The following is a 105,849-nucleotide window of genomic DNA, read 5'->3' on the forward strand; positions in this document are numbered from 1 at the left end:
ACATCTCTTGCTCTTCTGTTTGTGTAATTGAAATAGCTTTAGAGTTACACTTCTAATACTCTACACAATTTCATAAATACACATCTATACGCGACAACTTTTTGTATGTTTTGTATGGAATTATACATATTACCAGCATAAAATCTGTTGTTTTTTTTTCTTTCTGAATGTATACATCAGAGATGCTTTTGAGAGGGTAAACAAAGGTCCTCTCTAGCTTTAATTGAAGCTTGACCCACAAGTTGGACCCAAAGGAAAAAGCTTGGTCCTCAAGGATTCATAATCAACCAAAAGAGATAAACAGCAAGATTTTGTAATTATCCCTCATTCACGGAGTTTTATTGGCCTAGAAATCTTGTTGTTTTGACAATGATGTTCATGTGTTAGATGCGGACGAATCATTACACCAAAGCTTTAGAGATCCATATGAAAAGGTTTCTCCATTTGTCTCCCATTTACAGTGCCCGGTTGATATAATTATAAACCAATGTTTCTGTTAATCTTATCTTAATTGCTTATTAAGTTGGGTTTGATTTTACTGTAAGAAGAGTTAAAAGTGATTCACCAACAATTATTTGGTCCAAGTGGTAAAGATCTTTGACCTTTAAACATATGGTCGGTTCAAGTTCTGGCTCCTATGTATGAAAGAAAATCAGTTGGATGGGAAGAACCCACCTTATAAGTTCCACAGGTTCATCGACGAAGATTAGTCATCGTTAACGATAATGAAAACGTGTTTATTACATTCAAATATATTATTCAATTCACATTTATAAAATATATGTTTTGAACATAACCCACTTGATATTCATTTTAAATAAATTTTTATCACTTAAAAACCAAAACAAACCAAACATAATTTGATTCCTTTCTATCCATAATAGAGGTGGTGAAAAAGATAGCAAAAATAAACTATTAAGCTTGCTTGAAAAGATAGTTTGGGACCTGTTTGTACCAGCAGGGGTCGATGAGAGTGCAAGACCACTATTAAGACTAAAACTCAGCATTGATAAATTTTATTTGAAGGCATAAAAAGAAAAATCTATCCTAAATACCAATGAGAATTGATCTTCCATGAGAACAATGGTGATCAGTGAAACACTTATTTGGTACGGTGATATTGAAGGGAGTTGTACCTGCAAGACACTATGTGCTCAAGTATTTACTTGAAGTAGATTTTTGAGAGTAGGGATAGAATATATGATCCTTCTACTGCTTGAAAAGAGTATATATAATCTCTGGTGCGGGGTCAAAACTATTCATATGAGAGTGAATATGATGTTCTCGATATTAATGATTGCCAGAAGAACAGTTGAAAAGTTATTATTGACAATAAATGTCAATCATTCTGATGTCGGACGTTACAAAAGTGCTAACTTATGTGGTCGTTCGTAGGAACGCATGATATTGGGTCAACATGCTATTGGGCCGAGCTCGACCTCTAAATAGGCCGAACTCGACACTGAGTTGGGCCTAGGCCAGGTCCAAAACATGAATATCTCATCCGACCCTAAATATAAAAAAGGAAAAGTTAGCATGTGCACTAAGAGCACATTTTATGACACATGTTAGTGATTCAAAAATGGGAGAGAATAATAATAAGTTTTTTTTTTTCAAATGTAAGTAATGTGTTCGAAATGTGCACAACACATAGATAAGAAAAGTTGTTCCATGTCCCAGCTCTGATCTCTTTTACTTTTGCATATATTGGTGTGAAAGTACTTTCTTAGATTAAAACAAAGAGACAATTACGCCGTTGAGTCCGTTATTTGGTAAAGACTAAAGATGTTATTTTCAAATGGATTCAGCAAGATGCAGCATGATCATCATCATTCATGAGGGTCATTCATTGTTTTCAAATCATTATTATTATGTTCTTTTTTTCCTTCTGTACTAACTTGTACTAACCACTACTAACTGTTAGTTGTTTGACTTCTTAAAAGTCAAGCTTGAAGTTGAATGTTTAACTAACACATAACTTAGTTTCAATGAAGATGCCACATTTTTTTTTCTCACGAAGAAATGAGACATACTACTTATATAATGTCCTTGAAATCTGTACATAAACTTAATTTAGAGCATATAGTTGCTTGAATGGTGGGGATCATAATTTACAAACACCTGCTTTTCTTTATGATGTTCCCCCTAAAGAGGTTTGTAAATTAAATTATCATTTTTTTTGGGTACAAGACACAATTTATCGTTTCTAAAGTAATAGATTGTGTTTGATTAACTGAATTTACGAGATAATATAATTTTAGAGGTTACTTTAAATTCTTTAATGTAAATTATATCTTTTAGATGATAAATTTAGAAAATATTGAATATATTTTTTATCTCTATAAAATTAAAATATTACATTATAAGTTTAACCCTTATTAAATTTTAACTGAGTTCAAAAGATTATGCATATTTTGAAAATAGTTCAAAATGTTATGCATAGTAAGGTTGTACTGCCAATAATTTTTGTCACACAATGTTAACAATAGTGACTATTATTGAAAACAATTAAAATATCGGAGATTAAAATTTAATAGGGACTAAATTTTGAAGGACTCAATTTCATGGTATTCATATAAGTGAATAGGCATGACGATAAAACTCATATCCGTGGGTACCCGCTCAAACTCTACCCGCTTTGACGGAAAAACCTGAGTTGACTAGGTTTGGGTTTGAGTTTTCCCCGATTTCAAAAGATGGGTTTGAGGCGGGTAATGGAGACATTGATACCCAACTTGAACCTGTCCCCGAACCCGCCCCGCTTATACTAAAATTAGATTTTACCTATTTTACATTAGAACCCTTTAAACAATCTCTTAAATTACATTTGTGTGTATATTTTTAATTTGAGTATTAAACAAACCATTTTCTCTATTTCTTTTCTTTATTTAAAAAAATATCGTTTAAACAAAATAATTTTGGACATTTAACTATTTTTTTAATAAAAAAAATATTAAAATCTGTCTCCGCTCCGCCCTATTGTCATGCCTACAAGTGAATAACACATATAAACTTATATTTTGAAATTCCTTACAAATAAAATGTAAATCTCAAATTATTCCTTCTTTTATTCTTCAAACTTTACAAATAAATTCTCATATTTCACTTTGACCAACTCCACTAAATAGGAGATCTAACAATCATAAATAATTTATTTATGAAGGGTTGGTGATAATATATTATTCTCTAAAACTCTCAATTATTCCATTCAAATTAATACACTCTGAAAGTAATTCAATGTTAAACTTTTCCTTAACACGTCAGCTCATGTTCATATCAGAATAGCTAGGTTTAACTTAAAAGAGAAGGTCTTTGTGATCTTTGATAGTGGAGAAGGTTAACTCCCACAAGAAGCATAATGATTGATTATGCAAGAATAATGTGTATATATGGAAGGAAGGGGAAGGCAATACATTTTTTTTGGAAAAAGTATATTCAAAAGTGTCACGCATGGGAAAATAGTGGGCAAGTGTGAGTAACATTAAATATGCCTTTGTGTACACACAGACCATCCTCCAATTTTCTAACCAACCAACAACCCAAATTCTCAACCGACCAGGCCAAAAAGTTCTCACATGCATGGTTATGTGGACCCAAATACATCATGCTAATACAAGCACTAATAAGTTATATAACCGTAAGATTACTGGCGCAATTTGTTGTCCGTTTACCTTTTATTCATATATAATTATCTTATATTTTATATTTATTAATAATATTAAAAACACTCTATAGCTAGGGTTGAACGTTTTGACACATATCATGCAATTGAGGTTAAATTTATCTTAAAATATGAATGATCTAATCTTTATTCGATAATTATACACATAGACAGTTAAATCCAAGTTTATCAAGAGAATTGTGAAATACACATTACAATAACAACAATTGATCATTGAATAAAGATCAAATAATTAGAGATAGTGACTTTTTTTATTACAATGAGTTGGAGATCGAACTCAAGACCTATAACGTATTACTAAAATCTCTCACAACAAGACTAAACATAATGGTTTTATAGATAATATATTTCAACGTAACTAAATTGAGTTTAAAATGAAATTCTTAAAACATGAATCGTCTAATCTTTATCCAATAATTAACGCGTGAGAGTAAAGAACCTTAGTGTTGTTTTGTTTATTAGGTTGTTGCCCATTTAAGTTGTTTGTAGTGACTAGTGAGGCCATCACAATCATATAGAACAAAATAGAACAGCCACAATTTGACTACTACATTGGGATTTAATTGTTTTCTCCACGTTACGTACAGTTAAGCAATGGCACTCAAAAGTTATTTTGGTGGAGTGAATGTGATTAAAATATATACAAACCACAAGTACTAGTACTAAATAGTGATGAAGAAGGGTCATCTAAATTTTATAAAGAATTAAGGTACTATGAGTATGTCCAATTATAATGAATGGCGTTGATTTTGTCACGGACTAGAAAATGACATAGTACGATTCTGCACTAGCCGCAAAATCGAAGTGGACACTGTGCATGCATGCCTCAACTGAGGATAGAAAATCAAATTTGATGTCTTTTTCTTTATTTATTAGTACAAATCTCAGCTAAAAATAATGGGGAATTTAGATAGAAAAATGTTCTTTAAAACTGGGTACAAATATTTTTTTTTTTTTTTGCTTATAATGAAGTTGAGAATTCAACCTGCGATCTCTAGCATATTACTCAAATTCTTCACTACTAGATCAAATTTATTATGGTTATATTTTTTCAAAATTCACATATAAAATATATTATCGTTATTTACTTGTAAAAAGCTTAGGGACGTCTCTCTCTGCTACTTTCTTTGCTTCCACTTCCACATATTTGTCGTCTAAATTATCACTATTTTTATTTTATTACAAAAATTTGCGTCCCCACGCTAGGGTAATAATACACATGCATGCCTGCCACTTTGTTTCTTTCATTTTTGGAACCCAATGGAATTGTTGTTTATGATCCATAATTTTCTTTTCTTCCTCTTTCATTCCGCTCAACCAAACGGAACCTTAATGTTTTTTTGTTTTTGAAGAAGAATCATCCTTTATATGTTTATTCAATTTCAATTCATACAGTAGTATATTAGTATACTTCACGTCTTCAGCTTCACCCTAGATAAGTAGAAAATTTAATTAAAAAATATATATAAATTAAGAAAATTATACTATAACTAGCTTTATACAATTTTCAAACAAAAATACAACAAAGTTACAATTTTTATTTTTTTAATATTGTGTGCATGCATCGGTATCCGCGCTGTGAGTGGAAAAAGTAGATATCGTATTTTTGTCCGGTCTACTTGATGTTAAAATAACAAACCTCATTTAAAAATGTGTTTGATCTACTAAAAAATTAAATATGATTGACAATTTCAGTTATACTTCTACTTTTTGTTCAGTTAAAAAAAGTTGTACTATGTTTTGATTTTAACATCGTTCCTAGGTTCAGACAAATTGAGGGTCAAAGTACTATACAACAACTAAAATTTTGTACTTGGCAAACACTTTTTTAACAACATCCACAACCAGAATGATATTTTGTCAAATTTATCGTCAATCAAAACTTATACAAATAAGAAAAATGTTATTTTGACACGTTTTAGACACAAATACGACACACCTATTGTATTTCATTTTTCATTAAAACTATTTTTCCCCCTCTTTCGCTCACTTCTCTCTCGCTCTCACTCACTCATTTTTCTCTCATGCTTTCGCTCTCACCACGAATGGGAAGGCGGAATTCCTTGGTGGTAGCTGAATATTATTAATTCGTAAAAAAAAAAAACCTGAATATTATTAATTCGTAAAAAAAAACCCTGAATATTATTAATGAATCAAGGTCGAGTCCATATTTAAAATAGGTAAAATGTTGGAGTGAGTTTGGTCATACTTGAAGACCTTATTATATAGTTATATTTTTCTTTTTGTTCGTCAAACAAAATTGAATAGAAGCAATTGAGATATATAATCTCTAAAACACTAAATTGAGATATATTATCTCTAAAACACTAAAGCTAAATTGCATAATAATTATAAGGATTTGAAGGATACACATACGATCAATGTAAAGTTTTACACATACATCTAATAAAAATTTACCAATTTACCACATCATTTCATCCATGTATGGTTATTCTGAAACTACTTGTATGAGATGAATGAACGGTGATTTCATATTGAATGTAAGTATAAAACTATTTTAAACTATCGATGTATATTCATTAAACTCTAATTATAATTGAGAAAATAGGATATGTAGTGGTAGCTAGTTTTTACTTTTACACTATTATTCGATATCAAGTTATCAACTATGTAATGTGTAGGGATGTCAATTTGACCCATACCCAGAGGGTATCCGCAAAAAATTACCCACAACGGGTAGGCTAAAAACCCGCATTTTGGGTACGGACACGGGTATGAGTAATTACCCGCAAAAATGAACGGGTATGGGTGCGGGTACGGGTACCTTAGTACCCACCCCGCCCCATACCCGCATAATATATATTTATTTATTTTATTTATATTATTATATTATAATATATGTAAATCAATTTAAAACAATACAACTCTACTAAACTATTACATATTTTTAATAAAAATGTTTATTTATAACATAATATAAAAATAATGTGAATATTTAACATGAATATGAACTTTAACATAAGGTTAATAATAATTTTGTTTATAATTTTCATTAGTCAATATTAAAATCTTTGAAATTTTTTTAATTCTATTAAAATTATATGATATTTTATAATTGATCAATTTATTTTTAGTAAAAATGCGGGTAACGGGTACGAGTATGGGGACCTAGGTACCCATAGGGTATGGGGACGGGGGCAAAAGTTGTTACCCACGCGGATATGGGGATGGGTACGAATATTTTTTCAATCCGCGGGTATGAGAATGTGTACTATAGTACCCTACCCATACCCTACCCATTGTCATCCCTAGTAATGTGTTAAATCATCCTACTACACTCCACTTTAATGATATAAGGTGGAAAAATTACTGATCCTATTGAATGTTTGTGTGAAATTTTTTGACATATATATATATATATATATAACATGTCCATTAAATTCATTATAATTTGGTTGAATTTGAAATAGTTTTTTGTTTACTTATTAAATTAATTAAATAAATAAAAACAAAACATTTCAAATGATTTGATGGCATTATCGGTATTACAGTAAATGCCATTGATCATAAAGTAATTTCACCCAAATCATTGCCTACAAAACCCTCTCTCTTTCATTCTCCCTCTGCACAGTCACAATTCACAAACAGAAACAAACTCTCACCAACAAAAAAATAAAAACAGAGCAGTTAGTTAACAATGAGAACCCAACGCTCTCACCATTTCCTTCTATTATCAATCCTGTTCTTCGCATCAACATTCTCATTTCTCCGATTAGCAACCGCCACCGGAGCAGATCCTCCAACCACCGGCAACAACGACGACACCGAATACATCCGTTCAAGTTGCAACACAACACTATACCCTGACATATGCTACACTTCTCTCTCTCGTTACGCCAATGCAGTTCAACAAAATCCAGGCCAACTCGCTCGCATCGCCATAGCAGTAAGCTTCTCCAAGGTTCACCGTACCGCATCATATCTCTCAAATCTCACTCGCGTCGCTGATTATAGCGGTAACTCACGCGCCGCACTCGCTCTTCGTGACTGTTTCTCAAATCTAGATGACGCCGTTGATGAAATCCGTGGCTCGATTAAACAGATGCGTCAGTTAGGAGCCGCCGGAAGTGGAACCAATTCGTTTCTTTTTCAGATGAGTAACGTTCAGACGTGGATGAGTGCGGCGCTTACCGATGAAGAAACGTGTACGGATGGATTTCAAGATGTAGAGGATTGTCCGATGAAATCGGATGTAGAGAAACGTGTGACGAAGGTGAAGAAGTTCACGAGTAATGCTTTGGCACTTGTTAATGGTTACGCTAAACAAGGAATGCCGTGAAATTGTGACCGTTTGATTTGATTATTACTTTTTCTAATTTCAGAATTATTGTTGTTGAATTACTGTGTAGTGTGTGTGTGAACAAGAAAGATGTGAAATGAAATGTGAATGATGAATGTAAATTTTGGTGGTTTTGATTTTAGCTTTGTTTTTAGCAAAGAAAAAACAAACACATGTGGCTTGGCTTACACAGGATTTCTGTGCAAGAATGGAGAGTGTAGATATACAAAAAAAAAAAAAAAACTAGCCACAGTTATAATGTATTGTGTGAAGGTAAAGGCGTTTGAGTGAGTTTTTAATTTGTTGATGGTTATTGATCCTTTGAAGTTAAGAAATTAAGATGAATATTGTTAGGGCCACTCTAATATTGTGTTATTTATTTTCATGGAATGGAAGGTCATAACTGTAGATGAAAACGATATTAATACAAAAAATTGACGTTATTTTATATTCCTTCTATTTTTTCTTTTTTTTTCATTATCGGTATTCGTGAACGGCTTAATTTGATTTAGAAGTTAGTTGTAATATCGAGTGGTTTCAATCATCTATCAATCGTAGTTACGGAGGTCGAATCGTAATTCTCCCTACCAAATCCAGATACAATCACCACTGAACCAACTAAGATAATTATATTTGAACTTTGAAGTGACAAAATTTGAATTTAGTTAATTGTGTTGTGGAAATTTAAGTTCTTCACCTAGACTTTAATTTTACCTTAATGAGAAACAATCTTTTAAACTTATTTTCAATGATGCATTAACCCGTTTTAGGTTGATTTTAAATTGTTTTAACTTATGTCTAAGTTTGGCAGTTCGTTTTATCATTAGGTGCCTACCAACATTTATCTTTTCTTTTTGATAATTAAACTCCATTGACACTCCTGTCATTTAGGCAAGACAATGTAATCTCCAACTGCTTGTATGAGTCCTGGTATTGACGGGAAAATTTTGCTTTGACCAGGTGCAAATTTGGAATGATAATGTGAGGACATATATTAGGTAATTATCGTTAATGACCGTCGAAATAATAGTTGAGAAGCCATGATTGATTGTAGATGTCAATTATTTCGATGTCGGTCATTATGGAAGGGTGACTTCCTTAACCCTTGGGCAGAGAGATGCGACTTTGGGCTTGTATCCTGATGGGCGGAGTTCGGCACATATGAGGGCAACCCACCTCTTGGATTCTTAGGTCCTATCTAGAAGAACTAACAAGGTTGGGTATTGTTAATTTTAAAAACAACCTTGCCCGAATTAGAAAACTTGAAATTTAACACTTATGTGCGTTAGTATTTTTAAATAAGGGTCATGCTAAACAGTGCCCCTGGGGCACTTGTTAAACATACCAATAAAGGAAATAAAAAATAAAATTAATATTAAAAAGAAATTTTTTGATACCTTTGAGATATTGGATGCACACATTTCGAGGCATAATTTCTATTTTTAAATGCTTAACCAGTGTCCTGTGTCCCGGGGGCATTGTTTAGCATTTTCCATAATATTTATTACTTCATTTGCGGATAAAAAATATGACCTCCATCAAATGTGGAGATGGGATTTAAATTTTAACTCTAACAATAAATAAGTGCGGAGAACCTCCATCTAGGGTCGGGGGCAGGGAAGGCAAAATTCATCTCTATATTCACCCCCATTGCCATATAATCGGGGCTGTTTGGGACTATTTTAGGACGTTGTTAGTTACTCTTTGTGTGCCAATATAAATAGTTTTCACCATATTATACAAATTAAAAAATATAATTAATATTTAGTAAAAAAAAATTAATGTTATATAGAAAAGAAAAATTATGTGTTAGTTTACAAAATTGTCATTCATTTAAAAAATGAAAATGATAAATTGAATAATTGAAAGAATGCGTAATAAATAATTAAGAGAATTTTTAAAAAAGTGTTAGTATCATCTAGAGAAGTGTTTTAAGAAAAATTGAAAACAATGTTACAAATCCTTTTACAATTTTAAAATGTTATAAATCCACTTTGGATCAACTAAAAGTTTAGGAGGCCTCTAATCACAATTCATAGACTTGGGCAACTGAATTTAGTTTGCAGTTCATGTAATAACACAATCACTCTTATTGTGAGTTATGATCAACATCATCATTATATCGAATTTTAGGATATTTTCTTCAACCATATAATGGAATAACATGATTCAATAAGCAATTGCATGATTTGGAGGGTCCACGTCATTTTTTATTAATTGGACTCCACTGTTTTTTTTTCTTTCATAGAATTGGATGTCTATGATTGATCTTCGTGATAATATTGTTTCCCATACATGAATATTTCCCTTTTCAATTCAATTATGATGTCTGTACAACCTTGTGTTTTTTATTCATAGTTTAAACAAACTAGTTATAAAAAATCGCATGGCATGAAGATAGATATGAATGAGACAGGGGTCCTACAGTCATAACTTTTTATTTGATCAGATCAATCTTTCAAATAGAGAATCCACATAAGAGCCATGTTTAGTAAGTAAAATTAAAGAGCATGTTTGACATTGGATGATCGACTGAGTGACTCTAGACAATACATCCAATTAGCTAATAGCAATTCATAATAATCGAATTTGAATTTGAATTACTGTAAAAAAATAGAAAAAAGAAATAGAAAGAAAAAAAAGTTGAAGAGAGAGAAGAAATTTAGTGGTTGAGACTACCATTTGAGGGAATGCAGTTAAAAATCCACCGGAGACAATCCATTCCCGGTTAGGGATATATATTCACATCTCGTGATGAAGGAGTGAGTGAAAAAGTTGAAATAACATGTCTTACTAATGTTTTTACGTTTTATTGTAAAAAAAAATAGTTTTCAAGTTTAATCTTTTTAATGTGGTTGAAATGTTTAGGTGTTAAGATTTTTAAAATTCTAATGATATTTTTTTTTTGTTACAATAGGGGGCTAAACTCAAGAGAAAGAAGTACAAAACGACAATGATTCTAAGGGTAGCAATTCTCATTACATCAGCAAATACCAACGAACTCAATCTAAGAAGACATTGATCATACAACGAAGTCCTGGATGTGATCACAACCCATATTAGTAAAAGTATCTGCGCAAGCATTTGTCTCAAGGTAGAGTAAAACTTATAAGAGATTATTATGATTAAAGATGATGAAATGAATACATGTGATGCTTTTATAACTTATATAGAGCTAATAGAGGAAAAATTAACTAACCACTCACTTAATTAACAAACTAACTAATTAATCAAAACTCTAAAATAATTACTATTCTCAATGTTATGACTTTAGGGAAACATTCACATCTCGTGAGGGAACATTTTATAAAAATTGCTTGGTAAACAAAAAAAAAAAGGTTTTAAATTATTATGAATTGCTATTAGCTAATTGAATTTAAATTATTATGAATTACTGTTTTAATGGTTGTGATGTCATTGGATGATCGACTGAGTGACTCTAGACAATACATCCCCTCCCTAACCCTAAACATTTCAACTACATTATATTAGCCGTAACATCTCTCACCCAAAAATTGCATGGTCAAAAAAAAACATTAAAGAAATAGTTATGAGAGTGACAACAGTAGATAAGGTTGGGAAATTGTTTGGCTTATTTGATGTATAATAATTTTGGAATTGAGCTTGTAGACATAAGCATCCCGTGAAACAAAGGAAAAAGACTAGAAACTAAGTAGGTAGCAAGTGAGAGTGTGACAAATTAACCATCTCCAAATATAGCTATTTATTTAGCATAAATAAAAGCCACATACAAAAACAACACTTTAGTTTATAATATTTTTCTCGTAGACAGCTTGTTAATTAGTAGTTGCTCCGCTAGCAAGAGGAACGAGACAAAATAGTGTTGCTTTTATGGTCCCTATATGAAAATCTTGTTGCTATTGATCTCACAAAGAAAAATGAAATTTTTGTTGCTATACTAGCTTCACGGATTGTAATGATCGATTATATATGCAACTTATTAATTCAATCATTGGACTTTGGTAAAAAAGTTCTAATAAGATCAATTTTTTTTTTTAAGTATGTTATTGGTGTAAAAGTTTTAGCAACTTAATCTCAACATAAATTGACCATTTTAGTGGAATCTCATCTCTCGTCGATATTTTTCTATTCACAAAACTCGAACTAAAAATATTGTTTAAAAGATCTTAGTCCAAATTCAATCGGAGTAATATAATTAATGTAGATTGAATGGTCTTTAAGTGCTTGGAAGTGTTTTGGACTAGACCAATGCTTATGTTTGCCCTCGTGCTCGGCTCAAACTCAAAGGACATGACAAGTTCACTTTGGGAGTGCACAACTCCACTAAATTCCAACAGGCAAAACAATCCACATTCGTAATATCCGTTCCATCAATCAAGACCTTAATGATCTCGAATCCCTCATTCCATTGATGAGGATCCCGTAATCACCTCCTCTCATTAATGAATGAACTATGCGTTAGACCTATATTAATCCTTCCTAAGAATGTTCGTAGAACTAAACTTCCATTGATGGTACACGATTCTAATTCTTAACTCTAAACTTCTCACTTCATATTCTCATACTCATTTTTGTGTCAAAATATTTGTAGAACCCCCCACCACTAACATTAACTTTGACGAATCGCTACTCAACAAGGCTGCGGATTGTTGAAGAACTTACCAAAATTTATACTCTATAGTTAGAAAACAGTAATGTAATTGTTAACTATCTACCAATAGATCGTGGATAGTGTTGAGAATATTCTGGTAAGCATTTCCTAATTGATATGATAATATAATAGCGACACGACATTGTACCTAAAAAAAGCAAATAATAATAATAGAGTCACGAGAAACACATTGCGTCATTCACATAATGTTAGTTTAGTCACAAAATAAATGGTGCAAAAATATTTTTTTCCTGCATATTAAAATGAAATGATGCCACAATATTCCAAACATCGTCCATATTTGTTGCTAGTGATCAAGTTTGTTTTTCAATTAGGGAAGCAAAATTTATTTTTTTGCGGGTCTACATGCATGAAATAAAATTAAATTAAATGAATGGCAACAATTTTAATAAGTTTTTGCAAAAGTTTTATATGTTGGTTTAAGATAACATAGTAACATTAATAAGTTTGTGACAAAAGTTTTATATGTTGGTATAAAATATTGCTGTAAGTACTGGTTTAAGCTAACATCTAGAAGATTAGTTTTTTTGCTTTGTTCTTTTTTATAATTTTTAGTTTTTGAAGTTTTGTGATGCTATGTTTTTAACTGTAGCACTAAATTTTCTATTTTTTCAGCAACGATATTTGTTATTTCTGTAGAAATTAGTAGTTTTTTATTTACGTTGGAGGAAAGTGGAAAGCTGGTTTGAGAAAAAGCATGTACATTTTACCCATTAATAATTCTTACCTATTTTTGGAGACAAAAAAGAAAACACCCAATGTAGTTTCTTTTTGTGCCCTTGTATTTTGTCGCGAGTCCGTTGAAATGATCAAAATATCTCTTCTGCTATTTAACTTGCGAATTGTATTTTCTACTTATCATGCGAACATCCTCTTTATACATAATATTTTTAGGATTTTACACCGTTAGCTACTTAACATGCGAACTGTATTCTCTACTTATCATACAAAAATCCACTATACATAAACTATTTAGGATTTTACACTGTTTCTACTTACACATGAGAATTGTTTTCTCTGCTTATTATGCGAACAACCCTGTATACACAAAATTTTAGAATTTACACGTTCACCTTCTAGAAAGTGTAACCTATTTTGAATTATAGAACTTAAAACATGTTTTTACGACAATTTTATGTTCTTAAATTATTTACACTAGCGGGCCAGGCAGGCGCGTTCCGCGCCTGCCTGTGTCTAATTTATGTACCAAAAAAAAAAGATATGCCTTATGTTATGGTGAGTTTGTTAATAAAAGATTTTTGTTGCTACTAAACAAAAAGCAAGGGTAATGTTGGTATTATGAAAATTCTACCCCAAAACTCATGTATTTTTTTTATATATTATAGTATAGAATAGATATAGATGAAAAAATCATAAAAAAAGAAGAGATGAAGTTAAGGGCAATTATGGAATAATAAAAAAACCATAAAGGAAGTTAAGGGCAAAATGGACCAAAAAAAATTCAGCCCAAACTCCCTTATCCCCTTTATATATTGTTATAGATTATAGTATAGAATAGATATAGATGAAAAAATCATAAAAAAAGAAGAGATGAAGTTAAGGGCAATTATGGAATAATAAAAAAACCATAAAGGAAGTTAAGGGCAAAATGGACCAAAAAAAATCCAGCCCAAACTCCCTTATCCCCTTTATATATTGTTATAGATTATAGTATAGAATAGATATAGATCAAAAAATCATAAAAAAAGAAGAGATGAAGTTAAGGGCAATTATGGAATAATAAAAAAACCATAAAGGAAGTTAAGGGCAAAATGGACCAAAAAAAATCCAGCCCAAACTCCCTTATCCCCTTTATATATTGTTATAGATTTAGATACTGACGTTCCTCAAAATTCTCGGGCTAAAGCGATGCCAAATATGACACCTAAAATTATGGATCATCTCAAGAGAACAATGTTTTTTTTTCTCCAGATTTTACATTTTTAATTTTTACAACGTCCGCTATTTAAATAGTGAAAAGATTTTGTAAAAGAAATAAATACTGAAAGAGGTAAAAATAAAAATACCGGTGATGCACATGAAAGACAGAGGCGCGAAAAGAAATCCACAACACCCACAACATGTGGGCTAGTTTATCCGAAAGAAACCATGGAAATGGCCCATTATAACTCCAGCAACTGATAAACAATTTCAAACAATTTTTCTTTTTCTTCTAACTATGGGATCAAACCAAAGATTGATATCATATAGAACTAAGGTGTTGTTTTTTTTAGAGATTAGCATAACCGAAATCCATAAATTGGAAAGTAAGGTCATCAGAGTTTAAACTAGAAAAAACTAGAAATTGGAATGTAAAATGAAATCCAGCAAGGTTGGGTCTGTTGGAGGATTATAAATTGAGTTCTCAATTCTGCCATGGATTGCAGCTTCGTCTACCACCGTGCCATGAATCGCAACTTCGATCTTTTCTCCGTCGTGCTAGCCTGGATGTACTTCTAATGACGAAATTTGAAGAAAAACACTTCTTTTTTTGCCCTAAAGGTTAAATTTGGACAAAAGCAGTTTATTTTAGCCTCATTGGGCTGCTCCGGATTGGCACTTGTCTTTGCTTGTTCTAGAAACCAAAATTTACCCTGAATTTATATTAGAAAAAATTCGGTTTCTGCAAATCGAATTTTTCTACCATGACAAAATTGAAATATTGGAGTATAAAAGAATCACGGGTCGGAAGAGAAAATATCATGCACATATATATACTTGTAAGTGAGCAGGCTTTGCCAACAATGTCTGTGAGAGTGTATTGTTACTATTTATCTACATCAAGTAAAGAAGATATAGAGACTTGATACAAATCCAAAATTATTCTCGTCTCACCCAAACGTAACAGAATTTGCAGTTATGGTCTTATGGATACACATTCTAGGCTGGTTCAATTTTGACGTGGAAAACCTTTTTTGACAAATTGGATGTTTTCTCATAAATCAAACTCAATACGGGATTGAGTCGTTTGATACCTCAACCAAATTGGTCCAGCTATTAAACAAAATAAATAAATAAATGCATATACTCATTAATTTTATAATTTTTGATTAATATTTTTGTTATACTTGACAAGACATTGCATTATATATACATGAGACCGAAATTCGAATCCTGATCATCTTTCTTGACAATTTTTTTTAACCTCTTCTTTTATTTTTTATGTCACTGTTTTAACCTCTTCGAAAGTTTTATTTAATATCCTTTTTCATATACTTTGGGATAATCTTTTATTCTAATATATATCTGAACGGGCTGGTAAGAAAAATCTTATTTAGGTAAGGAATGAGAATTCACTTTTGAACCACGACAAAGATCATTTTTTTTCTTTGTTAGGACTTGATCGGACGAGGGGCAAAACTTGTCCATGTTGCCACATATAAGAAAAATATTTTAAAACTCGGAAAACTAAATTTTAGTCTGAAAACTACATGGAAAATAGATTCCAAAAAAATATAAATTTTGGAAAACGTTTTCTAAAAACAATTTATGAGGATAAAATTGAAATTTCAGGAGGCCGGAAGAAACATGAGAGGTGGAATGCGAAAAATTCCCTTCCTGCATCAAGTTAACAAAAGAAGCCCAATTAAATAGACCCAAAGTGGCGCCATGGTCCAGCCCAAAATAAAAAAAAAGGTATTATCATTATCTCTCCCATTCATTCTCAGCGAAGAAGAAAGAAGAAGAAAAAACATGTCTGTATTCTTAAAAACACTACCTTTGATGGTCCTTCGACCTAGGCCATCGTTTTTCTTCCTTTGTAGAACCGTTTCTTCTGTTTCCAACACTATTCCAACCTTAATTTCTAGAACCAGAACTAGAACAGTTTCTTCTGTTTCTGCTTCAATACAACAACCACTTCCTTCTGTTACTACTACTACTGAAACACTCACTTCCGATGCTAAACCACCCGTCAATGAATCTCTTCAATGGGTTACAAGGACTCATTTTTGTGGTGAATTGTCTTCAAATGATGTTGGTAAAAAGGTTCGTATTTGTGGATGGGTTGCACTTCATAGAGTCCATGGTGGACTCACTTTTCTTAATCTTAGAGACCATACTGGAATTGTTCAGGTACTTGCATTGCAATTGGTTTCTTATTTAACCTTAAAGATTCTATTTTTAATTTCTATTACTAATTAGGTGTTGTTTATAATTGAGAATGGTGTGTGTGTGTGTGTGTGTGTGTGTGTGTGTTCTAATTGAGTTTGAAATTTAGGTTACAACCCTTCCAGATGATTTTCCAATTGCACATTCTGCTATCAATGATGTTAGACTGGAGTATGTGGTTGCCATTGAAGGTGTTGTTAGGTCTCGTCCAAATGAGTCAATCAACAAGAAGATGAAAACCGGCTTCATCGAGGTAAATATATCATTAATCAAGACAAACTAGTTCTGTAGGACCATGATAAGGCTTGTGCATTTTACATTTAGATCCATTATTTATAGTTTGAATATAGTGATGAGAAAGATAGGCATGGATGTTACCATAGTAATTAGTGGCCTTAAAATATCTTGCTTGATTCAAATTCCAATAATTATGTTCAGATGAGTGATGTTTAAAAAGAAGCCCCAAGATATGCATGTCCAAGTCAATTTGTAATGGCAGCACATCATATTTTATTACATGTGCACCGTATTCATGGACATGATATATGGTAGCAACCAAAACACTAAACATAGTCCTTAATGCAGAGATTTAAAACATTGGGCTGAACATCAAAAGTCATGAGAAAAAAGGAGGATTAAAAATATTAATTTTAGTTACAATGCTTATGTCATAATAAAGTGGGTTCCATATGTATGACTTGTATTTGCAGAATATATACTAACCACTATTAACAAAATAAGTTGAATTATTATAAACATTGATTCAGACAATAGTTTTATTTATAGAATGAGACACACTGTTTGTGACATCAGAAAGTGAAAGTATGTGGTTGCCAACAGTCATTGCTGCCAATAGATTTAGCTGATAAACTTGTATGACCATCTTTTGAACTTTTTATGCATGATCTGACTGTTGAGTTGTTGTACTCAATGTAGTCAGGTTCTCGCACCGGGTCTTAGGTTCTTACGATCCTACGAGCTCGTGAAGGCCAAACGAGCTTAGAACCCATGTAGGTTCCTTTTTTGATCTGTCTGTAGTCAGGTTCTCGCACCAGGTCATAGGTTCTTACGATCCTAGAGGTTTTTCTTTACCTGAGCTCTAGACGGCGTCGTTGTGAACCTCGCCGGCGGTTAGTGCATGTTTGTTCTCACTCCTTTCTCACTTTGGTTCACTCCTCTCTCACTTTCAACCATCTCTTTCACTCAAACCTCTGTCCTACATGAAACCCCTCGGTTTTCATTTTGTTTTTTTTTTAACCCTGCTGATGCTTCTTCCAACCCTCTGTTATGAACTTATGAACATTTGGAATGATCTCTATGAAATATTAATTAATTATGTTTCTTTTGTTTATGTATTATATTTTTTGTGTGTTTATGTGTATATGTATATATGTGAAGTTACAATTTTACCCTTAGTAGGATCTTACGAATCGAGCTACGATCCCGATCTTACGATTCTCAACCAGCCTACCGATCCTACGTAGGATCTCGAACCTGACTACATTGGTTGTACTTGTACCATGCTTGTGCTTTCTTTTGTTTAAGTGGTCCATCAAAAAGTTCTTTTATGGGTTGGTTGCAATAAAGATTATTAAAACTTAAAAGTGATCCCAATCAAAATATCATAAAATGATAATTTGTCATGTTTACCAATGGAGCTTGAATAATATGTATGACAAACCCTGTATTGTCATACATAGTTCAACAATAGATACAAAAGAAATAATGTCTATCTAATGTTCTAATCTCGAGACAGTTGTGCTATTATTGGGTGCAGAAAATTAATAATAGAATCTAACTTTAGTTCAGCATAACATGCAGAAACTGACATTGCAGATTTTGTGTGTAGAGAGGAAAGTAACATTCAGTCTATAGAAGTCACGATTACCCTTTGGCCAACCAGATTTAGTTTATCAAGTATGCAAAAATAATTAAGTTTCAAGAATTTTTTCATGTGAGCATGCTGCAACAATTACTGTGTAAAACATGCTGCAATCCACTATTTTGTTTGTATATTTGATTAATCTTATTGGAGCATACCAATTAATCAAATGTACTGTCTAACCATGCGAACCATGTGCTGGCATGGAAGCTGCCTTGTACCAATGCCAATAGATGAAGACACAAGTAGTCATGAAGCCACTTTATACACATGATGTGGCATGGAAGCTGCACATTTATGTAGTAAAGGAGCAAAAAGAAAGCGTGTCATTTCATTGGTCACGATATATTGAGCGAAATATTATTTAAAATTATTCTATTATCTTTTATAATTTAGTATGATTTATTTTGCTATTTGATTCACAACAATTTGGTTGTCTGATCTCCGATGTTTTAATTTTGTTGCCTTTGAAGAAATATGCCTCATTGGCATCTTTACTTTGATGATATGATTTTTGTAGTTTGAAATGTTTGATTCATTTACTGTTTTCTTCCTGTCTATCAAAATTTCATATTCATCCTTGTGTTGCAGGTTGCTGCAAATGAAGTTCAAGTGTTAAATTCTGTGAATGCAAAGTTACCATTCTTAGTTACCACAGCAGATGATGCAAAGGATTCTCTTAAAGAGGAAATCCGTTTAAGGTAGTATTTATCAAGAGTTGCATGGTAATTGTGAATGCTTATTTATATTTATGTTGGTTGGTTTCTCATTAAGGTCAGAATCTCAATATTTTTAGGGTTTATCAGATATTTCCTATTAATGCTATTAATGCTGTTGTTGATGCTATCTATTTAGTAACTTTCATTTCAGATATACTGTTAATTTTGGTGGAAATGAGAGAGAGAATTTGTGTAGGGCCTATCATAAATTTTCATAATACCTATTCTTATTTGTATTATTATGTAAGTGTGTGGAAGGTTTATTGCTTACAATTACTAATATGCAGGTACCGATGTCTTGATCTAAGGAGGCAACAAATGAGTTCTAACATATTGTTGCGGCATAAAGTGGTTAAACTCATGCGAAGATATCTAGAAGACCTGCATGGTTTTGTGGAGGTACTATCCAGTAGGTTCATCATTTGAGTGATCAAGTCTCTTACACACCGTACTTTGGTGGTTGGTATTTGGTATTCTGTGTTCATCTTTACCTTTTTTTTTGTTCATAAGGTAGATTGAAACTCCAATACTGTCTAGATCCACACCAGAAGGTGCTCGGGATTATTTAGTTCCATCAAGAATTCAGGTATTTAGATTTGTTCACCTATTGCATGAGATTCTTATTTCATTATATTTCTCTAATATATTAGGTTAGTCTTTCTTTCGCTTTGTTTAGTATGGTTTTAATTACAATAGAGTAAATAAGTCAACATGACAGGCCTTAAACATATTGGTCTCTTCAAAAGTCCATTCAGACAAACACACCCTATATGTATATATGTGTAAAACTGATTGCAAAAACTGTAGCAATTTCCCATAAGTGAGTTGTCTGTATAATGCCACCAAATAAATTTTATTTTATTGCCATGCCATCTTTCATGAGCAGAGCATTGTTAAGATAAGATGAAAAGCAATATGGATGTTTTATCTGTTTTATTACGAGATGTATTTTTTTTTTACATTTTGTTGATTCTCTGTCGCATGAATTATGAAGCCAGGAACATTCTATGCCCTGCCACAAAGCCCTCAGTTATTCAAACAAATGCTAATGGTAGCTGGTTTTGATAAATATTATCAAGTAGCACGGTATAATAATCTTTTTATTTTTTTAAATCTATTTCTATACTGGCTTTATACTATGGGGGGGTTGTAAAACCAACCCTTTTAAAATAATCCATTTGGTTTTTTGTGCTTTGCATAAAGTAAGGAGACAAATTACTTGTTTTCATAAGCTAAACCAATATTATAATTAAAAGAACTGTGATGCAAGTGACTAACTTTGTTTTTTGATAAAATGCAATTTACTTTTTGCTAGATGTTTTCGAGATGAAGATTTAAGAGCTGATAGACAACCTGAGTTCACACAACTGGATATGGAGATGGCTTTTACTCCTTTAGAGGATATGTTGACTCTTAATGAAGAGTTGATCAGAAAGGTTAGTTTATACCATCGATAATGATACTCCTTTAACAAGTTAAAAAAAATCCATTTTATACATAATTTTGAACTAATGAAAGCATATCAGATAAAAATTTGGAATGGAGGAATAAGATATTAACAAATGAGAACTTCCTTTGATGATTTGAAATATCAAATGATATCATTAAAAATTTAGAAGCAGGTATTGATATATTGGTTGAGAAATTATAAAAGGGATATGGTTGACAAATGTTGAAATGCAAGGTGTTAATGTTGGTAAATATGTTTGATAAAGATATTTTGCGACATGGTTTTACATAAAAGAAAACTATACAAATATTTTGAAGTTGGAGATTGTCTGAGGAGCACAAATATTTTATGGCTATTTTGAAATTGTTCATCTATTATATCAGAATATATGCTCATTACTTTGTATAAAATAGGAATTTTTTTTTTTTTTTTTTGCAGGTTTTTCTTGAAATTAAGGGAGTGGAACTTCCAAACCCTTTCCCTAGGCTTACATATGCTGAAGCAATGAATAGATATGGTTCAGACCGTCCAGATACCAGATTTGACCTCGAATTAAAAGATGTAATGATCTTTATTTCACCTCCGTAGTACTTTTGTGGTTTCTACCATATGGTAGTTACTACTTCTCTTATGTGTCCACGTTTTTTTCTTCTTTTCATTTGATGTAGCTTGCTGTAGTCCTGTGTTGAAAATCACTGTTACTTTGTGTTGCAGTAACTAACCTAGATGTTCATCTTGCTGAGATATAACGTTTCATTGGCTGCAGGTATCTGACATTTTCTCAGGGTCTTCCTTCAAGGTTTTTTCTGATACCTTGGAGAGTGGAGGAGTTATAAAAGTCTTGTGTGTACCTTCTGGTGCAAAAAAGTACTCAAATTCAGCTCTTAAGAAAGGTGATATTTACAATGAATCTACCAAATCTGGTGCAAAAGGTTTACCTTATCTCAAGATCACGGAGAATGGTAAATAAGGAATTTACTATCAATTCTTAATTTTATTATATTTTTTGACATGTTTGTTGTATTCGATTGCTTATTGTGTAAACCTTTGATTTTAGGGGATATTGAGGGAATTTCTGCTTTAGTGTCAAGTATGGATCCTGCAACTAAAGAGGATTTGTTAAGGCGATGCTCTGCAGGACCGAATGATCTGATTTTATTTGCAGTTGGTCATCATGCATCTGTAAATAAAACTCTAGATCGCCTTAGAATTTATGTGGCACATGAGTTAGGTTTGATCGACCATGTAAGTTGGTATCTGCTTTTTAGAGGAAACAAAATCCTATATTTCTCCATTATCTATTTCACTTACACTATCTGGTTATTTTTGTTTGAATTTTAGGGTAGACATTCAATTTTGTGGATTACCGACTTTCCAATGTTTGAGTGGAATGATTCAGAGCAGAGGCTTGAGGTCAGTTTTGTTTTCAATAACATCCAAGAATGCATTTTTCAATATATAATAACAAGTCTAGGTTTAAAATTTCATGATTGTCATTACAGTTAATCTGGTTATCTTTGTTAATATTCTTTTCATAACTCTTAATTATGGGTTAGTGCAGGCTCTTCACCATCCTTTCACTGCACCAAATCCCGAAGACATTAATGACCTTGCATCCGCTCGTGCATTGGCTTATGACATGGTTTACAATGGCGTCGAGGTAATTCACATTTTTTTTTAATCTCAATTTCTCGACTGATGTCTGTACAGATACCTCAAAATATTATTTTTTCTGTCAGATTGGTGGGGGGAGTTTGAGAATTTATAAACGCGACATACAACAAAAGGTTTTGGAGACTGTAGGCATCTCAATGGAGCAGGCTAGTAACTGCGACTCAATTCCTCGTCTTATTTATCTTTCTCATTTTGTTTTTATTTTTACGTATTTAATAAATGAGTTGATGTTGGCCGGAAAAAATTAGACTAGAATCATGTATTGTTTATTAGCTTCTTGTGTTCCATTTGTTTTGTAGCCATAGCTTCCACTGTGTTGTTATTAGAATAAAAAGGTTTAGAAACTTTCGTTGAATTATCTTACCATCATAGTGTAATATTGCAATTCAACCAAAATTTAGGAGAGCAGGAAGTACTCTTGGTGTCATTACAAGATAGTACTACTATCCTGATAAGGAAAATGGTATGGAAAATCCAAGCCTATGTCAATTTTACTAAAGGCTTTCCAAAACAGAAGAAACAAGAAAGTAGACTGCGCAAAAAAAAAAAATGATCAAGTGGAATTACTATACATATGCGCTTGGGGTTACATCACATGGGAAAGCGATTGATTCGTTAGATCTTTAATGTCTGCACAAAGAGGGTTCTTTTGAGGTTCCTCATGGCATGCTTTGTATTCCTGCCCAATCTTTGGGAACTGGTCGCAGTACTGTGCAATTAAATAGAAAATTAAAAGTTGGTTTGATACATTTGTGGATTTAGGTTGAAAGTTTCTGCATGGCCTTGCACCATTGCCACACATTTACTTAATATATCTATACTTTTCATTTTGCAACAAGTATGTTTATGTGAAGTGCAATTTTGACTTATTTTTCTTATGTGATCTGTGACACGCTAGATCTTACTGGTTCTTTCATTCTGGAAATAGGGTAGAAAAATGCTTATGTTTATAATGCGTTTGAAGGCATGTGTGGCTTCGACTGATCTGAATTATGCATTATAATTTCTTTTTCAGGCTGAAGCAAAGTTTGGCTATCTTCTTGAAGCACTTGACATGGGAGCTCCGCCACATGGTATGTACACTTGTAAATATTCTAAAATGGTTTAAAGCCCTATTCCTCCCTTTCTTGTGGTGAAACTGAATACTATGTTACTAGAGTAGCATTTGTTTGTGAACAACCATAGGCCGTTTTTCTTTATTTATTGAAGTAGCGGTTATAATAATTGTGATGTGCGGTAATGGCAGTTTAGACAAAAGTATTTCTTTTGCACTGCTTTCATTGCTCTGTTTGAGAATTTAAGTAATCGCAACACAGTTGTGTCAAAAAAAATAAAAAAGTAATCGCAACACAGTTGATGTCATTTAGTATTATCACTGATGCACAAACAAAGTATTAACACTGATCCTAAAAACAGGTATATGACTATAGATATGCGATAAATAAGACATCAAACACCTATTATAAACCAAACTTATGTTGAAATCACAGCTGCTGAAACAGAAAAAAGTTCAAGCAAATTTATAAAATGATGTGACATTAGTTATAACTTGTAAGTAAAGAAATGATATAATATTACCTTCCCATTACCACTAAACTGAAAGCAACATCTAATATTTATCAAGTTACGATTTAATCAGCGTATCTGTATTTGAACAGCACTATTAAAACATGAGGCGCACTGATTGTATCTCAATATGTTTAGTAGCCGTTGATTTTATTGATGATTGTTATTATATATCAAATGCAGGAGGCATAGCATATGGTTTGGACAGATTGGTTATGTTGCTGGCCGGGGCAAGTTCTATCAGGGATGTCATCGCTTTCCCAAAAACAACTACTGCACAATGTGCCCTCACAAGGTCACCATCAGAAGTGGATCCGCAACAGCTCAAAGATCTTTCAATTACTACGTAGATAGGTATTCAACTCTTCATAATTTCTATTGCTTATACCCAATTTTGTACTCTACCAAGGAATAGTTTATATTTTATGTACACTTAAATAAATTAATGTGTATTTTTAGGAGGGGAATGTAAACCTAAATTTTCATTTTGTTTTTTGTTTATCGCATTTTTAAAGCAATATACAAAGAGAATGAAGAAAACTATTATATTCTGTAACTTACGAGTTAAGTCAACGGACTGGGATTTCAATGTATCATGAAGGAGATTCGCTGTTACAACATGTGTATCCGGTGAATATAAAATCTGGTATAGAATAAATTAAACTTAAAGCTTAGTATTGAGTATGTTGAATCAATTGTTTTGAACATTTTCTCTTTGTTACTTCTTTGTAAGAGAATAATTGATTACCACCACACAACTTTTCCACTAACTAATTCTATTCTCAATTCTAAGTTAGCTACTTATGCCAACTTGTTCTCTATGCTTGTATGTATCAACTACTTTTGGCTTGTGTTACATCAATAAGTTGTAGTTACTCAAATTTATCCATCAGTGGCGATTCCTTGCAAAAGCAGCACTGAAAATTTACCATTTCACAATTGTGTGTAAATAGAAACACCAGTTAGTTCATGTTTGAATTCACCTTTTGGAAGAGTCAAAAGTAGGAATGAAGAATTCACCTTTTGTCAAAAAAAAAAAAAAATAGTAATGAAAAATTAAAATTGATTTTAGTTTCTTCGAAGATTCTCGATTAGAATTGATTCTAACTTGAAGTAATAATTTGTAGCTTGTTTTTAACATGATTTTTACATTCAAATTTATTAAATTCACTATTTTTTTTTAGTATTTATTAAACTCAAGTTTATTATTAAACTCACCTTCATTTGGACTTATGGGACACTTCTTACCGAATTTAAACTCACTTTTATTATTAAGCTCAACTGGCAAATATGTCGAAATTGTTAGGCCGGACGTCGTGACCCGGGTTCTCATAATTATGTGAGCTTAATTTCGGTGGATTACCATTTCATCTAAGACCGAAAAAAAAGTAAGAGGTTTTGCCAATAAAGTTTGTGTTAGTTGGTAAAGAATTTATTTGTATTCACTATAGTTCGATGTCCATACCAACTTACAGAGCGAAACATTTCATTTTCTTTCTATCATAATAATTCACAAAATAAACGTGGCATAATATTTGCTTTGTTTTATTGTAAAAATAAAAATAAAAATTGCTTTGTTTTAATTTGTTGTTCAAAGAGTAATTAACTTGGGTCTATAAAGAGCCCTAGGAACTAGTCCTATTTCAACACATAGTTACTACAAGAGTAACTCCAAAACTGTCACACACAAAAGAAATGAAAGAAAAGAGTAACGCCAAAAGTATAGAAAAAGAGAGGAGACATATCTCAACAAAGGGTTATGGATTTGTGGTTATGTATAGAAACTTGGATTATGAAGACAAATCATAATTTAGAATTTAAAGTCAATACATAAAATTTGTTAGTAAGTCTTAATCATACTTTGCTTTTTCATTTAATCCGCTTATGCTTCCACTTCCCTTGAAAAATAATTTCAATAAATTATTATTGCTTAAGTGCAAGAATTTCTCTACAGCTTACCTAAGGTAAGGACAATGACAATTATTTGATTTGACTGGTGTGTCATATATGTTAAGCATGAATTAATTAAAATAATGTGACATTATTACAATTGAATGGTTGAGAATGCTTAATAAAATTGTTTTGTTTTCCACTTTATGAAAAGTGCATACCTATCTATCTATCTATTATGTTGAGTTGATTGCAAAATTTCATGTAAGTAGTACTTTTCATGTAAGTTTAAGGTTTGTTCCAACTCTTTGAGTTGTTTTATTCTACCAATTAGGTTATTGCTAATCTAAGTTAAGCATAGTAACTTATTTATATGGAAAAAGATACATTAAAACCTTGCCTTATGTAGAAGAACATCAACAAAGTCCAAACAAATATGTCTAATATGAAGTGTTCAATCCTGCGGTGTATCGAAGATGATGGTAGTAATACTAATAAATAAATGCCCATTTGGTCTGAAATTTGATAGGTTTTATTTACTTTTTTTAATTTTGTTAAACCAAACTAATACCAAATTTTGATTTTTTATTTATTTTATAAGCATACCAAATTTTGATTAATTAGATGCCCCATTACGACTGCAGACTATTCCTTGCATGAATGAGAGTACTTATGATTGATAAATTGACTTTGATAAAAATGCTCGTACTCAATTTTCCTATATATTCAAAAAAGTAGCTTGAGAATAAATAGGCCTCAAAGAAAATTCAAAGAGGAATTTCTACAAATTTTAGAAAAATCGTGAGCTTTTTATAAACAAAAAAAAAAGGATAAAAAAATTATGGTATTTTACTTAAATGAAGTTTTATGTAAAATTAACCAATTAAAAATAAATATTAAACTAAATTAATAATATTGATTTAAAAAATGATTTTGTATTCAAAATGTATGAAAAATAACATTTTAACTAAAATAGTATTATTTGTCAAAAAAAAACTAAAATAGTATTATAAACCTTAAAAACATCTTTAAATTCGTTTTAGGTCTCGTAATGTTTGGATCAATCGATTCTAAAAATATCTCTCTCTTTTCACATGTAGTGCAGTCAAAATCCGGTGTAGTTACACACCATACGAGCTATCTCATTTTAATTGTTCTAATATTATGGATCAAATCAATTATTTTTTTAATGTACTAAAAAATAGTGAAACTTATTTATAAATAGTAACTAAAGAGAGTAGAATTTAATTGGCACGAGATGGATATACGAGCCGGAGAAAGAAAAGAAAAAGTAAAAAAAGAAAAGAAAAGAAAAGAAAAAGGGTACTTTGAGGTACTTGACAAATAATTGAGCAACATATCAGAAAATAAGGATTAGCAGAAATTAGAGGTACTTTAGTTGAAATTTATTGTAGACCACAGAAAAGAATCATATATACCATATTATGAAAAATGGTTTTAGATAATTGTGGGCCGAAGAAGATGAAAAGACAATAAACACATATTTGTTGTCAAATAGTCTAGTGACTAGACTTATACATTTAAATGTAAAGAAATGTAAAATTCGAAATTCGAACCCCGATCACTCCGTCTCCAATAATATTCCTGATAGTTATTATTTGAGCTACAACTAGACAAGATAATAAACAAGTTATTATGAAAAATAATAAAACATTGAGAGAGACACATGTATTTTCTAAAAGTGTTTTTTTAATCGCAATCATCAATTTTTTATTTAATGGTTAATAAGTTTTCATCTCATTCTTGTACCCAAAGAAAAAATGTTTTCATCTCATTCTCACACATACATATATATTTTAAGGGAGACGGTGAAGAGAGGGGGATGTAATTCCAAAACATTTTTTTTATATAATGGAACTGGAGATCGAACCGAAAATCTCTAGCACACTACTTAAACTCCTCACCATTAGATCAAACTTATAGTGGCTTTAAAACATATGCTAGGATTTTTAATAAGAAAAATTAGCTTCCTTATAATATGTGATTTTTCAAATTATTTCTTATAAAAATGACCAGATGAAACATGTTTTAAATTATTAATTTTTTATTATACTCTTAACTTTTTATTATATTCTCTTTTATTTCAATTCTTTAATTTATCTTTTCTATATTATTAATAAAAAATAATTTCATAAAATAATTCGTAATTTTTATATATATTTTTCATTTAACATTAATTACATTTGTGTGAAATTATCATAATAATTTATAATTTGGGACTGGAGTTATAGTTTGCTACTATTTCATCAATTAATTGAAATAGATGAAGTCAACAAATATTTAAAAGGAAATATGTGGGCAAGGTTCCTCCAAAGCTTATTGGTGGGGAAGCCTGCCACTTTAACCTGTTCATAACTTTGCATTCAACCTTTTTCCTCCCATGGTTGTTGGAGTAGTCTTTTTCTTATGAGTATGACTAAAGACTATATATCGACGTTCTTATTATTATTATAATAATTATTATTATAATGATAATAATGAACTACTTGCATGATAATTATCATCATCAATTAAACGAATGACTCAGAAACAAAACAATTCTAAGCATGTATATAATTATTTAGATGATATATTAGGAGATATATGAATTATATAAAATTGTGGCCAATTTGCATGACGCGTGTGCAACATTATTTTATTTTATGAAGTGTTTGATAAGACCAAACATCTTGAAGGACACGTGGTGTTTATGATAATATACCAAATGTATGTATACATGAACATGAACATGAAGAACAATACAATACAAAACAACAACATATCTGTACTTGCCCTATTGGGGACGAGGATAATTATGTGTGACGCTCACCTAATAATATAATTACTTGTTAGGTTTTGGTTTATTTAGATTAGATGAATAAAGCAAAATATATGGTATCAAAATCAAAACCCTAAAGCTTCACGGGTCATATCGTGTGTGTTAGGGGAGGACTAATATATGGTTGAGCTAGCTAGCTACAAATGAAGCAACATATGGCGTAGTTAATTAATTAGTGCGTGATCACTTTGATCTTTTTATTTTCTATTGTTTGGTAGAATAATAGCTTCAATTTGATTATTAACAACTTTTACTATTAGATAGAGTTATGTTTTTTTTTTTTTTTTTAAAAGTAGTTTTTATCCAAGTCATGTAGTACAAGGAGCATCGAGGTATTCAAAATTAAACATCTAATGAAATTGTTCAAATAACATTGCTCATTAAAAAATGCGAGCACGAAAGACAACTAACAAAAAAACAACAAAGATAAACTAGAAACTAAACCACAAACAAGAAACCTGGTTTTGGAGTTGCCAACTAATTAATTGAGCATGAATTGATCCAAGACGGTCAATCCCACAAATGTCTGTAAGCCCAAACACAAAACATATTACACCTCCAACTCGTAGTAAATACGAGAATAACTAGAAGAGTACAAGGAGCACTAAAAGAATTCTTTTTCTTTTATTTAATGACAAAGATTTTTTTTTCTATTTGTGTGTGGCTCATTTTGTTTTTTCCGTTGTAATTTCATTGTATTTTTTAGTAACATGTATTTTAGTCATCAAAAAAACTTTCATTAGATCATATAGTCAATATTTTTTGAATGACAAATATAATATTATATATACTAATACAAATTAAAAACACAAGATATTCATAATATAAATGAATATTAAAAGTACACACTACGAGATAGATATCTACCACCTAAATAAAATGCAAAAGCAAAATAAAATACTAAATGGTCCGTGAAACTATCCGAATTCAACATCTCTTTCGAACCACGGAAAGTATTGAAGGCACAAGTGTTTGTCGATTTCTTAGCAAAACTCACCCCGGGGAACAGAGATCCGTGTACCAGTTGGACCGTTTTCACAGACGGATACTCTAACAACAAAGGCAGCATAGCAGACCTCATCTTAGAAAGTGAGGACAACCTAGTCATAAAGGTCTCTTTAAAATTTTCGATCCCAGCAACAAACAAGCAAGCCGAGTACGAAGGTTGCATAGCAGGGAGTTGACTTGACCCTAGAGATGGGGGCAAAACACCTAAAGCTGAGGACGGAGTCCCAGTTAGTAGTAACACAAATCAAGGGGGAAGTCTAAACTAAAAAATAATTCATACAGATGACATATTTTTATCGATAAAATGATGTTTATATAACATAGCTCATATATATCATAGATTGAGAAGTTCCTACCAGCAATTGTCATCTCATAGAATATAGATCATAGCTTGGTTTGAAAGAAAATAAATTTTGTCCATTTAGCGGGAGAAGATTAGTGGAAGAAATTATACGTGCAATCAAAATCAACAAGTGGGAGCCAACGGTATGGTGATAACATTATGCCATTATCAAATTGTTATTTAGTTGAATGATTAACGTCTTTAAATTAAAGTGATATTGTTATATAGAAAGAATAATGATGAGCCATTATAAAAGAAAATGACAATTTTTTTTATTTTTTTTGGGTTTAAAAGAGAAAATGAACAATTTAATTATAAAAAGAAATGACAATTTAAACGTATATAGTATGTTTATAAGAGTGTTTAATATAAACCGGTCCAAAAATGATTTATTGTTTTTAATAAATTTTATTACAATAATATCTTCTATTATAATTTTTTGTTCTTAACTTAAACTACAGTAATATTTTTTACTATAATGCATGGATAAATGTTTCCCCAAATTTTTTCCCTATTTTCGAAAAATTATAATTGGTACTTGATAGTAGTAGTACAGTACACATAAGACAATTAATTCAAAAAAACTACTCCCTCCGGCCTCATATATAAGCAAAAGTTATATTTTTAAATTCATTAAAAAAAAATGTATTTAGTCCAAATTATAGACAAGATACATATCTTTTTGAATGAATTTAAAAAGGTAACTTTTACTTATATATATATGAGGCCGGAGGGAGTATTATATAATAATTAACAATAACATATGATATTAACATACCCAAAGAAATCCTAACTTTTACGAGTGTGTTCATCTATTATTATCATTGGAGGAGTGCTAACAATACTGTTTTTTTAAACATTTTTTAATTGAACTTATGCAATTAGCTAGTTTCACAATTTTACGTGGAATCTATTTTAAAAATGAGAGATCTACAATAATTTTAATAAATTAAAAATTAATGATTATAAAGAGTGTTGAAAAGAAAAAATGAAGGCTTATTTACTTACTTTATAATCAAACTTTGAATTATCGAACGGTGAGACCTACTTCACCCCTTTATAATTTACGGAGTACATATCAACAAAATAAAAATAAGCCAGATAAATATATTTGCATGTGGTACCTACCATTAACTTGTAACTAAATTTTATTTCACAAAATATACCGTATACTTATTCTTATTAATCGATTGATAAATACACTCAAATTATGAATGAGTGGTTTAAAAAAACTTATCGAATACATTTTTCCTAATAAGCGGTGAATTTATAAATGAAAAGTGAGTGTTTTAAGTTTTAACACTCCCCATTATTATTTTTGTTTCCTCACCCGTACCTTTTTGAAACCTTACGTGGCAAAAGTTCTCAAAAAGCAAAAGCGTATTTTACGTGGCACACAAATCATAGTCACGCACTAAGTTGTGGAAATTAGTGGCTTAAGCTTGACCCCTTCAACTAAAAAAATTCTAGAAAACCATAATATATTATAATTTCAATTCGAATATAACTTAAGTATTCTTTTTCTTTACTTTTTTCGTGATAATATATAAGCAACTGTCACGATTCTAAATTTATTATATATTTAATAGATCTGATTTACTCCCTCCGGTCCTTTTTATAAGAAACAATTTGAAAAAAAAATTTGGTCCTTTTTATAAGAAACAATAATTAAATTTATTCTTACAATTCCATTTTTACCCTTATTAAATTGTATCCATTTCAAAGTTATGCATTAATTAGAGTGATATATTCCCTAAGGATAAATTAATACACCAAGGTTAATTTTGGAATAAATTGTAAAATTTTAGAATTTTTATTAAGAAAGATAAGGTTTCTTGGTATGTGTGTTTTTTCCAAATTATTTCTTATAATAAGGACCGGAGGGAGTATATTATAAGACAAATACATTAAATATACAATAAATTTAAAATATTAATTTTGACTTATATATTATTACCGAGAGAGAGTACCTCTCAATCAATTAGTTTGACGAACAAATAGTAAACGTAACATTGAATATTTTGTGTAACCAAAAAAACGTTGTAGTATTTTTCACGTAAATAAATTAACTTCGTGCATGGCCCATCGCAAATGACACGACCAAGAACTTTAGGAAATGTATGTAAAACCTTCCTTATATGACTATTCCCTACTTCCCTTATCCTATAAGCTTACCCACAAATTAGTATACCTTTATGCCCCACCTCACCCAAATCTTGACCTATATATATCCCCACTCCTTAGCACTTTAATTTCATTCACAAACAAATATTTCTAAGAGAATCCTCTCATCCATTCCTAGACACAAACTCTAGCTTCCATTAAAAAAACATTTTCATACATACCACCATGCACACTCCCTTTTCTAATCAAATGGACAAACTCATATTCAATTGTTGCATTTCATACTTTCTCCTTTTCACTCTCTTTTTTGTGCATGGAAAAGAATTTTCATGCAATCAAACTCCATACCCTCATGTGTGCAACCATTACATTGGTTCCACTACCACAAATACACTATCAACCCTAGATTCTTCTTCTTTCCATGATATGGCTCTTAAGGTTACCATGGACCAAGCCATTGAAGCACAAAAACTTGTGTCAACCATGGATTTAAATAACTTCAAAGACAAGAAAGCCAAGTCAGCATGGGAAGATTGTCTAGAACTTTATGAGGATACAATTTATCAACTCAAAAGATCAATAAACTCAAACAATCTAAATGATAAATTAACTTGGCAAAGTGCTTCCATTACAAACCACCAAACTTGTCAAAATGGTTTCATTGATTTCAACCTTCCCTCTCACTTAAACTACTTCCCTTCCATGTTAGGCAATTTCTCTAAATTGCTTAGCAACTCCTTGTCCATTAGTAACACTCTAGCTTCATCATATTCATCCTCATCCTCATCCTCATCCTCCTCCTCCTCATCATCGTTGTCAACTACTAAACAAAATGGAGGAAGAAGGTTGTTGTCTGACAGATTTCCATCTTGGCTTTCTGGCTCAGATAGAAAACTGCTTCAGGCAACAACAGGAGCAGATATCGTAGTGGCACAAGATGGAAGCGGACACTATAAAACAATCTCAGAAGGTGTAGTTGGAGCTTCTAAACTTAGTGGGAAAGGAAGAGTTATTATTCATGTGAAAGCCGGTGTTTATAAAGAGAATGTTGATATCAAGAGATCAGTGCAAAATCTAATGATATTTGGAGATGGAATGGATTCCACTATTGTCACTGGTAATCAAAATGCTATAGATGGTTCTACAACTTTTCGTTCAGCTACTTTTGGTAAGTTCTTAAATCATTAATCACTTATCTATTCATATGTATGCATGCATGGGAGTGAAATCATATGATCAATGAGATAGTAACACTACTATAGTAATAATGTAAAACACACTTTGAAAATTAACTTAACATATAAACATCAATTATGGACCCATTAAGATAGGGACATGCAGTACTTATGTGTTACGGATCAAATTAAACATCATATACTATTGAGAAACTTCTTGTCATCATATTTGCTATCAAAGATCAATAAACAAAAAAGTATTAATATTTTAAATATTATATATCTCTCAAAATAGATCATTTATATTTTTCAAACTAATCTCTTTTTTTGTTTTTGGTCCTACTTTATTTAATAAATTCTACTTTCTCATAAAAGGAACTTTTTTTCAATTTTATTTTTTATATTGTTTTAATTAAGACATATTCAAATAAAAATAAAATATTTCTAAGATATCATGACTAACAATTATAAAACTTCAAGTAACCAATAATATTAAATATATTAATACTTCTCAACATGAACTTTTTACATCAGTGTCACAAAACAGGGTAACTCATATATTTTACTTTAGATCAAAAGTCATATATTATATGATATATTGAGAGTGACTTTATATAACTTTTCTAGCTATATAAATATCAAAAGTCATTATAGTAAAAGTCAAATGATCATTGATTAAATCCAAAGTTCTAACCATGAAATAATGAATTAATTACTGCAGCTGTTATGGGAGATGGTTTCATAGCTAAAGACATAACCTTTGAGAACACAGCCGGACCACAAAAACATCAAGCAGTTGCTCTCCGTTCCGGCGCCGACCACTCCGTCTTCTACCGTTGCGCCTTCAAAGGCTACCAAGACACCTTATATGTTTACGCCAACCGTCAATTCTATCGTGACTGTAACATCTATGGAACAATCGATTTCATCTTCGGTAACGCTGTTTCCGTCCTTCAAAACTCCAACATCTTCATTAGAAAACCAATGAGTAACCAACAGAACACTGTAACAGCACAAGGGCGTACCGATCCAAATGAAAACACCGGAATCGTGATTCATAACTGTCGCATAACCGCCGCAGGTGATTTGAAACCGGTTCAGGGTTCTGTTAAAAGTTATCTTGGTAGACCATGGCAAAAATATTCAAGAACGGTTGTTATGAAAAGTAATATTGATGGTGTGATTAATTCTCAAGGTTGGGCTCCATGGATGGGTGGATTTGCTTTAAGTACTCTTTATTATGGCGAATATATGAATGTTGGTGGCGGTGCCGGTACCGGTGGAAGAGTTAATTGGCCTGGTTTTCATGTTATTACTAATCCTTCTGAGGCTGTTAAATTTTCTGTTGGGAATTTTTTGGCTGGTGGTTCTTGGATTGCTGGTAGTGGTGTGCCGTTTGATGCAGGTTTGTGAATAATAACGACCGTCAAATTGATTGACTATACTCTTCACGGAATAAAATATAAACAGAAAGATTCAGAAAGTCAAATATATCTGGTCTAAACTATAGACCAGATATATTCGATATTTTTGAATTTTTTAGTTTATACTTTAATTGAGGAGTATAGTGAAAGAAACTAAAGTGATTGATCATGTATAGTGAAGGAGACTTGAATGATGATGATTTTGGTATTTTATGTATAAACAAAAAGGGGATGGTGAAAGCACAATGGTGAACATTAAAGATAGACAAATTATATATTTGTCATGTAGTTTTTGTTGGGTTTTTCCTTGTACAAAGGGTAACACAAGATGCTGTGTTGTACTTTATCATCTGTCCATATCCTTTAACCTAAAGGGTCAACTATAAATAGATAGGTGAATAAGTCCTTATTATAATTACGTTTAGTATCAATAAGGTTGTAAAGAAAGAAAAAATATAAGGTTAAGTTTAGTTTATTTCCTCTTTGATTACTGTATATGTATGTAAGTATACACATATATTTGTATAAAAGTCTTTGATCTCTTTCCACTTGCATATATATTGCTAGCTGCTTTTGATATTGATCAACATTAATTAGGTCCCACACTCCCACTCATGATATGAAATCATGAAAGGATCAAGCACTAAAGTTTGAAATTTATAACATATAATCAAATATATATGTGTATTAAATAATTAAAATATACATGCAGGCTTGTACCATAAGAAAATAAAATAATACATACATGAAACATGCAACAATTACTTTCTATTACCTTTATGTGATAAAGTCAAGTTTTATACATGAAGACAAATAGAGACAAGAATACTAAAAGGGGATGTCATTTTATGAAGGGTTTCAAAAACTTGCAAGAGATCAAATGGTAGTGCATGAGGATGTCATTTTAGTTTCTTGTATATGTTATGGTAATAATTAACTTAGGCAATTACTTAGTGGCCTTATATAATTGGGAAATAGATTTAATATCAACCGTCTAATCCAAACATTGAAATTATTTTAATACAAAAGATACAATTTTAAATCATAACCATCTAACCTAATATCAACAGTTCAGACGGATAAATACATTATTATTTTAGTGCAGGGAATGTACATCCATATAATTGCCACTAATTTATAGAGTACTATCCAAATTTTGTAGTAACTTGAAAACAAAAACAGAAGATAATTGCCAAAAAAAAAATATCATATGAAAAAAATATGGTCATGCATATATAGTCTTTCTCTCCTCTTTTATATTAAACCATATATTCAATTATTTATGTACCAACAAAAATATATTCAATTAATTATCTTCTTAAACAAAAAGAAACAGAGCAATTTTTTTGGGTGAAAAAAACAGAGCAATTTCTTTTGATAAAAGAAACAGAGCATATGATAAGTACGTATAAATGTTGGAAAATTTTCACAAAGTTTTTTTATTAGGATCATTAACGATTATGATTTCCTTAATATTTTTTTTTTTGCTGCGATGGACAAAACATGTTTTTTTTTTGTTATAATAGAGTCAGAGAGGATCGAACCTATGATCTCCTACATATTATTCAGACCTCTTATCATTAGACAAAACCCAATGGCTTTGGACAAAATATGTTTAATTTGATCTTGTTAGATGGATAAAACACTAATCATATTATTAATATATCTTACTTTTCTATTTGAAGAAAGGCATACGTTAATTAAAAGTTGCATGGAAATAAACATATGTCCTTTTCTAATCTAGCACTTGATAGTTAATTAACATGCGATTATTGATTAATTAAGACTAATGACTATAGTGAGGAAATTACTTCACGATTTGATTTGCTATAATTAGTGAGTATATAAACACAATTAGACATTGGTCCTTTTGTTGATGTTAACATTCTAATTGTAATTTGTGATAGTTACATGGACCAATAAACAAAAACCCCAATTAATTGATTTGGATTAATTTGATGTGAAACTACAGCTCATACTAATTAAGTCAAATGTCAATTTCTAAATGGATTGTTTGTGTTTCTATCTACACACTGTTTGCTCACATCAGCCGCCTGCAGGAATGATGATGGTGTAACCATGCATCTCATTTTCTGATAATTAAGTTTTTTTTGGTTACTAATTAAGTTTAATTTGTACGATAATTAATTGTGGTTATTGAAAAGTAAAGGAAAATGAAGGCGTTCATAACAATAGTCAACAATAGCATTACTAAACTATTTCAACAACAATTGTCAAAAAAAAACTATTTCAACAACAAAATACTGTAAATTCTTTCTTTTAGATTAGTACTTTCTTAGAGCTTGATAAATTTTTTTATACATATACATTCATGCAATCATTACGTCTGTTTCTTATGTTAATAATTTTTTAAATATTTCCATCAAATATGTACTTAGCAAGATGCTATATTGAATGCATGTATAAAAAAATCACAAGTAAAAGTAAGTAAAAAAAATAAAATTACACAAACAATATAAGCAGATTAAATTCATTTTTTTATAACTACTCCTTCCGTGACACTTTATAAGTAAAAATGTATTTTTTATGTTCATTGTATATTTAATTTATCTGATCCATAATATAGACCAGATACATTAAATATACAATGAACCTAGAAAGTGCATTTTTACTTGTAAAGTGTCACGGATGGAGTACTATCTTGTGCAGACATTCTCGCTAAGTTGAGAGCTAATAATTCAAATCATTTATCACGTTCAATGAACTCCCACATTATTTCTTTTTATCTTGTAACAAAAAAAAAAAAAAAATTCCCATCTATCTCTTCTCTGTCTCTAAAGGTTTATGCATGCACCTAATAATAATTTAACATAATTTTGAAAAAAGAGCTAAAGAAAATAAAATTTAAAATTTAAATACAAAAATGTTTCATAAATACTTACTTTTTCATGTACAAGCGATATCGGATTAATCACATACAAAATTGTAGTTAATTCAATTTAGGCTTAAATACAGTTCACCCCTCCTATTTTGATTGAATCGAAATTTTACTCCTTTCTATTTTAAAATCCGGAATTTTAACCCCTCTATTTTATAATTCTTTGGATTTTATCCCTATAATATTTGACTCATATTTAACAAAGGGACAGTAACACAGTGAACATTGCAATACCTTGAATGTCCTCAACCCACAACGACACAATAACCGTCTTCTTGCAATGCCAAACATATGTATTATAAGTTTCATAATATTACAAAGTAAAACATGCCCAGCATCGTAATAAATGAGAAATAGAAAAGTGTTCCGTTACGGCATCTCTGATATGTAGTTGTTTTTTTTTACCGGTCTCAATTTGTTTTGTGCAGTAAATATGAGTCAAATATTATAGAGGGCAAAATCCAAAGAATTATAAAATAGAGGGTTAAAATTCTGAATTTTAAAATAGGGACGGAAAAATACATGTGCGCCCCTTGATATTTTCAAATTACCTCTCTCGTTACTTAGAATTCGAATGTGTAAATAGAAAAAATTAGAGAAAAAAGAGTTCGCTTTCTTGGATGCAAACTATGAACTGAGATCAATTTTTAGGATACAAACTACGAACTCAGTTCAATTCTAAAATGCAGACTTTTTTTTCATGATTTTTTTTTTATCTAAGAGGCGCAGACGTTGGGTTTAAGTTAAAAATATTGTCACTCGCAGTGCAAAAAGTACTTGCATCCTATAAAGCGAGAGTTTGTTTGGATTTCAGGGGGCGCATGAAGTTTTTTAGGGGACACGAAAAGTCACTCTAAAAAAATATACCGCATTAAGCTAAGTGTTTTTTTTTTCTTTCCAAAAAGAGCTGTCATCTAAATTTGATTAATGGCAATGTTGAGGCCCAAGGAAAAAAGTTATATAGTAAACACAATTAGAACACCCCATTCTTGTGTTTCCACCACCCTTCATGCACTTCTTCTTTCTTTACAAGTTCCTTCTGCAGTGATAGCAAGTAATGATACAGTATGGAAGTTGGTTAACAAATAAGTTTATCGGAGATCACCCGTAGATGCAAAAATGAAAGACATTATTTGCAACAAAACAGTTAGTTCTAGCCTTTATTTCGTTAGCTGGTGGAAAATCCATCTTCCTCCAAGGCATAGCAGCGAAGTGAAACCAAGGGGGGAAGAAAATGAAGGGTTTATGAAAAGAGTGGCCAAAATAAAGCCAACAGAAGAGTAAATATTATATTAATAAGAGTATATATAATCAGCACTCGACGGTTTCATATTATTTAGCACATCAAAATTTAGTTAAAGTAGTACAAAGTCCACTCAAGTGCCCATAGTAAAGGGCTGAAAACAACCAACAGTATACAGGTTGGTTACTCACAAAATTAACATTGGATGGAAATTTTGACAGACAATAAGAAATGACTTGGTTCTGGGAGTATATGTATTTATGTAATGACTGTGGGAGCAGATCGGCCGGTAAATTCCTCCATCTTTGAAAGTTTCAATGCAGCCGCCACCTGTAATAATTAAGATATATTTCAAACAGTCAAGATGACTGCAAGTTTGGCAATGAAATTTATATTTAACTATTATAATCATCTTACAAGAGGAGCAAGTGCTTCATGTGAAAGTCTCCCAATCTTTGATGGATCCTTCTCATATTGCTCAATGTATAGTCGAATAGTTGCGCCTTCTGATCCAGTTCCAGAGAGGCGGAAGATCTAGGGCAGTAAAGTGTTGTTAAGAAAACAAAACAGTTAGCGGATCTTGTGAAAAATGAGGTAAGGAAGAATTTGGAAATGCTTTTTCAAATCTTAGGGAGTCCTGCATTTTCAGATTTTCTATCCCAATAAGCTAGTAGTATCAAATAATAAGTAAAATTTTCGTAAAAAATAAAACTAAATTATAATAAGGCCCTAATAATAATAACCAGTAAACTTACCAATCGTGATCCATCCTCAAACAAATATCGGATGCCCTGATGCGATGAAACGGAACCATCCACCGAATCCTTGTATTCAAATTCATCACCGTGGACAACATTTGAAACATCTGAGCTTGCTCCCTTCACAATCCTAAAAAGACAGTGAATAAAATCCATTAGATTTATGATGAAACCTTTTCAACCCTTCCATCCATGTCTTCCTCGGACACATACTCATATATGTTACTCCTGTTTAAATGATGTTGGGGATTAATAATAACTTACTTATTGACTTCTGAAAGTGAGGACTGCAGTTTGACCAAATGTGCCATCAGTTCCTTTGCTGCAACTGCATCCACATTCTTTAAGGCGGGGGCGGGAATTGATTAGGCTAACTGATTTAAACAAGGAATTGTACTAAAGTAGGATAAAATGCAATTGAATCTTACTTCGTAGTCATATCGAGTATAATAGTGGCGCCCATAGGTAGCCCAATGCTGGCGAACTATGTCTTCAACTGTTACGAGCTTGTCTTGATTATCTTTATTTTTATATGCAAGTATAGATAGCCAGGCCAAAACTGCCCAGATTCCATCCTTCTCACGAATGTGATCCGAACCTATCACAAACACAACGACAATCACAAGATAATAAGAGGTTTGCGTAAGTTTAAAGGTTGTAGTTTGCTCTTCGGCTCTTCCTAATACAGAAGCAAAATGCATACCAGTCCCAAAACTTTCTTCACCGCAAACTGAACACAATCCAGCATCCATTAAATTACCAAAGAACTTCCAACCCGTAGGAACCTGGCTTTGAAGAATAAATTTAATAAGTTTGTCTGAAAGCAACTAATGATCATTTTCACACTTCGAGACATTAGAAACAGTATACCTCAAAAAACTTCAAATTCAGATGTTTTGCTACAACATCCAAGGCAGCAGAGGTTGGCATGCTCCTACAAAACATTTACAGCTTAGGTTGGTATATACTGATAAAAAAAGTGCCGAGAGGTCAAGTTCCAAAAAATCAAATTGCTAGGAAATAAGCTCAAGAACCAATAGCAGATAAAGAATTCTGGGCCAGTGGGGCAAGAAATACCAAGAGACAAGAGTTATAAATATATCTTTGTATTAAATTCAATGGAGTTCTTTCCTATTTTATTGTCCTACTAGAAACATGTATGATAACCTTTTTTGAAGAAACTATCTAGATAATTACAAGACAGTTGATTATTACAAACATACACAATTTACCACAGTGTGTGTGTGAGTCAGTGAGGGAGAGAGGGGGGGGGGGGAGGGGGGGGAGGCTGAAAACTTGAAAATATGATAAAAACCTGGCAACTCCCTTTAGGCCAGCAGAAAAGTATGGTATTGCTTGAACAGCATTTGCAGCAATAATGGCCACAGAATCCGAAGGAGTGACAAAAAACCTAATAAACAAAGATAAATATAAATCAAAAACAAATAATAGAAAAGATTTAAACTTATCACAAGTTAAGGGCTCCATTACCTTTTACCAAGTATCATGTTGCGGTCTGCATCACCATCAGCAGCAGCACCAAACTCTGGGGGCTCACCTTGAGGTTCTGATTTTCCCAATCCCATACGAGCAACCAACTCTTTTGCATATGTCAAATTAGGGTCTGGGTGTCCCCCTCCAAAGTCTTCCTGTATCCAAGAAAGTCGTCCACGAATGAAAATGTGGGCATATAATTCAGAGTCAGACTACTTAAAGCTTATTGTTTGCATAATCCATAAGAGAATAAAACCTTTGGTACACAGTTCAGCAAAGAGCTTTCTTGTGCCCCAAGCTCATCCACAAAAATACGCTTTGCATAAGCTCCAGCAACTCCATGTAATGCATCGTAACTTCAATAAAGTTACAGAAATTAACCATTGTGATTTGGGATGAAGGAGAGGTAAAAAAATAATAATATTCTATATCACAATTTAAATGATCATTCACAACAAATACCAGAATGTGAATTTAGGAGATGACAGCAGTTTCCTGATGGATTCAAAGTCAAAAATTGACCTGCAAAATTTCGACCGAGGGATAAGAGAGAGTTTACTCAGTAGAAGCACATGGGTAGATAGATTGTTTGACTATCTTATGAAAATAAAAATTCATACTTTCAAGAACAACTGCTTCAAAAGTGAGTCTCAATTGATAAAAGCGGGAAAATTTATTAAAAAAAACTTTCACAATACGACCAATTTAAGAACAGTTTATTCCTTTAGCATTCTCCAATTGTGCAGGTTTAGTGGGTATCGTGACATGACATGATTAAATCCATTTCAAGAAAGCTCTTTCGTATAAATGAAGAGTGAAAGACAATGTCAATTCTGTAAAATGTCTCACTTCATCAACTTTATATAATCACTTGCTGAATCAAAAACCTCAACATCAAATGGTCCTTCAGGCCCTGTGAAGTTTGAAACACCTACTGTGCTGATATCCACCTGGGAAAACAAATCGATAATTGGGAACAAGGTTTAGGTAGATGAACCACATAGCAACCTTAATTAGTTAAATAAAGATAAAGATAAGGGAAAATCTGTAGCCAAGTTGTGAGAAGTACATTTGGCAAATCTGGAGCAATCAAGTACTCCTTGATTGTTGTTGTGTATTCATATATTTTGTTAGTAATTCCCTCTGGTGCAGGTCCACCATTTTCCATGTTATATTTTATCCCAAAATCCTGCATAATGGAAACCAGTCAACAGCAACAATCATTTAGAGTTTGTTTTCTACTGAACAAGGTGTCACCATGATATTAAACAAGAAACTTGCATTTGAATCAATTCATTGATTCTATTTATTTAACCTAGCCTAACATATCCATCTACTCAACACATTCACCTTCGAAAATATTCATCTTATTAAGTTACATTATGTGAAGCAGAACCATAATGCAAAGATTGAAGTTGCAGCAGTATGACATGGAGATTATGATTTTGAGTCCTGGAATTATCATATCTTCCAAATGAAAAGTGAGGCTACTTACATTAGATCCACAATGGGTCCAATGGTTTCCTAAACCCATCATGGCTGGAGTTTTATAACACTAAATTTACTGTTTATTAACTTTATATTATGTCTTATTGATATCCACAAAAAAGTGCTAATTCCTACGCTGAGCTTTAGCATCATCTTCAATTATCCAAAACTTAAATGTGATTCACCACAACAGAAAGTTTATCTGCCGTTTTGTTTTGGGGAGGGACAAAGTAATACTTTTGCAGCCACCTAAACATGAGATTTCAACGTAAGCCTAAATCAAGTTTGGCACCGAAAAATTCCCTTTATCACTTAAAAAATCAATATCATGTGACTGCAAGTTTTGCCACTATTTCTTCTTATTTGGGTCTTAACATTCCAATCAGAACATACTAAACAACCAATTATCATCTACGACCCACTAACTTTTTTTTAAGCGGTCAATGTTAGTATTCTACTGGGAGTGGGGATCAAACCCTCGACCTCCTTATCATTTCAATCCTTAACTCCACCAGCTATCCCCAAGTTACCTCCAAGGCATTTTGAGGTCAACCTTTCGAACTGCTGCCACAAGCAGGCAAGAGACAACCTGGCGAACTAAAACATCTTAGTAGCCAGAGGAAAAGAAAGCAAAAGTGGTTCCCGTAGTAGCGGCGAGTGAAATGGGAAGTTTAAGGGGAATTTGAAAAGAGTACACATGAATTATCACTTATCATTTCTTCATACAACTGACAAATAAAGGAAGAATATAAATGTTTTATCATGTAATTCCGTGCTCCAAGTAAACTACATCCAAGAAATGTAGGTCAATCTCAAATATAAATGTCAGGCATCTCGGTTCAAACTTCAGAAATAGGATGTGTGAGATTCACATTCACATATTAAATCCCTATATCAGATATTATCATAATCACTGATAAAATGTATTTCTCCAAAAATGGGTAAGAGTAAACTAAAACATGGCAGCACTCACCTCATTAGGACCACCAGGGTTGTGACTTGCTGTCAGTATAAATGCTCCTGTTGCCTTGGATCCCTGTAAATAACATATTTTTTATCCATTATTTATCTCTGGTTCAAGAGGAAAATTGTTACCTTCATTTGTAAGGATAAAAAACATGGACTACCTTTGATAAAGCAAAAATAAAAAAACTCTTCAAAGAAAGAAGGAAGAATGAAGAGAAGTAAATTACATAAGACATGACTTACGTCAACCCCAACTCTTTCACGTATAACAGCAGATACTGCAGGAGTTGAAAGCAACCCATTTAGACCAACCCAAATACGCCTTACTCCATTTGCTGCTGCCATTTTAGTTATAATCTACAGATTTATCAAAAAATCATTAATGATATGCAATTTAATGTTGGCTCAAACAAATTACAATTTAATATTATATTGCTTTTAAGAATACAAGCATGCGATGTACACAGCAAGATAAAGTCAACAGTGATGTTGATGGTGGAGAGCCAAAAACCCGACATACGGCGCCACCATATCTGAGTATGGCGCCGTGGGTCCGTGGCACCACCGTCCTTCACAAAATTGGCCACAATGGAAAGCCAAAAACCCGCCACCAATATCTGGCAACACTAAAATTCACTATTGAAGAGATGTATGAACCAATGGTGTAGTAACCTAAATAAGCATGTTTCTTTTTGCAGGAGTACTGAGTTTTGAAGATGGAAAATAGAATTTTGACTTCCATCTCCTTGTTATTATAATAATCTTTAATTTGAATTTTAAATTTTAACTGAAATTCACAGACATTTTCAAGACCGAAATAATATCCAAAAGACCACAAGTTGTGCAATTAGATTAGTCAAAATGTCTGCTTGGTCAATGTATTGAAAAGTACTAATCAATGTTAACCCAAGAAGCTCAATCTCAAAGCAACAACATGAAATAAATCTACCAAGGCATCAAAGCAATGCAAATGAGAAGTTTTACATAGTTATGTTTCAATTCACCAGCACTGAATAGCATGATTGATAAATGAGATTCTTTAGACACAAAAAAGTCCACATTAAAAGGCAAGAACGGCATATATGTTAAAAGTACCTGAATTGCTTGCTCCGAATAATAACGACCATCACCAGATACAACTAGTGTTGCACCTACAAATATGGAAGGTACAGTTCTCAAAACCCACATTGCAGTATAATCGAAACACAAAAAGGAAACAGTCTCCAAAAGAAAACATATAAAGATTCGCATTTATGTTTACTAACAAACATTGTAAACGGTGATCTTCTGTAGGATAAAAAAGGCATATTGATCTCATTATTGTGAGTTTGAGGCAAAAGCAAAACAAAACATGAATTAACACGAACCTCTAACTTTTGCTTCGGTTAGTGCATTGAATGATGCCTGAACAAAGTTCTCAAGGTAATGAGGTTGCACAAATACTTTCACCTGAAAAGATCCAGCCAATACATTACTATTAGATAGCACAAGGAATAAGCAATTGAAGAAAATCATGAATCAAATCCACGCAAAACCGATCTCGATCTCGTAACACATAAGAAATTCAGATTCAAATTCAAATAACAATGTGATTCAATATGACTAATCATAAATCAAACCGGTTGATCATTAATTGCACAAAATGAATACGAAATTTGATTTGAACATGCAAACTCTGAAAATATTCACTAGCTTAGTTCTGATCCAATAATCACAAAAATCAGATGCAGATATCAATCGAAACAACATGATCGAAAACAGATCTGACATGAAGATGCGATCCAGTTATAAAATGAAATCGAATAATAAATAATAACAGCAAAATGAAAATTGAGGAAACGATGTAATGAAGCTAAAGAGTGAAGAAGAAGCAAATGAAAAGAGAAATGGAATAACCTTTTTACGAAGACCAGAGGTTCCAGGCTTTTGTCCATCGAAAGGAGTAGTTTGAATGCGAGAAACATTGAAGAGCACCATGGTTTGTTACCTGATCAAAGAGAAAACGAAATCTAGAAATCTCAGATTTCAGAGAGAGAGAGAGAAGAAAAAGAAGAAGAAGATGCGAGAGAAGTGGCAGTTATTATTTATTTATAGAGAAGAATGAGAGGAAGAGGAAGGAGTGTGTTATTAGTACCTTGTGAGAGAGTGTGTTGAAAGGTTCCGGAAGAAAAAAATAAATTGAGATGATGATTGTGCGACGGGGAATTTAAAGGGCTTTGTCTTTGATGGTTTCGGAATTTTGTAGAATCGCTTTTTTTTTAAACCACGGATTGTAATAACACAGTTAATTAATTTAATTCATAACGGGAAATAGAAGGTACGGCAGAGAAAGGGAACCTACAGATAATTCTGTCCGTTTGATTTTTGATCGGCGGTTAAGAATTGAGATTGATTAATATGTGAAATTGTGTGATTTATTTATTGTAGTGAATCTATATGTTCTGAAGTGAAACAAATTGCTTGTTATAAAAAGAAAAAAATGTATTTTGCTTTTGTTTTACCATCTTTAAATCTTTAAATATGTATTACAACCTAACAATGTTAACATTTTTTTACACTTGACTTTTTTTTGAAGAAACTAAATTAGACCACCCAGATTGGCACCAGAGAGAATCGAACCTCAGACCTCAAGAAGAGCACACTCCTAAGTCGCAAGCCAATACCAATGCACCAACCCAAGTGGGTTTTTTTTTTACACTTGACTTAAGTGTGCAAGACATAGTTTTTCATCTTTATTTTGTTGTATGCACAATTCTAGTTCTTCCACTTTTATTTTTTGAAAATTTTATAATTTTGTCTCCTGATTTTTATAAATGGTTGATAATTTATTCAATTTTTTTTATTGAAAAAAGATATATCACCACATCAATTAGTTTTGCCAAAACATGAAAACATTCTATAAGATCTTTTATGTCATGTTTTGATGTAATCTTTTATAAGATCAATTCATTTTTTTTTTACTCCAATAAACTTAATTCATATTTTTTTATGTATTAACCATTTTATAATTTACATTTTTACTGAATATTTATAATGCACTTCACTTATAAGTATGCCAAAATTTACCGATAATTGGTAGTGTTATGTTAGCATGTTAGGCATATAATATGTAGATGATTAGGCATATTAGGCAATATGAGTGACAACTCGAGCTAATCAACATGACATCTAACAAATTGATCTTATAAAGAACGCAATGATCCCATCGTTAGTTGATTTAATGATGATTGACGCTAAACTTAATAGAGAAGATTATGGTTCAATTCCTCGCAACTACGATCGGGAAGAGCTGAAACCACTTAATGCCGAAATTAACCCCGAGCCAAATTAAACGGATGGTGAAAGGAAAAGAAATAATAATCATCAATAATTTTGCCAAAACTATCTACGAATCTAATCCAAAGTGAGATTAGTTATTAATTATTTATTTATTTAGTTTACAACTGTGCTGTGATGAACAATCTAACTCTTACCATGATTTGAGCTTCACTTTCAAGCAAGGAGAAACTTAATTGCACGTACGTGTCACCACATCCGTTCATTTGGTAATATTCCAAACTCAAAAAGGTTTATTCCATTTTATATTTATGTATGTACCTAACGTCCAAACCACATGTCAATAAGGCCCTTTTCCCCCACTTCAGATGCTGATCCATATAATTTTATAATGAAAGGATCCACATAAATAATTAAATTAACGAAACATTAGCAATGAAAGAACATGTAGAGTTAAAATTCATATCAAATTCTTTCTTGTGTCAATGTATCTCAAACAATGTATATAAAAAAAATCATATCGCAAACAATGTATATAAAAAAAAGTGTTTGATAGACTGCACATATATGAGTATACATTTCTAGCGAAAATGTTATGATATGAATATGATATGTTGGTGTAAAATACAATCCATTTTAATATTTTTTGGTGAAACTTATCCCATCCATTTCAATTTCAACACAGGCCCATAAATTATGGATTATTTTTCAAGCAATTGAAAATAAGGATTCCAATAAAGTAGATAATGATATTTTTCATAGCTCTAAAATTTTGGTGATTTCTTAAATACATTGTTCAATTTTCTCTCTATTTGTCATTTTATAATATTTTTTTCTATAGAAGAAATAACAAATACCACTAAAACTCATTTTCCTCTAATTTTCAAATTACTATTTAATATTTTTTTCAAGTTAGTAAATATATCAAAATTTGAGACTCGCAAAATTGTGAAATCTTATGGTATATGATTGGATGCACAATTCATAAGTCGGACATATCAAACACTAAACATGTGCGTATATCTTTCGGTCAGAATTCAAACTTTGATTCGTTACATTGTGAGAGTCGGTTTATTCCATATAATCAATATTTTTAACTATGAGATTAATGATTGGGGGGGTAATTAGTCCTAACTTGGGAGAAAAATATATCCTATGTGCACCCAAAAAATCAATAGAAAACAAAGGTTTGTGGTGCATATTCAATTAACTAATTAAAGCAAGCCCCACATTTTTTTTCTCTTCAAAATATTTTCCTATTTAATCCACATTGAGGCAGAACATGTATGTTATTGGGATTAACTGAAAGCATACATAACCAAAAATAAACATACACAAACATACATATACTGATATACATGTGTATGTATATGCAGAAATATGAAAAGTTGAAGCAAAATACAAAGCAACTCTTACTTCCTTTGCATTAATTAGATGTGCTTTCGGATGATTTTGTTGATGTTGTTGAAAATTCTGGTATTGATCTTTCAGGAGAATACATAACAGGTTTTGGTGGCATTTCCAAAGAATCCAAGTTACCTTCCAACATATCAATCACTTTACTTATTGTAGGTCTATGAGTAGGAATTGTTTGAATGCACCACAAACCAATCATAGTCAATTTCTTAGCTATCACATTTTCTCATTAGACATTACCTCATCATCAAGTTCCAAATCTTTTCCATTCTCAAGCTTCTTATAAATCACCAAATGTGGAAAATACATCTCGCTCGAGGATTGACTAGCTTCAACAATGTTAACGTTCTTCCGTCCACCAACCATTTCTAACAACATCATTCCATAACTATAGACATCAGACTTATGTGAAACGCCTCCGAAGCTTTTGTTGAAAACTTCAGGAGCTACATATCCGACTGTCCCTCTAGCATTTGACATTGAAATAATGCTCTCATTGCTCGTGCTTAACTTAGCAAGACCAAAATCAGATATCTTTGGACGATATGTTTCGTCCAAAAGAATGTTATGTGGTTTAATGTCAAAATGTAGAATCCTAGTATTGCATCCTTTATGCAAATACTCTAGTCCGCGAGCTATCCCTATTGCAATCTGATGTAAATTCTCCCAACTCAACGATGGACTAGGACTAGTTTTAGTTTTTTCGGTCTTTTCAGATTCTTTGTTGGGATTTTGAATGTACTTTTCGAGCGAACCATTGGACATAAACTCATAGATGAGAGCTTTTTTGGTTCCATCAAGACAAAATCCGAGAAGAGTGACAACATTAACATGAGATGTTTTGCATATGCTTGCAACTTCATTGATGAAATCTTCACCACACCCTTTAGACTCATTAAGCACTTTTACAGCCACATAAGAACCATTGAGTAATTTACCTTTGTATACAGAACCATAGCCACCTTCTCCAAGTTTAAGTTTGAATGATTCAGTCATTTTCTTTACATCAGAGTAATTGTATCTCTTTAGATTCAGAGGACCTTGACTTTCAAGAAAGTCTTCTATGTGTTGATTGTTCCTTGTTATTTTGCTGAATTGTGTTTTTAAGAACTTCCATATCTTAGCTTTATTTCGGCATATAGTGACAGCAATAAGAGGTAGTAACATTCCAGTACCTATGAAACCTATCAAAGTCCAATGTAATATTTTGTTATTTTTGCATTAATAAGTTTCTTATAGTCTTATAATCCTAAACTTATTTAAAACAACACATATGTTCAATAAGTAACTAATTCATTTGAGAGAAATTTGTACCTAAGACCAGCTTCAGCACCTTTTTCTTGTTTCCACCTGAAATAAAAAAAAATACATAAGTTATCAAACACACAAATCTACAATATATAAAAAAAAGATACATATGAAAATTTGCCCCTACTTCATTTTTTGACACATAATCATTTTCAAGGGTATTTTGTGTCATTATTAAAAAAATTAGTAGAAAAATGCTAAAACATTTCTAAGCAGAATTCGAGCACTTAACCTTTTAGTTACATTTTTTATTATATTTAATTACCACTAAGCCATATGAATTAATTTGTTATATTTTTGGAACCAATATGAGTTAAATGCCCAATTGTAACCACAAAACTCCACTTTATTTGTTACTTCTCCCACGATTTTTTTCTTTTTATCTAAAAATCCAATTTTTTGTATGTAACCCAAATTCAAATTAAATTACCTCACTTTATATCTACAATATATGAAAAGAAGATGCATATGAAATCACCAATTTGCCCCTTTTTCATTTTTTGAGACATAATCATTTTCAAGGGTGATTTCATATGTATTTTCTTTTCATATATTGTAAATTTTTGGAACCAATATGAGTTAAATGTCCAATTGTAACCACAAAACACCACTTTATTTGTTACTTCTCCCACAATTTTTTTCTTTTTATCTAAAACTCCAATTTTTTGTATGTAACCCAAATTCAAATTACCTCACTTTATATAAATTCAATTTTTTTATTAAACAAAAATCAATTAGCTGGGCATCGATATATCCTATACAATCTACTATATAGGCTGTATTAATTTTGTTTTAATTACTCAATTTAAAATATTTCTTTACCTTACAAAAAATAAAATAAATAACATATAAAAATCCACATAAAATTAATAATTATGACTGATGAATGAATATAATGACACATCTACAATATATGAAAAGAAGATACTTTTTTTTTTAAGGAAAAAAGAAGATACATATGAAATCACCAATTTTCCTCTTTTTTCATTTTTTGACACATAATTATTTTCAAGGGTATTTTGTGTCATATTTGAGGTGGTTTCCTGATTTTAAATAATTTATGTTGGACCTAAATTTATACTCAGATATTAATGGGAGAACCTATTGTTTTTCTGATTTCTACGAGATTTATATTTTTAATCATATATTAATAAAGTTGTTCATTCTTCATAATTTCTACATGACATATATTTATACTCATATATTAATACAATGATCTAATTTTTTGTGGGATTTATGCGAGACCTATGTTTTTACTCTTATTAATGAAGTTGTCAGTTTTTTACTATTTTTTGTGAGACCTATATTTATACTCATATATTAATACGAAAATCTACTATTTTTTGTGATTCTCAAAGAACTTGTGTTTTTACTAATATATTATGTTGTCTATTTTTTTTAATAATTTTACGGGCTATATTCATATTAATACGGGAACCTCTTTTTTTTGTTATATCTCCGGGCCTTATATTTTTGCTCCTATATTAATAAAGTTGTTTTTTTTTTTTTATAATTATACGAGTTATACTCATATATTTATACGGAGACATAATCTTTTGTGTGAATTGTGAGTGACCTATATTTATCCTCTTATTAATAAGGTTTCCTGATCTTTAATAATTTATGTAGAACCTAACTTTATACTCATATTTAATACGGTGACCTAATTATTTTGATGATTGTTGTGAGACATATATTTTCACTAACATATTAATAAGATCGCCTATTTTTTAATAATTTTTACGGGACTATATTCATACTCATATATATATATATATATATATATATATATATATATATATATATATATATATATATATATATTACAAAGGACCTAAGAAAACTAGATACATGTGAAAATCCCCTACTTAATAATTTGACACATCATCACTTTCATGGGTATTTTGTGTCATATTTGAAAGTTAGTAAATAATTTCAATATTTTAAAATTTTTCTTGAGATGGTTAATTCCTTTTTAATATTTTACTCCTTTTGATTTTTTATAAGTGTTCAGTTAGAATGATAACACTAAATTAAGAAAGTGAATTTTTGCACATTATCTTCCTATTATACCCTCATCTTAATTCACCAATAAATACATATTTTTTGCACTTTTCCAAATAAATTTTAGTTTTCAAATTTTTACTATTTTTTTTAGAGCTATATTTATAATCATATATTAGTACGAGAACCTAATCTTTTGTGTGATTTCTGGGAACCTATGTGTTTTTTTTTTGGGTACATGGGATTATGGGAACCTATGTGTTTTACTCATATTAATAAGTTTGTCCATCTTTTATAACATTTGCGGGACCTATATTTATTTTTTTTTTTGAAACAAAAACTTTATTATAAAAGAGAAACAAAAACCTCAGCCAGGTCTTATATCGTTTTGGATAAAGAGGGCTATTTGAGGGGGTACATTAGATAAACTTTCATGGGTATTTTGTGTATATATTATAGGGTTATATTTATACTCATATATTAATATGGAAACTTTTTTGTTGGTGTGGTTTCTACGGGACTTATACTTTTAATTATATATTAATTAAGTTGTTTGTAACAAAAATAAAATAAAAATTAAGTTGTCTATTTTTTTTTATTTTACAAATTTACAGATTATACTCATATTTAATACGGTGACCTAATTATTTTGATGATTGTTGTGAGACCTATATTTTCACATACGATTGCCTATTTTTTAATAATTTTTACGTGACTATATTTATACTCATATATTAATACATTGACATAAGTTTTTTGGTGATTTTTACAAGACCTATGTTTTTACTAATATATTAATAAAGTAGCCTATTTTTTTTTATAATTTTTACATTATCTATATTTATATTCCTATGGAGACCTAAAGTAGCAAAAGCAATATAAACTTTTCAAAGATTGATTTTGTTTCGGTACATACTTTTCCAAGATTTTATAAGAACATCTTTCGGCGTAACCGGCCTCCCATTATCGTAGACTTAATTAGAATCACATAAATGGATTAGTAGATACAAGATATATTTCTAATAACGACAATGACCAAGACCTCAAAAGTTTTGGTACAATATGTATTCAACTATAAGAAAATAGTTTTCCTTTATAAATTGTTAATATTTTTTAGGAATTAAATTGAGTATTTAGTCTTTTGTTTTAGAAAATTAGGAGAAATAATTAAATTTAATATATGCTTTTAGTCTCTCCAATTTTGAGTTTGGGTAGTTTGTGGAGAAATAATTAAATTTAATATATGCTTAATTTATAAATATGCTCTTTCATATTAATTTCCTGATAAGTACCTTGGTACACGTACGGCATGCTTTACCTACAATTTTGATAAACTATACTATAAAGTTGTTAAATAAATTCCATAATCTTTGAACATTGATTATACTATGTTATACTAAAGTTTTTTGTTGATAATTTTATCATTGTTCTTTTTTATTTTTTTTACCAAATATTATATCCCTTCTATTTTTCTTTTATATTTTAATCTATTTTCCAATAAATTTCATCTTACCAAATAAGGAGCGGCAACGCCGCGACTCCCGTGCGGACGCACGGGTGTCATGCTAGTAAATACGGATATGTAATACAACCCAAACATTAACGCATCGACATAAATACGGATATCTAATACAACACAGACATTAGATTTGTTACATCCTAGACAAACATTGTGTAGAAGATAAAGTTTTTGGGTTGACAAAATTGTCCTTTTTTGTTAGTAAAATGACAAGAATATCCTTGTATATATATTGTGTAAAATAAAGTGTGTAAGAATATCATTTCTCTCAGTTATGTTATTTTTACATAGTTTTTGCAGTTTTGTTACACAAATCCTACACAAACATTGTTCACACTGAAAAGTAAAAGATAAAATTTTTGGTTTGACAAAATTGCCCTTCTTTTTTTATTAGCAGAATGACAAAAATATCTCTTTGTATATATATACCATGTAAAAAGTGTTTAGAATATCATTTATCTCAACCTTTTTGGGTGCATAAATTGATTCTTATACCAATTTACGGAACTGGGGATCAGGATAACCGCGTGGAACTGCGTGAAAACACTACAGCATCAAATCCTATCTGTAGTGTTTTCACGCAGTTCCACGCGGTTATCGATTTCGGCCGTCCGATCAGAAACTAATGGTCAAGATTAAAAATTGAGTTCAACAGTCAAATCAAATTGAATAAATATAAACCTTCTGATCAAATCTCTACGGCCGAGATCGATAACCGCGTGGAACTGTGTGAAAACACTACAGCATCAAATCCTGATCCCCAATTTACATACTAGTACACATGTCTACAACAACAACCTATGTTGTGTCAATTTCTTTCCACGTGAGATGCCATTAAAATTACGCAAGAAGGTATTGAAAAGTCAACCGCTGTGGAAAAAGGTGCAATAATAGTCAAGTAATGTGTGCTCTTTGTTCTGCTAATGTCCAATTTTACATGACTTGTTTTTCAAACCGTCTTTAAAATCAAAAGCAATGTTTTATAATTATTTTATTACACATGTTGATGATTACCTATGAATTATGCTCAGCTGCATATATATGGACTTTATGGTCCGTTTGGTTGAGCAGAAAGAAAGATGAATAAAAGAAAATTACAGATTTCAATAAATGAATATGGACTAACTTTTGTTCAAGTTCATCCATTGGAATTCATAATTTTCTTTCCTTTCTCTTTCTTTCAGCACAACCAAACGGAGCCTTAAAGAAGAAAATAGGGGATCGGTAGGTGATACTAATACATGAAGATCGAAATTTCATATTGAAAACGTATTCAATTAACTCATATTAGTGTCTTACACTTACACGAGATTACAAACACATCATTATTAAGATTATATTCAATTATTTTTATTTTCGTTAATTAACATCCAAACATGCCTATCAGTATTTTGCGTGACCTGTCATAGATTAGGTGTAACCTAAGCTAAAGTTTATAATGTTAAAAAAACAAAAAAAAAAAGTTTTTTTTTTTACAAGAAAAGAAAAACAAAAAAGTTGATGAGGTGTAAAAGTTTAATTGCTTGATGTAACAATCAGTGCAACCAAATATCCCCTGTTTTAGGTCACTAGTCCTGTCTCGTGACACACATGGCATTAATTTATTTCCTAGAGTTTAAACACTACCTATGAAGTCAATATGAACAGGACTAAATCACTTTGAAATTTTAACACTACTTTACAAACACATCACTGTGGCCTCAACCAGAATAGCTTGCATTTGCTTGCTTAGGACAACTACATTAATGTTATACAAATTATACAAAATCCCATTATTTTAGTCTCAGAAATATTAAGATATTAGAGATTAAATTAACAGAATTTTATATATTTAAGGACTAAATTAATGAATTTCATATAGTCAACAAATAATTATAATATTCATTAGGTTTAGGACTAAATTAGACATAAATTGATGGTATCTATATCATTATAACATAGATAGTGATGGTAGTCATGTGGTAGTACTAGTACATAAATACTTAATGAAAAAAAAAGTACCAATTTTGTTCTATAAGAAATGCTTTTAATGATTAGAGCTGATGAATTTTAATAAAGCTTTTATATCATAAGCTTGTTTAGTTTGAATCAATGTTTATCTTAGCTTTTAAAATTGAGAGTTCGATCTAACTTAACATTACAAAACCAGTTTGTAAGGTGATAATTGTCTTGTCCGATCCAGAAACCTGATGCAGGTGGTCAGTGGAATTCAACCCTACAAAACCAACTCATAATACGAAGATTGTCTCTTACTTATAAAAACATATTCAAGTTATCTTGCAATCGATGTGAGACTTCTTAACATTAATATTTATGAAACCGTAGAATGATCGAAACATGCATATACTACCTATAGAACAATGTCATATAACAAGCTAGTAAAATACTCGTGCAGTTGAAAATATATGAAGAAGAAAAGAAAGAGTACATACTTTTGTGAGATGAACACTTTCCAGCATGATCAGTTTCACTTCCAGAAGAACAATAACAAGAAAATTTAGAAGAATCATTCTGATTTGTACCACAAGTTCCTCCAGATTCTCTACACACATCACACTCAGAGGACCATCCTGCACCTTCATCATATTTCACATCAAATCCTTGCTCAAGATTATCAACTCCACTCTCAGAAACACCATCCATAGAAACTTGCACTTCAACACTAACTCCACATTTCTCAAGTACTAATAAATTGTTTTGTAGCTGAGTTTCATTCTTCACTACATAAAAAACATGTTTATTGCTAACATTCTTATTCTCACACGAAAAACTATCTATGTTTTTTTCCATAATATTTGAACTGTTTCCAATAGGACAATCATAGAATATAGTGAGATTCTTAACAGATGGAAGAAAAGTAAAGGGACTTCTATTCAAAGAAGTGTTGGTGAAATTTGAAGAACAAATATCATTGACAAGATTTGTTCTAACTATTTTCATGGTAGAAGCATTTTGGTTAATGCTTAGTACATTAAAATTTTGTGAACCAATTTGAATAGATGTGTTTTGATTATGCATACAAGTGAGTTTGAACTCATTTTTGCCACAAAAATTTGGTCGGTTATTTCCCCAAAAAGGAAAAGAAACGTTTGTGTTTGTTCCACAGGTGAAATATGATTGGTTACAAGTAGAAAATGTGTCATTTTTTTGAGAGATGGATTGTGGCAAAGTTGTTGAGAAGAAAATTATGGTGAATAATGTTGATGATACAAGGAAAGGGAAATTATGAGTAGCCATTGAAATGTGCTAGAGATTGAAATGAAAAAGAAATAGATACATTCAAGGGATATTTAAAGAGAGAAAAGAAAGTGGGAAAACAACAAAAGAAAGGAAAGGATGGAGAAATTGTAGTGACTATATTCTAATCTATATTATTTTTAATTATTATATATTATCTTATAAAGAGAGTCATATTTAAATTGTATGTAATTCTTAAAAAAATAATTAGTTGTATTGATTTTTTGTTGGTATTAATTTTTTAGTTTTCAAAAGAAAAAAGTCTAATAATTTAGAGCTTGGTCATGGTATAAGTAAAATTTGACAAAAAATTATTGTCGTCAAGAACTAGTGTTATTTATGTGAAAGAAAAAAAAAACTATTGTTATTTATTAAAACACTCTTATTAATTAATTGTAGTTAAATGAAGTGATTTTTTTTATATAACTTAAATGAAGTGAAATTAATAAAAGTATATAATAATAAGTCTTCCATTGATATTTTTTTTTGTCAAGTAGTCTAGTGGATATAAATTTTACTTTTAAGTTGGATAAGTGAGATGACCATGATTCGAACTCTAACCACCTACATATATAATACAATGTCTCTGCCAATCGAGGTAAGGTTACGGAACATCTTCCATTGATATTTTAGTATGACTAAAAAAATACAAATAAGACTTCTTTTTTTCATTGTGTGATGGCGTACTAGTTTTGGAAAGCTGATGCAAACAATTAGTGTTAATTAATTATACTCCACCTTAGTTGAAAGTTGAAACAGAAGTAAATGTTGACTTATTGATAATCTTAACAAGCGTTAAACAAAAATTCCACCGTAGATTCATGTTTTTATTTTGTACTTGTTTTCACTTTCTCGTCTCCTTTATATTGTGCAAGGCTGCAAGCACACAATTTCTGAATTAGTAGTCTTCTTTTATTAACATGAATAAATAAAGTGTTCGAAATTTAAACTCAACTCATATATATATATATATATATATATATATATAATGCGATGGATCTACCAATTATATACGGGACTTATTCGATGAAATCTTTTTATGACTTTTCTTTTGAATAGTACTACCGAATCATCAAATTTAATGTTGATATGAAAATATAGCTTGCTATGCGTGAAATTACCAATAAATATTAATTGTTGTCTCATTTTAAACTTTACAGCTGCATGGATGGGGTTTAAGTAACTCTCTTTCTCTACTAGTATTGTTTTTCCTTCCCATTCACGGACATATATGTAGAAATAGAAATTGGAAAACAAAAAAAACAAAAAAAATCTTATTAATCGATTCTTAGTTGAATTCCTTACAACACAACACAAAACAATCTCACCTAGCTAGTCACATTTTTCAATTAGATTTGCCAAAAATCTTCAAACTCCAAAGAATCTTTTATTTTACCTCAGCTCATTATGTCATTATTTTTTGTTGGCCTATGTAAGAGGACGTACATTAAGCCCATTTTTGTACGAATGACATTTTAGGTAAAATGTTTTAAGGAGAGAAAAATAAAGTGGAAAAACAACAAAATAAACAAAAGAATTTGTGGTGGCTAAATGGCTAATGACTGTATTCTAATCAATACATTATTTATATTATTGTGTATTAGCGTGCTAATTTTGAAAAGCTTGATGCAATCAATTAGTGTTTTATTATATATTTGATTGTTTGAAACGAGCAAGACTTACAAGTGGAGAACAGAAGAAATGTTGACTTATATAACAAAGCAAACTCAATTTTGATTAAGAAAAGGGTATGTGCCACTAGTATGGGAAGAGGGTGAGAAACTGACAGGTCTTTTTTTTTTAATGGCGGAAACTGCCAAGTACTTGTTATAATTGGTTTGGGCTTTGGATTCTCATCCATCATGGTGCAACAAGTTTTTTGTGTACCAAAGTACTGTGTGTGTTAAGGTTGTTCTAATTAAATAGTAACGTTTTGATTTTGATGGTTTCTCTCCCAACCCCCTCAATTCTTTTCTACCCCTAAAAATTCAAGTTTGCCCCTTGCAGTTTGAAACATTTTTGCCAAAAAACTTCGGTTCGTATTCACCGAAGCCAAATATTAGACCATTTCGGTAACTGCAAACCGAACATTAGCGTTTTCGGTACACAAAAAACGAACGTCAGTTTGTTCGGTATCTGCGAACCGAAATGTCATAGATTTCGGTATGTTGGTCGCTGGAATTAGGCCATTTTCGGTAGAAGTTTACCGAAATAATTGTTTCGGTACCTGCGAACCGAAATGTCCCAGATTTCGGTAAGTGGTTACCGAAATTTATCAGAATGTCAGCTTATTTCGGTTCGTATAAACCGCAGTACCCCAGGGGCAAAAACAGAAATTCAGGGAGTAGAAAAGAATTGAGGGGGGTTGGGAGAGAAACCATCTTTGATTTTTTGGGGACTTGAAATTACTTTGTCATTTCCAGAAGGAAAAAAAAAAAAACCTCAATTTGCAATTTCAAAATAAATTTGACAAGCTAAGTGATGGTACCTCATGATCGGCGTCCTCCCCTTTAGGTTCAACATTATGGGAGTTGTGTTTGGTACTTTGCTCTTGATACTCAGAAATCAAATTCTGAAGTTTAATACGGTCTACGCACAATGGAAAAAAATCATGTTTTCATTTTATTTATACTTAGAACTTCTAGAAGAGAAGCTTTTTATGATTTAGGATTCCGGAAATGCACGAATTGGCAATGACAGTGGTCCATAGTCCAATTAAGGAAAATATTTGGTTGGTTATTTAGATACTTAATTTGAATATATAATTCATGGGTATACTCAATTGCTTGTTGTGACCATGAAATACTTCCTCTTTCAATTAATTAAATATGTCATGTCGTGTATATGGCTAGCATGTAGTATAAAAAAACTTATATCTATCATATTGTTGGCATGGAAGCCAAAAAAAATTAATTTCTGATGTTGAATGTGAAAAAGAAGCAGGATTAAACTTTCTTAATTTTTTGCTATAATGGAGCTTATCGATCAGTTATCATCACCTTTGGGTTAGTGTCAACAAGTTATTTAGGCACTTATTATTTAGGCACTTATTTTAATGAAAAAAAATCCAAATTTGTAAATATTAGATTTTCTTATTAAAATCAACAGTTTAGATACCTTCACCTATATTTTCCTCTCACTTTCATAGATTTTATGAATTTAATAATGAAAAATGGACTTAACATAAATCCAATTTTAAAGTCTGAGTGAGCTCACTAAATAAGATTAACAAGTAGATTTTAAAGTCTTTTGTCACTTAATTAGTAATATAATCTATTAAGATGTTGCACTAGAGAAGTAGTTAACGAAATCTAATTCATGTAACTTTATCTCCATGTTATTGATAGAATTAGTATATATCTAGAAAACATTATTTGTATTGTTTTAGATATTCCTAAGTTATTATTGTATATACCTAGAAAATAGCAATTGTTGTATATAAGAAACACAGAGTATCAATAAAGACTAATTTTAGTAAATATGACTTTTTTTAAAAGCAAAAGAGCCCAAATGACAAGCCTACTACAACACTATCAGTAGATTATTAGAATAAAAGAATATATAAAACAATGAACTTTTTTTTACAATATAAAATCATATGACTTGATCACCGAGGTTTCGGACAAAGCTGAAGCAACCGGATAGGGATGATGATGTTTACTTGATCACCGAGATCGATTTGTACTAGCTAGAATTAATCTCATGAATACAAAACTCAGCACATTGGAGGGAGAAGTCATGGCTATTAAAGAAGCAATTGGTTAAATGATTCACAAAGATTTATCCTATGTCATTTTTTAAAGTGACTCAAAAATTGTGGCTGGTTATTGTAGTTTAACAACTTTGAGGTAAAAAACAATTCAAGCGAATATAGTTGTTCATTCTTTAACATGGATTACCTATTCTTTATTTAGTCACCATATTTTCTCGTTGATTTCTCGATGATAATTATGACGTGATCATTTAAAAAATATAAATGACAAATAAATATAGCATCTAATATAAAATATGATAAACATATAGCAACACTGGCCCAGTAAAGGCAGGTTTGCATTTTTAACAGGAGAAAAGCAAGGCCCATATTTCACAACATTAGAATGGGCCTACAAAATCACTAATCTTAACTATAAAGAGAGCCCAACATAAGCCAAATTAGGATAGGCTACACTTTAAGTTTTGTGCCAACACTTCTTGACACAATGTCTCTAAAACCTAATTTGATTCTCCAACTGCTACTAGTACCTTTTATGTATACAGCTTAAGTCAAATTACAAATTTTCCTAATGCCACCTTAAAGGCATTATATCAGCACCTTCTGATTGTAAATCTGAGAAGCTATAAGATAATATGCCATTCATGAATTGTGATGTGGTATGTGGTGGTGACCACTGAATGCAACCTATTTGTGCATTATTATTATGACTTGCTACATAGTTGCCACCATCTATACATTTATCACCAAAAAATTCATTCTGATCATATGTTATAACTGGTGCTTGATGAATATTATTTTGAAATTGCTCCACTGTCTCACCTGTAAAATGAGATTCAATTAATAAATCAATTTTGCAAAGTCACAAACATAAGTGTAACATATTGATTAATTATTAATTACTAAAACATACCTTGAGTTAACAAAGCAACATTGTCATTCAAAACTTCATCAATTTCCTCCAAATCATTCCATCTAGCATGTGCTTCTCTCACCAATTTTTCTATGTATCCCTTATTCATGTTGTTAATGTCTCGGTTGGGAATAATTTGACCGTCGACATAAGCTTTAACCATTTGGCATATGGCGTTGAGATATATGGTAACTTGAGGCCCACGGTAGACATATAGTTTGTTTCCCATCAAACAAGTTTTGGCATGCCTAATTGTCACATCCCACATTTTCTCTGACATCCCCATGCCTAAAATCTGATTGCAAAATCATATAATAAACATATTAGCTTATTTATCATATAATGATTAGTTTTGTAGTTAGGTGAGAACAAAAATGGTTAAGTACCTTTCTTAGCCTAAGAGGGTCAACAACAGATAATTTGAGAAATTCTTGCACTGTGGTGATTCCTTCTTTAGTCAATTTTTTGTGAAAAGCTCCATCTTTTCCAATCTTCTCTAAGCGCCAAACTTCATCATTTAGATTTGGTGGGTGGTGTTTCTTGTACACTTCATTTGTATTAAAATTAAAATTAGCATAAAATTTTATAATTAACAAACTAATTATTGAAAGGTGAAAATGAAATGCATAATAGAAAAGAAAGAAAACTTACATTCACCACGGTGATCCTTAACAACAAAAGGTTCAGTCATGCCTTCACGAATTCGGACACTTTGATTAGTCCCAGGTGCAATTCTAACAGCAACTCTAAACTTTCTGCTACGAATCCAGCTAGAATTATCGGTGAACTCAATATCTCCAATAGGTGCAATTCCATCTCTCATAGTAAGATTCAATTCTCCTGTAAGCAATGGTCTCTTTCCAGTTCTCTCTTTCACAATATTACTATTGAATTCTTCACTTGTCCATGATGATTCCTTTTCACCAGGAGGAAAATCTCCATCAAGAACTACAATTTCAATCTTGATTGGATGAGGTAAACTTGTAGGAACAATTTGGCCATTGCTTTTGTCAACAAGAATCACATTGATTGAGTTTCCATCCATATCTAGTATTTTACTACCTGTGAATATTGGAAGTGAAAGTTTCTTATTGAACATGAATTCAAAACTTGATGGTTCTTCAACTCCTTTGAGTCTCAATGAAGATGACTTTGTTATTGATCGCGGTGGATAACATTGTCTCATCGCTCGTTCCACCTCTTCGTTCACCTGATCATATTAAGACATGTTTGTTACAATTTTTTCTTTAAACAAAGTCGCGCTAAACAAAAATAACATTTTCGTGTTTAATTATGATATGCTTGACATTAATTTAATTTCTAAATTACGGTAAAGTTGAATGGTTAATTACTTACCACTCTTCTAAGTAAAGGTTCCAAGCCAGAGAAAAGATTTTGCATGTTTTTCACCATAACTACTTCTCCTATTACCCTATCACATGAAAATTGAGAGTAATTAATGCATAGTATAAGATATATATTAAGAAATTATAGGACTTTAAAGAACTAATGAATTGAAAGAATGAAATGAATATTATGTTGGTTGATTGATTGGTTTAAGAACCAAAGAACATACGAAGCAAAAGAAGATCTTGAGGTAGTTCTCATGCGTTTATTGTCATTTGGTTTGTCTTTATTGTCTTGAATAGAATCAAATAAAAATCGTTTAGCAGCCATATTTTGGTGAAGAATTTGGGACCAAGGTTGGATGTTTATGTTGATGTAAGATTTTTTTTGCAGTAAGATAGGTATAGAGAGATGAATGAAAGGTAGAATGAGATGAATTGAGTATATATATGGGAAAAGAAGAAGGTTCTTGGAATGTTGGAGGAAGTAACCAAGCAAATAAGTAGATTAATTATGAATACTTTTTATTTTCATATGTAAGATGTAAAGACTTTTGGATATCAACAACCATTCCTAAGTCAACCCAAATCTTTATACAAGCTATAAAATGTAAGTAGGACCCCAAAAATTGTTTGAAAATGCCCCCTTGTTAATGATTAATTTATGTGATTTTATTTTTATTAACCTTCTGATTTTCAAGAAAATGGAACTAATAATTTAGATTTCGATTGCGAAATAAATAAAGTTTGGCTAAAAATTGTAAATTGTTTCTGTTAGAAATCGAACTTGAATTCTTCTGAACAATTTGTCTTATGGAGAGTTTATTAACCTCTTGAGTCTAATATTAGTTTCATTAGTGCTGTAAAATTATTTCTACTCATAAATTTAATTAAATCACTGCATGATGTCAAATATTTAATTAAATCACTTCAATTGAATATATTTTTATGAATATTTATTTCGAAAGAGTATGTTAAAAAAATGAGTTTAATTGATATGCATCGATGGTGTAAAATAGTTCTACACGATCGTCCAATAAACAACCACCATTTTGCCATGTCATATCAAGAAAGTGGGGTGAATTGGGGTGATGTGGCGGAAAACATGGTTGGTATTGATTGACGGTGTAAATTATTTTACACCGTCGGTGTATTTAAATTAAATCCTAAAAAAATTACACCATAAATACCTAGAAATTAATCTATTGAAGTTGTTGATTTGATTGAAAGATGGGAAATAAAAATTGTATAAATAAACAATCTCTACTACTTTTTGTGCCAATTTTTTTTAATAAAAGTCACAAACTAGAAATTAAAACCACTAGCTTAATAGTGAAATGGTTGGGCGAATATGTATTTAATTAATGCACTTCCATTAATTTGGAATGGAATGCACTTCAATTAGGGTTGAATATATCCTTCATAAACAAGTTTAAGTGGTTGATGAATAGTGTAGAGTGGTTTAAGTGGAGTAATAAGTTAGAGGAGAAGATATCATATTTTGCCCATAATCAATGTCTAGTTTAAGTAGGTGATGAATAGTGTAGAGTGTTGTTGTACATCTTAATTAAAATACCAAGTTTGATTCATACACTCATAAAGAATGGGTGTATTGTTTTCTTAAATCCACCCTTATATTAAGCCTTCTTAGTTCTTACAATATTTGGGTGATGCTAATTCGTACCATATATATAAAAAAAAAAATTTAAAAAACCGTACCAAAACAAAAATACACACGATTTATTTTTAAAAAGTTACATTTATATATTTAGCTTGTTAATGAAGTCACCAAAAAAAAAAAATGAAGTCAATTAACAAGAATAATAGGTTTTGCCGTTTTGTAATTATATTTTGTCATTTACTAATTTGGTCAAACTTAGTGTTTCTAGGAATGATCGTATACGTGTTGGGGGCTTTCCATATCTACGACTCTAACAAACAAACTTTTTTTTTTTTGTTGACAAATCTAACAAATTAACAAACTTGTAACAATATTAGTAGGATAATGCTAAAATGTACGACATTACCGCTTCGTCATATTGCACGACAGTAGCTTTTGTTTTAATTTTTTATTTTCTTGAGAACATATATGGTATGGAAAAGGAAAATGATAGATGGTACGACAAATATTGTCGTCGTAATTGCACGACGTGTTTTTAAACTTAATTTTTCTCTTTTATTTATGAAACAATTGGTTTAGTTTGTCCAACATTTTTTTTTAAACAAAAATCAGTAAATCAAAAAATCTCTCTTGAGGTGGACACTCCAAATCAATCCAACTAGCTGCTTATCTTTCTTTTTCTTTGAGGTAATTAGTTAACAAGTTGACAGTTGGTTTAATACGTGTAACTCTTGCAATTAAAGAGTATTTTTTTTCATCACCAGTATTCGGCTCACTGGACCGCCTAATTTAATTCGATGATCAGTTTTGACAACAATTAGTTTAAGCACCCTCTTGATCGTAGTTGCGTGAGATCAAACCGTAATTTTTCCTACCAAATTCATCGTCAATCACGATCAGACCAACTAACAATTATTAAAGAACATTTGGTTTAATATATTTTTCTTTTAATTTGGAAACGGATAAACTAAGTAGTATGACCAAGTAGTAACTATGAAGCCAATTTAATGAAAAAATACAAGGTCGTGCAAATTGGACGAGAGAGGCGTCGTGCTATGTAGCACCGCTCATATTAGTAGTAACTTGTAAGCACCAAACTATACTTACGAGTTAAATATTTAGCTTCTTCTTTTTCTTATTGAATCGTGAATTATTTAATAGCTTCAAGTACTTTTTCTAAATTTGTAGTGTTTAGAGAGTAAACTGTCAAATACTCCCAGAAATTTTAAAATTCGTTAAATATTCCTTAAAATTTGAAAATAGACAAATACCCCTATGAAATTTTAAAAAGTCAATCAAATATCCCAATGCGTTGACTTCACTCATTTTCATAAAATTTTAACAAAAACTTACTATTTAAGATGCTTAAAGAGTGCCCCGGGGACACTGTTTAGCATTTTCCTTAAAAAAATTATTCAAAAGTTTAATTTTATCGTTTATTATAAAACTACACGATTTGATGAATTAATATCTATAATTAATATCTATCGAGAACATAATTAATTAATCTCCGCTTCCAAAACAGGTAGGATCTCAATCCCTCATATCAAAGTTGCGTGTGTCTATAGAGTCATCGCCCATCACCATATTCACCACTCTTTTGTTAGCTTAACTCGTTTCTCTCATGTGATATTTATCAAATGTTCAAATAGTTCTTTATGATAAGAAAAATGTTGAAATAATACGTGAAGTCTCTTGACATAAAGGAAAAGGGAGCAAATTATAAGCAATTATCACATCATCATTATCGTTATCGTTATGATTAATTATCATGAGTATGTTTGATTCGTAAAATAATAAGGACTAAACATAACAGTACATGACAGAAAAAAATAATACAGGACAAGACAAAACTGTACCGGAGAGATATAGGCCGATAATATTTTTATATTCGAAAATAAAATGGATATTTTCGTATTTTTATAGTTGTACTATGGACAAAAAGTTGTCTCGTGGTTCAGTGGGGGACAAAAAATCTTGTTTTTGTCATGTCCCTTGCTACCTAATTTGTCCAGTCTAATAACCAGTTTCAAATCAAACAGGATACAACAAAAGTTATCGTGTATAATCCCTTGTTTTTTAACAAATCAAACGCACGTAGACTGACCCGCGCATTATGGCTTATTATTCGAAGTATGTTGTAGTAAAATATATGTATGTAAGTGTCACAATATGTGAGTGACGTGAAAAGAAATTTCGAAATTTGGTGATACTAGGAAGTTTGGCATCTATTTCCTATTTCCAAATGCTGTGTGTAGGATCAGCTTCAAGTCCACATGGTGACATGGCATCCACACAAAGCGCAATAACGGGCCATATCTGTCCCTCTCAACTTATATAGTTGAAACATAGACACGCATTTAGTGTGATGCATGTTTGTCCGTTAACCTACGAAGCACGGACTCCGACATGGATAGCGCGACACGCCTAATCATTGAGGTGTCGGTGCTTCATAGCCGTTAACCCTATTTTTTACTCTTTAATTATAGTTTTTTTTTATAGACTAGACTGAATTTATATTTTAGTCCTCACACAAAACACATAATTTATTGTATGTTTGATTGTGCATTTGATCAATGAGTCTCGCGTTTGGGAATTTTTTTGTCGTGGCCGAAACGTGAAGCTAATCATAATAGCTTATGAAAAAACTGCATGTTTATTGCATCTTGAACACAAAAATAAACAGAGGTTTAATTCAGTTTAGACAACATGCAATATTTAGCCTTTTCTAAAGATGATCGGCACATCTTTTGCAAAAAAGAAAGGCACATATTAGATCATGAGTAACATTTGTTTGATCACAATACTAAATGAAAGTGATTTGGACACACATAAATAAAAATATAAAAAAAACGAAATTAATATTATTTATTTAAGTATTTTTAATGCGACTTAATAGCGTTTAGATGAGATAATATAAATTTCTTTTAGTTTAACCAATATTCTGAGTTTCATCACAATACTAAATGAAAGTGATTTGGACACACATAAATAAAAATAAAAATAAAAATAAAACAAAATTAATATTATTTATTTAAGTATTTTTAATGCGATCTAATAGCGTTTAAATGAGATGATACAAATCTCTTTTAGTTTAACCAATATTCTGAGTTTTATTACTAGCTTTAGCATGCAGCAGTGTTAAAATTCTTAGGGAAAATTTTTCATCCATTTGGATCTTATAAGATTCGGGAGATTAATGTCTGTATTTGTGCGCAGAGGATATTTAGTTTATAAAAAAAATATTTTTAATGTATAATTATTTTATATTATTAAGATATTTAAGATTTAACAATAAAATTTGATATGTATTAATATTATTGGTGGCTATCTTTTTTAGTAATCTGCTTTAAAAGTGAATAAGTGATAAAGTGTCCGGAGTTCAAACTCTAACTCTTAAATAATACTCCCTCCGTCCCAAAATATAAGCAAAAGTTGGTCAACAAAAGTGGATGTGTTTGGTCCAAATCTTTAACCAAATACATCAAGTTTATTTGACCAACTTTTGCTTATATTTTGGGACGAAGGAAGTATATGTGATGCCCATACTAACTGAGCTAAGAGGAGGACTATTAGCGACTTCTTCTAGTTATTGGATGGGTTTTTTTTTTGTAATATGCAAATACCGATTTTATTTTATTTTTTTGATTATGCAAATACCGAATTTTTTGCAGTAAATTTCATTTAATAATGGTTCCTGCGATGACAATATACGCGTTTCGTGAAAAAAAATAAAAATAATAATAAGACAATACACGCGTAAACCAAACTCTTATGTCAAAAAGAAAAGTTTATTTAACTTGATTAGGATTAAGATGAGGTAATTGAATTAGACATGAATCAAAATCAACACAGAACTCTCAAAAAAAAGAAAATCAACACATAATAACATAACAGTTTCGACGAAAAAGTAGCAGGACAGCGTAGGATTACTATAAGGAAAAAAGTTTTTTTTTAAAAAAAAAAAACTAACATGTGCTCTAAGGGCACATTTTAAGATACTTAATGTAGAAAATTATTCTCAAAAGTTGTACATTTAACTTTTACAAAGTCAAAATCTTAATTTTTCTGATACAAAATTTCCATTTTAAGCTCCTTAACATATATTCTTATGGCACATGTTAGCAGCATGACCTTTTTTTTTTCTTCCTTGGACGAATGCCAATTCCACTTTTATAAGTACGAATGTCTAATTCTAATTTTTTTATTAAGTTTTTATATACAAAATGACAAAATTATCATAAAATCACACATAAGTGAGAAAGTCAGAATTCAAACGCATAATTTCCAACTTGATAATTTCAACAATTTTTTTGTCAATTGAGAGCTAAGGACCTAATTCTAACTTTTATTGTTTTACTTTCATATTTATTTTATTTAAATTTATGTATAATGTTGATACACCATCAACTAATCATAATTGTTAGAATATTTTGTCATTATCATTTCTAAAGTTATACTATGATTGACTATGATTTATTAAATTTCTTGTACTGACATGAATAAAAATTAAATTCATTATTTTATTTATTTTTAATATTAGAAAGGAAATCAAAGTGATTGGTTTGAAGTTGGGATTGGCCAAATGGGCTAGTCCATTCTATTTTGACTCGCCTCGCGTTGGACTTGTAGGTCTAAAGCGAGGTAAGTAAGTGGACAAAATATATATATATATATATATATATATATATATATATATATATATATATTGCTAAATATTGAGCACTATACTATTTTTCTATTTGCCTGGTTTTCTCATTTAGGGCTTACATATACGTTTTTTAAAAAGACAATTGTATTTTTTTTTATCTCCCGTTTAGAATTTGGTCTAATGCTCCATATTTTACATTTCATTATTTCGTTTTTACAATATTTGTATATTGGCTCGTTTTTTAAGTTAAATGAAAATAAGGTCCTGCCAATATAATTGAAATATATTTGTTTAATTTTTTGAGACATTTTTTATAATATTTTCATTCTTTTCTCGCATTTTGCAAAGGAAGTTTTGTCAAGCCATTGTGTATCAGGTTTGTTTATTTTTGGGTATTTTCTAGTTCTATAGGAAAAAATGACTATGATAATATAGAATGCATTTGAATTTCCTTGCATTTTCCAAAGCATAGGCATAACTTTGTCAAGATAGAGAAAATGTTAGGTTGTCTATGTGACTTCATAGAATGTTGTAAAGACAAAATTATCTTAAATATTTTTTTAAACGAAGATGCATGACTTTTTTACTCTATGAAATTTAACTCTTGACAATTTGTAGTTTGGTTGCAAAATAATTGTTGCCCAAATGTTTTATTATTTATCTAGTGGTTTGTTGATGAATTTGTGATTTTTAATAGATAATTTTTGTAAGATTTAACCCAACTGTCGATGTCAAGATTATGCTAAAACCGATTATCTCAAAAGTTTAAGCGGTTAGGATAGAGCCATATCAATAATTTTATATTATTTCTAATACGCTCCCTCACGCAAGAGTCTATTTGGGCTTGAAGCGTGGATAATGCATAGGTCAACCCACCATATGTTTAAATTTCACTTTTTAATTAGAAAGTGGGGGGAGTGGAGATCGAACTCTAGACCACTTAGTTATAGAGGCTCTGATACCATGTCAAATAACCGATTATCCAAAAAGCTTAAGCTGTTAGGATACAGGCATATCAATGGTTTTATATTATTTCTAACAGATATCTCGAATGTGTGAGTTTTTAAGTGATGTTTATCACTCTATCTAATGATATAAATCACTGAATTTGAATTATCTCCCGTCACTGAAAGGTGCTATTTGATCTCGGCCTTTGATTTTCATTAAATGTTAGCGGTCAACACCGTAATATAATTGATAAACGGTTCAAATCTGCACAGAACATAAAACTGGAGAGGAAGGACATGAGAGGATCTTGATCCCAAATCACTACGAGGGCCATTTGAAATTTAATATATGGGTCCTACATCCTACATGCCTTTTAGCTTGTATATCTGTTTTTTCCAAGGGGGAAAATTGATAAATATTTAAGTTGACTTTAAAGGTTTTTGATGCACAAGTCTTTACATCATATATATATCAAATGAAAAGCATTCTAATTTCTAATTCTAGTTATTTGCTTGGCTACTTCCTCCAACATTCCAAGAACCTTCTTCTTTTCCCATATATATACTCAATTCGTCTCATTCTGCCTCTCATTCATCTCTTTATAGCTACCTTTTTCTTACACCAACACATTACATTGAAGCAAGCTGGTCCTAATTAAAATTCACCACCAAAAAAATGGCTGCAAAACGTTTTTTGGATGATTCTAATCAAGACAAAGACAAACCAAATGACAAACGGATTAGAACTACACCAACACCTTCTTTTGCTTCGTATGTTCTTAATTACTATTTTTTTATGATCCAATTATATACACATATGATATGATATAGCTAATAGCATAGTTATTAAATGTTTCATAATATATATATCCTCTACTATATACTATATTAATTACTCTCAATTCTCATGTGACAGGGTAATAGGAGAAGTGGTTAAGGTGAAAAACATGCAAAACCTATTCTCTGGCTTGGAACCTTTACTTAGAAGAGTGGTAAGTAATTAACATTCAACTTTACCATAATTTAGAAATGAAAGCATAAAGTAATTACACATATTTGTAACAAACGGATGAAAACTTTTGAAAATGTTATTTTTGTTTAACGCAACTTTGTTTAAAGAAAAAGTTGTAACAAAATGTGGCTTACTATATGATCAGGTTAACGAAGAGGTGGAACGAGCGATGAGACAATGTTATCCACCGCGATCGATAACAAAGTCACCTTCATTGAGACTCAAAGCAGTGGAAGAACCATTAAGTTTTGAATTCATGTTCAAAAAGAAACTTTCACTTCCAATATTCACAGGTAGTAAAATACTAGACATGGATGGAAACTCAATCAATGTGATTCTTGTTGACAAAAGCAATGGCCAAATTGTCCCTACAAGTTTACCTCATCCAATCAAGATTGAAATTGTAGTTCTTGATGGAGATTTTCCTTCTAGTGAAAAAGAATCATCATGGACTAGTGAAGAATTCAATAGTAATATCGTGAAAGAGAGAACTGGGAAGAGGCCATTGCTTACCGGAGAATCAAATCTTACTATGAGAGATGGAATTGCACCAGTTGGAGATATTGAGTTCACCGATAATTCTAGCTGGATTCGTAGCCGAAAGTTTAGAGTTGCTGTTAGAATTGCTCCTGGGACTAATCAAAGTGTCAGAATTCGTGAAGGCATGACCGAACCTTTTGTTGTTAAGGATCATCGTGGTGAATGTGAGTTTTTCTTTCTTTACGCTGACATCTAACAAAGAATCTAATATTTTATGGTTATTTTAATTAAGCTCTAATTTATATGCAAGAATGATTAATTAGAATGTATATATAGTAGTTTTTTTTTTTCCTTTCTGATTTTGTTTATATATATGATTTTGTTTACTTGGTCAAATGATATTATTGCGTAAAAAATGATCCTCTCCATCCTTTGAAGCAAACGAATCTAACAACATGACATTTAATTAAGTACTGATGTGTTGTTAATAACTACTTTTTATTAATAATTAGTTGTTAATAAGTCTATATCTTTCGTTAAATTTATTTTAAGGTTGTTGAGATATAACTAATAATACTATAAGGATCAGAAAGGGTCTCTTGGAATGGAAATCATCTAGGGTCAACCCTTTTAGTCTTACAAAATAATTGCAGAATTTGTACCAACACATATATATATGATTTATCAATGAATGTCCATTAGTAATTATATTAATTGGTGTTTTCAATCCAAGATTATTTGTGCATTAAACATATATAAGAACTTGTAGCATTATATGTTACAACTTTTTAGTAATGCATCCACATTATATGTTACAATTCCATATCTTATCATGCAATATTATTTACTAATAGCTAGTATTAATTAAATTAATTTTTTCATACAAATATAGTGTACAAGAAACATCACCCACCAAATCTAAATGACGAAGTGTGGCGGCTAGAGAAGATTGGGAAAGATGGAGCTTTCCACAAAAAATTGACCAAAGAAGGAATTACTACTGTACAAGAGTTTCTCAAGTTATCAGTTGTTGATCCTCAAAGACTCAGAAAGGTACATATATGTCCATATTACTCTATGCACCCTCCCTTAACTGAAAAAAAAATACTAATAAATAAGCTCTTATGATTTTGAAATCAGATTTTAGGCATGGGGATGTCAGAGAAAATGTGGGATGTGACAATTAGGCATGCTAAAACTTGTGTAATGGGAAACAAACTATATGTCTACCGTGGGCCTCAAGTTACCATATATCTCAATGCCATATGCCAAATGGTTAAAGCTGCTTATATCAATGGTCAAACCATTCCCAACAACAACATGAATAGGGTACATACACATATATTTATACTTAATTAAACTTACCATTTTTGTTCCATCACTTTAATTATTAGGCATTGATTTTTAACCTATAGTTCATTTCATTAATTAGCAGGGCTACATAGAAAAATTGGTGAGAGAAGCATATGCTAGATGGAATGATTTGGAGGAAATTGATGAAGTTTTGAATGACAATGTTGCTTTGTTAACTCAAGGTATGGTTTAATAATTAATCATATGTTACACTTATGTTTGTGACTTTGCAAAATTGATTTACTAATTGAATCTCATTTTACAGGTGGAACAGTGGAACAATTTCAAAATAATAATAATCATCAAGCACCGGGTATAGCATATGATCAAAATGACTTTTTTGGTGATAAATCTATGGAGGGTGGCAATTATGTATCAAGTCATAATAATAATGCACAAATAGGTAGCATCCAGTGGTCACCACCATTTCCCACTTCACCATTCATGAATGCCATATCTTATAGCTTCACAGATTCACAATCAGATGATGGTGATATAACGCCATCAACTTCAGGACCAGTTGTTGATGGAGTGTCAAGGTGGCTTTAATAAATGAAAAAATGTAACAATTGGAGAATCAAATTAGTTTGATAATTTCAAGGGGCGCATGAGATTATTTAGGGGGCGCGAAAAGTAACTCTCTATTTAGAGGGCCCATTTTAAGATTGTGTAAAATATGGGCCTTGTTCCTCTTCTGCAAACCTGCCTTTACTGGGCCAGTGTTGCTAAGTTTATCATAATTTCATCAATTAAGATTTGACAAAAAAAAATTGCAGCAGCAAATATCACAAATCCTCTTTTATTTTCATAATTACAATTACAAAGCAATTTGTTCAAAATATTACATTTGAAGAAATAATTTTAAAACAACAGATTATTCCCATTATACTAGTCAATTTAGATGCCCCTATGTTGACCCAAAAAAAAAAAACTTAGCCCCTACATTCTGTCCCATGTCGGGATGTTGGTGAGACTCTCTTGCACAACAGTGACTACTCAATCCTACAATAGTCCTAAAACTCTCCAAGCCTTCTTCGTCGATATCCATTGTTGGATCAATGACCTTTCCGAACAAGTCTTTGTTTGATATATAGCATCCTATGGAACTATGTAACAAAGTGCATGCTTTCCTCTGGTTCGCTGCTATCGATTGCTCCCATTCCGGTTATCATTTTCCTCCTAATGGTGCCTCGTCTGGTGACCGTGACACATCATACCATTTTAATGAGTTAGGAAATTGAACAAGATAAGAGAAAGAACTACCAATATGCTAGAGTTTATATAGCATTCAACAACAAAATATGTATATACATACAGACAGGACATCACATGAACTAAAATGAATCATGTCTACTTGTTTTCATGACATGAAAACACCAAATATTCTTTCAAATATGACCCTACATAAATTTGTAAGATAATGGAATGGTTGAATAGAATTGTGCCAAAAAAAAAATCCCACATAAACGTGATTCATTATAAAAATAGAAAACTTAAAATTAGTGAAAACTAATTAGACATTTAGGGCTGGTTTGACCCAGTTTTTTTTAGAGCTTATACAAACAACTTATGCAGTATAAATTAGGTTTTATAAGCTATTTTATCATAAACTACCTTGACAAACTTATAATAATATATAAAAATTACATAAGCTGTTTGCATAAGCTCTAAATAAACTTGGGCCAAGCGAGCCCTTAGACTATTAACATTCTGACAAGGAAAAAGTTAATTGAACTCTTACAGTATCTCTATCATTCTCTTTTTTGATTTACCACTACCTCTATCCAAAAAAGACACCAAACTCCTAATTTATTCAGGACACTCAAAATTCCGGATACAGACCTGCCACCCACATACACAATTGGAAAGTGTAGTATTCATATGCATCTCATACTAGTCGCACGTTTGAAGTGGTTTCTAATTTTAATGCTAAAGGAGAAAGAATGTGAAATAGGCAAGTCTATGGTAAAAGACTTCATCAAGTTTTTCACCGTGTATAAGTTCCAAATATTACTATAACGAATACGAATTTTACAAAATTTATCGTTGAATTGAAAGTTTATATCGTATAGATCATCCATAATTTTCTTAAAATTTTTTGAAAATCATTTGATATGTTATTGAGACTCATCAAGATTAACGGTTTATGGTTTTATATTAAATACCATTAATTTTGACGGGTCTCAATAACATATCAAATGATTTTCAAAAAAATTAAAAAAATATTATGGATGATCTCTATGATATAAACTTTCAATCCAACGGTAAATTTTATAAAATTCGTATTTGTTATAATAACAATAATGACTTATGCACCATAAAAGACTTGACTTTATCAAGTCTTTCATATTAGACAAAGCCTGTAAAATAACTTATAAAAAAATTCAAGCAAGTTCCAGCACACCAGTACTACTAGCTACTTGGGTTAATGGCTCATGCTAGCAGTGGCGGAGCTGGCCCCAAAAGTTGGGGCGGGCCGCTACGAATATAAATCGAATATGCAAAAAAAAATTACTAAAAAAAGATATATCATATTGAGGGCGTGTCTAATATAAATATCTCAAAAAGAGTCAATAGGTGAACCATTACCATTTTCAATAAATAAATTTAAAATTTTTTAACAAAAGATTGATAAAACATGAATTTTTATACACAAACTCTATTTTAAATAAAAATTTGAGTCATTTTTTCTCCAAAAAAATATACTTGAATACTTTCACAAAATAAATTACACATTCTAAAATTTTTATAAATATTAAACAATAAAACATTAGAAGGGATGCTTAAAAAAAATAAATTAAGAAGGATATTTGAATTAATAATTTATAAGGGAGAATTCTGGATCGTCCAAATAGAGGGGGTTTGAAACCCCCACAAATTGGAAACATGTGAAAGAATTCTGATGGTCCAAATTGGTGATTTAAACCCCCGCAAACTGAGAATTAACAAACTAAACAGACTATTTAGTGGGGGTTTAAAACCGCCGCTAAATAATATACCTATGAAAAAAAATGAAAATCTTGGGGCGGGCCATGGCCCTGTCCAGCCCATAAGGGGCTCCGCCCCTGGGTTTGACTTTGCGTCACTCATGAATAGCTTTTTTGTCTTGACATCTAATTTCTCTGATTTGACTTTCAGTTTTTCGTGAATAGTTTTTTGTTCTTGCATCTTTTTTTTTGTTTGACTTTGTATCAAAATAAAAGCTACACGACAAAATACATTGAAAAAAGAAGCATATGTTGGGTTTGTCTCACTTTAATATCTCTTTTTAGTTAGAGGTTTAGTAATTCTCTAGGCCCATTTTAAGTTTGTCTGAAATATGGGTCTTATTCCTCTTCTGCAAACCTGCCTTTACTGGGCCAGTGTTGCTAAGTTTATCACAATTTCAGCAACTAAGATTTGATAAAAAAAATAAAATTATATTTTCATCTTTACAAGTGATTAGAAAAAATAGCAAACAAAAGTAATATTTAAGATTGACAGTCTAATGTAGCGTCGATGTGATTCAATGTGGTCTTGATATGGTCTGATACAGTTATATTGGTGATTTCACTTCACAGTTCACACCGCAATTGCAATCCGATGCAATTGTTGTGCCTCCCATATACACAATTGGAAAGAATGTTTGAAGTAATTTCTAATTTGAAAGCTGAAGAAGAAGAATGTGAAACTTCAAGAACAAGTAACTAAAAAATTCCAAGCAAGTTTCAGCACACTAGAGATCGATTTGTAAGTGACCACCAAAGGCAACACAAGTAAAACTAATTAATGATCGAATAAGTTGAATATTTTTAGCTCATACTGTTCTGGACTGGGCCAAGAGCTGGCCCAATTATAGTCCTACCCGGATCTTGGGGCACGGCCCAATAAGGGGAGGTCTCCCCAGCCACGTCAGCACATGACGTAGCCTCCTCGACATGTCAACCACATAGCACGATAAGCACGTGCTTGGCATGACAACTGCTTCTTAGTCAAGGAGCTTATCCACTTCCATGGTATCGTGGAACAACTCCACCAGGATATGGGCAAATAACTGCTTCCCCCACGATACAGGGAATATCTTGGCAGTCGCTCCTATTGGGCCGTGGCACTTTGGCCCATCAGGGAGACATTTGGCTCAGCGCTAGGGACAACTATATAAGCTCTCCTATACAGGAGAGCCAGGTATTCTATTCTTTACATTCTCTCTCTTCTCTCTTGTATCTCTCATTCTCTCCGTGGGTTTTTAGCCCTCTTTATAACCAAAAAAAAGAAGAAAACTGCTATTTTAGCCCATCTGCATTGCTCTAAGGCCCCCATCATGACCAAATTACCACCGTTGCACACCTTCGGAAGTTAGAATCCAAAGTGCTCTTCAACCTTCCCAAAACTCACCACCACTATCGTCAACTCTATTTCACTCACCACCATTCTTCATTGCAAACATCCTTCTCTACATACTTTTTCCCCTCTTTACCTTCTCACCAATACTCCTCTTCACCCTTATTACTTTTTTTTTTAATAGCTTTAATTTTAGTGACAAACACTCCACCAAATCATAAGTGTTTGTAGAGGCAAAGCAACAACCCACTATAAAAGTGGTAACAAAACAAGCACAGTTAAAACACTACACAAAGCAAAAACAACAAAACTGGAAACATCAAACCAGTAACACAGAGAAGCAAATGTGCAGGAACAAACACTAACAGAGCAAGAGCAAACAGCAGCAACACTAACACTAGATTTCGGATCCTAAGTTCTGAAATAGTTCAAATTCGGATTATAGAATACAAACCAAAATCAGGGGTATTTTTGAATTTTTGGGAGTTTGGGAGCAACACGGAGGCCTATAGAGCAATTTTCAAAAACGAAAGATTGTATTTAGAATGGGCCTTATCTAAATGGGCCTGTACAGAAATAACATCAGGGATTCACTCAATCCACATTGTCTGTCTCCCCTATATGTTGAAATTGAAGAAAATCAAAATAGCATAATTGTGCCCTAATTTCGTGTAAGGATCTTGCTAACGAGTGCTCCCGAGAACTCTTTAAGTATTCCATTTAAAAAAAAAAATATTCAAAAATTAAACACAACAATTTTCAATATGTTGACTTTACGTATTTCTATAAAAAAAAAACTTACTATTTAAAGTCTTAAAAGTGCCCCGGGAGCACTCGTTAACATTTGTCTTATATTATTTATAAATATTTTAAAGGGTCATGCTAACTAGTGCCCCGGGGCACTAGTTAAGGATACAAAATTATTTGTTACTTCTATGTGACTATGCAAAATTATTTGCCAAAGTATATTATTAATTGATTTTTTTTATTGAATCTCACTATAGGTGAAGCTGTGGAACGATTTCAAAACAAATCCTCTTTTATTGTCATAATTACAATTACAAAGCAATTTTGTTCAAAATATTGCATTTGAAGAAATAATTTTGAAACTGTAGCCCCTCAAAACTTAGCCCCTATGTTGACCAACAAAAAAAAAACTTAGCCCCTACATATTCATTGTGTGTCCCATGTATGGGGGATGTTGGTGAGACTCTCTTGCACAACAGTGACTACTCAATCCTACAATAGTCCTAAAGCTCTCCATGCCTTCTTCGTCGATATCCATTGATATATAGCATCCTATGTAAAAGTGCATGTTTTCCTCTGGTTCGCTGCTATCGATTGCTCCCATTCCGGTTATCATTTTCCTACTGATGGTGCCTCGTCTGGTGACCGTGACACAGCATACTATTTTAATGAGTTAGGAAATTGAACAAGATAAGAGAAGGAACTACCAATATGCTAGAGTTTATATAGCATTCAACAACAAAATATGTATAAACATTACAGACAGGGCATCACATGAACTAAAATGAATCATGTCGATGAAAACACCAAATATTCTTTCAAATATGACCCTACATAAATTTGTAAGATAATGGAATGGTTGAATAGAATTGTGTCAAAAAAAAAATCCCACATAAATGTGATTCACTGTAAAAATAGAAAACTTAAAATTAGTGAAAACTAATTAGAACATTCTGACAAGGAAAAAAAATTAATTGAACTCTGATACTACCTCTATCATTCTCTTTTCTATCCAAAAAAGGGCACCAAATTCCTAATTTATTCAGGACACTCAAGGATACGGTCCTGCCACCCACATACAATTGGAAAGTGTAGTATTCATGGTGCATGTTATGGTGGGAACGTGAATTTTATTTTTCCCATGATGGGAAAGTGCCTATTTTTACCGTTGATATATTATTTATATATTGAATGGTTTTGATTCAAGTGGGATGTTTTTACTTGACGAAAATAGAACAGGAGGGAGTTTGCTTTGTGCCATAGCTTTTTCAAAAATAATACCAAAACATTTTTTTACTGGACAAATTACTCTATCTATTGTAGTAAGTCAAAAATTGAATTTGATTCTATATAAAAATGTTAAATATTAAAAAGTCCCGTGAACATAATTTTTTTTTTCACGCATGATATTTAAATTTGTCTTGTTCAATCTCTTAATTTTAGGCAGATTGAATACACTTTATAAAAATTAGAATTATATTTTAGTCAAGTATCTCTAATACAAACCGTAAAAAAAAAATATCTCTCGAACACAAATTCTACAATTAAATCGAGTCTTATTCTCTATTTTTTTTAAGTGTCTTTTAACATCGAATTTAGTGTTCATATTTAACTGCCGTTTTGATATTTTAAGGGTATGATTTGTCAATTACTTTTATCTTTTCAGCAAAACTAATTAATGTTATATATCCGAAAAACTTTTTTTTGGTACATAACATATTAAAAAAAATTGGTACATAATATATTGATTTATTGGAAAAATAAAGTGTGTGAAAAAAATATGAATTTATTGGTGGATTAAAATGAGGGTATAATAAGAAAAAAAATGTACAAAAATACATTTGTTAATTTGATGTTATTATTCTAAAAAGACACTTAAAAAAACGGATGGAGTAATATATAAACATAAAATTAAGAGGAAAAGGAATATGTGCAACATTCAATATAACATGAAAGATTGATGGTTTATTATTGAATGACCGTGTAATCTCCATTAAGGGTGTGTTTGGTAACACAAATAAGCTAGCTTATAGCTTATTATATGAGTTTATAAGCTTGTTTCAAAAAATTAGAGGTGTTTGGTAACAAGCTTTTTTTACTAGCTTATAGCTTTTTTTCAGATGCTATTTCAAGTAGCGTTTGAGCTTATTATAGCTTATAGCTTTTTACACTTTATTCCATTTTTACCCTTTAATTTAATAACTACCCACTCTAAAAAAGAAACTACCCACTAACAATTATGTCATTTTATATTTATTAACCACTTTAAAAGCTAATTTTACCAAACACTTTAATTTCAATTAGCTAGCTTTTCAGCTATCAGCTATAAGCTAGCTTTTCAGCTATCAGCTAGCTTATAGCTTATTTTTACCAAACAGACCCTAAACTCTAAAATTAATGCAACATAAAAAACTGTACAAAAGGTACACTTCTAAAAATTATTACAAATGATACACTTCTATCATCTAAGCCATTCAATATTTTTATAATACATCGGTGGTTGATATAAACATTTCCCATCATGGGAAAATAAACAACTTTTCCCACCTTATCCTCACTGGTATTCATATGCATCTCTTACCGGTCGCACGTTTGAAGTGGTTTCTAATTTAAAAGCTGAAGGAGAAGAATGTGAAATAACTTACAAAAAATTTCAAGCAAGTTCCAGCACACCACTACTAGCTACTTGAACCTCATGATAATGTCTCTGTTTGTTTTTGTCAAATAACCGATTATCCCAAAACCTTAAGGTGTTAGGATAGAGTCATATCAATGGTTTTATATTATTTTTAACACGCCCCCTCACGCAAGAGCCCACTTGGGCTTGAAGTGTGGATAATGCATAGGCCCACTTACCATATGCTTAAATTCCACTTTTTAATTAGAAAGTGAGGGGAGCGGGGATCGAACTCTAGACCACTTAGTCATAGAGGCTCTGATACCATCTTAGAAATGGATATTGGGCCTAACTCATCCTTACAAAACCGGCTTGTAAGGTGAGGATTGCCTCTAGTATATAAACACTTAGTCAGACCATCTCTCAACCAATGTGGGACTTCTTAACAGTTTTTGCGTTCAAGATTCAATAAATACATGTTTTTTCATAAGTTACTTATTATTAGCTTCTTGTTGCCACGGCAAAAAGATTCCTAAAAAGTGAGATTCTATCCACGGCAAACATACAAAATGATGCTCTAAAGATCATGACGGCAAGTAATATTTTGTTTCTGAAAACAAACAAAATTAGTGAATTGGGGGGCAAGGAATAAGCTTATATATATAGAGAGAGCGCATGCAGAAGTGCTTAACAATTTCCTCAACCAAATTAAACCAACACACACAAGGTAAATCAGACCGTTAAAATCTCACAAACATTGATAAGAAACCCGGCCCAATAGGCCCATATCCATAGGGTTTCTTCTTCCATTCTTCTTTCTTTCACAAATCACAAAACACAGTCACTGAGAGGTTCACTTTCGCCACTGACTGAACCACCGTTGGACCGTTCGCAACCGTCAACACCGTATTCGTACTTCATAGTCACATTGAGGTAATGCATCATATCATTTCATGGCTTTTGTTTTAGAGAAATGATTTTGTAATTTTTGTAAAAGTGGATAATCTTTTGTAATTTTTTTTTTGTTTCAATTATTTTTTAAAATCATTAATTCTATATTTCTTAGCAAGTAATTTCAATATATCACACTTATATATTTATTCTCTTTTTAATTTTTATACAGAATTGGAGAAAATATCACAAGAATCTGTACCACCATATTCTTTAGTAAAAAAAACAATAATATATGCTTGAACCATAAAAGAAAAAAAGAAACAATAATATATAATAATATATATGTTGAACTTAACCCAAAAATAAAGAAACAATAATATATGTATTGAACGTAACAAAAAAAAAAACAATGATCAATAGAATAAAATCCTAATTCATCTCTTATGTGTATTGCTTTTTTTTTTTAGAGTGTATTGCCTTTTTTAACATGTTTGTTTATTATTATAGTTTTATTACATGTAATTATTTTATTGGATGTGCCTAATCATAAATTGTTAGGTGAATTCATATACGAATTTCTCTTATATATAATATCATTATTTATTTTATTTGTAGGAAATGCGCCAAAATCCTATACCACGTAATCCAAGTGAAGACTTCGAGATAGAGCTGTAAAAAGGGCCTTAAGGGGCCGGCCCTTTAAGGGGCGGACCCACTTATTCCTGATTATTAATTTTATTTAAATTTTAAACAATTTTTCTAGTGTCGTGAACTTATTCTCGTTTTCTTCAATCAGCACTGTCCACGATCAACACCCTAAAAAAACTGTGTTTAAAATTTAAATAAAATTAATAATCATGAATAAGTGGGTCCGCCCCTTAAAGGGCCGGTCCCTTAAGGCTCTTTTTACGGCTCTACTTCGAGAGCCCTTTATCTAGGAAAATAATAATTGGCATATTAGTTCTTATTGCATTTGGATTTTTAATATTTGGTATATATATAGCTGTTAAAAAATGTTTGGCTCGTAAGCCACGATATGTGGCTACCACAAAACCTGGCATTAGTCGGGATAAATAACGTAGCCAATCCATAACTAATTATTTTTAAGGAAAATGTTAACATGTATTAAGAATTTAGAATAAAAATTTTATTTTGTATAATATGTATTTAAATTCTCAATAGTGTAAATATTGACTTTTGAAATAAATATTTACTATTTGTAAGACACTTAACATGTGCCCTCAACATTATCCTTATTTTAAAATGTCCATGATATTTTAAATCTGGTATATATACACAAAATGTCCTTCCCCAACATTCACTAGTGTAAAAAATATTTTTTAAACCAAGTAAAAACTATTTTTGCTTTTAAGTCTATTTTGATCCAATTTACGTGATTTAAAATCTATCTATTCAACATATATTTTAATTTTTAACCATGTATTGATCTGTTCTAAAATCACATGTTTTAGATATGTTCTTAAAATCTATTTATTTTACTTTACTTCGTTATAACAAACAGAATTCCTTTATGAACAATCATTTAATATAAATATTATCATAAAATCATAATTTTACATCGGCTTGTAAATAAAATCAAGCTACAAAATTATTCATTCATTAACACAAAATCATTCACAAAATATAAACATTATCATTGTTTCAATGAAATTTATTTTAGTTTTCTATTTTCCAAGAATATTAGAGCATGAATTTCATGTTACAACTACATGGAATAATATTTCTCACTTAATTAGACTAACTACAATTTAGTAATTTTAACTTCTATGTATTATCGATTCAATCTTATCCAATTAGATTGATTATGACTTAAGAAAATTTTAATGATAAAATGGTTCAATCCATCTAATTACATTAATTTTCACTTAGAAAATCTAACTTCTTAATATATACAACAGAGTAATATAATCTAAGTTTTAGCATCAATAAATTCACTCACAAAAGTGGTTGCATTTTTTAATAGTTTATTTTAGAATTAAAATGATTATCAGATTGTGAGAGTGAATTGGAAAATGAATTATGATATTTATTACTTTATCACCTGTTTCCAGATCTACACATACACATAGGAAAAAAAACAAGGTAAAATTGTGAGTAAATTGAAGATGGATTATAAGATATTGGGATGTTCCTTGCGATTTTGAAATATCCCAGATTTATATTTACTTAATTTTCAATATAGATAACATAATTTGTGCTGAATTAATTGTATAACTTTTTAGATTATATCACCATACTTAGAAAATACTTAATTGGAGTACTTTACAATTATTTGTAGGTTATAACACTGAGTATATTGTTTTCGGATATTTCACAATAATTTTGTACATCATACATTTTCATAGTATGAATATCGTATAATAATTATATATCTCCCATATGTATACGAAATGAATTTGATTCAAGATGAAGGCGCTGAACCCGAAAGGTTTTGGGAGATGAACATCAGTCAACATCATGCAGATCAGAGAACAGTCTTGGTAAGAATATAGTTTTTTTTTAATATTCTTGATATAAGTTTAAATTGTTTAGCTTACCTAAAATTGTATTTTAATTTTCTATGTTTTCACTATTCAGCATTTTCCTACAAGAATAAGTAGGGCTTTGTTGGCACCGCAACAATAACACATTTGTATGGTTCTTGACAACACAAATATTTCTGTCGATATTGTGAAATTCGAACGGCCGCAAGAAATCAAAATGAGATGTACATATCTGCAGGATGGAATGCATTTGTAAATCTTGCTACCATACAAACTGGCTCAAGATGTCGATTCACTTTAGTAGATTCGCCTCAAATCTTGAATGTTGTTGTCATGGATCAACAACAATAATTGTATCATGTCAAATGAAATTATCATGGCCAATGTATTGTAGTTGATTATGTTATTAAGTTAGACCTTTGATTTAAACAATGCTTCGTATTGTCGTCTTATGTTGTTTTTTGGTTTTTTGTTTAAGTTTTAAATATATAAACAGCTATGTTATTATATGGTTGTGTTAGGGTAATTAACATAGGTATAACCATTATATTAAAAAAACTATGTCATTATTCAATCATATCAGCTATAATCGTCACGTGCGTTACACGGGTACGTATACTAGTTTAATACAAATATTATCATAAAATCATAATTTTACATCGGCTTGTAAATAAAATCATAGCTACAAAATTATTCATTCATTAACACAAAATCATTCACAAAATATAAACATTACCATTGCTTCACACCTAGTCCAAAAATTACATTTAGGACGAATATAAGTAATTAAAGTGAGTGTTATGTTGAATATTTGTGATATTTAAAAAGTTTATTTTTATTTAGCATTTTATTATGATCCAATTTAATTTGGAATTATTTTCATATGATCTTGTGAGTTGTGACCGAGTACTCTAACTCTTTCTCAATTCAAGAAGATTCGAGTAATTTGGTTTAAATTATGAGTTCCACTTTCACGTTCTTGATCATTGTTATAATTTAGTATATGTTTCTTGCTTTCATTTTATATTCTATTACTTCCTCCGTTCATTTTTAAGTTTTATTTTGGATCACTTTGCACTATTTACGTAATCTACGTTGACCATAAATTTTTATTAATGATGACAAATCGTCACACTCTCTAATCCATGCCTATTTTAGCAACATTAGATGCATTTTAGTAGGTTTTTAGCAATAAATATAAGAGAAATCTAACCATTAACTTGATTACTTGTTTTGCAAGAAAACAGGAAAAACTGCAGGATTTGAATGATTTTCACTACGCTGGGGGCGTAGCCCATCACGCGCCGCGTGATGGAGCTCACAGAGAGCCAAGATTTTGACTCTGATCACGCGCCGCGTGATGCCTTACCACGCGCGGCGTGAAGCTTTGTTGAAGATGAAGATTGCTCTCTGACTTGATCACGCGCCGCGTGATTCTGTTACTACGCGCGGCGCAGTTGATGGATTTGCAACCACGCGCGGCGTGGTAGATCTGGCGCGCGGCGTGGTTGCCTTCTGTATATATAGTTTCTGCATAATTCTGTTTTCTGGTTGGAAAATTCTGCAAAATTGATCTACATTCTGGTTTTGGAACTTCCAGATCGCGATTCAAGACTCCAGAGGATAGCTCCAAGCACGTCGAGAGCATGGATTCACAAGCCATGGCGATGAAGCGAGGAAGCGAACGAAGCACGATGAGGAGCTAAACTCCTTTGAAGGTAGAATCTAGGATAGTTTAGGATGTGGTTCAACTGAATGTAATCTGCAAATGTTGTAAGAATTCACTCTTTCTATAGTGTTCATCCAATGCAATTCTGTTTTTAATGCTTTATAATCCTTCATTAGTGTTATAATGATTTCGAGTTAAGTCACGTGCGAGAGTATTGATTTAATTTCTGAACTGAATTGTATTGAGCACTCGAGTGTCTCCGGTCGAGAGATTGAGGCATAGAGTGTAGCGAACGATTGACGCGCGTTAATATCATTCGTTGTAGGTAGCTTCCGCCCGAGAGATCGGGGGAGTATCGACAACGAATAGAGTGGATTTTGACAAGAGATTGCGATTCACTAATTTGTCGATCTAGTTGTGAACACTTGAGTAAATTCCTACGACATAGTAGATTGCATGTGGTTTAGCTATAGACTAGATGATTCCGATGATTCTACCTCGCTTTTCCTTCATATCAAAGCACGTTTTCTAGCAATTCATTACTCAACATACCCCCAATTTATGTGTATTTTCTGTAAAATGTCTATGAACACAATTCGACTAGTTTGATCACACAATCCCTGTGGATCGATATTTTTATTACTACGTGGTTTTCGTGCACTTGCGAAATATTCCATCAAGTTTTTGGCGCCGTTGCCGGGGATTGTGATTGATTCAACTAGGCAATAGTGTTCATATTTTCTGTGTTTTCTTTATCATTTTCTGTTTTATATTTTTCTCCCGGAGCGTTCTACTTGTGTGTTTCATTGTGCATGCAGAGAACAGTTCCTCAAGAGTTGCAATTTGATCCAGAGATTGAAAAGACAGCTCGCGCAATTCGAAAGGCAACAAGGGAAGCTCAAGCTTCAAGGGGAACAACTTTGCTAAGGGATACACCGGACTGTCAAAGAAGGACTGCAGCAACAATGGAGGAAGAACAGGTTCCACCGGTTCCTCAACCGCCAAGGCGTAACCTTGGTGATTATGGGAGGAGAGACAATGACGCGTTGGCAAATCAAGGCTTTCAGCCGGCGAATCCTGTCTCATTCGAAATCAAGAACACGGTCCTTTCCGCCTTAAAAGAGAATCCTTATTCAGGTTCGGAAGCTCAATGCCCGAATTTACACTTGTCTCACTTCTATGAAGCCTGCGACTATACCGATCCACCGGGGGTGAGCGAATCGGATAAAAGACTGAGGTTATTCAAGCATTCTCTCACCGGCCGTGCTAAAGATTGGTTAGACACGATACCCGCCGGAACTATTGAGACTTGGAGACAGCTGGAGCGGAAGTTCTTAGATCGTTACTTCCCTATTCATAAGTTTCTAGAAAGAAGGGCTGAAATTAGTAACTTCGAACAAGCGGATGGTGAGACGTTGTATGATGCTTGGGAGAGGTTCAAAGTTTGTCTTAAAAGGTGTCCGAATCACGGTTTCGATGGCCACAATCAGATGCAAATGTTTACCCAAGGTTTGAGGGCTCAAACGCGAATGATACTTGATGCATCAGCCGGTGGTTCGTTGAAGAACCGTGACGAAACTGAAGCAAGAGAATTGGTGGAAAGCATGGCTCAAAACGAGTATAGAGCTACTAATGATAGGGGAGCCAAAAAGAAAGGCGGAGTGTTGGAATTGGATACTCAAACAGCACTATTGGCACAGCAAAAGCTCATGACTAGCCAAATGGAAGCAATGATGAAGCTGCTGTCCAATCCGCAAGTTCAAACTTCTCCAATAGGTAAAATTGACAATGTGCGCTGTGATTTTTGTTTGCAGGACCACCCTAATGGCGGATGCTTCCCGGAAGGTTCAGAGGAGGCTCGCTACCTAGCCAATTTTCGGAAGCCGTACAACAATAATAACAACGGTTCCGGGTGGGGGAATGGTATGCAAGGTCAAGGTACACAGCAACAGCAGCAAAGGCCTCCATCAAGGATGGAAGAGACTCTAAATCAGTTCATGCTCATGACCCAAAGCAACTTTGAAGCGATGAAATCGAGTCAAGAAACCTCTAACAAGAATCATGAAGCTTCTATCAAGAATCTTGAGGTGCAAATGGGTCAGCTGTCAAGGCAGTTCTCTATGTTGCAAAACCAAGGAGGCTTCGGTGGAAACACTCATGATAATCCGAAAAATGAAACTTGTAATGGAATCACTTTGAGGAGTAGAGAGATACCGGAAAGGCCAGCTGTGGAGAAGCCCTTGAAAAAGAAGGTCAATGAGGGAGAAGTTGAAAATAAGCAAGAGGTTGAAGTTGAAAATGAGAGACGTGAGGGAGAAGTAGAAAAGGAAAGTATGCTTAAGGAAGTTGAGATTAGTGAGGATGAGAAAGAAGAAGTTGAAAAACAGAGGGAGATAAAAGAAAAAGAGAGTAAGAAGGTAGAGAAAGATAAAGGAGTTGATGAATCGCCATATGCTAGGATGCCTTTTCCTAGGAGAAAGAAAGTTAAGAATCTTGAGCGGGAGAAGGAGTTCAAGAAATTCATGAAGGTGTTGAACAAGCTTGAGATGGCCATACCATTGGTTGAGGCATTGGAGCAAATGCCAAGTTATGCAAAGTTTTTGAAGGAGCTGCTCACAAAGAAAAGAAAACCATTAGATGATGAAATGGTGAGTATGACGGAAGAATGCAGCGCCCTCATTCAACGGAAGCTACCTCAGAAAAAGAAAGATCCGGGGAGCTTTACAATTCCTTGTTCCATTGGGGATCTTACTATTGGAAAGGCTTTGTGTGACTTGGGTGCTAGTGTAAATTTGATGCCGTTATCAATGATGAAGAAGATACCGGGAGCTGTAGCGAAGCCGACAAAGATGAGTCTCTCTTTGGCGGATAGATCCATCGTGTATCCGGAAGGTATCTTACATGATGTTCTGGTGCGAGTCGGCGGATTTGTGTTTCCAGCTGACTTTGTTGTCTTAGACATGGAAGAAGACAAGAATTGGGAACCCTTGCTGTTAGGAAGACCATTCTTAGCTACCGGACGCGCCCTAATCGATGTGGAGTTGGGGGAACTAATGTTCCGGACTGACGGTGAACAAATCCTCTTTAATGTGTTTGAAGCTATGAAACAACACGACGATGACACTCAATGTTTCAGAATTGAATTGGTTGACGAGGTCATTGAAGATATCTTTAAGGTGCAACACTCCTCCTCTACTCTTGAAAAGGTGTTAGTTAACTCATTGGATAATGTGGAAGACGAATGGGAGAGAGAAATTGAGTTATGTCTTAGCAATTTGAATGCTACTCGGATAGATGAAAGTCCTAAGTTTGAAAACCTCCTTGAAGTGAATGATAAGGATCAAACGGAAGAAGAAAGGAAAGCTCCCGAACTGAAGCAACTCCCTTCACATCTAAAGTATGTGTTCTTAAGTGATGATGCTTCGTTTCCAGCCATCATTAGCAGCAAGCTCACTCATTTGGAAGAGGAGAAACTGTTGAGAGTTTTGAAGTCCAACAAAGCCGCAATGGGGTGGACTATCTCCGATCTGAAAGGAATAAGTCCCACTTTTTGCATGCATAAAATCAAGTTGGAAGCTGAGTTTAAACCAGTTGTGCAACCTCAACGAAGACTCAATCCTACCATGAAGGAAGTTGTGAAGAAAGAGGTGCTGAAACTATTGGAGGCCGGCATGATATACCCTATCTCCGATAGTGCTTGGGTATCTCCGGTGCATGTGGTGCCGAAAAAGGGGGGAATGACGGTGGTGAAAAACGATAAGAATGAGTTTATTCCATCTCGGACTGTTACGGGATGGCGTATGTGCATTGACTATCGTCGACTCAACACCGCTACTAGGAAGGATCACTTTCCCTTGCCGTTCATGGATCAGATGTTGGAACGGTTAGCGGGGCAAGAGTTCTACTGCTTCCTTGATGGTTACTCAGGTTACAATCAGATCACCGTCGATCCGGAAGATCAAGAGAAAACGGCATTTACTTGTCCCTTTGGGGTGTTCGCATATCGAAGAATGCCATTTCGATTATGTAATGCCCCAACGACGTTTCAAAGATGTATGCTTGCCATCTTCTCCGATATGATGGAGGACACAATGGAGGTATTTATGGATGACTTTTCGGTTTTTGGTAAGTCTTTCGATTTTTGCCTTTCTAATTTGAATGATGTGCTGAAAAGGTGTATAAGTACCAATTTGGTTTTAAATTGGGAAAAATGTCACTTCATGGTAAGAGAAGGGATTGTTCTCGGTCACAAAATCTCCTCAAGGGGGATTGAAGTAGACCAAGCCAAAATTGAGGTAATCAAAGAGCTACCTCCACCGTTAAATGTAAAGGGGGTAAGGAGTTTTCTCGGACATGCCGGGTTCTACCGGCGGTTCATTAAGGATTTTTCAAAAATTGCAAAACCCTTATCATCCTTACTAGTCAAGGATACGGTGTTTCTTTTTGATGAGGCTTGTGTGACTGCGTTTAATTGTCTTAAAACTAAGTTGGTCACTGCTCCCGTGATCGTTGCGCCACAATGGGATCTCCCTTTTGAATTGATGTGCGATGCAAGCGATTACGCGGTTGGTGCAGTCCTAGGCCAACACCATAACAAACTTTTCCATGTGATATACTACTCTAGCAAGGTCCTTAATGAGAATCAAATTAACTACACCACAACAGAGAAGGAATTGCTAGCGGTGGTATTCGCTTTGGAAAAGTTTCGTTCCTATCTAATTGGGTCAAAAGTGATTGTTTTTACAGATCATTCAGCTTTGAAGTATTTGTTGACAAAGGGCGATTCCAAGCCGCGGTTGTTGCGATGGATGTTGCTTTTACAGGAGTTTGATTTGGAAATTCGAGACAAGAAGGGGGTAGAGAATGTGGTGGCTGACCACCTCTCAAGGCTAAGCAATCCGGATATTACTAATAAGGAAGAAGCTATTAAGTGTGAATTCCCGGATGAAAAATTGCTTGCCGTATCTGAGTTTCCATGGTTCGGTGACATTGCCAACCTCAAAGCTAGTGGATTCATTCCGGAAGAAATGACGGCACAACAAAAGAAGAAGCTCTTCGCGGATTCGCGACATTATTTCTGGGATGATCCATTTTTGTTCAAGATGAGTAATGATGGCATGATTCGTCGATGTGTGGCCGATAGTGAGATCCGAGGTATTATGTGGCATTGTCATAACTCGCCTTGTGGCGGGCATCATAGTGGCCCAAGAACAGCTGCGAAGGTTTTACAATGTGGGTTCTTTTGGCCAACGATATTTCAAGATTGTATGGAATTTGTAAAAGCTTGCGATGCATGTCAACGATCGGGGGGTGTGTCTAAAAGAGATGAGATGCCGCAGCATGGCCTAACTGAAGTCGAACCATTTGATGTATGGGGGATTGATTTTATGGGACCATTTCCTTCGTCCCAATCTAATGTGCACATTTTGGTTTGTGTGGATTATGTTACAAAGTGGGTCGAAGCTATAGCCTGCCAAGCCAATGATTCAGCCACTGTGGTGCGGTTTCTCAAAAAGAACATATTTACAAGATTCGGGGTGCCGAGGATCTTAATCAGCGATGGTGGGAAGCACTTCATTAATCAGCATCTTGAAAATTTGTTGAGGAAGTATAATGTTAAGCACAAGGTTGCCACTCCCTATCATCCTCAAACTTCAGGACAAGTTGAAGTGTCCAATCGCCAATTGAAACAGATTCTTGAGAAGACGGTTTCCTCCTCTAGGAAGGATTGGTCACTCAAACTCGACGATGCGTTATGGGCATACCGTACTGCGTTTAAAACCCACCTCGGTTTTTCCCCGTATCAGTTGGTTTATGGAAAAGCATGTCATTTACCCGTAGAGCTTGAGCATAAAGCATACTGGGCTGTTAAGCAACTAAACATGGATGCCACACTCGCCGGTAGAGCGCGGTTGTTGAAGCTCAATGAGTTAGAGGAATGGCGCGAAAGGGCATATGAAAATGCGGTACTGTACAAGGCAAGGACTAAACGCTATCATGATGCGCAATTAGTTCCGAAAAAGTTTCACGAAGGACAGTTGGTGCTTCTATTTAACTCTCGATTCAAGTTATTCCCCGGTAAACTCAAGTCCAAGTGGTCTGGTCCTTTTATAGTTAAGGAGGTGTTTCCACATGGGGTTGTGGAAATCTTCAAATCAGGGGAGGAGAATCAGAGTTTTAAGGTGAATGGTCAAAGGTTGAAAGTTTATCGTGGTGGAGAGCTCGTTCGGCACAACGTGGCTCTTTTCTTCCAAGACCCTTAGGGGCATGGAACGTCAAGCATCGGGACGTTAAACAAGCGCTGGTTGGGAGGCAACCCAACGGGTTCTAATGATTAGTTGTTTTGTTTTGCAAGATGCAGGTAGGTGCGCAGCTTTCAGCAGCAAACAGAGCAAAAACAGAGGACTGTGAAGTGAACTACGCTGGAGGCGTAGTGAAATCACGCGCGGCGTCGTGTAAGTGGAGGAAAGAGGTGCCTCTGGAATATCGATCACGCGCGGCGTGATGGCTTCCTACGCGCGGCGTGATGATGGAAGTGGATAAGTGAGCTCTCTGACTTGTGATCACGCGCGGCATGGTATCCATCACGCGCCGCGTGAACAAGGCAGAGAGGAAAGTGGTTTTGCTAAAGCAATCACGCGCCGCGTAAGGAGAGCTACGCGCGGCATGATCAAGTCAACTTGACCGTTTGAATTTGGTCAACATGACCGTTGGATTTAGGGGCTAGAGAGAAATTTTGAAATAGATCACGCGCGGCGTGGAGTAAGCCACGCGCGGCGTCATCAGGTGACTTTGTTCTGATTATTTAAACTCTCAAGTCCTAGCTAAAGACTCACCATTCATCAAGGTTCAGATTCATCTGCTTGGTTTTAGGCTTCAGATCTATCAATTTCACTAAAGTTCTTAAGTGCGATGTGAAGCCTAAAATCAGTGCAAGTGAATTCAGTAACCTTCATTTCATTAATTCAATCTCATGAGGGTTTTCGCAGGTAGTAAGGTATACAGTCTGGTGTCTGGTTTTAGGCCTCAGATCCACCCATCTATCTCAGTATTTCAAAAGGATGTGAGTCCTAAAATCAATGCACGTGATTACTATTAACCTTCCTTTCTTCAATTATAGATCGTGCACTGGTTGTTGGTGATGCTGTTCTACTGCTGCTGCTGCTACTATTCTCCTACTCTATTTCTATCTTTACTTCATTGTCTTTTATTTGCTTGGTTTGTAACAATATTCTGATGTTGCTTGGATAGTAGCTGGATATTTTAATTGTGTACTCTAAATTTGAATCTTCTTTTGTTTGATTGTGGAATGGTTTTTACTTCTAGAGTTTGTTTCAATATTTTGGCATGTTCTTTCTAGTTACTTGAGTATCAATTACTTGATTTTCTCCGTGTGTGATATGTGAAACTTGCAGTGCAATAGCTTGTTGCACTCATGTGATCAAGAGGCAAAGGAAGGGAACACACACTTTTCGACCGGTTCTTTGATTCGACCCAACCGAGAGGTATTGAGCCAAACACTACTTTTTCTTCTATGTGTGATATCCACTCATGTATTGTCTCTCGATTTTGCTTGTAGTCTTTTTATTTGATTGGTACTCTTGTAGCACACACGAGGCATGTTCCTTGGTACCTTTGAGCCTTTCTATCCACCCTTACATATAATTATCCTTTGCTTAACCAATTTGAGCTGAAAAAGAAAATGTTATTTTTGCAAAACCTTGAGATATTTTTGTTGAAAAAAGGAATGACTTTCTTGGAGGTTAGGCACCTAATTAGTGGTTGATGCGCATTGCTCACTACTAAGTTTGGGGTTGCTCTTTGGAATTAGCAACAAATAAAGTTTGGGGTGAGGGTACTAGAGAACTTACAAAAAGTTTTGATTTGAAAAATTGAGAAAATTTCAAAAATTTGCAAGGCAAAGGAAAAAAATGAAAAACAAAAAAAGATGAAGGAATGAAAAAAAATATATAGAAAAGAAGTGATAGCCTTGAATTCAAAAGAATTGCAAAACTTTGTTTGATGTTTTGAAAAAGTTCTCTAGTCCACTATAGTTCAAAGGAAAAAGGGGGTTTGGTTTATGAAATAATTTTGACCATGGGGGGATCTAACTCCAAGTTTTTCTACTACTTATCTCAAAATGTCACCATCCACCCTAGCCAAGCCACGTTATAACCCTAAAAGACCTCTAATGTGTGTGCACAAAGTGAACCGAATGAATTCTTAGACTACTTGCAAAATTATTGTTGACTTGCATTGATGTGTTGATTTGAGTGAATTACCCAAACTGAAGAGTGCATGTGAGTAGTGTGATGAAATCATAGAGCCTTGGTCGAAAAGTGTGAACTACTTGAAAATGTCTTGCGGGAACGGTTGTGCAATTGAGCATTGTTTGCAGGTGGATCATTGATCATCAGGTGAGTCTCACGTATGTATGATTCGAGTGGATTTAAGGAAAATGCCAAGGTCTTGACACAAAAGCTTGAGGTAAAAGTTGTTTCCTTGAGGACAAGGAAAGGTTTAAGTTTGGGGTTGTGATGACAAATCGTCACACTCTCTAATCCATGCCTATTTTAGCAACATTAGATGCATTTTAGTAGGTTTTTAGCAATAAATATAAGAGAAATCTAACCATTAGCTTGATTACTTGTTTTGCAAGAAAACAGGAAAAACTGCAGGATTTGAATGATTTTCACTACGCTGGGGGCGTAGCCCATCACGCGCCGCGTGATGGAGCTCACAGAGAGCCAAGATTTTGACTCTGATCACGCGCCGCGTGATGCCTTACCACGCGCGGCGTGAAGCTTTGTTGAAGATGAAGATTGCTCTCTGACTTGATCACGCGCCGCGTGATTCTGTTACTACGCGCGGCGCAGTTGATGGATTTGCAACCACGCGCGGCGTGGTAGATCTGGCGCGCGGCGTGGTTGCCTTCTGTATATATAGTTTCTGCATAATTCTGTTTTCTGGTTGGAAAATTCTGCAAAATTGATCTACATTCTGGTTTTGGAACTTCCAGATCGCGATTCAAGACTCCAGAGGATAGCTCCAAGCACGTCGAGAGCATGGATTCACAAGCCATGGCGATGAAGCGAGGAAGCGAACGAAGCACGATGAGGAGCTAAACTCCTTTGAAGGTAGAATCTAGGATAGTTTAGGATGTGGTTCAACTGAATGTAATCTGCAAATGTTGTAAGAATTCACTCTTTCTATAGTGTTCATCCAATGCAATTCTGTTTTTAATGCTTTATAATCCTTCATTAGTGTTATAATGATTTCGAGTTAAGTCACGTGCGAGAGTATTGATTTAATTTCTGAACTGAATTGTATTGAGCACTCGAGTGTCTCCGGTCGAGAGATTGAGGCATAGAGTGTAGCGAACGATTGACGCGCGTTAATATCATTCGTTGTAGGTAGCTTCCGCCCGAGAGATCGGGGGAGTATCGACAACGAATAGAGTGGATTTTGACAAGAGATTGCGATTCACTAATTTGTCGATCTAGTTGTGAACACTTGAGTAAATTCCTACGACATAGTAGATTGCATGTGGTTTAGCTATAGACTAGATGATTCCGATGATTCTACCTCGCTTTTCCTTCATATCAAAGCACGTTTTCTAGCAATTCATTACTCAACATACCCCCAATTTATGTGTATTTTCTGTAAAATGTCTATGAACACAATTCGACTAGTTTGATCACACAATCCCTGTGGATCGATATTTTTATTACTACGTGGTTTTCGTGCACTTGCGAAATATTCCATCAATTAATATATAAAATCAAATGTTAGCAAATAAGATATTGTTCAATTTGTCTCGACGAATATTTTCAAAATATAAAATTTTCATAAATATTTATAAGTAGATAATTAAATATATTAGTGATCAAAATTATGTATTTACATGTGTCCAGTGGTCAAAAGCGACACTTTATTAGAAAGGAACGGTGAAGTATGATTTTAGTTTTGCATAGCATGTTTATGTTTGATATATGTCTGCTTAAAAATTTGGATTGATTAACCCTCTTCAAACTATATTGTACAAGGTTAAATATAATTATAAAGTTTTAAGTTATACCACAAAATTTCCGTTAAGGACGAATCATAATTTTATTAAATAAAGTTGTCACTACAATCATGTACCACAATTCCGTCCACCAGGTCCACCATAAAGAAAAGCTTGCTTATAGACAGATCCTTGATAACCATTGTATGCTAAGTCATAACATTCTGGATTAGTATCTCTATATGGTTTCATATCTCTATCTGTTACGTCAACTTCATTATATTCTGAATCAATAATCTCCAGGTTCATCATGAAAGCTGAGTTTATAAATTTTTCTTTAGGCAATCTTCCACTACCCATTGGAGGACTATCCTTATTGGGTGGAGAATAGGTTTGACCCCCAAATCTAATTGATGATGCTCCTTTGCTCAAATGATTGAATAGTTCTTTTGGCCAATAGCCAACAGATATTGACTCAAGTTGAATAATTAACCACCAATGACCCGTAGATCGATCCTATTCTCCACAAATATTAATCAAACATGGTAAGATTAATTAAAAAAGCAAAAACATTAAACATAATGAATTGTAAATATTTTAATTAAGACGTCTGCTTGACTATCACTCTATTAAATTATTTTAATTATAAACTTTTTAAAATTTCGAAAAGTGGATTTTTTTTTCTTAAGCACCCAAAAGTGATTACTTAATATACGTCTTAAATGAAATATTACCAAATAGTAGATAATTTTTTAAACATTTTTTATTTTGGTGTGATGGATTAAAATTTTTTACTACTAATATTTTTATACAATCATAATAATCAAAATTTTACCTGCTTTATTTTGATAAAAGAAGCAACTTTTTCAGTTGATCCAATAGAATTAACAGGTGTTACGAGAGATCCGAGAGCATACTCTTTGTCATGATTTACTTGCACGAAACCGGAACAAAGATAATTGTAACATCCGGTTTTTTTGTAGCCATCAACCTACATGTTTATACCAAATTAAGCTTGAACACCATATCATTATTTTTTTTTCATCACATTAGTATAAATTAACTAATGCATTAAATTCATACTCTTACGTACCGTCCATTGACTAGTTAGTCTTAGTTGGTTGTCTCCGTATAAGCTTTGATGAACCTTGTGGATCAAAAAATGGATGTAAATAGTAGATTATAAAATGGAGTTTTTATTCCTTCCTTATAAATGCAAAAATATGAAATTATTAAAGTGTAATTATCTTACGATATATATATAAACATAGTGAACATTAAATCATTAATACGTTGGTGGAAAAGAGCATCTAAGGAAGGAATACTCTCTCCCTCCCTCCCTATTAGAATGTAATGTCTTGAAATTAGAAGGAAAAAAACCTAGCATAAGCGTAGTGAAAAGTAACATACCCCGACTCCGACTTTTATGCTATTAAGTTCGGTTGGTGGTCCACTCTCAATCCAAATTGAAGATATGCTGTACTGGTTTGCTTCAACCGATAGATCATACCCAGATATACCGGCGTATGCTCCATGAAATACCGTGTTTTGGGTTGTATCAAGGGTAACGGTCTAGAAAACAAAAGGGAAAAAAAATCAACATTATAGATCTAGAAGCATCAACATTCCACTCACTTTGATTTTATCATATTTGTAGATTTTTTCCCCCTTTTTATGCTATTAACACTTTTTTTATGCTATTAACATATATACGCACTCACATGATAGCCAGGGGCACTTTGGGAATACTGCTGAAAATCATCAATTTGTAATTTTGAAGACGAATTGGTGATAATTTGACGTCTTCCCATCTTGTTGTAGATAGGTACTTTTCCCTCTGGACATTTGTTCATTGTTTTACCATAAGATGATCTATTTTGCAAGATGTTCTTCGCGAAAGTTGGGTAAAGCTACACATGTTGCAATGAAGAGGAAATACAATAAGTTTCAATGAATTATAGAATTGAAATTTAAAATTCCTTACAAATGAGTAAGTTGGCCTTGAATAGAATTTGAGGTTAGAAATCTTGAATAATAAATTACTTGGTTTGTTAAAATTATATATCATAACAAATAGTTTTCCTATCAAAATAAAGTAAGATAATTAATACCAAGAAAAAAGTAAGATAATTAATCTTATAAATTTTTTAACTATTATACCTGAATTTTGTGATTTTTTAGCAACGGATGTTGTAGAGAAGGTTGCCGGTAGATATCAACACATTGAAAATCATTGTTCACCTGATGATGGATTTTGCTAACCAGCATTACAATCTAATAAATCATGTTCAAAACAAATTAAGTAAGGATAATAATTCATAAACAATACCATGATGATATCTGATCCAGTAAAATGATGTTGCTCATCTGGTAGAATTTTGCTTCTTGTATCAGCTTTGCAACATGTTGTGCACAAACTAAGAAGTAGAAAGAGAATTAAAGCCATAAAATTTAAATGTTACTTTCAAGGATATCTAATACTTGTAGCAGTATGTACACACACACACATATATATATATATATATATCCAGGTGATATAAAAGATTAAAGATTAAATTGTTTTCATTTAGTCTAACGTTTGTTTTTGCGTCACTCGTGAATAGCTTTTTTGTCTTGACATCTATTTTCTTTGATTTGACTTTGGGTATCTGGTGAATACTCCATTCGTCCCTAATTATAAGTACCCTTTCAAACATAAAATTTGTCCCTAAATATAAGGTCATTTTCAATTCTCTAGACACATTTATTATTACTTTTTCAAACATAACTCTACTTTGCATTGAAATACGAAAAGTCAACTACAAATACATGTTTTCACAAATGACAATTTAGTAATTGTAATACCCAAAAGGTACACATTTATTACACTATCAACTTTTCTTAATATGCGTGAAAAATTTTAACGAGGACTTATATTAAGAGACGGAGGGAGTAGCTTTTTTGTTCATACACGTCTATTTCTTTGGTTTGACTTTGTGTCAAAATAAAAGCTACACGACAAAAAACTTTGAAAAAATAAGTATAGTACGAAAGTGTAAAACATCATGTGAGAAGTGACATGTTGTATAAGTTTAATTGAGAAAATTAATTTAAAAAATAACTACGAAATAAGAATAATCGAGAGTTTAGTCTTTGTAAGGTGTTTTAGAAAGTAAACATCTGAGTCTCAATTAATTATTGAATAAAATAGTATTTACTCTCATGTAATGTTAGCGAATTTCGGTTTACCCTCCTATACAATTTTTTTTCAATTATCCCTTGTAATGTGAAAATTATGTCCTTTTAGTCACTCAATGAATATGTTGGCTTAATATGAATCATACACTTTGCTTTTCTCAAAAGATTGTCCAAAAAATGAACTATTTACGACGATAAACAGTACCATGTGTATCTATTTAATGTCACAATGTCAGAGCAAATAAAAATTGATGTTGTTGATGTCATGAAGGTAGGAGGTCAATACTAACTTAGGAATAGACAAATATTTTGGGTTGCCCTCAATTATAGGAAAAATTAGAAAAACAGTCTACATTTTCATCAAGGATCGAGTTTGGCAAAATATCAACTCTTGGAGTGGCAAGGCTTTATCTAGAGTGGGTAGGAAAATGTTCCTTAAATCAATGTTGTAATTTATTCCCATCTATCTACTGTTGGTGATGATATCCAAAAAATTATGAACTCTTTATTGGATGTTGTTGGAAAAACTATCCATGACAAAATTGATGAATGAGTTTTACGTAATTTGTATTCGTGCTATGTTAGCAAAACAAGCTTGGAATTTTATCAATAACACTCAATCGATAATTGCGAAATTATTCAAAGCTAAACGTTATCCGATTAACATTTGATGAGTGCTAAAATTGATGATAGTCAGAGTTGTACTACTAGAAAAATTAAAATTAGAGAGGGTATGAATCCTTCACTAAATCAATAAATTTCCATCACAAACAAAATTAGTGATGGATTTGGCGACAACCGAAAATATGTATCATATAAGAACTCAAAAGTTTTATTCAAAGATGAGCTAAGTTAGCACATAGGGAAAGGTGATTGTGTTAAGGCCCGTTTGAATTAACTTATTTTTGAGCCTATGCAAAACAGTTTATGCAAATAAATAATTTTTTGTGTATTATTATAAGTTTGTCAATGTAGTTTATGATAAAATAGCTTATAAAAATACAATTTTCATTAGTATCCAGATATCACCATAGTTTCAAGCAAATTATTTTACAACACACAAAAAATTTACCAGATATTCCAACAAGACCTCGTCTTTCATGCTTGCAGTTGCAAATCCACCTTTCACGAAACTTTAATTTTGAATCAATCACACGGTTGGAACTCTAACAATGACTTACGGTTAAATCATTTTATAATATGATTTTTTTTTTATAAATGAAAAAAATCATATTATAAAAAGATTTAACCGTAATTTGATCAATATTAAAATAACTAAAACCAAACAACAAAAGAGTTTGAATAGAAATAACTAAAATTCATAAATATTATAAATATTACAACCAAGCATTCATAAGGGAGTTTCTCGACTACACCTAACCTAGGAAAAATAAATTACAAGACAGAAAGAAAAAGAACCTTAATGGCCTTAGAGTTCCTTGGCCTCCTTGCCTCCTTCTTAGAGTTCTCATAACTCTTGAATATGTTGGAAAATTTTGGAATGGAGTGGAATGAATAATTCTGAAGGAGGAATGCTCTATTTATAGTTTTACAGCTGGGTTTGAGCTTTTTCTGCACCTCCATCGCACCCATCGTGGCCACGATGGCGTGTATTTTTGCCTCATCGTGGCCACGATGAATCCTATCGTGGTACGATGGAAGATTTACTCGAGATTGTCTGCTTATTTTTCAAGTCATCATCGTGCCACGATGAGAAGCCATCATGCCACGATGGTAAAGATTTTCAGCATATTTTCTTCAATTTTATCCTTCTTCTCATCGCGCCACGCCCAGGTCCATCGTGGGTGCGATGGTGCGCTTTCTTTATTCCATTTTTGTCATTTTTTGCTGCTTTTTTCCATTTTTCTTGCTTCTGGTCCTTGTGTCTTCACTTTTCCTGATATTTCCTTGCTTTTGGTCTTTATTTACTATAAAAATTAGGCTTAATTAATAAAATGGTCCCTTAAAGACATTTTTGGTTTCATATTGGTCCCTTAAAGAAAAAAATGTCTAAATAGGTCCCTTAAAGAAAAAAATGTCCGAATAGGTCCCTTAAAGACATATCTGTTAATCAGTTTGGTCCTATTTAGACCTCTTTTTAGGGACCAAACTGATTAACGGAGATGTATTTAAGGGACCTATTCAGACTTTTTTTTCTTTAAGGGACCTATTTGGACCTTTTTTTCTTTAAGGGACCAATCTGAAACCAAAAATGTCTTTAAGGGACCATTTTATTAATTAAGCCTAAAAATTATACTAATCTACTACTAAAAACATCATATAATTGGCTGTCATCTACACCACATGTATTCTCTAAATTTTACACTAAATACATAAACTTTTATTTATTAATTTCTAAAATCTTAGATTTTATATTAGTGTTCATGTTTTGCAAACCTTCTTGATTTCCTTTTCAATGCATTATTTAAAATAAAAAAATGTAGAATAAATTGAAACAACAAATTCATCCCCTCATTGCTAAATTAGATTTCTGCCGATCTTTTTCTCAACCAAACAGCACAAGTAGCTACACCCAAAATACTCACCATTCCATAAAATACTTTAAGCCAAAATAACATATTTTCTCATAAACAAACATCTTCAATCACTTTACTTACAATTATATTAATTGTTGAACGACATCGATATCGCATCAGTCCCTATGAAGACGATAACACAATACTTACTTTTGTATTTTAACATAAACCCAGTGCAATTTGAGTTGCCATGTCATTTTCTTTATTTTTCTCATCAAATCAAACACACCATTCAAGTCTATATATGTCACATTGACTCAAAAAACAAAAATCAGATGTATATTTGGTTCAAAATCTAAGCTAAAAACATTTGACTTTTTTGTATATAAGAGGGAGTAAATGTTCCAAAAAATGTTGATTTATATTTTTTTTGACCAAAATACGCATATTTGACTTTTGACCAAATTGATTAATATCATCGTTACATACTTATATTTGACTTTGAAGTATATATATATATATATATATATATATATATATATATATATATATATATATATATATATATATATATATATATATATATATACACACACACACTTGAATGTTATTACCAACTGTTCTTGAAAGTAACATCTATAACTTTATGGCGTTATTTTATTTTCTAGTTTTTATTAGTTTGTGCATAGCATGTTGCAAAGTTGATGCAAGAAGCAAAGCTCTACTAAACGAGCAAAATCATTTTACTGCATCCGATAACACCATGGTATTGTCTCTTGCTTATTGGTTTTTTTTTATTAAATTCAAGACTTATTAGCCTTTTTTTTAATTTGTTTTACACATTCTTTGTTTGATTATAATTTTGGTCCATAAATCCAGCTTCAAGTGGACAATGATTTTGAGTGTGTTGATATCTACAAGCAACCTGCCCTACAACATCCCTTGTTAAAAAATCACAAAATTCAGGTATCATAGTTGAACGACTTGAAAGTTTAATTCACTTCATTGTAATGTGAAAACAAAATTATTATTTGATGAAGTAGGAGACCATGATATGTAATTATATTTAACCAAATAATATATTATGCATTTTATTATTTCAAATTTCAAACATAAATATTTTATTCATTGTAACTTATTCATTTCAAAATAATCTTATCTTCAATTTTACTTCATTGAACCTTGTTTTGTTTCCTCTTCATTGCAACATAGCTTTACCCAACATTTGCAAAGAATGTCGTGCGAAGTAGACCATCTTATGATGGTGAATGTCCAACAGGAAAAGTACCTATTTATAAGAGGACAAAAAGACATCAAATTGTTACTAATTCGTCTTCAAAATTACCAATTGAAGATTTGCGACATTATGCCAACAGGTTCAATGAAGCTCATGTAAGTCGATACTTTTAATTAATATATTTGATTTCTTAACATGTGCCCTTAGAGCATCTACACGTACATATATGGTGTCAGACAACAAAATTGTTGTTTCAAATAACATTTCTCTTCTAAATATATAATTTGTTTTTTCTAGACTGTTACTCTCGATACAAGCCAAAATCAGATTTTCTATGGAGGATCTGCATTGATAAGTGCATATAATCTCTCACTCAACCTCAACCAATATAGCACATCTTCGGTTATTGTTGAAAGTGGTCCACGAGCAGAACTCAATAGCATACACGCCGGAGTTGGGGTAAGTTTTTTTTATTACATCTATGTTAAACTTTGTTTTTATATTAATATCATGATAACATATTTATTAAAAGAGAAATAACTTTCATTCGTTAAAGACTCTTTTTCACCGACATATTTACAATTTTCCTTTTTTTTTCCACACAACACTCTCAATTTTGAACAAAAAAAAAAATTCTCTTACTCTACTTTTTGTACCCATTTTTTTATATGTTAGGTTCGTCCAGACATATATCACGATAGTCAACTACGGCTAACTTCATATTGGACGGTAAGAACAAGAATTTAATCCATGAACTAATTATCCAAAAATGCATATTGTGGTTGTGCTCAATTTGACATGAACATGCAGGCATTTGGTAGCGCTCATTCTGGATGTTCAGATACTCAATGTCCTGGTTTCGTGCAAGTAACTCAAGACAAACATAATTTTCTTGGATCTGTCGTATCTCCCGCTACTCCCATTGGAGCATCAGATAAATTATTCCTTGCAACCAAGATCCAACGGGTAAATGTTTTGACGAATGTCAAAATACACAAACACACACACACATATAATTAAGACATCTGATAAAAAATAATAGTGTTTATAAAATCATCCTTACTTAAGTAATTTTATATTTAATTAAGATATGTATTAAGTTCAGTAAAAAAAATCGACATGTAATTAAATAATTAGTCTTAATATTTCCATCGAGAAACTATAAATAAATAGATGAGCTAAAATATTGACAACTCGCTATGAGTTAATATGTGTTTTTGTTTCTAATTATTCTTATTATGTTTGGTTAATATAATTTATTAGTAACTCATTTGACTATATTTTATATGCTTATAAAATATTTGTAGGATCGATCCACAGGAAATTGGTGGTTAATTATTGATGAAAAAAAAGAAATACATGTTGGATATTGGCCAAAAGAAATATTCACTCATTTAAGCAATGGAGCATCTAAGGTTAGATTTGGGGGTGAAACTGCAGCTATTACGGTAAGTCCTCCAATGGGTAGTGGGAGATTACCTCAAGACGGATTTCAATATTCAGCTCTCATGGGATTACTTCAGCATATTGATACAAATTATAATCAAATTGATCTATATCCTGCACTTTTGAAGGTATATAATGATGCTAAAAAAGAATGCTATGATTTAAAGTTTTATGAAGCATTAGGGGGGAAACTTTATCGACGAGCTATTTTGTACGGTGGGCCAGGTGGACAATGTAATCTATGATTGTATCGACAAATTAATTTAATAAAGTTTGGACCAACTAACTATTTTTTTTTTGTTTACAATAGAGCCAACGATGAATATTGAACTTTGATAACAAAAATAATAATGTATAATTCGTCCTTTGATATGTTCAATTATCTTTGGTTAAAAAAAAAAAGAGTTCATCTATCAACCGTGTGTATGTTTTTTCTTAACAAGATTTAATAAAAGTCTAAGCTAAAAACATTTGACTTTTTTGAATATAATAATGACAAGAGGGAGTAAATGTTCCCAAAAATGTTGATTTTTTTTTTTACCAAAATATATATATTTGACTTTTGACCTAATTGATTAATATCATTACATACGTATATTTGACAAAAAAAATAATGAATTTTGGCGGAAAAAAATATTAATTTACTAAAATATAATTGATCCCAAATGATAACGATGAGATAAAAATCTAAAAATCACAGCAACAAATAATATGTTGCCAAGTGGAGGAAGGAGACCCACTCCCTCCCCCACCCACTTCATTCTTCGACCGTTGAAAGTATTCAACACCAAATAATCCCTTAGGATTTCAACACCTCATTCAACTTGCCATTTCATTAACTTCAATCGTTGAATATTATTTTTCAACACCCCCATTGTAACTAATCTTAAGAAAAACCTAACATGTGTCCTTAAGACACTTGTTAGTATGCTATAGATAATAATTTTGTATTGGAAATCGTGCATTTTATTTTTTTAATGGTGTGTTTGGTTTATAAGAGAAGTTGTGAAGAGAGAAATATAGTAGATTTGATATATTGTTTGGTTGGAGAGAAATAGAAGAGAGATAAATTGGCTTATTTTTGAAGGGTCATGCTAATTTGTGCCCTAAGGGCACATGTTAAGCTACCTAAAAATAGAAATATAGCATTTAATGATACAAAGAATTTAATGTTTAAAGAATTGAATACACCACAAGTTCAATAAATTTTTTTTACATTTATCTTGTTAACATGTGCCCTCAGGGCTGAGGACTCATGTTAACAAGACCCAATCATTTAAACCATAACACCTAAACACTAAAACAAGCACTTATGAAACACATTCTTATAGAGAAACAAATACTTGTGCGGATGCTTTGGCAAATATAGGTTGCTCATTAGATTTGAATACTATGTATTTTGAATGTATGTCCTAGTTAAGTTAGATATTTGCTTGATGCGGATAGAAGGGGATTACTATTTCCTAGATTTATTCCGTTGTAATCTCTCTTTTTTTAGGGCTTAGGCCGTCATCTTTATAAAAAAGAAAAAAAAACTTATGAAACAAATACTTACAACAATAAATTGAACCTCATCTTTCATGCTTTCAATAGCACATCCACCGGAACTTTCACCATGGCTTACGGACTTTTCTCCAATTTCGGGGTTGTCTTCTAGTGTCAAACAAAAAAAAAAAGTTTGTTTCCAATTATTTTTTTACCATAAAAAATAGGTTTGTTAACAATTTTGATTCTTTATTTTTACTCACTCACAAAATTGGCCCTCCTTTTTTTTTGTTGACAGAATTGGCTTTCCTACTTTAAAATCATCTTTTTGTCTTTCCTTTTTATAGATTTTTTTGTCCCTCCATAATTTTGTCCTTAATATAGTGACAAACTTAAATATTTCATTTTAAATAAATTTTCTACATTAATATAGTGACAATCTCAAATATCGAATAAAAATCAATAGACCCGTGCGAATGCACGGGTCATTAAACTAGTTTTTTACTTAAAAATGTGATTTATATTTGTTAAATTACATGACATACCGTAGAATCATTCAGCTGTCGTCCAGGTGCAAATAAGAATCAAATAAGAATAGAAAAAAGGGTGTAAAAAACAGCCCAATCTATCTAGTACAGTTAAATGATCATTTCTCTCCCGACCCCCCACATTTCTTTTATACCCTCCAAAAATCCCATTTTGCCCTTGCGGTTTGAAAAAAATTTGCCAAAAAACTGCGGTTTATATTCACCGAAGCCAAATATTAGACCATTTCGGTAACTGCGAA

The 105,849-nt window shown here is 32.1% G+C and overlaps 8 protein-coding genes and 1 pseudogene across 10 annotated transcripts; 5 read left to right on the top strand and 4 right to left on the bottom strand.

The window, feature by feature from the left end:
• Window positions 1–7,252: 7,252 nt before the first annotated feature.
• Window positions 7,253–8,347, top strand: LOC123913659 (pectinesterase inhibitor 7-like). The gene has a single exon (XM_045964466.1). It carries the CDS (start codon window positions 7,341–7,343, stop codon window positions 7,980–7,982), a length of 642 nt encoding a protein of 213 aa, XP_045820422.1. The 5' UTR covers window positions 7,253–7,340; the 3' UTR covers window positions 7,983–8,347.
• A 7,949-nt stretch (window positions 8,348–16,296) lies between these two features.
• On the top strand, window positions 16,297–24,858 carry LOC123913660 (aspartate--tRNA ligase, chloroplastic/mitochondrial). The gene is made up of 15 exons (XM_045964467.1): window positions 16,297–16,710; window positions 16,856–16,999; window positions 19,220–19,329; window positions 19,635–19,746; window positions 19,862–19,933; window positions 20,342–20,433; window positions 20,663–20,783; window positions 21,236–21,358; window positions 21,564–21,759; window positions 21,855–22,042; window positions 22,139–22,210; window positions 22,359–22,457; window positions 22,537–22,617; window positions 23,487–23,544; window positions 24,221–24,858. Exons 1-15 carry the CDS (start codon window positions 16,330–16,332, stop codon window positions 24,385–24,387), a joined length of 2,016 nt encoding a protein of 671 aa, XP_045820423.1. The 5' UTR covers window positions 16,297–16,329; the 3' UTR covers window positions 24,388–24,858.
• A 7,509-nt stretch (window positions 24,859–32,367) lies between these two features.
• LOC123914040 (pectinesterase-like) lies at window positions 32,368–35,394 on the top strand. The gene is made up of 2 exons (XM_045965013.1): window positions 32,368–33,409; window positions 34,138–35,394. The coding sequence occupies exons 1-2, from the start codon at window positions 32,467–32,469 to the stop codon at window positions 34,827–34,829; spliced, it is 1,635 nt and encodes a 544-aa protein (XP_045820969.1). The 5' UTR covers window positions 32,368–32,466; the 3' UTR covers window positions 34,830–35,394.
• Window positions 35,395–39,003: 3,609 nt separating this feature from the next.
• On the bottom strand, window positions 39,004–46,078 carry LOC123918061 (phosphoglucomutase, cytoplasmic). Of its 2 annotated transcripts, XM_045969999.1 has the most exons (19): window positions 45,823–46,078; window positions 45,585–45,675; window positions 45,056–45,137; window positions 44,784–44,839; window positions 43,932–44,045; window positions 43,696–43,758; window positions 42,304–42,423; window positions 42,084–42,184; window positions 41,697–41,756; window positions 41,491–41,590; window positions 41,232–41,389; window positions 41,056–41,151; window positions 40,611–40,674; window positions 40,444–40,525; window positions 40,169–40,338; window positions 40,005–40,081; window positions 39,738–39,870; window positions 39,400–39,516; window positions 39,004–39,312 (listed from the first exon to the last, which is right to left on the bottom strand). In XM_045969999.1, exons 2-19 carry the CDS (start codon window positions 45,663–45,665, stop codon window positions 39,241–39,243), a joined length of 1,746 nt encoding a protein of 581 aa, XP_045825955.1. In that variant the 5' UTR covers window positions 45,666–45,675; window positions 45,823–46,078; the 3' UTR covers window positions 39,004–39,240. The 2 variants fall into 2 exon arrangements, with proteins under 2 accessions (XP_045825955.1, XP_045825954.1); XM_045969998.1 differs by having other exon boundaries at window positions 40,169–40,525; window positions 45,823–45,962.
• Window positions 46,079–48,234: 2,156 nt separating this feature from the next.
• Window positions 48,235–56,532, bottom strand: LOC123916175 (annotated as a pseudogene).
• A 3,893-nt stretch (window positions 56,533–60,425) lies between these two features.
• Window positions 60,426–62,843, bottom strand: LOC123915802 (protein SAR DEFICIENT 1-like). The gene is made up of 6 exons (XM_045967043.1): window positions 62,650–62,843; window positions 62,430–62,505; window positions 61,725–62,283; window positions 61,460–61,620; window positions 61,074–61,368; window positions 60,426–60,982 (listed from the first exon to the last, which is right to left on the bottom strand). Exons 1-6 carry the CDS (start codon window positions 62,748–62,750, stop codon window positions 60,729–60,731), a joined length of 1,446 nt encoding a protein of 481 aa, XP_045822999.1. The 5' UTR covers window positions 62,751–62,843; the 3' UTR covers window positions 60,426–60,728.
• Window positions 62,844–70,225: 7,382 nt separating this feature from the next.
• On the top strand, window positions 70,226–73,266 carry LOC123916409 (protein SAR DEFICIENT 1-like). 2 transcript variants are annotated; one of them, XM_045967864.1, is made up of 7 exons: window positions 70,226–70,409; window positions 70,555–70,630; window positions 70,796–71,354; window positions 72,023–72,183; window positions 72,271–72,459; window positions 72,566–72,665; window positions 72,749–73,266. In XM_045967864.1, the coding sequence occupies exons 1-7, from the start codon at window positions 70,315–70,317 to the stop codon at window positions 73,030–73,032; spliced, it is 1,464 nt and encodes a 487-aa protein (XP_045823820.1). In that variant the 5' UTR covers window positions 70,226–70,314; the 3' UTR covers window positions 73,033–73,266. The 2 variants fall into 2 exon arrangements, with proteins under 2 accessions (XP_045823820.1, XP_045823818.1); XM_045967862.1 differs by having other exon boundaries at window positions 70,229–70,409; window positions 72,563–72,665.
• A 22,101-nt stretch (window positions 73,267–95,367) lies between these two features.
• LOC123917400 lies at window positions 95,368–97,696 on the bottom strand. The gene is made up of 7 exons (XM_045969102.1): window positions 97,570–97,696; window positions 97,401–97,481; window positions 96,962–97,150; window positions 96,651–96,812; window positions 96,334–96,387; window positions 96,076–96,231; window positions 95,368–95,756 (listed from the first exon to the last, which is right to left on the bottom strand). Exons 1-7 carry the CDS (start codon window positions 97,684–97,686, stop codon window positions 95,370–95,372), a joined length of 1,146 nt encoding a protein of 381 aa, XP_045825058.1. The 5' UTR covers window positions 97,687–97,696; the 3' UTR covers window positions 95,368–95,369.
• A 3,844-nt stretch (window positions 97,697–101,540) lies between these two features.
• LOC123913593 lies at window positions 101,541–103,822 on the top strand. The gene is made up of 7 exons (XM_045964382.1): window positions 101,541–101,660; window positions 101,774–101,860; window positions 102,107–102,286; window positions 102,429–102,590; window positions 102,807–102,860; window positions 102,942–103,097; window positions 103,439–103,822. Exons 1-7 carry the CDS (start codon window positions 101,541–101,543, stop codon window positions 103,820–103,822), a joined length of 1,143 nt encoding a protein of 380 aa, XP_045820338.1.
• The last annotated feature ends 2,027 nt before the right edge of the window (window positions 103,823–105,849 follow it).

Source organism: Trifolium pratense, linkage group LG3 (genome assembly GCF_020283565.1).
Source record: "Trifolium pratense cultivar HEN17-A07 linkage group LG3, ARS_RC_1.1, whole genome shotgun sequence".
NCBI lineage: Eukaryota > Viridiplantae > Streptophyta > Magnoliopsida > Fabales > Fabaceae > Trifolium > Trifolium pratense.

What these genes read in the sequence shown, in the direction of transcription:
- LOC123918061 (XM_045969998.1), bottom strand. Translation starts at nt 45,665, where the DNA reads ATGGTGCTCTTCAATGTTTCTCGCATTCAAACTACTCCTTTCGATGGA. An exon ending in TGAATTTGAAGTTTTTTGAG is followed by an intron (nt 40,526 to 40,610) that starts GTATACTGTTTC and finishes CTTCAAAGCCAG; the next exon opens with GTTCCTACGGGTTGGAAGTT. An exon ending in TTGAGGATGGATCACGATTG is followed by an intron (nt 39,517 to 39,737) that starts GTAAGTTTACTG and finishes TTACTGCCCTAG; the next exon opens with ATCTTCCGCCTCTCTGGAAC.
- LOC123917400 (XM_045969102.1), bottom strand. Translation starts at nt 97,686, where the DNA reads ATGGCTTTAATTCTCTTTCTACTTCTTAGTTTGTGCACAACATGTTGC. An exon ending in AAAGTGCCCCTGGCTATCAT is followed by an intron (nt 96,813 to 96,961) that starts GTGAGTGCGTAT and finishes TTTGTTTTCTAG; the next exon opens with ACCGTTACCCTTGATACAAC. An exon ending in GCATAAAAGTCGGAGTCGGG is followed by an intron (nt 96,388 to 96,650) that starts GTATGTTACTTT and finishes TTGATCCACAAG; the next exon opens with GTTCATCAAAGCTTATACGG.
- LOC123913660 (XM_045964467.1), top strand. Translation starts at nt 16,330, where the DNA reads ATGTCTGTATTCTTAAAAACACTACCTTTGATGGTCCTTCGACCTAGG. An exon ending in TGAAAACCGGCTTCATCGAG is followed by an intron (nt 17,000 to 19,219) that starts GTAAATATATCA and finishes CTTGTGTTGCAG; the next exon opens with GTTGCTGCAAATGAAGTTCA. An exon ending in ATGAAGAGTTGATCAGAAAG is followed by an intron (nt 20,784 to 21,235) that starts GTTAGTTTATAC and finishes TTTTTTTTGCAG; the next exon opens with GTTTTTCTTGAAATTAAGGG.
- LOC123913659 (XM_045964466.1), top strand. Translation starts at nt 7,341, where the DNA reads ATGAGAACCCAACGCTCTCACCATTTCCTTCTATTATCAATCCTGTTC.
- LOC123916409 (XM_045967862.1), top strand. Translation starts at nt 70,315, where the DNA reads ATGGCTGCAAAACGTTTTTTGGATGATTCTAATCAAGACAAAGACAAA. An exon ending in CCAACACCTTCTTTTGCTTC is followed by an intron (nt 70,410 to 70,554) that starts GTATGTTCTTAA and finishes CTCATGTGACAG; the next exon opens with GGTAATAGGAGAAGTGGTTA. An exon ending in ATCCTCAAAGACTCAGAAAG is followed by an intron (nt 72,184 to 72,270) that starts GTACATATATGT and finishes TTTTGAAATCAG; the next exon opens with ATTTTAGGCATGGGGATGTC.
- LOC123915802 (XM_045967043.1), bottom strand. Translation starts at nt 62,750, where the DNA reads ATGGCTGCTAAACGATTTTTATTTGATTCTATTCAAGACAATAAAGAC. An exon ending in TAAGGATCACCGTGGTGAAT is followed by an intron (nt 61,621 to 61,724) that starts GTAAGTTTTCTT and finishes ATACAAATGAAG; the next exon opens with TGTACAAGAAACACCACCCA. An exon ending in TGTTGCTTTGTTAACTCAAG is followed by an intron (nt 60,983 to 61,073) that starts GTATGTTTTAGT and finishes CTCATTTTACAG; the next exon opens with GTGAGACAGTGGAGCAATTT.
- LOC123913593 (XM_045964382.1), top strand. Translation starts at nt 101,541, where the DNA reads ATGGCGTTATTTTATTTTCTAGTTTTTATTAGTTTGTGCATAGCATGT. An exon ending in TAAAAAATCACAAAATTCAG is followed by an intron (nt 101,861 to 102,106) that starts GTATCATAGTTG and finishes ATTGCAACATAG; the next exon opens with CTTTACCCAACATTTGCAAA. An exon ending in ACAGGTTCAATGAAGCTCAT is followed by an intron (nt 102,287 to 102,428) that starts GTAAGTCGATAC and finishes TGTTTTTTCTAG; the next exon opens with ACTGTTACTCTCGATACAAG.
- LOC123914040 (XM_045965013.1), top strand. Translation starts at nt 32,467, where the DNA reads ATGCACACTCCCTTTTCTAATCAAATGGACAAACTCATATTCAATTGT. An exon ending in TTTTCGTTCAGCTACTTTTG is followed by an intron (nt 33,410 to 34,137) that starts GTAAGTTCTTAA and finishes TAATTACTGCAG; the next exon opens with CTGTTATGGGAGATGGTTTC.